General features: G+C 37.0%; 7 protein-coding genes across 17 annotated transcripts; 6 read left to right on the plus strand and 1 right to left on the minus strand.

The window, feature by feature from the left end:
• The first annotated feature begins 1,229 nt into the window (after positions 1 to 1,229).
• On the plus strand, positions 1,230 to 18,245 carry capn2b (calpain 2, (m/II) large subunit b). 2 transcript variants are annotated; one of them, XM_051908014.1, is made up of 21 exons: positions 1,230 to 1,585; positions 2,621 to 2,690; positions 5,955 to 6,073; positions 7,549 to 7,682; positions 8,743 to 8,911; positions 9,145 to 9,228; positions 9,313 to 9,398; positions 12,271 to 12,339; positions 12,446 to 12,606; positions 14,772 to 14,941; positions 15,080 to 15,091; positions 15,204 to 15,415; positions 16,044 to 16,080; positions 16,652 to 16,717; positions 16,799 to 16,856; positions 16,932 to 16,996; positions 17,121 to 17,189; positions 17,279 to 17,357; positions 17,462 to 17,578; positions 17,782 to 17,840; positions 17,932 to 18,245. In XM_051908014.1, exons 1-21 carry the CDS (start codon positions 1,349 to 1,351, stop codon positions 17,953 to 17,955), a joined length of 2,097 nt encoding a protein of 698 aa, XP_051763974.1. In that variant the 5' UTR covers positions 1,230 to 1,348; the 3' UTR covers positions 17,956 to 18,245. The 2 variants fall into 2 exon arrangements, with proteins under 2 accessions (XP_051763974.1, XP_051763975.1); XM_051908015.1 differs by lacking the exon at positions 15,080 to 15,091.
• Positions 18,246 to 18,362: 117 nt separating this feature from the next.
• Positions 18,363 to 31,161, plus strand: capn1b (calpain 1, (mu/I) large subunit b). Its single transcript, XM_051908013.1, has 23 exons — positions 18,363 to 18,494; positions 19,295 to 19,320; positions 20,377 to 20,623; positions 22,520 to 22,589; positions 24,292 to 24,410; positions 25,430 to 25,563; positions 25,639 to 25,807; positions 25,907 to 25,990; positions 26,077 to 26,162; positions 26,246 to 26,320; positions 26,594 to 26,754; positions 26,849 to 27,018; positions 27,112 to 27,123; positions 27,428 to 27,639; positions 27,813 to 27,852; positions 28,010 to 28,075; positions 28,156 to 28,213; positions 28,303 to 28,367; positions 28,493 to 28,561; positions 28,664 to 28,742; positions 30,161 to 30,274; positions 30,366 to 30,424; positions 30,566 to 31,161. Exons 3-23 carry the CDS (start codon positions 20,378 to 20,380, stop codon positions 30,590 to 30,592), a joined length of 2,115 nt encoding a protein of 704 aa, XP_051763973.1. The 5' UTR covers positions 18,363 to 18,494; positions 19,295 to 19,320; position 20,377; the 3' UTR covers positions 30,593 to 31,161.
• A 468-nt stretch (positions 31,162 to 31,629) lies between these two features.
• Positions 31,630 to 32,311, minus strand: mrps28 (mitochondrial ribosomal protein S28). Its single transcript, XM_051908019.1, has one exon. The coding sequence runs from the start codon at positions 32,267 to 32,269 to the stop codon at positions 31,721 to 31,723; it is 549 nt and encodes a 182-aa protein (XP_051763979.1). The 5' UTR covers positions 32,270 to 32,311; the 3' UTR covers positions 31,630 to 31,720.
• A 530-nt stretch (positions 32,312 to 32,841) lies between these two features.
• Positions 32,842 to 37,146, plus strand: sde2 (SDE2 telomere maintenance homolog (S. pombe)). The gene is made up of 7 exons (XM_051908016.1): positions 32,842 to 33,033; positions 33,196 to 33,313; positions 34,101 to 34,212; positions 34,366 to 34,535; positions 35,646 to 35,751; positions 35,863 to 36,367; positions 36,451 to 37,146. Exons 1-7 carry the CDS (start codon positions 32,932 to 32,934, stop codon positions 36,664 to 36,666), a joined length of 1,329 nt encoding a protein of 442 aa, XP_051763976.1. The 5' UTR covers positions 32,842 to 32,931; the 3' UTR covers positions 36,667 to 37,146.
• Positions 37,147 to 37,501: 355 nt separating this feature from the next.
• On the plus strand, positions 37,502 to 41,747 carry wdr83 (WD repeat domain containing 83). The gene is made up of 9 exons (XM_051908018.1): positions 37,502 to 37,748; positions 38,839 to 38,959; positions 39,044 to 39,149; positions 39,305 to 39,353; positions 39,447 to 39,573; positions 39,655 to 39,722; positions 39,817 to 39,925; positions 41,241 to 41,355; positions 41,449 to 41,747. The coding sequence occupies exons 1-9, from the start codon at positions 37,646 to 37,648 to the stop codon at positions 41,605 to 41,607; spliced, it is 957 nt and encodes a 318-aa protein (XP_051763978.1). The 5' UTR covers positions 37,502 to 37,645; the 3' UTR covers positions 41,608 to 41,747.
• Positions 41,748 to 49,193: 7,446 nt separating this feature from the next.
• LOC127520425 (complement C3) lies at positions 49,194 to 78,459 on the plus strand. Of its 9 annotated transcripts, none has more exons than XM_051908474.1 (42): positions 54,877 to 55,031; positions 55,115 to 55,150; positions 55,311 to 55,337; positions 56,994 to 57,186; positions 57,330 to 57,492; positions 57,586 to 57,656; positions 57,762 to 57,853; positions 58,230 to 58,312; positions 58,394 to 58,481; positions 58,749 to 58,851; positions 58,957 to 59,071; positions 59,749 to 59,864; positions 60,595 to 60,750; positions 64,340 to 64,549; positions 64,630 to 64,830; positions 65,054 to 65,212; positions 65,293 to 65,422; positions 66,280 to 66,342; positions 66,502 to 67,021; positions 67,100 to 67,185; positions 68,696 to 68,835; positions 68,921 to 69,130; positions 69,282 to 69,348; positions 69,972 to 70,058; positions 70,205 to 70,408; positions 70,498 to 70,573; positions 70,664 to 70,823; positions 70,922 to 71,032; positions 71,777 to 71,921; positions 72,004 to 72,167; positions 72,259 to 72,414; positions 73,320 to 73,379; positions 73,481 to 73,571; positions 74,699 to 74,750; positions 74,859 to 74,946; positions 75,513 to 75,602; positions 75,699 to 75,804; positions 77,139 to 77,228; positions 77,318 to 77,401; positions 77,480 to 77,560; positions 78,012 to 78,159; positions 78,236 to 78,459. In XM_051908474.1, exons 1-42 carry the CDS (start codon positions 54,892 to 54,894, stop codon positions 78,378 to 78,380), a joined length of 5,307 nt encoding a protein of 1,768 aa, XP_051764434.1. In that variant the 5' UTR covers positions 54,877 to 54,891; the 3' UTR covers positions 78,381 to 78,459. The 9 variants fall into 9 exon arrangements, 3 of the variants coding, with proteins under 3 accessions (XP_051764434.1, XP_051764435.1, XP_051764437.1); XM_051908477.1 differs by lacking the exons at positions 54,877 to 55,031; positions 55,115 to 55,150; positions 55,311 to 55,337 and adding exons at positions 56,071 to 56,156; positions 56,257 to 56,292; positions 56,453 to 56,479; XR_007932109.1 differs by lacking the exons at positions 75,699 to 75,804; positions 77,139 to 77,228; positions 77,318 to 77,401; ... (1 more) ...; positions 78,012 to 78,159; positions 78,236 to 78,459 and having other exon boundaries at positions 73,481 to 73,627; positions 75,513 to 75,588.
• A 14,702-nt stretch (positions 78,460 to 93,161) lies between these two features.
• LOC127520426 (platelet-derived growth factor subunit A-like) lies at positions 93,162 to 101,465 on the plus strand. 2 transcript variants are annotated; one of them, XM_051908479.1, is made up of 6 exons: positions 93,162 to 93,956; positions 94,447 to 94,543; positions 96,690 to 96,797; positions 96,877 to 97,064; positions 99,290 to 99,410; positions 100,926 to 101,465. In XM_051908479.1, exons 1-6 carry the CDS (start codon positions 93,894 to 93,896, stop codon positions 100,934 to 100,936), a joined length of 588 nt encoding a protein of 195 aa, XP_051764439.1. In that variant the 5' UTR covers positions 93,162 to 93,893; the 3' UTR covers positions 100,937 to 101,465. The 2 variants fall into 2 exon arrangements, with proteins under 2 accessions (XP_051764439.1, XP_051764438.1); XM_051908478.1 differs by having other exon boundaries at positions 93,259 to 93,956; positions 100,923 to 101,465.
• The last annotated feature ends 24,388 nt before the right edge of the window (positions 101,466 to 125,853 follow it).

Raw genomic sequence — 125,853 nt, forward strand, 5'->3', positions numbered from 1 at the left:
TAGCCTACTACAAATTGTGCTGCCTAACAAATTTCAAATATTTAATCATATGCTTAAATTACATCACCAAACGTTTATGCAAAAGGCATTTCCAATTTTCTGGATTGGTTTATTGTTTTATAGGCTATAGTACTTTATTTTATGTATATTGCATTTTTTTTTTGTTGGTATAGGGTCAACTATTTTCACAGCTAAAACACTAACTTCCCCTCCCACATAGATACGGAGCACCGCACATGACATGCAAGAAAAAAAATTATGCGCATCATTTATAAATCGAGGGAACGAAATAGTAAATCGTGCGCACGATTTAGACTACTGTTTTTTTTCCTGCATGTCATGTCCGGGGCTCCGTAGATAGGCTACATAAAGTAAACTCTAATTTCATTTCCTTGTTGAGATCGCTGAAGTGGCGCTCAGTGCAGAAACGACGTCTAGCTCCACCTCTGACGACCTAATAATGGGTGGAGTTATGTTTAGCTATAGGGTTATGGGTAGGGTTAGGGTGTGGTTGGACCGTCCAGCTCCACCCATTGCATCCAGCGAGGGGGAGCAGGACTTCAAGCTCCACCCAAGGGAAAGCAAAACTTCTTTTGAGAATTTTCATGGTCTGTCCTATTTTTTTTTTACAGTCTATGGGTCTATCCAGGAGTGCTATATAATTCGGCGCTCAAGCAATAAATCTGCTTAATTGACATGTAATTTTATAAACATTAATCAAAACATATACATCATGTGTATAAATCAACGCTCTGTCTGCACCGCCTTTAAAATCCGACAGGTGGCGCTTTTGTGTAGCCGAACGAGTATTGAGCTTTCACAAAGTCCCTATCTATAATCTTTGGCTTTCAACTCCACCGTTACGAAGAAAATATCAATATGAACATGTATGGACAAATATAGGCTAAGTTATGTGCGCACAAGTATCTTTTTAACTCAAAGGTCCTTTAATAATGTCATTTATATAGCCGTTTCGCCGCAGTGCCAAATAAAAGTAGGCTATATTATGTCAACAATAAGATATTATTTGAAACGTAGACCAAATAGTCGTTTATATTTATTGGTTAGTATAATAGGCTACTAAACACAGCAACAATAACTCTCGATCAGTCAGATATGATGGTCATTGTTGTAGCAGCGATACAGTAGCTGTCAGTGTTTTTATGTTAACGCACTTTTTTTATACTCTTCCTGTTCTTCACTGCGTGCGTAAAAAACTCGCAATAACTCGCTCATGACAGCCTGACCACGCCTGAAAAGTTTGGGGCGGAGAGTCACAGCAATCTAAGTTGAAGGATCAAGACATTTTTACATTTCTCAGATTTTTTTGGCTCTTCAGAAGTGGAAAATGTCAGGAGTCGCCTCTACCCTGGCCAAGAAGAGAGCGCAGGCTGCAGGGTTTGGAACTAACGCAAATGCCACTAAATACCTCAACCAGGACTTTGAGGCGCTCAGGAGCCAGTGTCTCAGCAAAGGGACCCTGTTCTCAGACCCGTCTTTCCCAGCCGCACCCGAATCCCTGGGCTTTAAAGAACTTGGACCCAGCTCGTACAAAACCAGAGGACTAGTATGGAAAAGACCCGGGGTATGGTTTCAGTATGGGAAGTTTTAATACTGAGGGCATAGTTAATGGTTAAACGGGAAATCGTGCCTTTTTAAACTCTTATTAATTGCGTTTTAGTTGGGCCGTTTTAATCCATTTCACTTCGAAGGAGAGTTTTCATACATATGCTACTTATTTAAGTCGCGTTCTTTCGTTATGTCTGCGCTGTTTTTAATATGCCTACAAATGCATCCGACTGACGTCTCGCTGTTGCGTCTGCTGTTTTTAGGATCGCGTCATTAAGCGTTGCGTTTTAAAGCGGTACCAAAACAGTTCTCTCAACTGGAGAACAGTGTGGAAATGATATGCTAACAAAAATATTTTCTAAGAACGTTTTGCTAATATTATGAAAACGTTAAGTTATGAAAACGTTATTTCTGAATGTTTCCTGAACGTTCAAAACGTCCTGTTTTGTTTTAAATGTTTAAAAACGTTTTTTCTTAGTTATGCGAACGTTAAGGAAACATTAGAAACACCAGATAACTTTGAACACACGTTATTTTAACGTTCCTGGAAGCACAAATGGTCGTTTAGAGCCAAAAGTCTTAACGGCTTTTTTTGCCTATGTCACATCTGATAATTACTGTTGCTATAGTTACTTGAGGCTATTTCGGTTTGCAAGCGTCTGACTAACTTTTATAGTTAAACATCTTTGAAAACCATTATAAAACTTGCATACACTCATATTTTATGACTTCTTATAGTCAGACCCAAATAATTCCCATAATGCATTCTGTTCATTCTACTCCATTCAGTCCCATTGTTCACATAGATAATGCAGAACATTTTTATCAGTAAATGCATTTTATTAGAATACGGAATCCAATATGAAATGTAAATAAATACAGTCTTATTGTTTTGTGTATATGCTTTCCTTTCCACTTTGATTACATTATTACAATGTTTCATTAACGCAAATTTCAGGTGACTTATCATGTCACGCTATTATAATAATAATATTGATTGCATGCTATGATACTGCATTTCAAACATGGCTGTTCTTGGTGTCGTTTGCAGGAGCTGTGCTCGAAACCACAATTCATCATCGGTGGAGCGACACGAACGGATATCTGTCAAGGAGCTTTGGGTAAAAGGAAAATTAATTATGAGATTCTGTGTGCTAATGCTCCATGTTTGTCTAAATGTGAACCTTTTCATTATACAGACCGTGTCTCCAGGTCAACAATACAGACTGAGTCATATCTCTTCTCATTCTCCTCTCCTTATCTTAATTCTTTAAACATAGGATACCTGCAAGTCAATATTGTGTGTGTGTTTAACGTTTTAACAGCCTTAACCAGTAATTCAGCATAATGTGCACAAACGTAACACAATATTGAAACTCATTACTTTTAAAAGTAACTTTCCCCAATACTTTTCACCATCATCTGACTGGGACTCTCTCCTAAGATATTTTTACTTTAGAAGTGCTGTTTTGTGCTCTGGGCCTCTTATTTATGCCACCAACATAGTTTGCATGCAACAACAAATAGGCTGTACTACAAAAATGTGCTTTTTAATGTGGCAAAAGTGCATTTACACTTCAAAATGGTGTGTTGCGCACCTGAATGTTACATTTCTGACATGAATTGACTGAAAAAATGAATTTTCCTGTGTTTTGTCACGTACAGACGACGACATTGTCAAAACGATCCCCGTTCACACGGATCCGTGAAACGACTAAAATTGCTGCATTATTCATGCCAGGCCAGTAGTTGGCGATGTCACTTTGTAAAGAAACTACGCGGCTATAGACTAAACATGTAATACGCATGCGCATGACGTTAACGTTTTCACAAATTTGTGTTTTTGTAGTTTTCACAGAGATGATAACGGTATTGTTTTCAATAACTTGAACTTCGAATCCAGTTTTCAAAAGTTTCAGGTCCCCAAAATGCTGTTGTTGTGTAAATGAAAGACCAAAACGCATTAAACTTTTTTTTGAAAGCGGTGTCACGTAAGCGCCCCTTACTTTACTCGTTATTTGAAAAAAATAAATGTTTGATTGCATATTACGCAATGCTTGTAAATCCTGTGAAGCCCGTTGATAATTCTACAAAGCTTCTGCAATGCACCTGGTTAATTGTGTAATTCCTAGAATAAGGGCGGGTCGGTATTTGAAGGATGCCTTTAACCTAGAGCTCAATCCATTGTTATTATTGTTAACTAAGACTTGTTTTCGCCCACTGAAATAAAATAATTTTAAAAATTAGATGCAAAAACAAATTAAACTTGAAAGGAAAATTAGAAATGTTGACTTTGGTCACAGGAATAAATTACTTTTTAAAATATGTGACCCTGGACCACAAAACCAGTCATAAGGGTCAATTTTTTTTTAATTTTTTAATTTTTTTTTTTTTTGTTATACATCATTTGAAAGCTGAATAAATAAGCTAAATAAATCCATTGATGTGTGGTTTGTTAGGATAGGACATTATTTGGTAGAGATTGTAATCTGAGGGTGCAAAAAAATCAAAATATTGAGAAAATCGCCTTTAAAGTTGTCCAAACGAAGTCCTTAGCAATGCATATCCACTCACAAAAATAAATTTTTGATATATAGGAAATTTACTAAATATCTTCATGGAATATGATCTTTATTTAATATCCTAATGATTTTTGGCATAAAAGAAAAATCGATAATTTTGACCCATACAATTGCTATTGCTACAAATATACCCGTGTGACTTATGACTGGTTTTGTGGTCCAGGGTCACATATATTAACACAGAAAACAGTTATTTTAATATTGTAAAAATATTTCACAATGTATCAGTTTTTGCTATATATTTGATAAAATAAAAGCAGCCTTGGTGAACTTTTAAATGGTAGTGTATTTGGTAAAATCATAGTACATGAAAAAAAAACAAAAAAAAAAAACGGTAACACTTTACAATAAGGTTCATTAATTAACATTAGTTAAGTACATTAGTTAACATGAACTAATAATGAACTGCACTTTAAACAGCATTTATTAATCTTTGTTAATGTTAATTTCTACATTTACTAATACATTATTAAAATCTTGTTAACATTAGTTAATGCACTGTGAACTAACATGAACAAACAAAGAACAACTGTATTTTCATTAACTAACGTTAACCAAGATTAGTAAATACAGTAACAAATGTATTGCTCATGGTTAGTTCATGTTAGTTAATATATTAACTAATGTTTAACTAATGAACCTTATTGTAAAGTGTTACAAAAAAACAAAACAAAAATGGTAATAGCGTATTATATGGCTAAAAACCAAGGCAATACATAGTTCGTGTCCAAAAGTACGGTACACTCACACAGTGTAATTCCTAGAATAAGGGCGGGTCAGTATTTGAAGGATGCTTTTAACCTAGAGCTCAATCCATTGTTATTATTGTTAACTAAGACTTGTTTTCGCTTACTGAAATAAAATAATATTAAAAATTAGATGCAAAAAAAAAATTAACTTAAAAGGAAAATTAGAAATGTTGACTTTGCAACTAACTGAAAGAAAAAAGTAAAATTACTAAAACAAAAACTAAAATAAAAATAAAGCTAGCTAAAAATGACAAAATCTCAACAAAACAACTAAAATTTAAAATAAAATGAAACTAAAAACATAAAATGAAAATATAAAAATAACAGCCAAAAATACTATAACAGTATATAAACAATCCTAAAATAGCAACTGAAGGCTCGTACCGTTTACGTCTCTCTTGTAGCTTCACGCTGGTAACTTTAGTAACAACACACTCCGTTTCTACACACAATCTCACTTTCTTTTGCCTCATTCCTGACTGATTTACTGAGCCAAACACATAATCCAAACCACCCAATGTAGAAACTAGCCAGAGGGATTTTGAACAGAACCGTTCTTGTTATTAAAGACTGCAGTTAAAGAGAGGAAAACCTGGCATTATTTATCCTGTAGAGTCTTGCATTAAAAACACGCACGCTTAATGTGATACATGTGTCAGACTGCAGGAAAAGCAGCCTATTGTCTCTCGAGGAGGGTGGATTCAAGTCTCTGTATTTCTACATGCATCTGCTTTCTCAGACTTGCAGCTCACCACTTGCGTGACATTAAAACCACAGTGGCACTCAATGGCTGCTCTGATTCGATCATGAGTTTAATGTGTATCCCTCAAAATGTGTCTTTTCTTGTTTGCCTGCAGGCATTTGAATGGCATTAAAGTTGCATTCCAAATGCAAATGCAAATATATATATATATATACATACCATATTACATATCTAAAAAAGACTTTAGTGAATACAAACCTCTATGTGGCATGTTTCAGCTCCAGACCACAGAGCTGTTGTAAACACACAGTGAAACATCACATTCTCACTTCCTGTCTCTCTTTATCTCAGGTGACTGCTGGCTGCTAGCGGCCATTGCCTCCCTGACCCTGAATGAAGAAGTTCTGGCCCGAGTGGTGCCCGGCGGACAGGGCTTTGGTGACAATTATGCTGGAATCTTCCATTTCCAGGTATCTGCAGTAAATATGTCACTATGCATTGGTGTTCATGTTACAATATAAATTCATTAGCATGATAATGAACAATGCATACATTATTTTTCTGGAGTGGTTTGTTGCCTATTGCATATAATTGTATTATTATGCTAAGTACATAACAAAGAGATAGTTCACCCAAAAATGAGAATTCTGTCATCATTTACTCATCCTCAAGTTGTTCCAAACATGTATGAGTTTCTTTCTTCTGCTGAACACAAAAGAAGATATTTTGAAGAATGTTTGCAACCATTGATTTCTATAGTATTTTCAATGGGGGACCAGAAACTCTTACCGACATTCTTCAAAATATATATATATTTTTTGTGTTCAGCAGAAGAAAGAAACTCATACAGGTTTAGAACAATTTGAAGGTGAGTAAATGATGACAGAATTTGTATTTTTGTGTGAACTATCCCTTTAAAATACTGTGGTGGTACAGTGATGGTATTTAACGATAATACCATGGTACATTTTATATACAGTATATCATGCAAACTATATTCATCTACCATTATGTTTGTGCTACAACAAGGAATACTATTGTATTACCATGGTACCTAAAATATATTGTATTACATTATTACCATAGCAAATGTCCAAAACACCTTAGCACCATATTCAAAAAACATGTCTGAACAAACATGGTAATACTATAGTACATGTTCCAGGAAAAAACAAACAAACATAGTAATATAATAGGCCCAAAAAAGTCATGTTAATACATAGTTCATATCCAAAAAATCATAGTATTATATAATTTTAGTAATAGTACTATATTTCTTTAAATAGTTGCTGTTCTTTTAAACTTTCTAGTCACCAGAGAATCCTGTTTTTTTTTTATTAAGAAGCACAACTGTTTTTGACATTGATAATAATAATAAATGTTTCTTGAGCAGCAAATCAGCATATTATAATGATTTCTGAAGGATCATGTGACACTGGAGACTGGAGTAATGATGCTGAAAATCAGTTTTGATCACAGGAATAAATTACTTTTTAAAATATGTGACCCTGGACCACAAAACCATTGCTACAAACATACCCATGCGACTTACGACTGGTTTTGTGGTCCAGGGTCACATATATTAACACAGAAAACAGTTATTTTAAATAAATATTATATTGTAAAAAATATTTCACAATATACTGTATCAGTTTTTGCTATATATTTGATCAAATAAAAGCAGCCTTGGTGAACTTTTAAATGCTAGTGTATATATACCAAAGTACATGACAACAAAACATGGTAGTAGCATATTATATGGCTAAAAACCAAGGCAATACATAGTTCAAAAGTCCAAATATATGGTACTGTGTGCCCAGAAAAGCACTTTTTTGTTAGATTTTCTTATTACCTTTAATGCAGAGTTTGACTGTAAGTTTATATATTGATGTCTTTGCAGTTTAACACACATTTTGAGTTTGAGTCTGCACCCTCTATTCTTTAGTTCTGGCAGTTTGGCGAGTGGGTGGATGTTGTTATTGACGATCGGCTGCCAGTGAAAGACGGTGAGCTGGTGTTTGTTCACTCCGCCGAGGGAAACGAATTCTGGAGCGCCCTGCTGGAGAAGGCCTATGCTAAGTTAGTTTGTTTTTTCTTGTGTTCTTGTGTTTGGAAGACTATTACTCACAGCAGTTATCTGACAACTGCCTGAACCAGAAACTCAGCTTATTTGTGGAACTTACTTTCTAAGAAAAAACAACAGGATAAACAAGTGTTTTCCTTTAGGGTTGTCAGTTGATTTGATTACTCACTAGTAAATTGTTTTTACTAGTTTTTTGTTGTTGTTGTTGTTGTAAATGTGGCATCACATTCAATTTTAATAAATTCAATATTTAAATGTGAAAAAAATCTAATTAATTTTTGTATTAATTATTAACATTTCTAAAGAATTTTAATTTAATATATAAATATATTTAATGCATTTGCCAATGAAACGTCTAGTCCCCAAAAAAAGTGGTTGCTGAACTTTGCATACAAGTACAGAAGGCTTTACCCACAGCAGGTGTATTCCTGTAATAAGGGTGTGACATTTTGTGTAGTATGGTTTTAACCACGGTCTAGCTTTTCACTCCCTTGCTATATTTCTCTTATTCTTTGCTGTTATCATTGCCAGCCGAACACATAATGTTAACACCTGTTGTTTGTTGCATGTGGCCTACTAATTTTGGAACCCCCATGTGAATTATGGGAATTGCCCCTCCCACAAGCGGTGACGTCATGCATGAGCATTTATTATAGGAATTAAATAGAGTGCTGCAGTGATGACGAATTTTTGTAGGCTGACCCAGAAGTTAGCATCACCCTCGTTCCTCGACAAAAACCCAATAGGATTTTTCCATTGGCTTATGGATTATTGCAGAAAATAAGCTCTGTGACCAAGAAAAGTTTATGATTCTGGCACGTTTGTAAAAGCCTAAACAATCATCAGTCATTGGCTATAAATGAACTGATTTGTTTCTGTGTTTTGGCCTACAATCTTTGTATAGTATCAAACATGTTGTTTAATAGGATTTACAATTACAGTTTCTCTAAATGAGACTGGCTTATAGTGCTTAAATAGTTTTTCAAATGAAAGTCAAAGACATGTGCGTACATGTCGTTTCATAGCTCTAACGGTGCGTTTTATTGTTTCTGGCAGAGTGAACGGCTGTTATGAAGCCCTGTCTGGAGGATCCACCAGTGAGGGTTTTGAGGATTTCACTGGAGGCATTGCTGAGAACTACGACCTAAGTAAACCGCCATCCAACATGTTTCAGATCATCCAGAAAGCCCTGGAGGCTGGAGCTTTGCTAGGCTGCTCCATCGATGTGAGATTCCACTGCCTACACTCACGACACTCATAAATTACTAGTGTTTTATGTAAATCTGTGTGTGTTCATATTTAATTGAGCATCAAATAACTTTTTACAGAACAAATTTCACCAGAATAATGACACCAAAAAGTTAAACAGCATTTGAACTCAAGCTGGAAATAACTTCTGGGTCATAAGCTCCGCCCTTTGTTAGATATCCCTGTTTAATGCTTAATTCTATGATGTAGATCACTAGTGCTGCTGATTCAGAAGCCGTCACCCGTCAGAAGCTGGTGAAAGGCCATGCCTACTCACTCACGGGGGCAACAGAGGTATGAATAAAGTTATTGGCAGGCTCTTTTTTAATGACAGAATTATTACATTTTGTCAATAGAGTACATGCTATTTTGCTTCAGGTGAACTATCGTGGCCGCAAGGAGAAGCTGGTTCGTATGCGCAACCCTTGGGGGCAGGTGGAGTGGACCGGAGCCTGGAGTGACAAGTACGGTTTGATTACCTCCAGCACCAGAGATACAATTTAAGTTCATCGGTATACTAATATAATTTGCTAAACGTAACTGAAATAGCAAAAGTTATTCAGAAATTGTTGACTAAAAATTTGACGAAAAACTGTTGCAAAATTTTTACGCATGTGTTAGTGCGTAAAATCTGTGTACAAATGTTTTCACAAAAAAATCATGATTCATCAATAACTTTCGAACTAAAATCTATTCTACATTTACGAAAAAGGTAGGACAACGGAAACCACATGTACGCAAAAATCACATACTCTGGGTGTCCTCATACGGACCTCCTAAACGGACATGGTGATGGAAAAAAATATGAACTTGGAGGAAAAATTATATTTCAAAGCTTTTGCTTTCTTTCACAATGTTTTGCGTTCCCTCGCAAAATGTTTGCATTACTTTGATAAACTTTGCATTCGTTTTCAAACCTTATGAAGGCAAAGTTTCTCAGGTGAATGCAAAAGCATTGAAACATATTTTTAGAAGGACTTTTAGAACTATATCTTAATCATTATCGTTATAGCTATCAACCTTGATGTAAATAGGCCTTTAGAAAAGCTGCATTATTGCTTGAGCTGCAAGATTCCTGTGCAGAAATGTGTAAGTACAGCTGGCTAATGAGAGGTCTGTAATCTGGGTCTGTATAAAAGGTGTTTGAACTTTTTTTTAGGATGGCACATTGCCATTGCTCGAGGATCTTTCTGTCTTCAGAGAGTGTCATATGCTTGTTAAGAGCACCAAAAGTCTGTGAAAGAAAGGTGTGGAAAGCCCTTATATGGAGACAGCTGTGTTTTATGCAAATTACTAACCTTGGACACAACCTCCCTCAATTAGAATACTCCAAATTCATTAACATTAGAAATTCATATGCGTATGCACTTGTGAATTAGGGGACATTTTTCATGAGAAGTTCTCATGTGTGCACACATATACAAATAATCCACACAAAATATTAAAGAGTAAGACCCAATGTTTACTCTGTGTTATTTCAGATGACAGTTTTTGTTAAACGTTGATGTTGTCAGGTGGCGGCAAGGAAGAGAAGTGGATCCAATTGCAGTAAAGTTTATTTTAGAAAAAAAGATAAACGGAGTAAATGCAAGCTATGGTGCGGATATGGGAAGTCCAAACAAGAAACATAACATAAAACCAGGCAGAAGAAATCCAAGCAAAAACTAGTTATGTGACATTTGACACCAAACTTTGAAGCTTGTTTTAAAAAAACAAAACATCTCACAGTGAAGCGCTGTACTGGAGCTTGAGTAATTTTGCCATAACCACATGATCTGTGACGTCTGAAGCTTCGTTTTCGCACACAACCACATGACTAAAAAAGTTCATGTGACTACAGTGGTTCAAAACCTTAATTCAACAATATCTAGTGACGGGCGATTTCAAAGCACTGCTTCATGAAGCTTCGAAGCTTTACAGATCTTTTGTTTCGGAGCATGTATCAGTTTGTATTTATTCCCAGTTCATAAGTACTTTAACTGACCATTCTATTTTGATAATACATGCCTAAACTTGCCTATTTTTTCCCCAGATATGTATTCACAAACTCATTTATTCAAATTGTGTGAGTAACATGACATGTGACAGACTATTTTTTCATTGTTTTATACACTTTTCGTAGCACAAACTGATTTATTACATGAAACAGTCCAAAAATGGCTGGGTTGTCTGGGACGCACAGGCAGCGTTTTCCACCTTTTGACCACAAAATGTCGTTAGTGTGCACCGTTTTGAAAAGCTTCAAGTAATGAACCTTTTTACGATACAGTTGAGGGGAAAGCTTCGATGCTTCGCAAAGCTTCATTTCATCATCACTAGCAAAAACACTATTTCAAACAAGGCAGAAACAAACGCAACAATTTTACAAGGGAGATGTAAAGACAGTGACTGACAAACAAAGACTGAAACACAGAGCTATAAATACAGCTAAATACAGAGGAGCTAACAAGATAACAAGGCACTAACAAGAAACAGGTGGAGGTGATTAATCGCCATGGAAACAAACAAGGGAAACTATGGTAACAAACAAAGCAGCAATAGAAACAAAGGAAACAGGAACAAATCACAGGGGTTGAAACCAAAGCCACTGGAAGGCAAGCCTGCAACCTTTATCCAAAAATGCGTAACGGCTAATCCTAACACTCCGGCTCTGGTGGTACGCATAGGCGGTACGCAGCAAAGGAGTTTTGAACGGCGGGCACTGATGTCACTGCCATTAGGCACAATAGGCTGAGAGGTGCCGCACGTGATTAAGCTTTTTCCAATGATACAGACCCTCTCATCTCCCTGTAATATACAATCTCTGTTGAAACACTCAAACAAGGGGATCAGAAAATACACTTCAAAATAAAAGTCCTACAACACAAAACTCGGGAAACAATACAGGAATGTAACAGATAATTGTTGAATATTTGGTTTAAATTTGGACTTTGTAGTGCAGTTTTTATTTTATTTTCATCAGCTAAAATTAGATAAACATATAACCGTCCACATTTCCATATGTGGCCTATCCAGAATTCATTAGTCGCCCCTGTTGAACAACAGTGTGAATTATGACAGTATTTGGAAGTTAGTCATTTATAACAGAGGTCAGAAGATTTAAATGTACAGTGCAAAAAAACTATTTCATTTTAAGGGTCAATGAGAGTATGTAAAATGCACATGACTGTTTGTGGTGCAAGAAATCTTGACTGTGGATAGAAGTGTAGAATATGGCTTCTGTTGAATTCATAGTTTTTTATGGAGTACTTTGGAACTCATTTGGAGATGATAGCATCGCTATAACACACTAAACTGCGGATGGTTATCTGAATTGTTTATTACTTTTTCCTTTAGTTCATCTGAATGGAACAGTGTTGCGGCTTCAGAGCGGCCGAACGTCTGCGCTGAGGATGGTGAATTCTGGTGCGTTTACAAGCTTGCTGTATTTACAACTACAATATAGGACATTAAAATTTTTTCATACATTATATTATATCATACGTATAATATGTTTTCTCTGTTTGTTCAGGATGTCATTCTCAGATTTCCTGAGCCATTACTCTCGTATAGAGATCTGCACTCTGACCCCGGACGCCATCACTAGCGATTCGGTAAAACACTGGGCCGTGACAAACCACGACGGCACTTGGAGGAAAGGCTCCACCGCTGGGGGCTGCAGAAACAACCCTTGTAAGCCACAAAAGAACCGCAAACACACCATAAAGCATCGTGAATCAGATTCAGATTTCATTACAAAAAATGATTCACATGGACAAAGTTTGGTTGTTGTTTTTTTTTTTTTTTATAATATAGCTAGACGCTGCTTTCATTCATTGAGTTTTTTTTGTTGCGCATCGTGGAATTTATTCAGTAAATGTGTTTCCATTGCAGTTTTATGCGCATGTTTTCTTAGTGGATAGAAAAATTATCCAACTCAATTAAGTGCATATGTTCTTTTATGCGCATTTTAAAGGGGCCATGACATAAGAAATCACATTTGCCTTGATCTTTTGACATATAAGAGGTCTTTGTACCATTTAAACATCCTCCAAAAATGGCTCGTTTGGATAATGCTATGTCACACAAGCAAATACATTTGACAAATAGTTATACATCATTGCACCATAGGCCCCGCCCACTGGCTTAATGGCCAAATGCTTAATGGCTGACATTTGCCTACACTGGATGTAAGCGTCACGTCAAATGCAAATAGAACCCATTATAATCAGTGACACTGTCTACACCAGGGGTGTCCAGTCCGGCTCCTAATAATCGTTTTACTGCAAATATATATATATTTTTGTGTGTGCAAAAAACATTATTAACATTATAAGTAGAGATGCACCGATACTAAATTTCTCCGCCGATACCAATAGCTGATTATTCAGAATGATGTCGGTCATGCCGATAGTTTGAAAAAAAATCTCTCCCAAATAATGTTGCAAACTATACAGGGAACCCTCTCATTTGGTACACTATAATATTAGAGGTTACAGTTAACAACAGAGGTATTATATTCAGCTCCTGTTTATTTTCAGATATAATAATAATAATAATAATAAATAATAATAATAATGAAATGTTTGTATAAAACTTCATTAGGTATAGTTTTCAAAAGCAGTTGACTTCATGGCAAATTTATTCAAACATAAAATTAACAGTAAGCACTCTATTTTTTTTTTTTCCTAACTAAGGAACTGTGAACCAGTGTTGCCAATTTAGAGATTTTGTCACTAGATTTAGTAACTTCACCGCCCCTTTTGAAACTTTTTTTCAAAAGTTTAGGGACAAATCTAACAACTTTTTGAACAAACCTTATCTAGAATCTTATTTTGCCCACTGATCTATATTCATATTTATATAGATCAATGAATTTGCCATTATGATGTCATCTGGTGACATTTAGCTACTAGTTTTAGTTACTTTCAACTGAAAGCAATTGGCAACACTGCTGTGAACATTGGAAAACTTTCCTGAGGTAAACGTGACATGATGTGACATATTGTTCACAAGCTGTTTTATTGACGTCTTTCCGCGGTTAAAACACAGATTAAGTGATTACATGAGACATGATACATTTTGGTAAGTTGTACTGTATCTTTCAACATACCTTTTGATGTTCATGCTTGTTTTTCGAGATATAACTTGTTTTAATGTGGAAGAAAAGACTTGTTATACTTGACTCTGTAAGACTTGACTCTGGTGCCGCAGCGATCTGTCACATCACATTTAAGAGCGTCAAAATGCTATTTATTGTTTGAATTTCGTGATAAAATGGACAGAATTTAAAAACTAAGACTTTTTTATCAGAAGTAACAAAGAACAAAGCTCTTTGCGATTATTGGATGGGAGGCGCTACTAATAATGTTTGATGTAGCAAAAAAACAAACAACAACAAAAAAAAAAACGAAGACCTAACAACCTTGGCTTGAACTACGGGTGATTCAAAGGTTCAAAAACAGCCTGCTTTAACGTTGTTTTTTTTAACTGTTAATGCATTATTGTCACATTAACTAAATCACAAGAGAGATTTTCGTCACACACAGTATGTATGAGTTGCCGTTTGAACACGTTTTTCCGCACCCTTTTGATTCACAGGATATAATCGACCCTGATCATCGGCTGTTTTTAAACAAAGAACAGATAATAATAGCTTTTATTGGCTGATACTGATTGTTGGCTGATTCATCGGTGCATCTCTAAATTATAAGTGAACCTCAAGGAATATATTAAAATAATTTTAAAAGTCCATGTCATGACCCTTTAAGATTTTATCCGCATCTTAGTGTTACAAAGATCATTTGGTTTGGTTTATTTAATAATATTGCTGACGGCTGCATCCATTCATTGCTCAGACACATTCTGGATGAATCCTCAATATGTGATTAAGCTGAGTGACGAAGATGACGATCCAAATGATAATGAGGTGGGCTGCAGTTTCGTTGTCGGTCTGATCCAGAAGAACCGGCGCCGCCTGAGGAAAATGGGAGAGGACATGCACACTATCGGCTTTGCTATTTATGAGGTGGGTGGAGACACAAAGAGCAGTCTAAACATTGTGATTATGATGGATGGAGAGGAAAGGAACACAAGTACTTCAATAGAACTCCCAGATTACATTTGAACGACATTCAAATAAACGTTTTTTTGTTTGCTTCCACAGGTACCTCCTCAGGTAAGCAATAAACTACAAAGAGGGGGGTGACTTTTCTCTTGACCAATCATATATGAGAGTTCACATTAGTCACAGCCTTTCTGTCTCGCTGATTGTCCTTTGTCTCCATCAGTTTCAGGGTCAGCGGGACGTGCACCTCGATAAGAACTTCTTCCTGACGCACGGACAGAAAGCTCGCTCTGAGACTTTCATTAACCTGAGGGAGGTCTGCACACGCTTCAAATTGCCTCCAGGAGAGTACCTTGTTGTGCCATCCACCTTCGAACCCAACAAGGATGGAGACTTTTGCCTTCGCGTCTTTTCTGAAAAACAGACTGAAACACTGTAAAGTATCAAATCTGTGTGGGGTTTCCCTACTTAAAGGCACAATATGTAAGATTTTTGGATCAAAATATCCAAAAACCACTAGAACAATGTTGTACTTACATTGACCCAAATGTTTCCAAGAATGTTTAAATCCAGAGAAATCAGCAATTTTAACCAGTGTAATGGCCCATGTCATTGAATCCCCTGTCAATGACGTTAAACGTAACTTTAATTTTAACTTTAATCTTAAAATAAACATAAACAGCAAAACAAAAGGAGCAGCAGTGGCCAACTGTGGCAAATAAGCACAATAAAATCAGCAGCATAAAATGTCCCAGGCTATTGGCCCCACCCTTCTTCATACCACAGTAACATTATGAATATGAAGAAATCATGAACATGATTTCTGCCTGAGTCCCGTCAGATTGCTATCCATCAGCTGTGGCGGTTAAGAAAACAACTCCCATGATTCCACGCTCATTCATGTGTCATGAAGCTATGCCTTTGTTGTTGTTTTGAATAAGCAACCTCTAGCGGCGAAACTTACATACTGTGCCTTTAATGCCAATATGCAACTGTATGTATTTTTATTTCAAATACTTGGTTATGAATTTATTTGATTGGATAATCTTATGTTTTCTCCTAGACCATGTGATGACCCTGTGGATGCTGAATTACCTGATGTAAGTAACTCAACAGACAGTTTTTATGAAATGCTTTTAAAAGTCAACAGTGTTACACTAGCTATGTTTCCATCCAAAGCTGCTAATTCAGTTCATAGGGAAAATTGGAATATCACATAAAACATTTGCGAATAAAGCAGTGTTTCTTTCCCATGTGTTCACGAGAACAAGGCAGCATATCTTCCAGGCAGTCAAGTTATCTAGTCACATGATCTATTGAGTCAAAGTCACATGTTTTTTTGTTGCACATCAAAGAGTTTATTCGGTAAATGTGTTTCCATCATAGTTTATGAGCGTGTCTTCTTATCAGATGATAAGAGGAAAAAAATTATCTGCCTCAATTGAGTATGTGTTTTTTATTCACATTTTAAGATTTTATCTGCATCTTGGCATTTCCATTGCCTTCAACAACAAGAATAAATTAATAAATAATTATTATCATCATCATCATCATCATCATAATAACAATAATAATATTTTGGGTTGTAATCAACATTTTGCCACAAATGTTGCTGATAAGTCATACTTAACCTGGAATTTTCCTTTAAAATGTGCTTCCTCATGTTTTCAGGAGACTGTCTCAGACGCTGAAGTTGATTCTGGATTCAGAGGCATGTTCGTAAAACTTGCTGGAGCTGTAAGTGGAGACAACTTGTTATGCAGTAAAAATTTATATTTTCTGAAAAGCAGAACACCCAATGCATACTTCTCTCGGTAGGACATGGAAATCTCCGCCACAGAGCTCATGACTATCTTAAACAAAATCATTGCGAAACGTGAGTACTCTTGCATCCTTCAGTTTTCACTCAAGATCTAAGGAGGAGTCTAAGGAGCTATGTGTTGTTTTGTAGGAACTGACATAAAGACAGACGGCTTCAGTTTGGAGACGTGTCGTGTCATGGTGAACCTCATGGATGTATCCTCTCAGCTGCAACTGCTTACATTTTTTTTGTGTGTTAACGTGACATATGTGCTTGAGTCAGGAATTACAAAAAAATGATGTGTTGTTGTACTGTAAGTTTCACTTAACTTTATCTCAGGACAGTGGGAATGGAAAACTGGGTCTGGGAGAATTCGCTACTCTGTGGAAGAAAGTGCAGAAATACCTTGTAAGAGGTCCTAAAACCCATAAGGCTATAACATAATTAACTATATAGCATTATTTTTAACATGTTGTCTTATTTTATAATCACCCCAGGGAATTTACAAGAAGAATGACTTGGATAATTCAGGAACCATAAGCACTCCAGAGCTGCGTTTAGCACTGAAAGAGGCCGGTGAGTCAATTCAGACTCAGATACTCGCATATATATACAAGCAAAAATACCATTTTGGGGGCATTTTTTAATATTCACTGCTTATGTTCTCTTTCCTCTCCTAGGTTTCTGTCTCAATAACACTATATTTCAGCTGCTGGTAGCACGTTACGCCGAGACAGACATGACCCTTGACTTTGATAACTTTGTGGCCTGCCTCATGCGTCTGGAGATGATGTTCCGTAAGTCCCTTGGGTGTTTGTTTATCAAATATTTTGGAGTGAATGCATTTCATCATATTTAGATTTAACAGATTTGACCCTAAAATCTGCATAGAAAATGTCTGCAGATTGTGTATAGGCATGCTTATGTAGGGTCAGCGCCCCCTGTAGTGCTGGAGATGAAGATGTTTTTGATCATTAGTGAATATGTCTCTCATTTCCAGGGGTGTTCAAAAAGCTGGATGCCCACAAGACTGGCTTCATTGAGCTGGACTTTCAGCAGGTTTGTCATGCTATAACATTTTTTTTTTTTTTTTTTTTTTTTTAAATGTTGACAAATATTTTAAACACATTTTCTGTATTTTTTTTTTTAGTGGCTGAACTTTACCATGATTTAGAAGACTCTCCACCAGACCACACCACTCACAAATGAATTATTAAGATTACATGTGTTAAAATTTTAAAGATTTTTTTTTTTTTTAATTTTATTTTTTAAATTGTCTGTTGCACTTTTGACCAGTCTTACTTCCAAATGTTGCATGATTTTATTGTGTTTGATATTTCCACACTATTTTGTTTACAAATGGAAGCTTTATTGAACCAGGAGAATCTTAACCACTGTGTAAAAAAAGTGTGTGCAATTTTTTTTTCCCTCCAAAGGACATTATTAAACACTTTTGAAACGATACGAACTTGTATTTTTGTACATGACTGGAAGTTACTAAATAGGCACTTCCGGTCCCTTTAAGGCTCTTCGCAGAACGTTTACATTTGACGTCTCAGCTGTCAATCATTCGCTAGTTCCGCCCTCATAGGCGTGGCCGTGCACTGCGGTACCCTGATTGTTGTCTCATCTCCACGGATTCGTTCATCATTCTCTATTCTCCGCAATCTTAAAAACGCACCCGTTTTTAACCATAGAGACAACTAAACGGTGGTAAGTTTTGCTTAACTTTTCCTTGTTAACTATGTACGATATCCGTCTGTAAGTATGAAACCTATGCCCTATATTTCTAGCGAGTGACGAAACTATTTTTTAAAGCTTATTTAATTTCTACCGGTGATTGTGAATCGATCTTAATAATTATAAACAAATGGGTCACATTATTTGGGTTGTTCATCATATAAATAAAAAATGAAACGACAGATACAAACTGTTAGCACTATATAAAGCAGTATGAGTGAATATGTGCAGCTGTTTTTGAGGGTGTGTTCATTCATCATCTAAAACAAACACTAGAATGCTGATGCTCAGTCTGGCCTATTGATTTCCCATCACTAAGTCAGCTGACATTGTATCAGTAGCCAGTGTTATTTACATTCCACATGATCTGCTCTACTGCACCTAGAAGAAATCCAGAGACTAGTTAAAAGTTTGTTATTTTGGTATAGTTTCAAGAGTATTTTTGGAGAACATCCACTGTCCTTTTAGACTTTATGTAAATTGACAGTTCTGTGTACATTTACACACTTATATGCAGACAACAAAAAGTACCACATGGTAATATTGTTTGAGTACTTTGGATTTGCCATGTAAAAACCATGAATATATGGTATATCAAAGTATATATATCATATATATACTATCATATATATCAAAGTACCATGGTATTACCATCTCTTGCCATCCATGGTACAAGCATTATGTTTACATGAATTGATGTGGTAGCAAATTAGCGATGAACTGATTTCTCTTACTGATCGATACATTTCTAAATAACCATTTTTCTCCTCAAGCCTGCGGCCCTCACAAGGAACTGAAGGTATATTCACCATCTTGTCTCTCTGTAGTTCCAGTTTAAAATAAGGATTGGTTAAAGGAAACCTCATAGAGCCAGCTGAGATAACTTAGTTCATTTAGGACTAAATGAACTAAGTTATCTCAGCTGGCCTAATGAGGTTTCCTTTAACCAACGCTTAGAGAACTGCCCTCCGTGGACATTGTCTATGAAATCATGGTAAACAGGGTCTGGAAATCTGCAGAGCTGATGTTTAAACTTATTACAAGACAACATGAAATTAGCTAGTCATTAGTAAACCTCTCCCCACCCTCAGTAGGGCGCTAATCGAGTGTCTGTTGTAGAGGGCATTTCTCTCAGCACGCTGGACTAAAAGGCGCATGAATGCTGCTGCACTAATAATGGCAAAGTGGGTGACCATAAGCGGACGTAAGCAAGCATCTTAAGCCTTTTAGCAGCGGCACTTTGCGCTAAACGCTCAAGAGACATTGAACGCGTGCTGTTGAATGATTGGTGCTATATCTGTGCTAGCTTCTAGTAACCAGTCTCCAACTGCCATACGCACACATTCTTACTCTTTTGTTTGGTTTGTTGTAGCAGTTAAAGCAGGGGTATCCAAAGTTGGTCCTCGAGGGCCACTGTCCTGCAGAGTTTAGCTCCAGCTTGCCTCAATAGACCTGCCTAAAAGTTTGTGAGTCCTTGATTAGCTGGTTCAGGTGCTAAACTTTGCAGGACAGTGGCCCTCGAAGGGCAGGATTGGACACCCCTTGGTTAAAGCTTCTAATCAGAAGGTTGCTGGTTCTATTCCCACAAAAGCGAGCCATGAGCTATAATCATTTAAAGCGATAGCTCACCTAAAAATGACAATTATGTCATAATTTACACCCCCTCATGTTGTTCCAAACCTGCATGACTATTTTTTCTTCCAGCACAAACAGAGAAATGTTGAAGAAAGCACTTGTCAAGTACAGTCTTTTTCATATAATAAAAGTAAATGGAGACTCTGGTTTGGAACAATATGGGATCTACTTTAGGTTAAAGCATGTTTTTAAATGACTATCTTATTTTGGTGCATTACAGTATGTTTTCAATTGGGGGAATTTCGTCGCATATCTACAAGGAGCGCTTGCAGGCAGAAGGGATGGGAACAAATGACAATGCAATCAAGTTCCTGAACCAGGACTACGAGGAGCTGAAGAGAGAGTGTGTGGAGAGCGGTAGGCTGTTTGAGGACCCCTGCTTTCCCGCAGTGCCACAGTCGCTGGGCTTCAAGGAGCTTGCGCCAAACTCCTCCAAAACACGCGGTGTGCAGTGGATACGACCCACTGTGAGTGTCGCAGAGCACCGTCTATACAAACAGCATGCGACATAAAACTGCATAGTCACTGAGGGAACATATCTTCATTTTATTTTTGATACATTTTGACACTAAGTGGGAAGAAAAAGACTGAGAAATTTCATGAGCTAGACTCGAACTGTCATTTCCCACATGAGAACTAAGGCACAACAGCAGGCACTAACTACTAAGACAAGTCTCACATTTTTATTTTTAGCACAATTTGACACATTAATTGACATGGATGGATAGATAGAGAGTACAGGAAGTTAAAGCCCAAAGTATACTTCACTTTTCACACGTACGCGAGGGTTTAGCGAACATTGCGCATGACATGAATTTCGTCATCAGAAGAGTATGCGCGTATTGTATGCGCACCGGCGCAATAATTCGTTTATCAACAAGGTGGCAACCATGCCCTGAGGGCGTCGATTCACAAGGTAGTCAAAGAAAAACTACACTTACGTTACACTAGTGCCCACTACTGGCGGAACTCGTGCATAAGGTTTAAATGAAACGCACTAAGTCCTTGATCACTTGGAATTCACAATGGAGTTGATTTATTATTTAAACCCCTTTTGTACTTATGAATTTGTTTTATGCAACATTCTGTATGCTTATAAGTTGTTGGAGAAAATATATAAAATCCTATAGGTATATGAGCTGTTGAAGAAAAATAAAATTACACAAATTAAACAAAATATCAGTAGTATAAACTTTGACTGTGAATATAAAGTAGCTACAATTAATATGCGATTAAATCTCAACATAATTAATATATTATACACTATTTTATGCGATTAATTCCTAAAATAATCAATATATCATACACTTAAGCTAAGTGAGATCTGCTGTGACATCACAATCAAGTTGAATTGTGGGATATAGAGCTGCTTGAAGTGTACTTCAGAGTAGACTCGCTCCCTCGGTCAAAATCGAGGGGACGAGGGTCTATCCATATAAACTTCCCTCGTCCATTTCACGAAGTGGAATGCAAAATGGAGGCAGGGATTCCCCGAGGGGAAGTGCTTAGAGAAGTTTGCGAGTACGTGTCTAAAATTGGAGTGGAACGCAGCCCTGAACGCATGCAAGCTACAGCTACAATGGAGGCCTACTTAGACGAGAGATTGTGCGAAGAGGTTAGAAAGTACCCTCAACTCTAGCATAAAAGAATACAAATATATTTACATGGGTTGTAACTCACAGCGAGAGATTGCTCAAAACTGCGCATGCGTTGAACGCCTGTGTACACGTGTGAGTCAAACGAAGTATACTTTGTAAGGCTGTGCGCATACACTAGCATACGCGTAAAAAAACGAAGTATACCCAGGGCTTAAGTGGGAGGAACATGTTTGAGTAATTACATGAGCTGGACTCGAACTCTCATGTCCCACATGAGAACCAAGATGCAACATCTGGTGCTAATTACTGAGACACATTTGAGAGTAAAATTGCTTTGTAATGGACTGGCAAAAATGAAATATTCCCTCTTTTCTTTGAAAAAAAGGAACAAATTTTTTTTGTTTATATACGCTGAAATTGTTTCTTTTCTTCATACAAGCAATAAGTAATGTAATTTCTTCAATGAATCATCAGATTATTACTCGGCCTGTGTATCCTTGTCAAAAATTGTCAAAACAGAGGTTGTGTACTGTCAGTTAACCTATGAAAATATTGTAGACTACAATATATGTATAGACTTGTTTGCATTTCATATATTAAAGAAAGACCACTGAATTGAGTTTATATCACCTCACAGTGGTATAATGAAAATGTTTGATGAGACTCTTGATATGTAACCAGGTGTTATAGGTTGACAGGGGCAGCAGCACACTTTGGTTGAGCTGTTGCACTGATGTGTTATGTTTGCTTGCGTAATGTTCGCAGGAGCTGTCAAACAATCCTCAGTTCATAGTGGGTGGAGCGACACGGACAGATATTTGCCAGGGGGCTCTAGGTGAGTATGTACTGTATGATCCTGGGTGTGTTTGTTTGTTCATGCTTGTACACGTTAATCAATTTCAGTAGCTTCATTTGTGCTTTACTGCAGTTTGAATGATGCTCCAGCTCAAATCTGTGCAAAACAGAGTGTGTCTATGACCTTCATACATACATGCTGTCAAATGTTGCCACACAAATAAAGAAACCTCTGCGTTACGATATCTCCCACTTTGTAATTATAAATAACTTGTTCAACATCATATATTTGCAGAAATGCATCAATGTAGACGTAAACACTTAGGTATTAGCATGATTAGCACATTAGCATGTTTTTATTAACGTGGATGTAAATATAATTTATAATAGATAGATAGATTTTACTGCATATATTATATAATTTGGATTTATTACAGTTAGTTTTATGAATGAATTTATGACAAATCACACTTAGTCAAAATCTGATTCATTACGCTACTATGCATGTTTTCACTGTCGCTTCTGAGAGGAAATGTGTGTTAGGGGGCTAAGTGAGTTCGTGTGTGTGTTTCCTGGCTGGTGGGGAGTGCTTAAACCATGGTTTAAACACGATGCCTGAGTGGTGAGTCACACAGACACGGGTGTAGCATTAGAGAACTATGGGATTGCTGGCTGCAAGCCACAGTACACAACATGTATGTGTGGGTGTGCACTCATCAGTGCCAAAGTTTGTACGGCAAACACTGGGTGGAGTAGGATGGGGAAGCTTATCGCAGAAATGCATTTTACCTTTCAGTTAGCACATAGAAAAGCTCAAGCCTCCACAGCCAAACGGGTTGGCTTTGACAAGGGTGTTTGAGACAAAACAGCATTCATCCAGAGTAAATATACAGTACTGACGTACATTGTGCTGTTATATCATTGTACAAACACATTCTCCTCCCCCTTTTTGGTTGTGGGTGGAGGGCTCCCCCTAATGGCTCATTGTAGTACATTCAATACATTTATCATGGTAACCATAGAATATTATACTAGTTAATGTTTGTACAGAATAAGCCTCTTAAACTTTGAAGGAGAATCATTTTAATTTTGAATTAAAGTAGTAACAATAGCTGTAGTATTAATTGTATTTTGGCTAAAACTATGGTAACCACGGTACATTTTTATAAGTGTAATAAGATTGTAAACTTCATGTCACCAAAAGTAATTACAAAAATAAAATGCTCTCAACACTCTTCTCACCTACTATGGGTTCACCAAACAGGCAGCCCCGCCCCAAACTCATGCCATTGGTTGAGGCAGTTGCTAGGCATCAGTTCATTCAGGAAGTGAGTCTCTGAATGGCTTACTTGGTTGTAAAACTAATTTGGTCAATATGAATTTAAAATGGACCATTTTTATTTTTTGATGGAATTTAAAATATTGCACTTATTATAAATGATTTATACATGCACATCTTTTTTTTTTTTCTCACAATCATCCAATCAATTCCCGATTGACAAAAATCAAGTCCTGCTCTACACTTTTTTTTTTTTTTTTTTGTTCAAGAAGCCATTTTACTCAGATACAAGTCACAAAATGACAGAAAAAGTTTCAATAAATGCTCTTTTTGGACTGGGGAGGAAGTTTTCAGTTATAAAGTTTTGTTATAGTTTTTCCTCAGAATTTCTTGCCCTACAGACTTCCACTGTAAATGAATTACAGTAACAGAATTTTTTTTGTGGTAATTTTTCTCCACTCAGGTGACTGTTGGCTGTTGGCTGCCATAGGGTCTCTGACTTTAAATGACAAGCTGCTTCACAGAGTTGTTCCTCATGGACAAAGCTTTACGGATGAGTATGCCGGCATCTTCCACTTCCAGGTGCACAGCCGACTGTTAATGAATGACAGAAATGTAGAACACACATTAAATTTCTGCTATAATTTTATTTTTATGACTTAAAATTTTAGTATTTGTATTAATATTTTAAATATAAACATTGATTTTTATTATTATTTTTGAAGTTCACCCAAAAATCACCCTCAATCTTCTTTCTGATGAACACAATCAGAGATATATTTTTGCTCCTCTAAGCTTTATAATGGTTGTGAATTGGGGGCCACATTTTGAAGCCAAACAATGTATCCATCCATAATAAAAGTAATCCATACAGATCCAGGCGGTTAATAAAGGCCTTCTGAAGCAAAGCAATGCCGTACGCATCGATTTGCGGCGGAAGAGTAACCTCTGACGCGACGCATGATGAACGTAATGATGAACGTGGAGGCGCAGAGGATAGAGCAAAACAAAACACCGGTCATGAATTAGAAGTCTAAAACTATATTTTTTAAAGAGAAATGTCGGAGGATTTCGATATAAGAGAAGAGGAGCTTGAATTTGTTGCCCAGCCCTATTTGTTTGAACAGTGAGAGGCGTCTAAGCTTACGATACTTCTACATCCTACATCATACATCGCGTCAGTGGGTTACTCATTTGGCACAATTTGACTTGCGCAGTTTGCATACGGTCGGCCCGCTGGAAGCTAGTTATTTGAATTTATAAATTTTTAAACATGGATATTTTTCTTACAAAAACGCATCGCTTCGCTTCAGAAGGCCTTTATTAACCCCCTGGAGTCGTATGGATTACTTTTATGATGGATGGATGCACTTTTTTGGGCTTCAAAATCTAGGGTACCATTCACTCCCATTATAAAGCTTGGAAGAGCCAGGATATTTTTTAAAATAGTTCTCAGATTGTGGCTTGAGGGTGAGTAAATCATGGGATAATTTTTCTTTTTTGGGTGAACTATTCCTTTAATAAGTTATAATATTAATTAATATATATATATATATTTTTTTTTTCAATATTTTTATGTATGTTGTTTGCTTGTTGTGCAGTTCTGGCAGTTTGGCGAGTGGGTGGATGTCGTGATTGACGACCGCTTGCCTGTCAAGGATAAAGAGATAATGTTTGTTCACTCAGCAGAAGGAAATGAGTTCTGGAGTGCTCTTTTGGAGAAGGCCTATGCCAAGTGAGTCTCTTCCTCTCTCTTCTTCTTCTTCCTTATCACAGTTATAGAGACCATATCGTGTATATGTGCCTGTAGGCTGAATGGCTCATACGAAGCTCTGTCAGGAGGTTCCACCACCGAAGGTTTTGAGGACTTCACAGGTGGAGTGGCTGAGATGTACGAGCTGCGTAAAGCTCCCAAAGACCTGCACCGCATCATTGCCAAAGCCTTGGAGAGAGGCTCGCTGCTGGGCTGCTCCATTGATGTGAGTCCCCACAGCGCCTACTACTGGCCTGGAGACACAACGCAACATTGATGGATTATCCAAATAAAGATGACTAGTTTTTTTTTGTTTGTCTGGTAGATCACCAGTGCCTTTGACATGGAGGCCGTGACCTTTAAGAAGCTGGTGAAGGGGCATGCGTACTCCGTCACAGGTCTCAGAGAGGTCAGGATAATGTCTAAAATGTATCTTGAGCTCATTAGTTTATCCTTTTAATTATTTGCATCAGTCTATTGTCGTTTTAATTTTAGGTGGATTTCCGTGGCAGCAAAGAGAGGTTGATCCGCATCCGAAACCCTTGGGGGCAAGTTGAATGGACAGGGGCTTGGAGTGACAAGTGAGTCGGCCAATCAGAATGAATTTGAATAGACTTGCTATACAGGACATGTTCATAGTATAACACTTGTACTTCATTTCCAGTTCTTCTGAGTGGAATGGAATTGATCCAGCATTAAGAGAGGAAATGAACAACCACATGGAGGATGGCGAGTTTTGGTAAATCTCCTCCGTAGAAATCTGATCTTTATGGTTTATGCACTCTATATTAGGGATATGAGTTAGTCCCAAGAAGAAGTGATTCTTTGATTCTGAAATGTTGGTCACCTCCAAAGCTTTGGATTAGGGCTTCATGATTAATCAAAATAAATCAGTAATTGCAATATCAATCAATCAATTCCTGGAATCTACACTATTTCCTGTGTAAACATTCACTTTTCCCTGACAGAATGTTGCTGTATTACTGATGCTTTGCTTCTCTGCCCACATCAGGATGTCATTTCAGGAGTTCAAACGTCAGTTTTCTCGTCTGGAGATCTGTAACCTCACACCAGACGCTCTTAGTGAAGAGTCTTTAAATTTCTGGAACACGATTAAGTTTAACGGCACCTGGAGGCGAGGAAGTACAGCAGGGGGCTGCAGGAACCACCCCAGTGAGAAAAATTCACACAATCCCATTGATACTTATTCATCAGCTAAAAAAAAACATACTGAATTACACACCTAGTTTGATGTCTCTTTTGTTAGATACATTCTGGATAAATCCTCAATATAAGATCACACTACTGGAGGAAGATGACGATCCCGAGGATGACGAGGTGGCCTGCACCTTCATGGTGGCCTTGATGCAGAAGGACAGACGGCGTTACCGCAAGCAAGGACAGGATATGCACACCATCGGCTTTGCTTTGTATGAGGTTGTAGGACTAAAACGACAGTCATAGACTTTGTTAAATATCATGGTTTTGACTAATTTCTTGTCTTTTATTCCTGTTTATCCTCATCTTTAGATCCCAGAAGAGGTATGGCATCTTTTTAGTATTATATGAATCTAAGGTGAAGTGTGTAAACACTGTGTTTTCAAAACATTTCTCTGTTTGTTTGAGTATTTCGACCAGCCCAGCATAGCAACAGTGGTTTAACCAATGCTGTGAATTTGGGGCAGAGCTATCTGTTTAACTGACCAATGACAAACAGGAAAGTGTTCAGGAAACATGTTTGAAAACAATTACATTTTTAAAATCTCTTTAGTGATGCAGAAATTACAGACTTCACCTCTAAATCACATAAACTGTATTGTGATATTAAAAACTCTTCTGTTTTTAGTTTCGTGGTTCCCAGAGTGTTCATCTCAAGAAGGACTTTTTCTTGCGTAAGTCGTCCTGTGCGCGCTCGGAGACCTTCATTAATCTGCGAGAGGTCAGTGCGCGACTGAAACTGCCACCGGGCGAGTATCTCATTGTCCCTTCCACTTTTGAGCCTGGAAAAGAGGCTGACTTCGTCCTGCGAGTCTTCACTGAGAAACAGTCAGAAACTCAGTAAGTGACTCGACTATTCAACTACAACAAACAACAGTCGTACAAATAAGTAGTATGAAATATTGATTATATTTAATAAATTAGATTTTTTGGAGTCTTGTATTTCATTGTGCAGCATCATTATACTGGAGAAAAACTTAATTTTGTTTTTCTTTTCTTTTCTTTTTTTTTAGAGAAATGGATGATGAGATTTCATTTAACCTGGAAGATGAAGTAAGGACTTTTCTGTTTTTGCAGATGATTTAAAAAACAAACAAACTTACATTTAACGAAAGTCCCAAGACATTTAAGAAATGTCAAAAAAAAAAAAGAAAGAAAAAAAGTGTAAAAATCCAGTGTATATAAATATAAATGTTTGTTTTATCCACAGGAGGAGGTTTCAGAGGAGAACATTGATAACTCTTTCAAGAAAATGTTTGCTCAGCTGTCTGGAGAGGTGTGTATGTTTCTATGTGTGTCTCGATTAATAATATTGTGTATTCCATTAGATTAAACCTCATCTAAACTCTCTTGTAGGACATGGAGATTTCAGTTCATGAGCTCAGGACCATTCTGAACCGAGTGGTAGGCAAACGTAAGCTCAGCTGAAGTTTTCAAGTGTTCACGTCTGGTCTGTGTCTGTGTCTTTGAGAAATACCTCTTCTGCTCTTTTGTGTTTTGCAGACAGGGACTTGAAGACAGATGGGTTCGGTATGGAGTCGTGTAGGTGCATGATCAGCCTGATGGATGTATCCTCTGATTCCTAACTTGTAAAAGCGACTTTAGCTTATCAAATAGTGTATATATGCATTTCATCTGATTATTAATAAGCATTTCGTTTACATTGTAATGTGCCTTGACTGATCAAACTCAGAAAGATGGCAGTGCAAGACTGGGAATTGTGGAGTTCCAGATTCTATGGAATAAAATCAGGAAGTGGCTGGTGAGAAAAATGACTGTTCCATCAATCATCACATATCCTTCCCTACACACTATGTATGTGAATAGTATGGTGGCAACTCAAACTCATGTATCTCATTTGCAGGGCATTTTCAGACAGTTTGATCTGGATAAATCTGGCACAATGAGCTCCTATGAAATGCGCCTGGCTGTGGAGTCAGCTGGTAATAAACAGTTTTTAATGTTCATCTTGTGTGATGTTTTTGGTTATAGAGATTAAAGATCAGTATCAATACAGATTTGATTGTGATTCACAAGCTTTTGATTCATCCCAGTTTCAAATCAAACTTCATACACATGCTTAATCTCTATAACAAATGTCTTTAACAAAATGATTTGATTCAGATTCATTTCAATATATTTCAGTTATAATGTCCATTTTACTTGCATATGGTTTCTGGAATCGAGCTGTAATCGAAGTTCATGAAATGGTTTACGCAGGTTATGCTGTCCGTTTTTGACTCCCAAGAGTGAATCGGCTCATAAGAGTTTATGAATATGTTTTCATGCAGCCACTGAAAATAGGCACAGAGTAAATCAATCTATCTTGGGATTTCAAGAACATATATCGGGATAGGTCAAATTAAATGCGCGTTTAACCCTTGTGCATCCTTAAGGACATTTTTGTCTTTTTCAGTTTTGTTTTTTTGATCATTTTTGTGTTAATGCCAAGTGCATAAATTTTGGCAGAAGTGTGTATTTTTATTGGAATTTTATTGTCATTTAAATTTCACCCTCATTCCCTTTCATAAATATATTTTAGACTAGGTACACAAAATAGTTACGCTTAGGGCCTTAAGGACAAAAATGTTTCCTTTGAAACCCATTAAAACGAATTACAGTTTTTATTTGATTTTGTTTTACCAGATGGCGCCATTTTCTCAGGTTTCGCCTGTAAAGCAAATACTCACCTTTTCCTGTTTCCTGCTTCTGAGTATTAAAGAGCCAATTGGATAAATAATGCAGCAATAATTGTGTGTTGATATGAATGTCATCCAAATTTGTGTGTGCGTGTGTACTAAATGTGTATGTGTTTACTCAAAAAATTATATGTGTGTGAGCGTAATGTTTGAGGGAGAGAAAATATACTGTACTGCAAATCACAAATCCCAGCGGTTTACCAGTAAAGCTTTGCTGCCATCTAATGGAGAAAATTGGATACAACAACCAAACAAAATCTTACTGCAAAATCTAAAAGCTATTGACCTCAAATTTGGAGCACAGCTTGGTTAGATTTATGGCTTTGATTTTCTAGAAGTCTTTGAGTGTTTTATAAAATATATATTTTATATAAAATTTGTTCATAAATAATTTTCATAAACTAAAACCTCTAACTTTTTCACTTCAATAATTTAAGGGTCTTCTTTAAAATGGGAGCAAACTTAAAGGGATAGTTCAGAATTTTCATTTTTGGGTGAACTATCCCTTTAAGTCTGTGCTCCAAAGCTTTAATTTTTTTTTTTTTTTTTACACTGACATTTTTGTCCTCTAAGGGTCTATCTATCTATAATATATATATTATATATATATATATATATATATATATATATCCTAATAATGATGCCTGTTTCCTTGTCCTCAGGTTTTAAACTGAATAACAAGCTACATCAGATACTGGTGGCAAGATATTCCGATGGAGATACAATTGACTTTGACAACTTTGTCTGTTGCCTGGTCAAACTGGAAGCCATGTTCAGTATGTCATTTAAATATCTTTTTTTTTTTTTAAATCGTGTATTAGCTAATATTCCACTGAAACATCATACTGAATGTGTCGTATTCAACAGAGGCTTTTAGAGAGCTGGAGAGAGAGGGGTCAGGCATCGCAGAACTCAATATAAGTGAGGTGGGTCATTTCTTACCCTCTAAGTGTCTCCTATGTTTTTCAAAATGGTGGGACACAGTGCATTATGTCTTAATATTGTATATTTAATATGTTTTTAAGAAATGAAAATTAATCCATTAACCCTCTTGCTCTCCCCAACAGTGGCTGTACATGACCATGTGTGGTTGATGTGTGAAGATCATATCATGCTGGACAAGAAGGGCCAAAATCACTCTCCCTCAACTACAGCTTTAAGCCATTACACCCAAAGATGCCTGAGCAATACAGTACATACTGCCTTAAAACACACCAACCTAACCATCACATCAGCTTATGGCACTATATGCTTTTTGATTAAGGGACACCTCTTTATGCAAGATGCATTTATCAATTATGAACCATTAAATGTAAATTTAAACATATATTGCAGCATTTCAGAGAGTAGCATAACATAGCTTTATTCTTAACTGCATGCCACTAACCTTATGCTGTAGGTATTTTATTGGACCTTGCATATGTAGGTCAACTTAGCAGTTGCACCATTACGGCCTTGATATTTAAAGAATTTATTTTTTTTGAGATTCAGAAATTGATCTTGATTGTGTATGATTTTGGTATAATTTATGATCACTGTGATTTGCTCTGCAATTATTATTTATAAAAAAAATTGTTCTTATAGGGTGTTCAGGGAATTGTGCTACACTAGATCCTTTCTTTAATGCTGCTTAATATGAAGTGAAAATAAAGGTTAAATTTGACTTCTTGGCATGTTTTTTATGGCTATATATAGAGAGAAAATTAGGGCTCCACGATTCTGGATAAATTGAAAATCATGATTTTCTTTTGTTTCAAACAGATCACAATTCCCACATGATTCTGAACAGACAAATAAACAATAACATGTATTTTACTAGAGGTTCTGATTAAATGTTAATTGCAGCAGTCTATTTAAAATGTTTCATTTGAATGAATTATTTAAAAAAAACGGTTTGAAAAGCTTCAAGTAATGAACCTTTTTACGATACAGTTGAGGTGAAAGCCTCGGTGCTTCGCAAAGCTTCAATTCGCCATCACTAATAAACGTTTATCCCATACTTCTGTTATAATTAGAATTTTTGTAGGAGAAATAACCACACGATGATTTTGAAAAGCCTGTTTGTGAAGCTGTTTCGCACCTAGGCAGCGCTATGGCTCTCTAGACATTAATAAACAAGAACCAAAATCTGTGAAGGTGCCATTTTACATTTTTATATCTCATACACAATACAGAGTCCATTCATTCACACACAAAGTTCCATCTGAGTGTTGTCCGTGCAACTATTCCTTCGTCTTGGTCTCTTTGCTCTCTATCAGTCCCAGTAGTGTGGCGTCCGCCTCCAGCAGCGTCGTGTCGGTGGTCGCTCCCAGGAACCGTGAGGTCAACTCCAAATCCTCCAGCCTCAGTCTTACTCTGCTGCCCCTCTGGTACTTCTGCCCGTCTGCGGAGGGCCTCTTGCACACACAATGGAACTTCCCGCCGAAATCGATATACAGATCGTCATTGACGATATGAAAGACTTTCCCGATGACGATCTTGTCTTTGGCGGGACCCATCTGCATGAGCGCGGAGTGTCGCAGGAGCGATGTGAAGGAGGTCTCGTCCCTGGAGCTCACCCGCACCGCGGCGCTCTGACCGCCACTCTGCCGCAGGTCCGAGTGTAGATCATATGCAGCTGCAAACCCGCTTTTCACCCTCTCGGGTGATTTATCATCTCCTCCACTCGCGTCTGAACTGTATAATGATCTGAGCGTGGCAAAAACACTGTGTTTTGGCAGTAAAGATGATCTGGGACTCACGTTGTACATCACCTTGTAGAGCGACGCCATGTTGAAACGTCATAAGGAGCAGAGCACGCTGGGAGCATTTCAAAATAAGAGCACATGAAAAAGTGGGAAATGAGGGAAAAAGCGGGATTTTAGCATGGTGGTTTTGGATTTATTATGTAATAATATGATTTATTAAATAATAACGTTGTATCTTTCTCAGTCAGGGGCTCTGTGATACATTTAAAGCAGTGAGTTATGTCATTTATTTAAACCATTATTTAAACAAAAATATAAAATGGATTTTGGTTCTGTTATTCTTAGGGTATTTTTGAGTTATCACATTACAATAAGATTATACATGAATAAAGAGCAAACGCAAATGTAAAGACTTAATATTAGTACATATAACTAAAAATGAAAACCACCAATTATATAATAATATATAAATGAATGAAACATTACAAATATTACCTATCAAAAATATTATATTAAGCATAAAATATGATATATTGCAACCTTTAACAAAATAAATTAAAAAGGCAATGCTTAAAAAATTAGGAGATCTTCGAAGACGAAAAAGATTTTTCAATTTAAATAGGGTTTAGAATTTAATACGATTTGGCAAGTTCTCTCGGCTTCCGTAGTTGAGTCGACGCAGTTATACGTCACAGATTTTACAGGAAGTTTATAAGCACATCTTCGAGAACAGGCGAGAAGAAAACATGGATCTCTTTGTAATTTCACCAAATTTGAGGTTTACCAACCTAACTATCGCTCCGGATTCGACTGTCAGTGATCTTATCAGTCATTTCGCCGTTAAAGAGGTGAGTCGATCAGTGATTACAGTAGTCAAACGTTAATGCGATCTGAACTCTAGTTGTGCTATTATGCTGTACTCTTACTGCTGATGGTTCCATTTGATTTTGATGATGATTATTATGGCTGATGATTAAAGTTTCCTAAAGTATGTATTTATTTTCTCTCAGGGTGTCTGTTTTACGGACTTCTATGTGAAGAGTAACGGCCGCGTCTCTCAGAGTGATGACCTGCTTCAGTCTGGAGTTGTATACCGTGTGGAGCCTCGGTTATGTGGAGGCAAAGGAGGTAACCAGACGTTTGTAAATATTAGAATATGATAGGTTGTTGATATTTGACTGAGTGTTAAATGGATTTATGTTTATTAGCATAGTTATTAAGGTCTTTTGTATAAAGTTATTCCCGACTATATTATGGTAACAGTATTGGGTAAGTTAATTCAGTATCTTCAACTGCGTAATTCGATTACAGTACTAATTACTTTCTCTAAAAAATTTTGAATTACTAATTACTTTCTAAATACCATATCAACCTCAACCAGTTGAACAATACAAGGATAGACATGAAACTGCTCTTTTAATTCTTTCAAATAAACGTTATAAGTTTGCTTAAATTATTCTTAAACTGACCAAAGTGTGTAAAAGGAGAAGGTTACATTAAAACATAAATTTAAAAATTTAAATTTGATGTTAAACACTATTGTTTGATATATAATTGTTGTATAGTCTTAACAGTATTTAATTACATCAGAAGTAACTGTAATTGAATTACAGAAAAATTAAGAATAATCCCTTGCTTAAATGACAGTAATTAGATTATTCTGTAGTTAATTACACGCATCATTGTATGGGAATGTAGTTTATTTGTCATTATTTGGTTGGTGGTATTATTAATTTTATGTATTTATTTATTTTATATATATATTTTTTATTTTAGAATTGAAGTCTATTCAGAAAAGTTTTTTTTTTTTTTTTCTTCTTGGTTCCAAATTATGTTAGTTTCATTAGTGTTTCTTTTTAAGTAACACATTTACAGTTAATAATAAAGATGTATTGAACTCATATTTGTTTTGCAGGTTTTGGCTCTATGTTGAGGGCCCTTGGTGCACAAATCGAAAAGACCACTAACCGTGAGGCCTGCAGAGATCTGAGTGGAAGAAGACTTCGAGACGTCAATCACGAGAAAGAGTAATGCTGATGATTACCATGTCCATTTTTAGCATGCTTGTTTTATTATTTACTTATTTTGTGTTTTATGGGTTTGGTGTTTTCTACTCTTCACACACATCAGGCTTTTATGATTGTATGAGTAAGTGAATATTTATTTATGTCTGTGTGTAGAATGGCAGAGTGGTTGAAAAAGCAATCCGACCGAGAGGCAGAGAAGGAGCAGCGTCGTCTGGAGCGGATTCAGAGGAAATTGGCTGAGCCAAAACATTATTTCACTGACCCTGATTATGAACGGCAGTGCCACGACCTCTCAGAGAGACTGGAGGACTCTGTACTGAAAGGTAACTTTGGATTCATTTTCCGTGTACAAATTCCATGCATAGCATGTGCTAGGATACATTACATTTACATAGAAAAAAATTCTGAATATTAATAAACAGTAGATAAATCAATAAATCGATTCATCTCGAGTCATGGATCTGAAATTTTCTGAATGAATCACGATTCTCTCTTGAATCGATTCTGAGCTTAGTTTTTAACAGCAGATGACTCGTTTTTAACCGCACGCTCATGCTCACAAAGAAGAGCGCTTGTGCGTTCGGCTATGTACTTGCACCTCAGAATGCTTTTATGACGCAAGATTATTGTAAACAGCCCACTGAAAACACCCTTGTAATTTGCTTCAAACTTCTCGAACTTTATGAATGATTATTTTATAGAAGGTTCAAGTGGTGTTTGTATCGAGTTCACGTACGACTGTTTGTAAAGCACGCAGTGCCACCTGCTGTTGAAAACTAAGCTCAGAATCGATTCGAGAGAGAATCACGATGTATTAGGAAAAATCTCAGAATCCATCCAGAATCATTTCTCGATTCGCGATTCAACGATTTATTGTCCCAGCCCTAATAAACAGCAATATTTACATATTCAGTTTCATCCTTTTGAATCAAATCTTTTGACTCATTAATTTTAAGAGATTTGTTCCACAACAGTGTCTACTAATTCACTTAAATGAATCACACTTTGAATCATAAGTTTTGGTACTGAAATTTAAATCAGAGACACTATTAAAGTAAAATCATTTTTTTTTTTTTTTTTTTAATATAAATATACTCCATATTAGTTAATTGTGATTTCGCAATGATCAATTTTATATATCTAGAAAATAATAAGAAATAATATTACAATTACTAAAGTGACCTTGATTTTGCAGAAAGGTGATATATAATATTGTCTATTATTGTTATTAATAAAAATAATAAATAAACTTTTTAGATAGATAGATGGATATAGATATAGTTTATTTATTATTTTTATTAATGTATTTGTATTTTTTTTTGTCTATGTATTAATAATATGTAATAATAATATTGCATATTGTACACGTTCAATATATTGCCCATCATTAACAGTAAATGTAAAAGGTGAAAATAAAATTCTCTACTATTCAGGCATGCAGGCTTCCTCTAGTGGTCTCGTCCAGGCAGACGAGGGGCCGAGACGCAAGCGTCCGACACCAGCCGACAGCCAAAAGAAAGCAAAGAAGAAATGTTTCTGGTGAGATGATTTCACATGTTGTGTACAATGACAAAGAAGGTAGACTAGAAATATGAAATTCAAATCCTACAATTTCAAAGCTGTGATATTATGCCGTCTTTATTCCATTAGGACTGGCATTGGAGAACTGGAAGACATGGGCAGCTCTGGTGAAGGAAGTGATGACAGTGACAGCGAGGCCTCTCCATCCACCTCTGGGGCTTCCTGTAGTTCTGATGTTCCCAAACCAGCTGTGCGGAATTCCACCACCAGGGGGAGTGACAGGACAGAACCTCTGGACCAGCCAAGTAGCACCAGCAGCTCCTCCTCAAGTCCCGCACCAAGCTCCCCAACACACAACCAGGAAGAGTTGCAGAAAGAGGCAGAGAAGAAAAGTACGGCTGACTTCAGCCAAAACAGCAGCACTGGAGAGGATAAGTTGCAGGGTGACGTCAACCAAAATGGCAGTACAGGAGAGGATAAGTTGCAGGTTGACGTCAGCCAAAATGGCAGTACTGGAGAGGATAAAATGCAGGTTGACGTCAGCCAAAGCAGCAGCACCGGAGAGGATAAGTTGCAGGCTGCGCCCGCAGAAGCACAAAGCGGTCCAGCTGAGAGCAGTCAGGCACATGAATCGGTAAGATCTCCTGCTTCAGATGTGGTTATTCCTGTTGGAAATATTTTTGATAATAATACTGATCTCTCTTTGTCTCTTTTCAGGAGGAGGGTCCGCTGGATCTGCTCTCCGTGAGTGGGCCAGAGCAGCTGGAGGCTTTGGGTCTGGAGCGGCTGAAGAAGGAGCTGATGGAACGAGGGATGAAGTGTGGAGGAACCCTGCAGGAACGGGCTGCGCGTCTGTTCTCCGTCAGAGGACTGACTGCAGATCAGATTGACCCTGCGCTCTTGGCCAAAGCCAGCAAGGGCAAGAAGAAATAACTTGCTTTTCCAAAACCACAAACTGTTTTTGACCTCTGTTTTGTTTTGGCATGTCTGTAGTTATTTTTAAGGTGTGGTTCGTGAAAATCTAACTATTTTTGAGAATTATGTGTGCTGGATTTATTTTTATTATTATTATTTTTTTTTTAATTAGAAAGACTGGTCAGATGCCGATAACAATTTAGATTTCTTTTTTCTTTTAGAAAAACATGCCAAGTTACATAAGGTGAGGCTCAGGCTAACTTTTTTTGTGATATGTACTATATATTTTTTAATTACATAGTCATTGTAAATAGCTATTTTGATTCTTACAGAAATATACTGAAGATCAGTCACATTCATGATGTGGATGGGAAGGTATTCAACAATATATTGATTTTTAGCCAGCAGTTTGTTCACATTGCACTGTATTTGTTTGTATATGTGATATGGTCCATTTTTGCTTTTCACTTTATGGTTGAGTAAAGTATTGTTGAACAATTTTGTGTCCTTTTTATTTGTTGTTGTTATTATTACTACAGCCTGTGAAGTCAAGTCATGTATCTAATTGTATAGAATGTAAACAAAGAACTTTTTCATTCTGGTAATCATATTTATAAAATAACTAGGAGGGTGCATCATATCTGGCTTCTGATGGTGCATTTCATAGATGTTTGTGTGTAAATGTAGATACATTTTCCATCACATGCACATGATATCTTATGGAATAGTTATGTTGAAAAATTGAACCTCCACGATAAATCAACACAATGCGAACACATTTTTTAGCATAGTATTTCTATTTTCAAGATGTTAAGGGAAAATTCATACTCCGAAACATCAGATGGCGACGATGAGCAACATCGCTTCAACATACATTCCGCTGAAGAAAAGGGTGTTTTGAGTAGTGGAGTAGTTCTGGTTTATCGTAGTGTTACTGCTTTAAATGTACATATGTATATCATTAGTATATATCTGAAGCTGTGGTGGTAATAGAGTCATGGCGTTTCCGCAGCCGCGTCCTCTAGCTCCTCAGTTGCCGCAGCATCTTCTGCGGACTGTGGACTGTCAGCAGGGCGCCGTGAGAGCCGTGCGCTTCAACGGTAAGTCTGTATTATTGAGTGAAAAATGTTACTGACAATTGAATTTTAAAACAAACAGCTGTCTTTCTCAAGAAGGTAGATGATGGGGTTGGGGTCTCATATTTCAATTTATTTTACTTTTTTTTTTTTTTTTTTCTTTGTTGGAAATCTATAATCTCTTGTAATCACGAACGATTCTGATAGGTCCTTCCTGACTAGCAATATGAAAAGTAACAGGTACTGCGTGACGCTGTTGTTTTACACCTGCTTTGTGACTTTAAATATACCTTTAGCTAAATATACAGTGGAATTATTAAAGTCCTTATAGTTATTAACACTTATTAATGTTTTTCATGTAAATTTATGTCCCAGTTACACCGAATGTTGTCACGTTTTCCTGGTTAAATAAACTTTACGTAACATACATTAAACAATTACAATTCTATGTATACCTAAATCTCATCAAGTTAGTGTTTTAACGCATTTTTACATTTATTCCAAAATAATAAATAAAGGCAGTAACAATTTAAACAATACGTTTTATTTGTGAACTGATGTTCAGCTGTTTTTCACCAAGCTGAGAAACACCAGTCATCAGGTTTTCATGTTTAAAGTTTGATTTTGATGTGAAATAAAGCAGTCATATTCATGTGGGTGAGTTGTTTCCTTACTTTTTAATTACTCTTCTCATTAACGGCATAATTTTGCTCATTCAGACCGATTTGTGAAGATGCACGGTTTATCGCACGAACCAGTCATATCCAACCATAATGAATCATATCCATCCAGGATATAGATATAGCGTGATGAAGGCATTACCTCCTCTCATGTGACTTTCCCCCATTCATTCTCAATTACCCCCCAAGCTTTAGGGGGTCTGTTAAAACTCAATGGGGTCAGAGGAGGCACGAGAGACTGGACTCCTGCTGTAACTTTACCTGCTGGTGTCACTGTTGGACAGTGTTACTTTAGAAAAATGAGTGATTTATACACGTTTTAACGTTGTTTTATCTTTGTAAAATGGATTATTTCCTCACCCAATTTTTTGAGGAGGCACTGCCTCCCTTGCCTCCTCGAAGGAAACGGTCCTTATATATATATGTTCTTCCAGCTGATGGGAATTATCTGTTGACCTGCGGCAGCGATAAATCTCTGAAGCTGTGGAGTGTGAGTCGAGGGACTCTGCTGAAGACTTACACCGGTCACGGATATGAAGTGCTGGACGTGGACTGGTGTGTTTTTTGTGTTGCATCCATTATATCGAAATATCTTCTCTATCGTGTTTGGTTTGCATTAATTTCACATACTTTTCACAGTTCTTATGACAACAGTCAGCTGTGCTCCTGCAGCTCGGATAAAACCGTCATTCTGTGGGATGTGGCGTCTGGTCAGGTGACGCGCAAACTTCGCGGGCACGCAGGGGTAAGACCGCATTTCCCGCCATGATATTATACTGCATTTATTATTTGTGTTTGCTAAGACAAGAATCACTATTGCAGTATATTATTTTAAATAATATAGGTGATTTGTTCACTACAAATGTCTTTTTTATTTTTAATGTTATATTCGTTCCCTAGAAAGTGAACTGTGTGCAGTTTAATGAGGAGGCTACTGTGATGCTGTCAGGTAGGCTTTATGAAATGGATTTAATCATTATTGCTTATGGGAATAACCACAATCTCAACCTCACTGTGACTCAGTTACTTCTTAATGTTTTAGGCTCCATTGATGGGACAGTACGATGTTGGGACACTAGATCCAGACGGATGGAGCCCATCCAGATCCTGGACGAGGCTCGGGATGGCGTCAGCAGCCTAAAAGTGTCAGAGCATGAGCTTTTGACTGGGTCAGAACCAAACTAAACTCATCTTATTGTAGGATATGATGTGAGAATACGAGAGTGGAACTGTAGTTTGTTGTTTATCAGGTCTGTGGATGGAAGAGTGAGGCGTTATGACCTAAGAATGGGGCAGCTTCATGTCGATTTCATTGGAAGTGAGTTATATCACACATGAGGGAATAAGAATCCAGGTGTTTTGCACTGTGTGATGTCTAACTAGCTTCTGTTATGTGTATTTGTGCTCCACAGGTCCCATCACTTGTGTGTGTTTCAGTCGGGACGGTCAGTGCACACTTAGCTCCAGTTTGGACTCTACGGTGCGCCTGCTGGACAAAAGCTCAGGGGAGATGCTGGGAGAGTATGTACAACATAGATCAAACTAGATTTTCTAAAAATAATCCTAGTTCCCACGATCCTTTCGGCTTTATGAGTAAAGCATATTGAGAACTTTGACGCTACTGTAAAAACAAAATGAAGGAATCAGTTGTCAATGCGTTATTTTAAAAATAAAAATGGATATAAATACATCACTTTTCAAATTAACAAAAATATGCACATTTAAAATGTTTAAAATCTAACAGTAAATAAATTAAATGTGACAAATAAATAGATATTTGATATGTGTAGTTAACAATAACAAAAAAATCACTTTTCAAAATAAGAAATAAATATGCATATTTAAAACAGTTTATTTAATTCATGTTTAAAAGCATAGATAAACATGAAAGATAAACAGTGAAATTAATTAATTCACATATTTTTCATAATCAATTAACACTGCTTTTGTCATTTTTTACAAGATAGACAAAATTTGTCACCAAAAAAGGCATTCGGTTTAACCAAAATTTCAGTTTTACCGAATGACACTTTTGGTTATACCGAATGACGATATTTTCAAACAATGCTAACAAGCTGATATCTAGCTACCTAGTTAGTTTGCTCGTTAGCTAGCAAAAGGACAATCAGACATTTTATATTTAGTACAAATTTTTTTAAATATTACAACGTTTTCCATGTTTAATAGCGGTTGTACTGAATGACCTGATGTTTCGGGACATGCGTATGAGCAAGTGAAAACTTGAATTTTTCAAATAGTTAAAAGAGCGTTAGTTACTTTGCTTCATGACCATGTGGTCCTTTGCAGGTGTCTGAATGATGTCACATCCTGTCACATGATATTGACCGCATGACTTGATACAATATGGTCCCTTTATATTGGTTACTCCGAATGACATCAATGAAATTCATTTTTCCGGACATTCTTTCTCATAACAAAGCAACGACTTCTACACATAATTTTAATACCATTTTGCACTATGTTGATATATGATGTTATAAAATCATGTCTAAATAAAAAAATATAAACATTTATTACATTTTAAGATATTTTAATCAAAAATGAAATGGCTGTATTGGCCTTTGTACGGTTAAACCGAATGACCTTTTGACACTTTAAAATCTTTAAAATACCTTTATATGTAGCAAAATATAATTAAAACCTTTTGGATTAAATAAAAGAGATCTAGTTTTACTACCTTACATACTTTGGATATCATATCTTTGTTTTTTATTATTATTAAGGCCTTTGGACAAAAAAATGACCCGTCACGTCATTGACCCATATACTATTATCACTTCAACATTATGTGTTTTTCTATGGTGTCCCTTTACAGGTACTCTGGTCATGTCAATAAAGGCTATAAGCTTGACTGCTGTCTGTCTGATAAAGACACACATGTTCTGAGCTGTTCAGAAGATGGCCATGTTTACTACTGGGATCTGGTGGAGGTGAGCAGAATAAGTCACATGACCCACAGAGCCAATACTATGACAAAATGTCAAGTTGAATATGAGCAGTACAGATGTAATTTATCTTTGTAGGGCTCCCTGACTTTAAAGCTGCCTGTTGGGAAAGCTGTCGTCCAATCGCTGTCCTTCCACCCAACGGAGCCCCGCCTTTTGACTTCTATGGAGGGGCGTGTTCAGGTATGGGGGGCGGAGCCAGAGGATGCAGCTGTGGAAGATGCCAAAGCTGAGTAGTGCGTGTTGAACACCGAACACATGAGCAGGACTCATTCAAGATGAACAGTGTAAATCACTATTTTGTATCAGTTTAACTGTGTTATACATGTTTTGTATGTTAATATAAAAAGCAAATAAAATATTTAAAAAATATATAAGACTTTTTTGTTGTTGTTTTTTTTATAATTTATCATATAATTTTAGTTTTAGTATGTAATCATACATTGTGTCGTTAGTTCATTATTGTAAGCAAAGTGTAGTTAAAACAAAACAAGCACAACAACTTTTGTTTGTGTATTTAATCAGAACTTTACATATTTACAAGAAGCAAAATAAAGATTAACAATAATTTATTTGGCAGTAAAAATGGGTTTCAAATAAATAAATAATTTATAAGCACATAAATATCTTCCACTTTTGGTTCAGATAATTCGTCGGATCAATCTTGACTCAGAAATGGCCACTCAAACACGGCATTGTGTTGCCATTAACCAAAACTGAATGTTTAGACATTCTCAAATGCAATTATAGCCGAATAAGTCATGTCAGCAGAGAAAGCAACATATACATCTTAATACATTTCAATACATACATATTATTTAATCCTGAATTAACGTACCTTAAACAGCCTTTTATTTAAATTCAAGGCACTTTGTAGTTTGTACAGTCTCTAAACCAATAGGAAAAGCAGACAGTAGCCTGATTTCAGCTGGCCACCCTCATCTCTACCCCATACAGACACATGCAGCGGCAGAGAGTTTCTCCACTTTGTGCCAGCGATGCTGGTTGTCAAGGAAGGCTATGTCCTCGTGGTGTGTGGGGCGACAGCAGGGCTGATGGTGCCAATGGCCAGTGTATTGAAGGGCGCCGCTCTGCAGGAGGTTGGTGAGCGTGAGGTCGTGGTTGGAGGCGAGGCGAGGGCAGGTCCCGCTGCAGTACTTAAACAGCACCGTCTCATCCGAGTCATATCCCAGCCCGAGGTCTCGCACCTGCAGTAGGATGGAGTGCAGAGCACATGGGGACTCAGCGCTGCGGGGCGACCGAATCGCCCTCTCCGAAACGTCCTTTTCCTCACCGTCACCTCCTCTTCTCTCTTCATCACGGAGGTCTGAAAAATAAAGAGCAAAAAATAATAACTACTATTTTGCATTCTCTCCTTGTGCAAAACTTGTGGTTGCCAGAACGTTGATGTATAGTCACTGAAATGTATGGATAAAAAAAGACATTTTTCAAAATATCTTCTTTGTGTTCCACAGAAGACAATATTGAGCCTATAATAAAACTACAGAAATTTAGTTGCCTTCTCCCCAAAGGTCATGACCTCCAGGCTTACCCAGTAACGTTCTAAGCCAGTGTCCTTCTCCTGCCTGAACGCAAAACAGCAGAATGGTGATCTTCAGTAGCGAACACATCGTTCTTCTTGTCTTTGCCTGGTTTTCCTTCTTCAGGATGAGAATGCAGGTGATGCTGAGATGCGCCAGAGTCACCGTCTCTTTTATAGCCATCTAAGCGGTTCAGATCGGTTGGGGCGGAGGGGATGATGGGGTGCGGCCAGGAGGGGAGGGAGGTGGAATAACCCTTCCGCTCCCACTCTTTCACCTGGTCTCATGGCTATGATTAGAGGCAACTAGATGTAATTTTTGGAAAGCCACTGGTATTTCTTAAGTCAGAGAGTATGGAAAATGGGGGTATATTGCTTAAAGCTGCTGGTCGTCTGACTAGTGTAGTCATCATGGAGTTGAGCCGATGAATCACATAGAATTGTTTTTTTTGTACACACATTTTATACAATATGATGAACAAGGAAAATTAAGGGTTAACTGCATGAAGGATGGAAGAAAGGCCCATAATTAAAAAAACTAAATAGATGACAGAAGTTATTTGAATGGAAATTCCAAGAATAATGGCTGTCTTCAGATACATAAATTTGGGGATTTTATTAAAATATGATTTTTTTTTTCTCGCTATCTACATTCCTTATTTAACTATGAAGACATGAATCCTGCAGTGCTGGAGAAATAAGTGAATGCGCATGACTTGAATGCGTGTTATCTTTGCCATCTTGAGGTCTTGTGTTATATGAGTAAAGTGACACCAAAATGTATTTGGACACAAACATTTATTGCATTAAGTAACACAATTTTAAACCAAGCTGCATTTGCAAACAAATGGTGCAAGAGCTTTTCTCAGATCTGACATCACTTTTCAAAGACATTTTTGTAGATTCTAAAAAAATTTCTTTTTGTGAAACAGAAAAAAAAATCTTTTTATTGAAATCCTTTTAAATATATAAATTCATACATTTTAGACACATTTTCAAGTGTGTCTCAAGCATCCAAATACTTTTTGGGCCACTGTATGCAAGTGGGTCTTAAACCTACAACCTTTAGCTATAAAAGGTACATTTCTGTAAATTCTTTTACCAGACAAAGAATATATTTCAGTGTTGATAAATTTAAGAATAAATTAATATAGCACTTGAAAAAGATAACAGGGTTGACAGTTTTACAGTTCATTTAGACTTTGTGTTCACCTCACCATGACAATACTACAGGGTTCTTTGTTATGAAGCGAATACTGATATAAATAGAAATCTCATTTTTAGTAATCATTTACTATTTAAAAAGATAGTAACAGGGTTGACATTCTAAGCATCATCCCCTACTGACAAAACAGGAGAAATTTACTTTCTTTTGATTTCCTGAAAGGATGATGTAATTTTGACAGGGGTTGACAGTTTTACGGTTTGGTTAAACATTCCTTGCTTTGTGCTTCAGGGATCTTGTTAAAAACAGAACTTAGTACTGGAATAATACAAATATCTCATTTTGAGTAATAATTTACTCTTTAAAATCATGGTAACAGGGTTGACATGTCTAAAATTGTGCCCTGTTGAAAACAGGAGACATTTACTTGACTTTGACTGTTGACTTCCTGAAAAGATTATGTAATTTTGACAGAATTTTTGTAATAAAATGTTATGTAACAGGGTTGACTATAATGTTTTCAAACTAAATTCCACTGTTCATATATTTTCTTTCTTTATTATAATTATGTTGTACTGTTCTGTGGACAGATGTAGTCCTTTTATAGAATATTTGTAACAAAAAGGAGCATTGAAGTTACTTTGTCTTTTTATTATACATTTTCAAACTAAACTCCACTGTTAGTATACTTTCTTACCTTATTGTAATTACTGTATGTTGTATTCCTTCTTTCTGTGTGGCTGTCCATTGCTAATACCGCTAATGCTGAGGATGTTACCTAAACTTTAGCTACACAGACATACTTTATTGAGAGTTCATAGGTATAAACAGATAAAATAACTAAGCTTTACCAAAAAGCCAGGCTTGTCCTTTAATTGCAGATATAATTTGATGAAAAATATATGTAAGATGTTTTTTTTTTTAAATGTAGCTAAATCTTTTAATTAAATTTAATTTTAGTCCCAGGATAATGGCCATTCTTATTGAGTGCAGTTATATTCAAGAAAAATACCTAAGAGTTTGGATCGTGTGCAGTTTGGAATGTTTTCCAGTCAGAAATCCATCAATATTAAAATAAGATCAATGGAAAAGGATTTCAGCCAATTGTCGGGCAGTTTAAATCTGACACAGGACCATAAAACAATCTGCTTTACAGGGAAACTTCCACAGCAATCTCTTCTCAGCCAGTCTGTTTTCATTTATAACTCTTTTTAACTCATCCATCATGACGAAGATTACAGTCAGATCAGTTTCCACTGGTGCTGCTGCCATGCTGTTGGATCAAACCTCCTTACAACCTTGTTAAAACTGGGCATCTTCATCCAGACCAGAGTGAACACGCAATCTTCAGGTCTGCTGTGTCCCCAGACACTCAAAAGAGAAAGAGTGAATTAGATCTGTAAGAGGGATTGGATTTGGAATATATTAGCTATTTGTCTCGCCAAAACAAAAAATGTATGATATATTCCTTTTTGATTCAGTTGTTATTCATTCCTTGCTCCTGTTTGTCCTCCCAGAGATATGTATGATTCAGTCCTTGCACAAAGCTGGAAAAGATGATGAAGTGAAAGTAAGGAGGATCTGCATGGCACTTTACACTTTACACACAATTAACGTACAAAACTGAGCCTGAAAAACATTAGATCTTTTTTTTTTCTTTTTTAAAAATATGGTCAAAATATGATATTGGCACAGTGGCCCTTTTTTGGACTTTGTGTTCATTTTGCACTGTATAATCAGTCATCATGGACACTAATGTGATTCGTTATTCAGTTCAGGTGTGTATCTTTAATTATCCTCATTTACCTGTGTTTTTAGTTCCCCTGTTTCAGTTCAGTGTTGTCAGGTCTCGTCAATGTTATTGTTGTGTTTGCTTGCCTGCCTCTGTTAGGATTTAGCTGTGGATACTATTAAAGACTGTCTTGGATCTTCATCCATCGTGTGTGTTAGCTGGTTTCTATTCAATTTATATTAGGTTTGCAATTTTTTCACTTTTAGCTTAAATTAAGTTGTCACACAGTAGGGGCTATAGCTAGTTTGCGATTTAATGTTTTTTTGTTTTTTTTTGTAGTTATGATCAGTTTACATTTCCTATAAACGAAGGAAAGAAATAAATTTTAAGATTTTTTTTTTTCAATAACTAAAGAAACAGGATTGAACTTGATGAATGCAGTCAACACTACAATTTGTATAAAATTTGGATTGGATTTTCCTTCTTGCTTTAATGTCTAATTTATTTTACTGCTACAATTTTAAGGTTTTTTTTTTTGCCAATGTACGGAAAATCATGCAGTTACAGGGTGGAATATAAAAGGCAATGGTTAAATTTTTAAAGGTTTTTAGTAAATATAGTTCAACGTAATTTAACAGATTACATCAAAATTATAACATTATATTTTAGTTGTTGGACAGTCAAGAAGGTGACCGCAACACACTCTCATGGCAATTTGACTATCTGGTTACACCCAACTCAAGGTTAGGTTTGTGGATGGACCTTCATGCTTAGATTTTTCTTAAAATAATAAGTTTCTGTACTAATCACATTGTACTAATTCATATGAAATCGTCACCTCGTAAAATAGTTACATTTTCTTATGGGCTCGAGTTGGACTCTTGAGGTGGAACAAGACAAAATCACAAATTTTAAGGGGGATTCAGACATTTGATGTGTTTAAAAGTAGCCACTTTTCATGCTAAATTTCTGTAAGATAATTAGTCTTGCATAACCAGACCTTTAGACTTGACGGCAGAAGGTCTGGACTCCATCGCAGCAACTGATGGCTTTCTTTTTCCATAAGGGGGTTTGTCGTCACAAGTGCTTTGTTTCTCGATGGACCGTTAAAGAACACAACATACACGTCTCCCGTAAATCCTGTAGAATTAAAAAAATCAGAGGACAACTTCCAAACTTCCATTGTTTCCCATTTTGTGTGCCTTATGCATCAGATTTTCAGCCAACAGTCCATGGTGTGACGTCTGAGGCAGAGACTATAAGATATAACAAAAAAAAAAAAAAAAAAAAACCCAGGGGATTTGTGCACCAAAGAGTACTACCTATTAATGGAAGTACAGTGGGTGATACAGCAACCCTTCTGGCATGTCCTGAAAGACCCTCTTAGGAATCCGAGGCCCTCTGAGTCAGGCAGGAATCTCATATCAAAGTCGCAGAGTGGAAAAACAGTCTCACTCACACACTGTAAAACACACGGTGACATGGAAGGGAGGTGTGGACCCACGGAAAAGAGCTTTGTCTGTCTGGTACAAATCACAAGAGCTCACCTATGCATGCACTCATGGATTTAGTCTTAGTCTCAGCATTCCACATACTTTGTTTTCTGATAAGATAATTCTTAGGGCTAGATGGATGCAAAACAACACAATATTAATGAATCACAATAGTTCTACATGATCTAATGTGGTCTGTAAATTAGTCTTTTAAATAATAATTAATTTTATATTATTAAAGTGAAACTGTCATTTGTAACAAATTTTGGAAGCTTACTGTGTTCGATATTATTGTGTTCATGAGTGAATAATGGATGAAGTTTGCTATACTCTTGTCTCGTGTGCTTTATTGTTTAATAACTCCTGACAGATGCCACAGATATGAAATGAGGAACATAAATATGTGTGAAAAATCATCTAATAATATTGAAAAGGTTTATGATTGATTATGTGACTGTTTAGATTATCATAGTTTTAAATTGTTTGATCATGCATTTTCATATTTTAAGATTGAAAGTACACTAAAAAATCCTGGCAAAAAATAGTTTAATTTAGATTTTTAAAAAACAAACATGCCTAACCTTCATAAATAAATTCAATTAAGTAATGCTCCATCGATGCCAAAGCAAATGTAGTTGATTTTTATTATTATAGTTTCATATGTCTAAATAATGAAATACTTCACATAAAGTAAGAATTCCTAACACAATTTCATTTTTTTTTTAATTTCACGAAAATTTGTCATACAACTGAAAAGTGTAAATCCTCAAAACAGATTTAAATATTTCAGTGAAGGGTAAAAAAAAAATAAAAAAATAAGGCATGTTATAAAGTTTCCAAGACTAAAAATGTTTTCATGTAACCTTGTATACAAAAAAAATCCTGAAATTATAATAAAATGAAGTTGATTCATAATATAAGTTTATTCTTTTATGATTTTTTTCATACCTTTAATCATTTTAAAAATCGAACCAGCAAAATCTGTACTTAAAACAACAAAATTTCTCATATGCGCCTGTTGGTTTGAAGTCAAATACCTGGTTCTAAAAAGCCCAAGCTAAATGACTAAGCAAAATAAAATATGTCTATATGCTCAGGTGTATATAGTGTGTTTGGTCAGGGTCATTTCTCAGGGGTGTTTAAGGTATGGGTGACCTTACCAGAGTTGTGCTGCATTCCATCTCTGGCGGGTCTCCCTGCCGGCCCATATAGGGCTCGTCTGCTCCGGGCAGGAATGCAGGAGCAGCGTTCCAGTGTTAGGAAGCATTCTGTGGGAATTAGTGGGGAATCTCAAACTCGCCAGGCAAGGGCTGTTTATGCTGTAAATCTGACCAGCGCACTAGAAGCTCCTGCCTCCTCCATCACTTCTCATCCACTCACACCTCTCTCAACATCACACTGGACCAGCACATACATGTTTATATTCACTATTGCTCCATAATGGTTAAACACAAATTCCAAAGGGTTTTTGCTTTTTCAAAATGGAATTTACTTAGTAACCTATTTGTCTGATCTCATGTATGTTTCCATTCCTAGATTGGAAAAACCCTCACATGTCCAAGTTTTTCTGACCACCTGGCTTCACATTCACAGAAGACAAACTCCAGAGATGTTCCACTACCACTCACTGGCGGGAAAATGCCCACCTGCTAGTGAAATCCCAACTGGCAAACATGGCATGGTTATTCCGAGTGAATGTGAGCCAATAGACGACAGGATGTTATTTACGCCTCACGATTGACTCGCAACGGATTTTTCCATCTCAGAGGGTTTCCCTATTGTTCTAATATCTTATTTATATGATAACCTTACATTTTATATTTTTTTAAAGATGTTAAAATCTTATTAACTAACAGATTTTAAGTTACCTGTCCGGAACGTCGCTATGTGCCCTGTCCTCCGCTCAACAGGTGGCGCTGTTGGAACGCTCAGCTCTAGCGTGACGTGAGGCGACGACAAGGAAACGCAGACGCTGTTTACGCAGATGGCTGTTTGGTCAGTTTTTTAACGCAAGAAATTATTTTTATTTACTTTATAATGTTCATATGTTTCTGTGTGTATTAGTAGAGTAAATAGCATACATTTTGCGCAGTGGTTGTTGTTTGATGTTATTCGGCTGGTTTTGGTTGTTTTAAGATGCATCGTGTATCAGCTGACAACTCAAATTTTGCGTTTTATTGTAATTATAACACGTTCTAATTTTTGCTCTGGGAACTTAATTAGTACTGTAAAAGTACTGCGGCGGTATCACAGTGACAGTATTACCATGGTACTTTGATATACATAATACTGTGGTTTAGCGTCTTGTCCATAAAACAATGTATTACCATAGTATTTTTGTCAGCGTTACATGTAATTCATAAGAATTTGATACATCATATTTATGATTTGTAATAATGTTAATTTTTCTCTACCATGTTCTTTTCTGCAGTTGTATTCTGATTGATACTAAAATCATCTGGAGCTGATATTAAACCAGAAAAATGGTATGGACCATATTTTTTAGTAATATATACATTGTATTATTTATTAATATTTTGAATTAGCTTTTATTTTTATATTTTGTTTGTAATTTCAGTTAATGTTTTAGTCATTTTGCTATGTGCTTTTTTCATTTTTATGAATTTTATTTTTTTTTTTAATATTTCTAGCTTTAATTAATTTTTATTTGAGGTTTATTTTTAGTCATTTTGGCACTTCAAAGTTTTTCATTTAATATATATATATATATATATATGCATATATATGTATATATATATATATATATATATATATTTATAGTTTTAGTCAACAGTATCACACTGGTCTGTTATAAAAAAACCCTGATTGTTAATGCTTATTCTCTGTTTTAGGGTGAGCGTAAAGGAGTCAACAAGTACTACCCTCCGGATTTCGATCCAGCCAAGGTGAGAACAACAAATACGATTTAATTTTTCTGGGTTCTGTCTTGCAAGACTGTGTGACAGCTTGTGTATTAAAAAGATTTTTCCTGAAATATGTATCTCATGCTCTCATAACAGCATGGCTCCATCAACGGCTACTGGAAAACTCACCCGCTGCGGGAGAGGGCCAGGAAACTGTCTCAGGGCATCCTCATCATTCGGTAATACACATTTACAGTACTGTGAATTCTGTCACTGTTTTTTGATTCACATGTGATGACGGTCTGTGTTTTGCATTTTCAGATTTGAGATGCCCTATAATATTTGGTGTGACGGCTGTAAGAATCACATTGGCATGGGTATGACTTTGAAGTTGTGCATAACACTGTACTACTCATACTTTCTGCAGATTATAGTGTATAAGTTGTATATAGTTTATAAGTTGGATTCATGGACACTACATTTTCCAAAATGTGCATATACAACTGTGCTGGGTACTGTGATGAATTAACCAGAATTTTTGTTCTTGACTCAATATTCCATTATATCTATCAGGATGTCTAATTCGTTTTGTCTTTAAAGGGGTTCGATACAATGCAGAGAAGTCGAAAGTAGGAACCTATTACACCACTCCAATATACAGGTGATATATCGTCTGATCTCTTACTTTTCAGTTTCAGGCTCCACAAGGCAGCATATGTTAACCTGTAGGTTTGTATGTACCACAGGTTCAGGATGAAGTGCCATCTGTGTGTGAACTACATAGAGATGCAGACAGACCCGGCCACCTGTGATTATGTCATTGTGAGTGGAGCCCAAAGGAAGGAAGAAAGATGGGACATGGCCGAGAATGAGCAGATACTCACTACTGGTGCGAAACTCACGTTTTATATTATTATAGAATAGTAATGAGCCCAGATTTTTCATTCTCCAATTCTATCTATCTATCTATCTATCTATCTGTCTATCTGTCTGTCTGTCCTTATCTAAATTGTTGAATCGCGAATCGAGAAATGATTCTGGATTGATTCTGAGATTTTCTGAATGCATCTCGATTCTCTCTCAAATTAATTCTGAGCTTAGTTTTTAACAGCAGATGGCACTACGTGCTTTACAAACAGCTGTATGTGAACTCGATACACACACTACTTTGAAGCAAATTACAAGGGTGTTTGCAGTGGGCTTTTTACATTAATCTTGCATCATAAAAGCATTCTGAGGTGCAAGTACATAGCCGAAATGCATGAGCGCTCTTCTTCATGAGCATTTGAGCACGCAGTTAAAAACTAGCTTACGGTGCCTTCTGCTGTTAAAAACTACGCTTAGAACTGATTCAAGAGAGAATCGCATTCGGAAAATCTCAGAATTGATCCAAGAATCGAGATGAATCGATTCATTGTCCCAGCCCTTCTATCTATCTATCTATCTATCTATCTATCTATCTGTCTGTCTGTCTGTCTTTCTGTCTTTCTGTCTGTCTTCCCATCCATATCTACCTGTCTACCTGTGTGCGTTCTGCAGCGGTTTGTGTGACAATGTGAAACCAGACTTCATTCGCCCCAACTGAAAGCATATTTACACCGTCTGAATCATTCCATATTGCCTGTATAGTGCACTATGTGCCATTCACTATGTAGAAAATAGTAATTGTGTGAAAAAGTGACCAATTTTAGCCACAGCTTCAGCATCTATTCATAGTGTAGGGGGCGGGTTGCTTCAGATTCTAGAGAGCATTTGATTGGACAGAAAATCTGATGAGAAGCTGAAGTGCAGAATGATGTCATCAAAATCGTTGATCCATATTGGTGGAATTGAGAGACTCTAAAGCAGGGTGCACATTGTGCGATTTATAATAGTCGTTTACGATTGTTGCTTGTCAGACTGTACGTTCATGATCCTCATGTCACACTGTGGAATTATAGCTGTCATTTATGTCAGACTGTACGACAGTCAAGACATGTTAAAAATGGACGTGCTTTCCCCTACAGAGCACAGTGAGAAAGAGAAGCTGGAGACAGATGCCATGTATAAATTAGATCATGGAGGAAAGGATAAGGAAAAGCTACGTGCCGCCATCCCGTCTCTCACTGAGCTTCAAGAGCACCAGTCTGGGTGGAAAGATGACTTTCAGCTGAACAGTGCCCTCCGCAGGAAGTTCAGGGTGGGTTACATGTTGCCCGCTGCATCAGATATGCATCTGTCATGAAGGTTTTGCATGTTAATCTATTTGCAAATACAGACTGAGAAGAAAGTGATTGCCGAAGAGGAGGAGAAAGACAATGCAGTGCGAATGAGGACTGGTTTATCCATCCCTTTATTACCAGAGAGAGAAGAAGATAAGAAGCTAGCCTCACTGCTCACCTTCCAGAGTCTAGACTGTGAGTCTGACCCACCCATTTATTCAATTTACTTTTTTATTTCTTATATATTTTTATTTTTTACTATTTTTATGCATTTTTTTTATTGCATACAGTTAAGGATATAGATAAGGATATATAATAAGGATTTTTCTCTTACAGCATATGATGACAGACAGCAGACTAAAAGGCAACAGATATCGTCTCGTTCCTGGTTCAGTACCCCATCTTCAGCAGCAGGGGGAGCTGCTGGGAGCCTCTTGCAAAAGTTAGGCCAACAGGGTCGAGGAGCAGCCGTGGCTAAAGCACTCAGCTCTACGACGCCCAGTTCGCACATTCTGGTACGCAGAAAGTCAGAAAATGGCAAGGCTGAAAGCGTTAACAATATGAACTCCAACTCATCTTCTCCTGACACTAACTCAGCAGCTGTGGACATAAACCCCAGGGACTCCTCTATTCCTCTCACAAATAATGTAAATGTGAGCAAGGACACAAACACTCACAGCTGCACCACAGAGACGCTTGAAGGAAGCACATCAAAGGAGGACAAGGGCATTGAGTCATGTGCTGGAAAGTCTCTGGTTGCAGATTACAGTGACTCTGACTCAGGCAGTGAGGTTTGATATAGACTGGAAGTTGAAATTAAAACATAGCTGTGATTCCTACATGTATCAGTCATCTTATGGTCAACAATTAGTAATTATTTACCAAAAATAAACTCTCCCATACTGAAAAGTGTGTCAGGGTTTTTTTTTTTTTGGTACTTTCAAGCATTGAGAATTGAACTTAGTTTATTGATTTGCTCACTGCAAACACAGTGACAAACCCCAGAACACAAGGGGGCGATAGAGTTGCATTAAGATGCCTCTGGCATTTAAGTGGATGACTGCGTCAGAAATCACATACTGTCTAGTGTACTAGAATTAATGAGAAACGAGCTTCGCAATCGTTAAAAAAAGTTTCTATATAGGCTGCATCTGAAATCGCATATTTCCCTACTATAAAGTAGGCAAAACACAGAATGTGACAAAAGAAGTATGTTCGAATATAGGCTGTATCCGAAATTGCATACTTCTCTACTATTTAGTAGGCGAAAAATATGTGTATGTGACAAAAGAAGTATGTTTGAATTCACAGTGCTCCCAAAAAAAAAAGTCAAAACGTACCAGGATGACTCAGGCTGAATCCCAAATGGCACACTTCTATGCACTTTCGGACTTATGGACTTACAATGGCTGCTGAGTGTGCGTGTCCGTTAAATCCACAAGACCGTAGGGTGTCACTTTCATCATTTTAGGTTTCAGAAGGGTGCTCGTGAGCGCCCCCTTTGCAGCCGCTATGCACCCTCGATGCGCACTTCAGCTGAGACCGCAAGTCTGCAAGCTACACAGAGGACTTTACCCGGCAGTAAAAGCGGCATAACGTCACAAAAGTGCGGACTCAGAGGAAGACCGTGAGGTGTTTAGTGTGCCATTTGGGACTGGGCCCTACTACTTCCGGTGAGAAGTGTGCATACAATGGATAGAGGCCCTGTCCCAAATTGCACACTTCTATGCACTTTCGGTCTTGTGGACTTACAATGGCTGCCGCGTGCGTGTGTCTGTTAAGTCCACGAGACCGTAGGGTGTCCCATTTGTCAATTTTAGGCTTCAGAAGGGTGCTCGCGAGCACCCCCTTTGCGGCCGATAGGCGCCCTCGATGCACACTTTTGCTGAGCCTGCACTGGTGCGAGCTCCGCAGCAGACTTCTTCCCGACAGTCAAAGCGATGTTACGTCACGAAAGTGCGGACTTGTAGAAAGGGTGTGAGTGTTTAGGGTGCCATTTGGGACAGGGCCACAATTGTGAATGGCAGTTAAGCGACATAACTGACGCTGGTAGGTCACGTGATAATGACAGCATGGTGAATGTTGTACGTCTTGATTACATTCATACTAAACACATTCATACACTTTTTTTAGTGGTAGTGAAGTAATTACTTTTTTAAAATAAACACTACTCAAGAGAGTATGCGATGTCGGATGCAGCCATAGTGTGAATGAAATTTGGATGTCGTAACTTTTAGCGTCAGTTGCATCACTTCACTGCCATTCATATCACCTCTCTTGTGGCCTCATGGGATAGTATAGTGTCCATCAGATGCACACTTCAGAAACTTGCAAGTAGTAGGTCACTGTGTCATTTTTGCCTACATTTTTATGACTTCTATGACGTCAAATATACTACTAGTTTCACTGTTTTTCGCTGACAATATACTAGGTATATTCAGACAGAGGGGATGTTGTTATTTGCGTGATTTAAAAAAAAAAAAAAATGTATGCAAACAAGTTAAATACAAACCAAACACCAATTTCATGGGTCAACTCAATGATCATTTCAGTCACCTGTCAAGAAAAGTACAGAGTTCAGAGTTCAGAAACGTGGATGGATTCGATCCCAACAATGTCAATCAGAATGTGCTACCAACACTACTAAGGTTAAGGTTGGGTTTAAGGTACAGTCATTTAATAATGTGTAAATGTTCTCCTTTTCTTGATGAAGTTGATTTATATTGTGTTTATCTTGATAATTGAACAGCAAGAGGACAGTGTGGGGACATAATACACAAATAACGTATGTATATCTGTTTCTTGTTGCGTATTTTGTGCTTCTGAGAGAATTTTGTTAAATATGTTCATGGATATAATAGGATATAAAGTTCTCAATATAGATTTTTGTTGTATGTAAAATCAAATAGGGTCCATCTGTAACTGAGTGTGTTCTGTGTTGACAGTGAACCGGTCTTTGACCCGTCTCCCATGTAAGTACACAACTGTCCTCTGCCTCTAAGAGTTGGCTAACACACATACAATGTCAATAGAAAATCAGGTTTACTGCTTCAAGGGATAGTTCCACCATCATGTCATTTCATACTGTTTGACTTCATTTCCTGAACTGAAATGGAGCAGGATGCCCAAGCTGCTCTTTTCTATATAGTGAGAGTGGACGATGACCACAGACTGTCAGGTTGGGTTTAAGGTAGTTACAGGGTTAGTATTTGTTTCGGCTTTGTATGCAATCAGCACTCTGTGCTGAAATGACCAATGAAATCTTGAGAATCAGCTGCCAGGCAGGGTTTGCACTTGTTTATGAAAAAAATCGCTTATTATTCAGGTAAGTTGCTGTTAAAAGTCTTTAACATGATGAGGAAGATTCTCTTCAAACAAAATAGTTGACCTAAAAAGGAATTAGATTAACAGCAACACCCTAGCATCATGATAGTGAGCATTTCCACATACAAACTCGACTATAATTTTCTTGAAAAAATCCAAAAATTTACTTTTAATAACATTTTGTTGGCAGTGCTTTAAGAAAGATATGTTTGAAAGCCTGAATGTATGTGTATATAGTCAGATATCTGGCTGGTGCAATAAAGCAAACATTGCACAAGAGTTTCTCAAAGTTTTAAGATAGCGGGGGTCTGGGTTAGTGGGAGGGATTTGGGGGTATTTCAGCTCTCTTATTGTTGTTTCTGACATTTTGTGAGTCATCAGTCCTGTAGGATGATGCTCCTTCCACTGCTGTTATGGGCGACTTTGCTCTGTCACATCTCCGATGGCCAGACTTTCTCTCAAAGACAGTACGTTTAATAATATATTAATTAGACTTAATAATGTCTAAATGTTCTCCTTTTCTTGATGAAGTTGATTTATATTGTGTTTATCTTGATAATTGAACAGCAAGAGGACAGTGTGGGGACATAATACACGAATAACGTATGTATATCTGTTTCTTGTTGCGTATTTTGTGCTTCTGAGAGAATTTTGTGAAAAATGTTCATGGATATAATTGAATATAAAGTTCTCAATATAGATTTTTGTTGTATGTAAAATCAAAAAGGGTCCATCTGTAACTGAGTGTGTTCTGTGTTGACAGTGAACCGGTCTTTGACCCGTCTCCCATGTAAGTACACAACTGTCCTCTGCCTCTAAGAGTTGGCTAACACACATACAATGTCAATAGAAAATCATTACACCCTTTTGAAATAGTTACTTTATTGTCGTACAAATAAAGAAATCAAAACCCATTAAAAAAAAAAACCTTTTCCAGCTTTATTTACAAATTTTGTCTTACAACATCAAATTAATGAAAGAAACAGTTCAGAGAATTAATAAAAAACTAGAATAACAGGGTTGGAAGATTCATCAGTTCCCTGATTTAATACTCCGCAGAGCCACTTTTGCTTTAATTACAGCCATTAATCTTTTTGGATATGTCTGTACTAGCTTTGCACACCTAGATTGGGGAATATTTTCCCATTCTTCCTTGCAGAATTGCTTAAGTTCAGTCAAAATTCGTGGTGAGCAGCAATGGACTGCTCTCTTCAAGACTATCCACAGATTTTCTATTGGATGTCAGGGCTCTGGCCACTCAAGGACATTCACCTGTGTGCTTGGATGTATATGTTTTGGTTTAGGTTTTCTATTTTAGCTCCAGCAAAGATAAGGCCTGGAACAAAACAGAAAATCCTGCTAGAGGGTCTGAATCTGTCCCGGGTAATAAAAGTCTCCATCGAGGTCTATGACTATCCAGTTTTCCAATCTGTCTTGTCGCGGGCCTCAGTTCTCCTAAAATCAAACAGCAACTACAGCGCCCTCACGACCATTGAGGTGAATTTATCTATGAATGTATACTATCTTCTCAAAACTGTTCAGTTCTGAGAAAACTTGGTTGGTTAAAGTTCTCGCTTATTTGAGACATTGCTCATGTTGCTTTCTGAACCTAAATGTAATAAAATACGGTCTTTTGTCAGATTGATCCAAATATGCTACTTCCAGATGGAAAGAAGAAATATGTGAAGCTGGTTGCTCAGTTTAGCACCTTCCATCGTGCAGAACAAGTAATACCGGTGTCGTTCCGCTCTGGATACATCTTCATTCAGACTGATAAACCTGTTTACAACCCTGGGGACTCAGGTCAGCTCTCACATGCTGTTGAGCACTTTGAACAATGCATGAATAATATGTATTATCAATCTAACTTTCCTTGATCACTCCGGAATTTTCCAGTGCGCTGCAGGGCTTTTGTATCTGATACAGAATTCCGTGCTTCTGAGAGAATCATATCTTTTGAGATTCAGGTGAGTGTCGATGGCATTGACATAAGCATCATTACAAACATCATTGCAAAGCAACCGCTTATTTTCCGCAACAGTGTTTTATGGCTCAATTGGCTCATCTTTCAGAATCCAGATGGTATTGCAGTACATGGTATTTCCAGAGTCAAAGCAATCGATGGGATACTATCGGATACCTACCTCCTCTCCACTGTAGCCAAGTATGCATACAGAACTGTTCATTTGTGGTTTATAGTATAATTACACAATTAGTATAGTTTGTGTGTTTAAATGTAATTATCTCTGATTTATCGCTGATATTCAATATTGTAAATTTATATATATATATATATATATATATATATATATATATATATATAAAATGAATTATATAGAATTAATTATTTATAATAATATAATAATTATTATATGTAATTAATTATATAATTATTTTATAGTTAATTATATATTAAATATTTAAATAAGATAATAAAATCATATAATTTATATTTAACATAATATATTAATATAATTAGAATTAATTTTGATTTACCCTGTACTTCAGATGTTTAGCTGCTGATCTTTTTGATTTTCTAGAGAGGGCAAGTGGAAAGTTGTTGCAAAGTTTGATCAGGGAAAAGAGAACATTTTCAGCAGAGAGTTTGAAGTAAAGAAATATGGTAAGCAATTCATATTACCTTCAGATTCTTCTTTTTTTCCCCTCTGTTTGTGGGTTAACACTATTTCTTCTTGATCCCAAGTGCTCCCAGCCTTCAATGTCACTTTGACTCCAAAGACGTCCCACCTCGGTCTAGATGCAGATAAGCTGGAAGTAGAAATAACAGCCAGGTGTGTGACTCAAACTGCTCTGAATGATCTGAATGTATTTGAACACTGAAGTAACACTTATTATTTTAAATTGTTCTAATATTTCACAATATTTTACTGTATTTTTTATTGAATAAATACAGCCTTGGTGAGAATAAGAATTTTTTTTTTCAAAAGCAATTCAAATCTTACCGACCCCAAAATTTTGAGCAGTACTCTATTAAATTCATACATTGATGTTTCGTACATTGCTAGAAACCTTGAGCTCACTGTATATATTTCTTCCAGGTATCTTTATGGTGAACCAGTGCAAGGTGTTGCATATGTTCTGTTTGGTATTGAAATAAACGGTGAGAAGAAGAGACTCACATCTATGAAACAACTGAATGATGTAAGTGGTTAAAGAAGAAGAAGAAAAACTTCACTTTAGGTACATTAAACATTAAATCAGATTTGTAGAAACAGACTATTGTTTTCTATGTCTTATAAATTGCAGCTGAATGGAGGAATTGTTAGTTTGACCATGGAGGAGATAAAGATGGTCTATCCTGACACAAACAGCCTGCTGGGGTCTTCTGTGTACGTCAAAGCGTCAGTACTGACCAGCTCAGGTGGGGAAATAAATATTAGTGTTTTCCTAGCATCATTATTTAAAGGTTTGTTTTTTCTGAAAACACTCTTACGCCTTAATGGATTAGTTCACTTTCAAATAAAAATGTCCTGATAATTTACTCACCCCCATGTCATCCAAGATGTCCATGTCCTTCTTTCTTCAGTCGAAAAGAATTTAAGGTTTTTGATGAAAACATTCCAGGATTATTCAATCCTATTCAACTTACGTAACGAACATGGCACCAGTTCCGTTTTTTCCGTAAGTTGAATAGGGAAGGTGTAGGACACACAGCATAAGCTTTTTGAAGGATACGGAAGGCAGTCTGACGGAAGCACTTGCGAGAGGCGATCATTTGTGTTTATAAAGCATATACATTTTTATTTATTTTTTTTAGAAAATGACCAATTGTTTCGCTAGATAAGACCCTTATTCCTTGTCTGGTATCGTTTAAAGCCCTTTGAAGCTGCACTGAAACTGTAATTTGACCTTCAACCATTTGGAGACCATTGAAGTCCACTATAAGGAGAATAATCCTGGAATGTTTTAATCAAAAACCTTAATTTCTTTTCGACTGAAAAAAGAAGGACATGGACATCTTGGATGACATGGGGGTGAGTAAATTATCAGGAAATTTTTATTTGAAAGTGGACTAATCCTTTAAGACTTTCTTCTCAGGTAGCGATCTTGTGGAAGCAGAGAAATCCGGCATTAAAATAGTAATATCTCCATACATGCTCTCCATCAGGGATGCACCGAAGTATTTCAAACCTGGCCTGCCATTAGGCATGACGGTAATTTAATTTCTGTGATGTTTACTGCTTCAAGGGATAGTTTCCCCATCATGTCATTTCATACTGTTTGACTTCATTTCCTGAACTGAAATGGAGCAGGATGCCCAAGCTGCTCTTTTCTATATAGTGAGAGTGGACGATGACCACAGACTGTCAGGCTCTAAAAAGAACACAGAAGCAGTGTAATTTTAGCATTATTTATAGTGTTTATTAATATTTTGAGTTAGCTTTTATTTTTACATTTTTGTTTTAGTAATTTTGCTATGTGCATTTGTCATTTTTATTACATTTTTTAAATATTTCTATTTGGCTTTAATTTATTTTTATTTCAGTTTTAGTCATTTTAGTTGAAGTACTAAAATTACTAAAACTGAAATAAAAATAAATTTCAGTTAGTTCCCATTTCCAAAATAAGATTTTTTTAAATATTTATGTATATTATACACATAAACAGATAGATAGATAGATAGACAGACAGACAGACAGACAGATAGATAGATAGATAGATAGATAGATAGATAGATAGATTATGTTAATAACTTTATGTGCTTTTGTAAGTTTTATTAGCTTTTTTTTTTTTTTTAGGTTCCTTCTAAAAAGATATTAGGCTGAGTAAATGATGCCATTTTTGGGTGAACTATCCCTTTAATCTGATTTTTTGATAGGATTGTTGATTTTAGCTCATGACAGTAGCATTATTACAATTCAGTTTTTTTATTTTGTTGTTTAGGTTACAGTGAGTAACCATGACGGCTCTCCAGCCCCTAATATTCCTGTTAAAATCAGCTTTCTTGAAAGTCCAATCAGTGTCCACAGCGGCACCATCAAAGTCTACATCAACATGCCTAACTTGGCCAGTTCATATGGTAATTCACAGATACTTAAAGTAAGTCATTCACAGAAAAAAAACATGCACATACAAAAGAAACAATCCAAAAATGCATTTAACTGTGAGCTGAATAAATAAGCAATATCACCCGAGTAGCCGTGCGATATCGCTCTATATCAGCACAGCTGTAATTCGGCCTTTGGTAATCACAGCGTGCTGATATACAGCCATATCGCATGGCTACAAGTGTGATATTGTGTTTATACAACTGTTTGATGGCACGAGTGTGTAAATAAATAAGAACAACAACAACGGAGTGTCTTTAAAAACCCTCTTTTGTGAGGAACTATTTCCTTCTTCCACAGATTCAAATCTCAAATTGATAGTTTAAAAGTTGAGCCCAAGCCTCCGTTACTAATTCTAAAACGCCACTTTAGAATTAGTAACGAAGGAACGCTGAGTCGCTTCATTGAAACTCATTGTATTATGTAGAGTAGTTTATTATGAGAGAGAGATCGACTAAGCGAGTGCATTACATGCATCTAGCTGATATTCTTCACGTCAGACTTACATTCATAATGGAAAAATCAGTTTATATGTCTGCTGAGGAAAGCGATATCTTTGTCTTTGTCATTTTAACAGCTAAGGGGATTTCCCATGACACCGGTAGTCAATGCATGTCAGTTGCTTCTTGTAACATTGTCCTTGTTTACAACCTTGCAAATTACTCACTCATAAAGACAGTCTTTGCTGCCATCTAATGGTGTAATAATGTAACTTTCATTGAAGTTGAAATCACTAACGGACCCTTTCTCAATACCAAATACCGCATGTTATTTATATAAATGATTATTTATGGAACAATAATATTTAAATGAACAACAATAGCCATTATAACAGTATAAGTAGTACAATAGGAAATAAACACAAGCAAACAGTGTAGTCAAACGAACAAAAGCAGCACTCTAGTTAGTACAGGATTTAATTTCAATGTAAATATAAAGTTATGAAACTTAATATAGCCCTTAAGCCAAATCGATTAGCTCTGGAACAAGTAATAGATTAATAAAACCAAAGATTGCCCGTTTAAAATACCCCAAATGAATTATATCTCACGTTTTATCACCATCTACATAAGAGCCAGCGGCAAATTCCTGAAGGACTGGCTGAGGTGAAGCTGTTCTCTGCAGTTACATGAGCGCTGAATGGCCGCTGACGGCCTGGAGCTCAAATCTCCGAAAACATTTCAACTTAAATTTTCAACTAGGCACTATGTTTACATGTAAGTTGCATTTTTGAAGTCTAAATAACTACATTTTTGCCTAAAAAGCTCTTAAAACTGCATTTTGTGGCACAACAACAGTATCTGTAAAAATATGGTGGACTTGCTTGTCCACCGTGACACTCGCTGTGAGAATGCTGAAAGCGGAGTGATTCAAACAGTGAAACGGTTCCCGTGGTGATACTGGTAGAATATCGCATGGCTGGAAAGTTTCAGTTTAATTCAGTTTCAGTTTAATTTATTTATATAGCACATTTAATAACGACAGAGTCAACCAAAGTGCTGCACAGAGAAATAGAATTATGCTATTAGCAATAAAATAAAACAAATCACAAGTAGTACACAACACGAAATTCACACAAAATAAAACTGTATACAGCAGTTACTCCAGTCCATAAGCCTTTTTATAAAGATATGTCTTAAGTAAAGATTTAAAAACCTGTACTGTAGTGGCCGATCACAAGCTAAAAGGCAAGTTATTCCACAACTGGTGTGCTGCCACTGAAAATGCACGATCCCCCTTAAGCTTTAAGCGTGTTTTGGGTACTGACAGCAGCAGTGTGTTTGATGACCTTAGAGGCCTATTGGTCTGATGATAGGAGAGAAGATCCGATAAGTAGTTTGGAGCCAAGCCAGTCAGGGACATATAGACATACAATAATACCTTGAACTGGATTCTATACTCAATGAGGAGTCAGTGCAAACTAGACAAAACAGGTGTAATATTTTCCCTTTTCCTTGTCCCTGTTAAAAATCAGGCTGCAGCATTTTGGACCAACTGCAGGCGAGACAAACACGATTGAGTGACCCCCAAATATAGTGAATTGCAATAATCCAGTCTTGATGAAATTAATGTGTAGATAATGGTTTCTAAGTCCCTGAATGAAAGAAAAGTTTTAATTTTGGTAATCATCCTGAGCTGGAAAAATGCTGATTTGACAACTGAGTTTATTTGTTTCTTAAACTTAAGTGCTGGGTCAAAAATAACTCCCAAATTTCTTGCATAGGTACCTACAGTGTTAGTTATAGGACCCAAAGTTTTTGAGAGGATATTGGCAGAATCCAGACGTCCAAAAACTAACACTTCAGTCTTAGAATCATTTAACTGAAGCTTAAGTTTTCTGTCATCCAACTTTTAACTTAACTCAAACACTCAAATAATGACTGGGGAGATGTATTTTCATCAGGCTTAACTGGAAGATAAAGCTGTACGTCATCTGCGTAACAATGATATGAAATCTGATGCTTGCGAAAAATATTGCCTAATGGAAGGAAGGAGAAACAAAACAGGGCCTAAGACAGAGCCCTGTGGAACACCGCATGTAAATGCAGCAGAGGAGGATGTGAAGTTCTCCCCCTGAGACAGGACACAAACCAGTTTAAAGCTGTTCCCCTAATGCCAACATACTGCTCAAGACGTTTCAGTAAAATAGAGTGATCGATAGTGTCGAAGGCTGCACTTAGATCCAAGAGAACCAAAACAACACATTTTCCAGAATCAACAGCCAATAACAGGTCATTTAACACTTTCAAAAGAGCAGATTCTGTGCTGTGCTTGGCTCTGAACCCAGACTGAAACCTATCTAATATGTCATTATTCTTTAGAAAGGAAGAGAGTTGATGAAAACAACCTTCTCCAGTACCTTCGAAAGAAAAGGAAGCTTAAAACTAGTGGATCTAGAGAAGCCTTTTTAAGCACAGGCTGTATCACTGCATGTTTAAAACATGATGGAACATAGCTATTAGTAAGACAACTATTAACTATAGACTGGATACATGGGCCAATAGTGTCCAATACTTTCACAAAAAAAATGGGGAAATAGGATCCAAAGAACAAGATGCAGGTTTCATATGATGAATAATATCTATTAGATAGGATAGAGACACAGGCTCAAAGTTAGTTAAAGTAGCTAAATTGGAGTGATCGGAAAAATACCTCTCAGCCAATCGGATTCGAGAACTGTTGTATAAATATATATAGTTGTCATGAAACTCTAGAGGGCGTTGATCGGTCCTTTACATGCAGTCTGCAAGCAATCACATCATTACCGCATGACATAAGCTGATTGGCCTCGGTTGATCCTGCAGCCAATGAGATTGCTTCGTCAACATTTTCTGGTTTAGTGTTTGCTGTGAGCTAGTCCTGCAGCGTGCTATCAGAGTTCCTCTGTAACCCTCCACCTCCCCCAGCTCCACCTGCCTAGATCTGTTACAGGATTTATGTATGTCTATTTATGCAGCAGCAGCAGCAGCAGCAGCCATAGCAGATCTAGTCAGCCAAGACCAAATACATTAACATCGCCATATTCATTAACCTGCCAAAACCATTTTGAGAGTTGTCTTGATTGACATATTCATGTGTAGGTGGAGACAGCAAATCCTTTACTGAAACCAGAACAGCAGGCTGTTGAAGAGGTGCGTGTGGAACCGTATGCCTCTTTTATGGGCTTCAGGCATTACCTGCATATCTCAGTGGGTTCCAGTCGAGTGGTGGTGGGCGACAGTCTCAACGTCCAAGCGTACATCAAATCCTCAGCAAAATCAAAAAAGTTTGTGGAGCAGCTGACATATGCCGTGAGTGTGACACTTGGGCCATTTTGGGATGAAAATGACTGTAATCTCATAATTGATTACATTTACAATTGTTTCTGTAGGTCTTGAATAAGGGAAACATAATCCATGCTAGTAGAGTGAATGTCAAAGACCTAGATGTCATAAACATTCCTCTGCTGGTTACCACAGAAATGCTACCTGCGTTTCGGATTGTGGCGTATTACATTTTGCCATGGAAATATAGGGCGGAAGTGGTGGCAGACTCTGTGTTTGTTGATGTGGAGGACCGGTGTGTAGGTTCGGTGAGTTCATGTGACGTCCATAAGAAATTATTAACATTGCATGATTCTAGCACATTTTGCCTATTGTTCAATAGTGTAAGTAATTCTGCTTCTGGCTTTTAAACAAAGGGTTACTTTGCCCAAAAAAAGTCCATATAAGTGTCATAATTGTTGCTTGCATTTGTTTATTTGTATTTTCATATGAATGCAACATTTCATTTGTGTGTTTTTGCGGTTGTATTAGCTCAGTGTAGGACCAGTGGAGGGTGAAAAATTCAATTCCTACTCACCAGGCAGCAGCTTTAAATTTCAAGTCAAAGGTGATCCGGGAGCAAAGGTCAGCCTGGTTGCTGTGGATAATGCCATCTTTCTGTTGAGTAAAAACCGCCTGACGCAGAAGAAGGTGAGTGTTGACGTCATTTTCACTGTACTCTCCAGAACCTTCTCCAGGGTCTCTCTGATACTCATGACTCTTTCATTCAGGTGTGGGAGGTGGTGGGACAGGGTGATATGGGCTGCACCTCAGGAGGAGGCAAGAATAATATGGGTGTTTTCAGTGATGCAGGACTGATGTTTTATTCCAGCACAGGAGGTTCCACTGACTACAAAAAAGGTCCTTCACACATACAACATTAACATCTAATTAATTCTTCTAGAATAAATGTATTTACACTACCATTAAAACATATTTAATGAACATATTTAATATATTGAACATATTTGTTTTTGAAAGAAGCCTCCTATGCTTCTTTCAGAATTAGTAACAGGATACATTTATTTTAAGATTCTTTGATGAATAGAAATGTGAAAAGAACAGCATTTATTTGAAATAATCTCTCGTAGCATTTTAAATGTTTTCACTGTCACTTTTGATAAATTTAATGCTTCCTTGATGAATTCAAGTATTCATTTTTTTCAAATATTACTGACCCTAAACTTTTGAATTGTTCTATTTATAAAACAAGTTCAAAGCTTCAGAATTAGGCAAAGATAATGAGGATAGCAACAACACAAAATTGCACAAAAATTGCACATTTTTAATTTCTAAACAAAATGTGTATTAAAAAAATGCAGGACAAATAATCTTGCCAATAGTTAACACAGTAATGTATCGCCGGTTAACATTAAAGTAACATTAGGTTATGTAAAATAATGCCATTGTGATTACGTATAGATACTCTATAGGGTGAACTTGACCTTCCGCATCCACGTCCCATTTACCATCTTGGTTTCACAGTGATGCCATAGAAGAACCATTTATGGTTCCCCAAAGAACCTTTGAGTTCTTAAAACCATTGTTTTGTTAGTGTGAAGAACATTTTAAAAATCTAAAGAACCTTTTTCCACTATAAAGAATGTTTTGTGGAATGGAAAGGTTCTATGGATGTTAAAGGTTCGTCATGGAACCATAGATGCCAATAAAGAACCTTTAATTTTAAGAGTGTATTTTCTTTGGTTTGTTTGGAATAGATTGCTCCAGTAGATCTAGAAGAAGACGTTCTGCGGCCAAACTGCAGCTCAGAGAGCAGCTGGGTGAGTCTGTGTCATCAAAGCATCAGAAATCTTTAAAAAGTTTGGTATGTTACAGTTTGTTAGAGAAGTGGAGATTTGCAAGTGTTGGCAAAAGCGTTAGCAAGAGTTAACGAGTCGTGCTAATTGCTAAGTCATCCTAAATGTGTTCTTTTCTCTCAGAGAAGGTATATTCTGACCAGTTCCTGAAGAGATGTTGTGTGGATGGCATGAGGGAGATTCCCATGCCCTATTCATGCTACCGTCGCTCCCTCTACATCACTGAGGACTGGAGCTGCGTGTTAGCTTTCCTCCGCTGTTGTGCAGAGTACAGAGGGGAGGAGCTCGGTGACGTTACCAGGCCTCCGACGACCACCCTTCCACCAACCACCACCCCTCCACACACCACCACCCACCTTATTTTACCTACGCTTCATTATGGAGTTAACAGGTTTCGTTTTACTTTTTTCAGTTATTCAGAACGTATGGAGGGTCACGTCCTCGCATCTGCCCCTGTCAAATCTCTGCCGCCAGTACGCGAAGAGAGTCTTGGTGCAAAGATGGAAGAGGAGGAGGAGGAAGAGGATCAAGAGTTCGATGAAGATGATTTAGCTGTTATAGAAGACATTTACGTGCGCTCCAAGTTCTTCGAGTCGTGGCTGTGGACTGACATCAGACTGCCCAGTGTACCCAAGTCTGATGGGTAAGAGTTTGACTCAGCGAAGAAGTCCCACTTTTATCATGTTCATTGATGGAAGTGTCTCTCCTGCTTTTATTCCAGGCTGGCTGTATTTCCAGTGGACACCGTTCTTCCTGACAGTATCACTCAGTGGGGGTTTCTAGCCGTCAGTTCCTCACCTGAGAGAGGTAAACAGCTCTGTTCTTGTCCAAACCATCTGACCGTCGGAGCAGGGCTTCTTTAATGTGTTTAAAGCCACTGACAGCAGAATAAAAAGCTTTTGTAGTAGAAGATTCTTCAGTTTTAGTGTAGCCACACAATACAGCACAATTCTATAAGCTAGAATAGAAATCAGCTGATATTTGTCTATTTGTTTTATGTTTAAATGTGTAAAATCTGACACACAGAATTGATTTTTACATGGTTTTAAATCTGCCACAGTGATAACTAATTTAATCATTTATTTTAATGCTGTCTAACATTTACGCATATGAATTGTGAATATTTTTATTTGGCTTTTTGTTCCATGTCAAGTGTTTTTGCATATGAATTAGATATTTTAATAATAATAATAATAATTATTATTATTTAGCATTTAATGCTACATATCAAGTGTTTCTGCATATGAATTGGATATTTTAATAATTGCTTAACTTTTAATGGTACATGCAAAGCATTTCTGCATATATATTAATATGAATATTTAATTACGAATATTATTTCACTTTTAATGCTACATGTCAAATGTATTATGAATATTTTATTAATAATTATTAATAATTTGTTTTTAATCCTACATGTCAAATATTTCTGCATTTGAATTACATATTTTGTATTAATAGTTATTTAGCTTTTAATGTTACATGCAAAGCATTTCTGCATACAAATTATGAATATTTAAATTATTATTTCGCTTTTAATGCTACATGTCAAGTACTTCTTCGTCAATTCTGAAAATTTCAATATTAACTATTTAGCTTTTAATGCTACACGTCAAATGTATTATGAATATTTTATTAATAATTATTTAGTTTTTAATCCTACATGTCAAACATTTCTGCATATGAACTATGAATATTTAAATTATTATTATTTAGCTTTTAAAGCAACATGTCAAGCATTTCTTCATATAAATTATGAATATTTTCATAATAATTATTTAGCTTATAATGCTACATGCCAATAATTTCTTTATATAATTTATGAATATTTTAATAATTATTTAGCTTTTAATGTTATGTCAAATTAATTATGAATATTTTGTTAATTATTATTTAGGCTTTAATACTAAATTTATGTAAATGATTTCTGCATATGAATTATGAATATTTTAATACTTATTTAACTTTTAAACCTACATGTAAACATTTCTGCATATAAATTATGAATATTTACTAATTATTATTTAGCTTTTAGTGCAACATGCCAAACATTTCTGCACATGAATTATGACTATTTTATTTTATATTATAATATGTATTATTTAGCTTTTAATCCTGTATATCAGACATGTCTCACACGTAATATTGAAAATATTTTATTAGTTGTTACATGTTGGTACAACATGGTTTTTGTAACGTTAGAGCAATAGTTGTATATATGATATATAATGCTATATCTTGTGTCAGACATTTCTGAGAATGAATGTGAAAAAGTCCCTGAGAATGAGTTTATTCCTGGTTTGTGAACCTCTTGCAGGTTTCTGTGTAGCTGAACCTTATAACGTGCGGGCGTGGAAGCCGTTCTTCATAGACCTGCGGTTGCCTCACTCAGTGTCCAGAAATGAACATGTGGAAATCAAAGCTGTGGTCCACAACTACAGGAACTCAAAACTGGAGGTTAGATTCACACAGTCACCAAACAATAAACACACTCCGACACTAACGTCTTTGTGACCTGACCTGAACAACTGTGTGTTTGCAGGTAATGGTGATCCTGGATAAGACAGAGGACATGTGTAGTGTGGCATTTAGTGGACCCCACAGACAGCAGGTTTCAGTACAGGCCAGCTCCTCCAAGCTCATTACATACACCATCATCCCCCTTAAAACAGGAGAGCTCCCCCTACAGGTCACAGCCATCGCAGCCTCCTTCATGGGGCAAGATGCAGTGAGGAAGAATCTACGTGTGGTAGTAAGTGGGCTACTAAAACCGTCTCTGTCTTGGGTCTCACTCGTAATATTGAAAATATTTTATATTAGATATGTTACTTGGTACATGTTATGTGTTTTTTGTAACGTTAGAGCAATAACTGTATATATGATGTATATATGTTGTGTTTTAGGTAGAAGGCATCCAGACAATTAAAGTGAGGAGCTTTGTGTTGAGCCCCACTGAGAAAGGAGACAGTGGTAAGACTGGTTGGAAGTGTATTCATGATCAGTGCAATGATAACATAAAAAACATTTATTTAACTTTACAACTTTTTTCTTGCCTTTGTAATATTTGTAACACTTTTTTACAGTATGAATGGGTCTTTATGCATGAAAAGTATGTTATATTATTAATGTATATGTTAATTTTAATAATTTATTAAAGGTGGGGTAAGTAGATTTTGAAAAACACTGTTTGGAAGTTAGTCGGGCCAACACCGACAACAAACGTGTAACCAATCAGCATTAGGGGGCGTAGCTATAACGGTCGAGGAGAGAGAACGAGCAAGAGGGAGATTTGAAGAAAAACTGCAGGAAGAGAGATGATACAATACAAAAGAGCTCAAAAGAATATCACTGAAATGAAGGTTTATGACTGGGCAAGATTTTTAGGACCTGCGTTAATATTAGAAAACTTGGAGCAGTGTGGTTAGGATTGGAGAGTGAGTTTTGGAGCAATGAAGAGAGGGGTGGGTTTGTTTGGGTTGATTTCAAATATGTCCAACAGCGTTTTTGAAAATCTACTTACCCCACCTTTAATTATATGCTTTCATTTATATATTTTTGTTATAATAAATGATTAAATATTTTCTTCATCTCAGCTGGGAGACAGATGATAGAAGTGGAGAAGATGCAGTTGGACGCCGTTGTACCAAAGTCTCTGCCGGAGACATTTGTGAATGTCAGAGGTTTGACATTTTATTAAGCAATACTCATATTATAAAATAGTATTAACATTCAATTACATTATTGAAATTTAATTCTTGACATCAACTGTCAAGAATTTCCCAGTTTTGTTTCCAGTCACATGTGCTTTTTTTAATCCGTTCTTCAGGTGATTTGCTGGCAGACAGCATTGATAACTCCATTAAGGAGGACTCACTGGCGTCATTGATCCGCATGCCCGGCGGGTGTGTGGAGCAGAACCTGGCCAGGATCACACTGCCACTCATTGCAGCCCATTACTTGGACCACAGTGCAAACTGGGACATTGTGGGAATACATCGCAGAGAAGAGGCCATCAAATACATACAAAAAGGTGCGGTGAGACACAAACAGGGATGAACTGCATTCTTTCAGATATGATTAAGATAAATTATTTATTTATATTATTTTTTGTTTTTATAGGTTATGAAAATCAACTTAATTATCGGAAAACCGATGACTCGTACCCTCCCTACGCCAAAGAAGGCACCAGCACATGGTATTCATGCCAGCACATCACCTAAACTGCAGCACTATATTGAACATTTCCCAGTAGAGTTCATGTGTCTTGATGTTCTGTCTGTCTCAGGATCACTGCGTATGTGGTGAAGGTGTTCTCCATGGCACACTCATTTATCAGTGTCAGTGAGAAGCATCTGTGTGGCCCTCTGCTGTACCTACTCAAGAATAAACAGCATCCAGATGGATCCTTTCAGGAGAACAATCCTGTCTACGACACTAGTATGACGGTGAGAATTAATACGTGTGATTGCACTAGTTTCATAATAATCTATAAAAGGTTATCTGAATGCTTTCTCACAGTACTAACACATGTTCTGTGATGCAGGGAGGCCTGCAAGGCTCTGAATCCAGAGTGTCTCTGACTGCATTTGTGCTCATTGCTTTGGCAGAGGCACAAAATGCTGTTACCTGCAAAGAGCCAGACCTCGACATACAGGTAATTTGGCTAAAAACATCTGAATTATACAGTAGTTAAATTAAATTATTAAAACAATAGCTAAGTTACATAATTAGGACAATAACTACATTCAATAATTAGGACAAAAGCTAAATTAAATAATTAGGACGATAGCTGAATTAAATAGTTAGGTGTCACAGACTGTGACTGTAATGAAACACAATCATAAATTGATTAGGAACTATGGAAACTAATAAGCACAGGGAACTGAACCAAACTGAACAGAACCAAAACACAATGAAACTAAACAGATATAGATCTCCACGTTACATTAGGACAATAGCCAAAGTAAATGATTAAGACATTAGCTGAATTAATTAAAACAAATATAATTTAAATAATTAAATATAGCAATTTTCCTAATAGTTAGGGCAATAGCTGAATTAAATAATAATAAAAAAAAAAAAAATTTAATATACAAATAGGTAAATTCAATTTTACAACAATAATAATAATTAATACAATAGCTAAATTAAATAATTGCAGCAAAATTTGATATTATATTTATTTCATATATTGGAATATATGAAATAAATATAATATCAAATTTTGTTGAATGAATAGAAAGTTACGTTAAAAAAAATTGCGATATTCCTGATGTTTGAATAGACAAAGGTACAACAATGTCGTACTTCCAGGCAAACCAGAAAACTGGAATTCAATAACATAAGTTTTCACATGTTCAGTCGTGCTAATTGTATTTTCTACATTTGATCATTGCAGGACAAGACCAGAAAAGCAGCGATGTTTCTAAGAGAGCATTTCTCCCGGCTGACGAGGCCGTACACAGCAGCTATAGCATGCTACGCCTTAGCAGTTTCCAACCACGGCTGCATGAAGAGCATGTTGTTAAATTTAGCCTCACCTGGTACTTATCTTTTGAAAACAAAAATATGAAATATGTTGCTTTGTGTTGTCCTGTCTTTCTCATCTTTATTTTCTGTCTACAGACCGTACCCACTGGCCTGACTCTTCTAATCATTTCTTCACACTGGAAGCTACAGGCTACGCATTGTTAGCGCTTGTCAAAAGTGGCCACATGGAAGAAGCAGTCGCACCCTTTCGATGGCTGAGCGAGAAGCGTGGCATTGGGGGAGGGTACGGCTCTACTCAGGTAAAAACCACAAGTAAACTTTCACTACTTGTCCTATTTTTGTATTTAAGGTACATGGTTATTCATATAATGACTGTTTGTCTCCCATCAGTCTACTATGGTCGTGCTACAGGCCCTGTCTGAGTACCTAGTGAAGAGCCCTCCTCCTTCTGACCTCAATTTGTTGGTGCAGCTCAGTGTTCCCGGTCGAAGTGACGTACGCTGGACCTTCGATCCCAAAGTTGCTTATGTGGCCCGATCCTCACGGGTGCGATCATCTATCTTTCAAACTTCCCTTTATGTTTTTGTAGAAATTTATGGTGTCATTATACTGCCAAATGTTGAAAGCACATTATTGTAGCGCGAAAATACAATCATGTACTGTGCAAGCGAAAATCTCTCAGCTCGAACAGATTCCCTTCGTTCTTGCACAAAACTCTCAAATATACAGTGCTCTTCCTGTCCCAGTCACCCTAGCACAGCGTTTCTGACTATCTCTCATTTATGAATCTTTTGTTTCGAATCAGTGGTTCGGAGCGTGTATCAAACTGCTAAATGAGGCTTTGTTACGTCATAAGTGTTTTGAAATTTCAGTGGTTCACCACTGGGGGGCGTGACTTTGGCAGTTTGATACACACACACCACTGATTCGAAACAAAAGATTCGTAAAGCTTCGAAGCTTCATGAAGCAGTGTTTTGAAATCGCCCATCACTAGATATTGTTGAAAGTCGTTATTTTGTTTTTTTGGCGCAAAAAAAGTATTCTCATCGCTTTATAACATTAAGGTTGAACCACTGTAGTCACATGAACTGTTTTAAATATGTCTTTAGTAGCTTTCTGGACATCTGAAAGTGTTAATTATCTTGCTGGCAATAGAGGCCTCACTGAGCCAACGGATTTTATCAAAAAGATCTTAATTTGTGTTCTGAAGATGAACAAAGGTCTTATGGGTGTGGAACGACATGAGGGTGAGTAATTAATGACAGAATTTTCATTTTTGGGTGAACTAAACCTTTAAGTTGGAAAGATTTGCATTTGTGTTTTACATGATTGTATCATTGCGTTACAGAAATGCTCTTTCGACATTTGGCAGTATAATAACTCCATATATAAAGGAAAAGAATGTTTGGATGAAATACAATAACTCTACTCACTTTCATTATCTCTTCCAGGTACCGCTTGACCAGAAATTCACAGTAGTGGCTTCTGGGAGGGGCAAGGGAATTTTGGAGGTGCTAAATGCCCACATCTACACCAAACTATTGAATTATTAAAATATAAAACCAAGACGTAATTAGTTAATCTTTTCTCTGTTGCGTTTTATGTGTCCCAGGTAGTGACTGTGTACCACCAGCTTCCTGCTGTGTACGAGAACAGCACGTGTAACGGCTTTCAGCTGGACGTCTCCATCGCTGAGACTAATGGTGCGTTCTCTACTCAGTTTTATATGGAAGCTTGTTTCCACCAGATAATAAAAAAGGTAATTGCAAAATTTTATCTCAAAATTCTGACTATTTTTCTTGCAAATGCAAGTTTATATCATGCAGTTCTGACTTTTTTTTTGTGTGAGCAATTATGAGTTATAAAGTCAGAATTGTGGGATGTAAACTCTTGCAATTGCAAGAAAAAAAGTCACAATTGAGTTGACTTTTTTCTTCCACAATTGGGTTGACTTTTTTTCTCAGAATTGAGAGTTTATATCTCTGAGGAAATTTATTCCCTGGTGGAAACAAGCTTCCATAGTCCTTGGCTTGCTGTGTGTAAAAAATTATTGCAAACTTAACGGTCAAAGTCTGTAAAACTACTATAGTTAACTAATAGTTAATGGTAAGTTCCCTTACTCCATACATGGTAAAAAAAAAAAACTGTAATAGGTCTACTGGAACATTTCATAATTTTACTGTAAAATGTACAGTTTTGGAAGTAGAAAAGAATCCATCTTATAATTTACAACAAAAAACTGTAAATTGACATTCCCAGAATTCCCATTGTGACACTTTACATTTGATGTTTTTTCATTTAAGTAATTGTTTCTTCTTAGTTTTTTGTTATGCGTTATGTATATTAGAGTTTTGTGTTACATCTTATGTTGTTAAATTAATGTTTATTGCATTATTTTATTGTCTTCTAAATATTAGTAGTTAACTTCAAAAACTACTAGTGATAAACTTTGATTCATCATGTGGCTTTTCTCATTACCACTTGTTTTTAAGGTGGTTGTCAGTTATTATAAAGATACTAAACAGAGTTTAGTACTTTGAATATTAATGAACAACATGTACCTAATATACGGTTAGGGTTAGGATGTAATTATGCATAATTTACTGTTATTACTATAGTAAGTACATGTAACGTGTAATAACACTAACAAAGTGTTACCTGACATTATATAAGCTAATGAAATATATTCAATCTGTAAAACTAAAAAGTTTGCTACTGTTTTTTTTAACTGTTCTGGTAATCATAGTTAACTTTTTTTTTTTTTTTTTTTTAGTTAGCGTACAAGTTAGCGTATAAGTTTTCATTTAGATCACTCTTTGGTCCATTTTAGAAAAACCCCCACCGGATGTAGAAAAGTCCTACAGACTCAATATCCACGTGAGGTGAGCACTTGTATACAAGTAGATATCTTATTTTTTGCCAGGATAGATTATTGTGGTACCACAATTCCACAATTCAATACTACAATTCTCTGCTTTGCACCCCCAAAGGGCTCTGGAGGGACGCCAAGTGAGGATGGTGATTCTGGACATCGGCCTGCCTACTGGCTTTGAGCCTGAAAACTCAGATTTAGAGTCGGTGAGATCAAACTCATGACACAATGTGGCATTACATCAGCGATAGCATCTAATTCTGTAGCTAGCCGTGTTGTAGCCTAGACAACATTTTAAGGCATCACATGTGCGCTCCAGACATGAAACGTCTAATTTTGGCTAAGATACCTAATTTTGCAGCATTTCTTACATCTATCATGGAGAATGCAATCCCATGATGCATTGCAAGATGCATCCAAGATGGATGAAGAAATCATGAAAATAAGTTCATGTTGATTAAAAATAGTTTTTTTTTTTTCATTCACGACACCAGTGAACGTTTCTACCCTACATTTTTGAGTTCTTTGTATTTTCATGCCAAGAGTATTGTGCTTTTAGCTTAGCAACATGCTAACTTTGAACTCTATTGGAATCAGTTGTAAGTTGAGTCTATTTGTGTGGTGCGCAGAGTTTCTGACTGTAAAGAATGTTTCAAATCTGTCACCTTGACAGTTAGGATGCTAACTATGTAGGCAGCTACCTATGTAGACAGTATACAGCAAGGCAAATCATTAGGTTATAATAGTGATAATGTCTGGGCTGATTTTTCAGCTTAAAAATTCAGTGGACCGCTATATTAACAACTTTCAAGTGGTGGACAACCTGAGTGACAGAGGATCCCTCATAATTCACTTGTTTAAGGTAACCTAACAATCACCCTTAAAGGTCATACTTGTTTAACATGATGTAAATGAAGGCAACATTGAATATTTGTTTTTGTATGTATGACCCGGACAGGTGTCCAGTACTGAGACAGACATGATCTCATTCAGACTGCATCAGAAATTTAAAGTGGGGCTCCTTCAGCCTTCCACTGTCACAGTTTACCAGTACTACAACAAAGGTTCGTACACACAAAGGTTTGCAAAGCAATGTTTGTGAAGTTATATTGCTAATCTACACTGTTAACTTTGCCACTTAAATCATCTCACATTGTTTCTGCTACAAGCATGAATAACTCAAACTGTGCAGAGAGGGATGCTGTTTCTTTTCTGAGCAGCCGAATATGCTATCAGTTTCATAGCAATGTGCTAGCAAGCATGAGGAACACCATGTTTTTCCTAAAAGTTGAGCTTCTTTTAACTTAAGCACCACATTTTTAGAACAAAATGATTAATTTGATTAGCTTTTTAAATTAGTATCTATGAGTTCAGACATTTAAAACGTGCTTTAAGTCAGTGGTTCTCAAAGTGTGGGGCATGCCCCCCAGGGGGGCCGTTCAGGAAGAGATAACAGGAAAAAACAGTTTTGCAATGGTGTTCAAGTGCATGAATAGCGGTTGGCGCTCTGCCTATATAAAGCGGCACCAAACGCCAATTACACTGACTGGGTTTTTTTTTTCTTCTTCATATAAATAAAACCTAGTTAGACTTATAACTTATAAGAAAAATAGTGTGACATTATAAAGACAACATGTAATTTAATAATTGTTAATAAAAAGTGATAATTACCTTTTACATTGTATTTTACTGAAGACAAAGCAAATTATGCAAATATTATCTGGAAATATTTTCTTTGTCTGAAGTTACTTTTTTACTTGCCATCAAGACATTTTTGATTAATTCAATACAATTCTGGTTTATTTGTAAGTATCATTCTGAAGCAACTTGTTAAAAATGATTGCGTTGAACATTTAACTCTTTCCCCGACAGCGTTTTTCTACATTTTTATCTAAGACTTTGTCGCATTGCTTCCATCAACACGCCCGAAACTTGCACAGGAAAATTCCATCAATGGCAGGGAAGCATTGTGTCATAAATGACGGAAAATTCTGTAAATGGTGGGGAAGCATTGTGTCATAAATTAAAATTCTGTCAATGGCAGGAAAGAGTTAATTTTGACAAAAAAGTAGTCATATTATCTAGCACCCCCTTCTGGCTCATGGACCTCAATTTGAAAACGCCCGTTTAACGTGATGAATGCTTTGGAGTCCCGTACAAGACGTGCGAAAAAAGAAAATTAGATATTGTGGCCACATTGTGACGACTTATTAGGCAAATTTTATTATTTAGTTTTACTTGTTTTAGTAAATCATGGCCACGTTGTACTAATTCATTCCCTCATTTTAAATTAGTTAAATCGTGGCCACAATATCTTTGTTTCCTTGCATGTCATCCACGGTGCTCCATACAATGCTAACTAACGGTGTGATCACGACTGCGGTCTCTGTTCTGTCAGATAAGCGCTGTAGCAGATTCTACTCTCCTCCTGAAGACCAACAGCAGCTCGATCAGATCTGCAAAGACGACGTGTGCCGCTGCTCACAGGGTCAGTTCAGCAGGACTGTCTTTGTGTTTTCAATCAACTTCTTACCTTTAACCAGTTATAAACCAAAATTATACAACTTTCTTTCATAGGTGACTGTTGTGTAATGAAAGAGGACTCCTTGTCTTTTGGGAAAGAACAGAGGAAGGCTGCTGTGTGCAATGGATTACATCATGGTGATTGTTTCTTCTGTCTGTTTTGGGGGAACACATCATGATGTCACCATCTTCTCAATAAATGTGTCTTTTCTTCAGCCTACAGGGTCAAACTGATCAGCGCCAGCCAGAGTCACTATGATCAGTATGATATGGAGATTGTGCAGGTTATCAAAGAGGGTACGTCTACTACACTCTTAAAGATGACCTATTATGCCCTTTTACAAAGTCTTGACTTTGTTTTGGGGCTCTAATAGAATAGGTTTTCATGTTTGAATGTTCAAAAAACACATTATTTTTCACATATTTGACATTGTTTCAGCACCTCTTTTCCCAGTCTGTCAGTAACGCTGTTTAGTTTCCGTCGTTATGAAGCCCCTCCTTCTGAAAAGCACACTGTCTTGCACAAAAGTCTTTTTCATGCCATAGAATAACCATTTTTGGTCCCCCAAAGAACCTTTCAGTGAACAATTCTTAAAAGAACCATTTTTTTCTTAGTGTGAAGAACATTTTAAAAATCTTAAGAACCTTCTTCATCATAGATGCCAATAAAGACGCTTTATTTTTAAGAGTATAGAGTCTTATTTTCTCATCTAACCTCATGTATCTGAATACATATCTGTTTGTGTAGGGACAGAAGAAGGTCTGAACGAGAAGGAAAGAAGAATGTTCCTTTCTCATGCAAGTTGTAGGACAGGGCTTGGTTTGAGAGAAGGTCAGGACTATCTGATCATTGGGCCGATCGCTGATGTTTGGCAAGCAGGGAGCACGTCCAACAGGTGAGCAGCATAATAGCACTGAAATTGTACATGTTAGGGTCTGTATTTCACTATTCACTCACGTTTTCCCTCTCAGGTATGTGTATACGCTGGGTAAAGACACGTGGGTCGAGCGCTGGCCGGCCGAGTCTGAATGCGGTGCTGGATCTGCTCTGCAGGTGAAATGCAACGAGCTGAAGAGCTTCGCAACGGCACTGACAGAAAGCGGCTGTCAGTCTTGAGCCAAATGCTATTCTTTGAACTGATGAATTGTCATGGTTATTGGTTTCAGTCCACTGAAATAAATTTGACGTAGATACAGTTTTTACTCAGTTATTGCTTGCAAATTTCACAATCAGTTACAATGAAGCTGCAAGTAGAAATAGAGAGACTGAAATAATATTTTCTTGTAAAACATGTTCCAATAATCTTTGTTTTATTTACAACTTCAAAAATGCATGTGTGTAAGAAAAACAACTACCAAAACATCATCCATATTCTAATTGACAGTCATTTATTGCTTAAAGGATTAGTTCACTTTCAAATGAAAATTACCCCAAGCTTTACTCACCCTCAAGCCATCCTAGGTGTATATGACTTTCTTAATAAATATCCTGACACATCCAAGCTTTATAATGGCAGTGAGCGATACCAACGAGTATGAGCTGAAGAAAGTGCTTCCATCCACATCCATCCATCATAAACGTACTTCACATGGCTTTGGGGGCTTAATAAAGGCCTTCTGAAGTGAAGCGATGTGTTTGTGTAAAAAAAAAAAAAAAAAAAAAAAATCCATATTTAACAAGTTATGAAGTAAAATTTCTAGCTTCCGCCAGACCGCCTTCCGTATTCAACTTACGAAGAAAGTGTAAAACCAAAGACTACAGAATAATTAAAGGGACTTTGGTAAAACTCTCACAGTTCAAAAAACGTATGCTACGTCCTACGCCTTTCCTATTCAACTTACGGAAAAAGCTTAACTGAAGCGATGCCATTTTACACTTTCTTCCTAAGTTGAATACGGAAGGCGCTCTGGCGGAAGCTTTACTTCATAAATTGTTACATATGGATTTTTTTTTAGGGTCTGTATTTCACTATTCACTCACGTTTTGTGTTGAATGTGTGTGTAAAGAAACACTATATAATATGCTATAGGATCCCTCTGAACGGGATCGTTTTGACATTTTCGTCTGGCTACGCGAAAAACGCAAAGGAAAAACGTTACAGTTTTAGTACATCGTTGTCGTGTTAACATACATTTAGTACGACATGGCTACGATTGAACGTAATTAAAAAAAGGGAATGAATTAGGACAACATAGCCACGATTTAACTAAAACAAGGTAACAAATTATTAAAATGTGGCTATGAATAAATTATGGGAACAAATTCTCAATTTGTGGCCACGATATTATTTCGGTGCTCCATAATTTGGCGGAAGCATATTACATTTTTGATCAGGCATTACAAATGGCTAAATTATGCTGTCTAGTCCATCACCACCAGAGGGTGCAATTTAACAAGTAAGCTGATATATTCAAGCGAAATCCTTGCCAGTATATTAGAGTAGACATCACTTTTTTTATTATAAACAATCTTAAATAAAGTTTTTGGTGTAATTCATTTTAAATCACATTTTCAAAGACATGTTCACAAGTTCCTTACATACTCACACACGCAGCCATAAAAGATTGTCTACGACAAATGTGTGTGAAAGACCCTGAGAGCTTGATGTCTAGTCATAACATAGAGGAAGTAAGAAACAATGCCCTCCCCACCAGCTCAGACTGAAGGGCACTGTGAGAGAGGCCTCCTGTTTAGATCGTCTGCTCTCTTTTATTATATTTACAGTAACAGTATGTCCTCATTCACCGGCTCAACCTGCTGCTGTGCCATTAAAAAGCACCAGCCATTACAAACCAGGCACGAGGCCAAAGGGACAATTACTGCCAACATTACACACACATTCCCCTTCCTCCCCTGGCTTGTCTCATGCGGCCCTTCATCTCCACTCACCTGCCAGCTTTTTAAAGTACCAACAGGTGTGCAGTTCAAAGATAACCTGTGCGGTTAAGCCAAACCCGGTTTATCTAAGATAGACCATGACAGTTACGTATAACTGTACTGATAAAAAAAACAAAAAAAAAAACAGATATATGTAAAAATATTAGTGATTTCAGGGAGTGTGTTTCACATATGGAACTGGTTCTTGTCTGGTATTAAAAATCAAACCTGATTTACTGTCTTTCACCCACACGTGTACCTAAAAAGCGCAACATTTACCATTAGAATACCTCCATTTTACTTCAGAGTGACGGAGAAAGACTTAATAGTATTTTTACACTATTGTAACAGGCTGTTACTGTAAGTCATTTCATCTGACACTCACAAGCACAGGCATGCACTCTCAGCGCTCACACTCCACATAAACACTCATACCATCATTACTGCACTTAAGCTGTTGTGGATTCTCTGATCTTGGAGATCTGAGAGGAACATACAAGCTTATGGTCTACAGCTTCTCATACACCAAAATCTCACCAGATATGCTTTTACATCACAAGTAAGGGAGCATATATGAATTTATATATATATATATTCTGTCAAATCGAATAAATGTGATTAATCACATCTAACATAAAAGTTTGTAAATATATAGTTCTGTGTAAATACATGCACACACATATTTACAAGATGTTAGATATGTTAGATGTGATTAATTGCTATTAATCGATTTGACAGCATAAAATAGTCTGAGTATAAAATATTCTTTATATTTTTTGTTTTACTGTATAATTTTTTGTCTTTATTCATAATGCCTTATATTTCTTTCAGCATCCTTGCAATATTTGAGAAGGCCTATATCTCAGTATTTAATCAAAATGACATAAAGGGAAAATTTATTTTTATTGTAGGTTATATTTATCAATTTTTATTATTATTATTATTATTTTTACATATTTTATATTTATTTTCATATTTTTTCAGCCATTTGACAATATTTGATTGAGCCTACATTCTTTAAATTTCTTTACATTTTACAGTATTTTTTTTAAAATACTTCATTACACTATTTATACTTCATATTTTAAAAATTATATTTTTGTCACTATTTTGTGACGACAAATATTTACGATATTTGAGTAGACCTACATCGCAGTATATATATATAATGAACATTTATGAATGATTCAATTATTCACCTGCATCAGAATTTTCAACAGAGGTTTAAATCGGAGATGCTATGAAAAATATTTTTCTTAATGCCAAATATAGTCTAAACTCTCACTTACTGTTCTTACGAGTCATGGAAAAACTGTATAATGGAAAACATCGTGTAAAAAAAAAAGTGTATTAAGGTATCATCAACATAATAATATAAAATATTCAGTTACTTATCAATAAATCAAATAAACCCCTACTGTGAGAAAGGTCATTTTCATGTGTGCTCATCAGTGCACCTGTCTTTAGAGTGCAATGTTTGCACTGCCGTCATAAAGACTTCTTTTTCACACATACTCACTGTATTTTTAAACGGTCTCATAAAAGCTTGGGATAGGCAGTGAGACCTTTTTGATCTATTATTGTGGTGAGAACGGGTAGATCTGACCAGGCTTCAAATGAAGCAACTCAAAAAGCCCACCTGCACAGGTGTGTGTGGGCATGTGCGTGTGTTTGTCTGTGTATTCAAGTGCTGAAAAGCTCATCGTCATCATCTGACCGCGAGTACCTTTTCCTTTGGGCTCCACGTGCTGCATTTTTGAAACGCTACTAATAAGATGAATCACTCTAATGAGGGGTTTTCTCTGCACTGATGATGTCACCTATAGCTGTAATTCTCTCTCTTTCTCTCCCACACACACACACACACACACACACACACACACACACACCGTTAACACTAAAGTGAGAACAATACTGTCGTTTCCCGCCAATCGAGCTGCATATTAAAGCCGAGGGAAGACTGCAAGCATTGTGTGATCGGACAGAAATGACCTCATTATTCCAGTGAGTAACACAGCGCTTTCACGCCTTTCTCTTTCCTCTCTGTAAGACACTGCGGATAAGAGATACAACTCAGACAATACTATTCACAAAGCCCCTGCACACGTGACCGCTTTGCTAATTGCACTAATCTTGTGTGTAAAAAAGTACAACAACCCAGATAGAGCATGAATTTTGTCAGCACTGCACTGGTGTGTACTGTATGGTTTATTCTTTCTTTGAACAATGTCATTCATCCTAATGAGAGCATGAAACAGGAGTGGCTTAAAAACAGATGTGAAAGATCAAACACGATCTTGTCAATTTTGTATGGAAGCTTGTTTCTGCCACGGAATAAAACAATTTAAAAACAACTGCAACCTTTTTATCTCACAATTCTGATTATCAGAATTGCGAGATATAAACTTGCAATTGCAAGTTATAAAGTCAGAATTGCTAATATAAACTCGCAATTCTGACTTTTTCTCGCAATTGCGTTCATATCTCATTTCTGACTTTGAAACTCTCAGTTCTGACTTTTTTTCTCACAATTGCAATTTTATATTTTGCAATCCTGACTTTTTTCTCACAATTGCGAATTTATATCTCACAAATCTTACTTTTTTCTCGCAATTGCTAGTTCATATCTCATTTTTGACTTTGAAACTCTCAATTCTTACTTTTTTTCTCACAATTGCGTGTTATAAAGTCCAATTCTGAGGGGAAAAAAACTGACTTTTTTTTCTCAGAATTGCTAGTTCTTATCTCAATTCTGACTTTAAAACTCACAATTCTGAGAAAAAAACTCAGAATTGTGAGATAAAAAGTCACAATTAGGCTACCTTTAGGCTCCATAGTTTTGTCTGTCAAATATTTGAGGAAATGATTTATGCAACATGGATCCTTGTGTTCTGTGTAACACAAAAGGAGATATAATGCAGAATTTTCAATCTGCTCTTTTGCATTGGAAAAACTTATGTGAATATGAATGAAATTAGGTTGTTATTTAATTATTATTAATAAATATTATTTATTTTTTGTTTATAAAATGATTATTTATTTTTCTGTATTATATTAAATAGTCAGACTTTTATATGCTACAAAGCTTTTTTTTTTTTTTATTTCAAATAAATTATGTTCTTTTGAACTTTATATTCATCAAAGAATCCTGAAAAAAAGTATCACGGTTTCCACAAAAATATTATGCAGCACAACTGTTTTCAACATTGATAATAAGAAATGTTTCTTGAGCAGCAAATCAACATATTAGAATGATTTCTGAAGGATCATGTGACACTAAAGACTGGAGTAATGGCGCTGAAAATTCAGCTTCACCATCACAGGAATAAATTACGTCTTAAAATATAATAAAAGAGAAAACAGTTCTTTGAAATTGTAAAATTATGTAACAATATTGGGATTTCTACTGTATTCAAATACAATGCAGATACAATACAATGCCACCTTGGTAAACATATTTCTAAAAAATGTAACAACCCCAAACTTTTGAACTATAAATAAATATAGTCCGTGGTGACTGTAAGCTTTAATTATATGGAAAAGAGCAACATGGACATTCTTGAAAATATCTCTTTTTGTGTTCCACAGAAGAAAGTAGGATTTGAAATGAATAAATGATCACATAATTTCTTGAACTGAACTCTTTAAACAAACCTCTAAATATAGATTAGAAGAATGAACAAGTGTTTCCTCTGAGTCTTTTGCAGGTGCTTGTTATACTGCTGCCGCTGATCTCACCCACCAGATGCTTACTGACCCATCCATCAACACAGAGTCCTGTTTACCCAAATACCTTCATCACTGTCACTCAGAGGAAGAGAAAAGAGGAAGGAGAGAGGAAGATGTGGGCCACTCAGCAGTGCTCCGCACATCTGCTCAGTGATAAACACAACAATGCCACGGTGACCACTAATCTTACACACAAGATCAAGGACATGGGAAAAAAATTACAACAGCAGACAGAAAGCAGGGGGAAGCAATGAAAGAAAGAGCCTTTGTTTTAGTATATGAAGACGACAACGAGTGTAGGAGATAAGGAATCAAAATGGAAAACAGGAAAGCACTTATCTGTATTTCCATGCTTTGGCTTTATCTAAAACTCGGATATGAAAGATCATTCAGATCTGGGGTCTGATGTATAAAGTTGCATAAGCACAAACTGGCTGTTGAAATGTGCATATGAACATATCAGGATTTTACAGTGTCTTGTAGGCTAACATTAAACACGGTAATATCACATGAGTGGGAATATGCATATGGAAATGATATGCAGACGAGGTTATGCATAGTAAACTAGTCATTGTAAGTTCTATATATGGTTATTTTAGGGAGGAGACGGGGCGGGGATGCATGTGCGCACAATCTTCTGCTGATTAGGAATCAGGGCATTTTGCTCAGGTTCAGGCGTACATACGGTTTTACAAATCTGAAAACATTTGTGCGTACACGCACTTTTAGGATGAAATCCTTAAAAAGACCTTCCTTCGCTGAGATAATGGCAATTTTTTGTTTAAAACTACTTTAAAGCTGCAATATGTAAAATTTTTGCAGTAAAATATCCAAAAACCACTAGGCCAGTGTTATATATTTTGTTCAGGTGAGTACTTACAATATCCCAAATGTTTCCAACTATTTGTAAATCGTGAGAAAATTGCTATTTTAACCAAGGATCAGGGACGTGTGGTGAGTCGCCTGTCACTTGCGTCATATTCACGTTACCCTTGGTTTCCATTTTATTTTGTAGAAACCATGGAAACAACAAAGACGCTTTAATATATTACATGTTTTAATTGACAAGGGAACAACTGTTTGGTTACATTTATAAACAGAAAACTATTGTTATATAGCTCAACACATTTAGTCATTGTTTAAATTTAATTTTCATGCCTCAGAGAAAAACAATATTTTGTGACGGTCGGGGGGTTGCACGTTCCAGGGGGTAAAATCCGTGTTTTTGGCAGGGTTCTCCTTGTGAAATTCACATTCCACGGACTAAATATCATGTTATTTGGGGTCGCTTCAACCCGCAGACATGAAAAACAACCCGCAACAACGGTGTTAAAGTAGCCCAATTCCGCAGGAAAACTGTGAACTTGGCAATACTGGGCTAGGGTATGTGTGTACAGAACATGTCAGGTAATTAAATTTCATCATCAGCAGTCACTGGCAGCCTGATTTGTTTTAATTTTTTTTTTATAACCGCACATACTTTGGCTGCATTTTAGATAAATTTTTATGCCCTGTGGCTAGCAAACAAAAACAATCAAGCATTCATTTTGATCATGGCTTAACTTAAAAAAGAAAAACGAAGACAATGTGGTTTTTGATTAACGGTTGTCAAAAACAGTCAGCTTAAGGTAGCTACAAGTATTATGCAGTTAAATGTCAAAATAACTCCAATACTACAATAACTACAATAGAGTTGTGTAGGGCGGGGGGGAAATTAAGCGCGATCTGCTGTGATGTCACAATCGTTTTGCATTGTGGTCTATGGACCTGCCTAAAGTGTACATAATAGGTGTGTTTGACTGCACAATGTATAAATTTGTGAATTTCTGTCATGACCCAGCAAACATTTGGACGTTTAATGACCACTGAAAAGAAGTCCCTCTGACACGCCCCGTCATGGTTGAAAAATAGTTACAAAATGAAATTTGAATGGATGTCTTTGGCGTTATCTTATTAATTAATTATTATATATTGAACTACACGTAGCTAAAAGTCAAAGTAACAATTATACATGCAACCCCAGAGAATTGTAGACACGTACAAACGTATCTGAATACATTTTTAGGAAATGTTGTGTTACATATTTGTACTGGTTTATGCCGTCCTACCGCGACTATTTTTGGCCAGGGACACGACGTTGCTGTCGGACCAATGTTTGCTGGGGATGGTTCTTTACCGTAACTCGTGATGAATGACCGACTCAGACCCGAAGACTTGGGAGGAGAACTAATCATTTCCGTTTCCGGTACAGACTGCATAGCTTCAGTCTTTAGGGATGTGACGTGACAAAAGAACGAATGAGTTCGATCGGGAGGTGAGGTAAACTAACAGACTGCATAGCCAGAAGACCCTGCTAAGCAATGAATTAATCATTTCTGTTTCTCATATTTTGGCCTTGGCTGCATAATAGTTTTTTCTTATTCTAAATGTGATCAATGTTTTCGTAAGTTGATGAATTTGTTGGGGAATTTGGCTATTAACGTAACATTTCAATTATATTCTGCTGAAATGAACGAAATGACTTGAAAAAAAGTTTCATTCATTTTGCTGAACGAGATCCGAGCAGAATATTTCATCCAGCTCCTGATGATGGTGGGAGGAGGAGTTGGAACAAGGAGGTGTTGTTCAAATCACTAACCCTAAGTATGCACCCTTAGCAAGCACCACTAATGATTTAGCATACTTCTGTCAACAACTGTGCATGTGCAAACACTGTAAGATCGAGATTTGGCCTTGCACAATGCAGATAAGGTTGTACCACGCTGTTCCTAAGAGCATTCCAAACTGTGACACACATGTAAGCATGTTCCTGCATGAGTGTCAGATCGTAGATATCAAAACAAAGCTTTATTCTTATGCTGATTACAGCAGGTCTCGTACTCAAACACGATAGCTGTGCAACATCATCGGTCTTGACCTCTTCAGCTGTGCTCACACGCAAGCTCCTGTCCTCACCGTGCAGATGTTGTTTGACGTATGACAGTAGTGTCTATGAGTAAACTCTGGCATATTTAAGCATATTCCTGCATTATCTAGGATAAGCCTTTGGTTGGCCACCACCCAAATGCTCCTGCAATGATGCACAATAGGTTCTGGTTAGCAGCCAAATGAGGCTTACTCTGAGTATAGGCTTTGATGTCCTCTCTGACCTACTGGTGCAGACCAGGGTCGAGGAAGCTCCTTTTGAAACACGAGCTTGCCAAGCCACAAGACAGTTCAAGCTAGTTCAAGTTTATGTTGCGCAGGAACTCAAAATTAATTGGTAAAAAGTTTTTTTCCTTACATTTTTAAAATGTCCTGGTTGTCCATGACTGAGACTATTGAGAGCAGTTATTTTAATATTATTAAACTTTTACAGCATTTATTATTATCATGAATTAGCTTTTATTTTTTGTGTTATCAGTTTTTATTGTATTTTTAGTGTACATTTTAGTAATTTTATTAGCTTTTTTTGTCATTTTTACTAGTTTTAGTCTTTTAAATATTTCTTTATAGCTTTATTATTTCAGTTTTAGTAATTTTAGTACTTTAAATTAAACTTATTTTATTTCAGTTAGTATTTTTAAGTTAAAGTTTTCCTGTAATTTTTATATTGTATTAAATTTCAGCCTTATTTCAATGAATGCAAACTTTTTAAATAGTTTTATTTAACAAAAACAACGTTGTTTGAGAGAAAGGAGATTTTAAGAGGTGATATATTTCTAACTAAAACAGGATATTCAAGGAGAAAAAAATGTTGGGTGGGACTAAATTTGATCCATTGAGAACTTGTTAGATTATAAAAAGTAAGAGTTACATACTTGAATAGAAACTGAATGTGAGTTTGTTAAAACAGCGGTAGCCTAGGTAGCTATTTTGCTGTTTGTCAGCATTATTAGCAAATTGCTATATTTTGCTGAAACACTGCAGATGCTTTGAAAGCATGAGATCCCACCCTCCCTTCAGAGCATCTCCAAAGCCACGCCTCTTCCAAACATCACGATACAAGAGACGGCGTTAAATTACCTCAAAGCACGTAACATTACAATAATAATGACCGTTAACAGCTTACAGAGCTCTTACTTGTAGCACCTGACTGCTGCAGATTCATTTCAGCGTTGATAGTGTTGACATAGAAATGCATGAATCTGAATCTGAGCACATGAACAGTTCTGGGTAGAACGTCATGGGTTGTCATCTCGTAATTACGGTTACAACATGGCGTGAACGCAGCTTAAGCATGTTGTTTTGGTTAAGGAGGAACTGTAAAAGCTGCTGTTTGTTTGTGGCTCTCAGTGACTGTCTGTCTACAACTCATAGCCTTACTGAACACGCTGATGATGTGTGATGTCTGCATTAGCAAGGTGCACAGAGGTATGTAAATACATATGTTGACAGGCAGGTAAGACTTCATATCGGACCGAATGCAATGATTTGACGAACATTTTTTGGTCCTGAGACTTCCACAGAACATATATGTACTTTTTTTTTTTTAATATTTAGATCACTTCTATTATTGTTTGCTATAAGGATATGAAGAGAGTTTCAATCAGTACAACAAAAAGTGTTATAAAACCCTAACTTTAATATAATATGTCTTGCTTAGCTGTAAGGCTGTTAGCATAATACATTGTGACACTAAAAAAAAAACACAGATGGAGAGTTTTCTCATGCTACACCACTACATGTTGGAAAGAATTAGCTTTTTACTGGAAAATCGGCACTATTTTAAGAATAGCTGAGCTAATGTCACACTACAAAAAAGTTAAGTTAGCAGCATCGCTACATACAGCTAGTTACTCCCTGTCACTGAAGGAGAAACAAGAGACTCTAGTTAATATTTCATAAACACATTTTTGGTACAACTTACAAGTGCTGTAAAAAAGCACTCCTTCCAGGTACAACAAACTCGCTTAACCACACCTTTCTTTCCTTCTTCCATCTTAGGTTCTCCTTATTAAATGGCTTACAGGGATAAGATGAGACATGCACAAACACAAACAGTCTATGTATGATAAGAAAATACGCAAAGCCAGTAATTGGAGGATGGTGAGAGAAGTCTAGTCTGTCTCTTTGTGTAAACTGTCTGGACTGCTCCTAGGAATTTCCCTTAATTTTTTTATTCTCGCTTAAGCATTGCAACACACTGTTATTCTTGTGAGGGCTTGAGGGCTTGTCTCTGGTGGCAGAGGTCTTGATCTGTTAATTCCTCCGGACACACTGAAGCTCTGCAGGAGCCAGAGACACTGGGGATGATGAACAGTGCACGAATTGAGAGAGACGGAGGAGGAGGGACAGAGAAGAGGGTCTTTTTCCTCCCCCATCAATAATACTTTGTATGTACATTTACATTTTTTTGTCCAGTCATGAGTGCTGCAGAGCAAATCAAAATAACTGATGCCGTCACTCCACTGCCAAGTTCCATTAATGAAGAACACATTTTGGTCCCACTGTTCTGGCACCGATGCTGCATGGCATTTCAAGACACGTTATTTCTCACTTGCTCAACTTTCACTTACTTTCAAAAGAGCAAAAAGTTTCAGACTCTTAAGTTTTCAATTTTTTATTCATGCCTCTACATTTTCAAGGGGGAGGGGGAGTCAAGATATTGCAGTCACAAATTATGTAGTGTTCATCCCCATGATTATTCATTTTAGGGAACTAATTAGTACAAAGTGGCCACGATTTACCTGGGTACGTTTACACGACAACAATGTACTAAAAATATAAAGGTTTTCCTTTGTGTTTTTCACAAGCGACAACATTGTCCAAACAATCCCAGTTCACATGGCATTATCCATGCCAGGCCAGTAGTTTGCACTGTCACTTTGTAAAGAAAAACTATACGCCTATAGACTTAACAAATAATACACATGTGCATGACGTCACCATTTTCACAAATTAAATTTTTTCATTTTCAAAAACGTGCATTTTGAAACCAGTTTTCAAAAGTTTGTGTTTCAGGCCCCCAAAATGCCACTGTTAGGTAAATTAATGGCCAAAATGCATAAAAAGTTTGTTTTTGTTAAAAACGGTGTAGTGTAAATGGCCCCTGAAACAAGAGACGAATTAGTGAGTTGTGGGAACAAATTCTTAATTAATGGCAACGATATCTTGCTTTTTCCCCCACAAGTCATGTGCAGAGCTAACGAATTAAAACATGGCAACGATTTAGCTAAAACGAGGGATTAATTCATAAAACGTGGCCACAAATTAAGCCATGGCAATGAATTGTTAATTAGTGCCCACAATATCTTTTTTTCCCACATGCCATGCGCTTCATACATCTGACATAATATAGACTAAAATTGTGGTCTGTTTCATATAGCTTAATAAAATTAGGAATGAAGTGCACAAGTCCTACCTAATAATTTTTTTTTTCAAATCTGCATAAAATTGATTACAATATTTTGTTTTAATGACTACAAATATTTTGATTTTAAAATATCAAGTGGTGTAACCATCAAGTAAAAAATTAGTTCTGGGACAATACATCGATTCTCGATACAATTAATCTGGATCGATTCTGATATTTTCTCTCTCAAATCGATTCTGAGGTTAGTTTTAACAGCAGATGGCGCTGTAGGCTAGTTTTTAACTGCACACTCAAATGCTCACGAAGAAGAGTGCTGGACAGCAATCGTGTGTTTGGCAGAGTCATGTAAGTGGTTAAATGTACTTGCACCTTGGCTCAGAATGCTTTTATGACGCGAGATTGCCCACTGCGAATACCTTTGTAATTCACTTCAACCTTTTCAAACTTTATGAATGATTATTTTAGGTTTAAGTGGTGTGTGTAAAGCCCGGAACACACCAAGCCGACACCGACGAACTAATGGCGATGAAAGCAGACTGCAGGGTTGGCTCACATCGGCAGCATCTGGGTCCAAAGTTGCCCTGACACACCAAACCGACGCTCAACAGCCGACGGCCAAGTAGCACGTCTGTTCTGCGCCTGCGTAAGAAGAAATGCCTTTCCGTACCAGCAGGTGGCAGTAACTGAACAGCCAATCAGAATGATCAGATGGCCCGACTGACCGACGAGCTCCAATGCCGATTCAACATGTCGAATCGGCCGAAAAAAGCCCACGAGGACCAACTTCAGCCGACAAAAACTGCCTGACGGCCGAACGTCGGATTGGTGTGTTCCGGGCTTAAAGGAACTCGAAGCAATCAGAGTACAGGTGTTTCTAAAGCACGCAGCACCATCTGCTGTTAAAAACGAAGCTCCGAATCGTTTCGAGAGAGAATTGCGATACAACGGAAAATATCAGAATCGCTCCAAAATTCTTTGTATCGCGAATCGATATATTGTCCCAGCCCTACAGAAAATACTAAAATACTTTCTTTGGACTTTGCATACATTTAACCATTATTCACAAAATGTTTAAAACTTATTTTTAAGATGTAGATTTATTTAGGCTATTTATTTTGTTATAATGTGGATTTTTATTGCATCTTTGACTTTGAGTCATTAATATCAACATTTTAATATCAACAATATCACACAATCAAGGGTCTAAAGTGGTCCTTTTTTTTTTTTTTTTTTTTTTTTTTTTTTTTTTAGGGCACATGATGACAAACTGGCCTCTGCATGCTGGTTACACCACATTGATTTTATTAAGTTTGTCAGATAATAATATTATCAAGTTACATAAAGCATAATGTTTTAAAACAAAATGGCTTTGATTTAATTCTCCTTCTGCATTCCACAGAATAAATAAAGTCAGGTTTGAATTCAGAATGACATCAGGGTGAGTAAATAGTAACTGAGATTTCATTTCCGAACCCTTCCTTAAAAGTCCCTCAAGTCAAGAGCTTGACCAGCTAGCAAGTGTGCAGAGTTTGTAAACTTATTATTCTCATGCTTGGATGGATGGGAAGGAGAGCAAAGGTTTTTGATTTTGGCAGGAATCCCAGCTTGGCATGGACCGCTGGTGCTCGAGGTATGTGTGGTTATCCGTGTGTCCAAGTGTGTCTGTCTTACAGAAAAGGTACAAGTATGCATCTGCGTGCTCCGTAGAGGTTTCCCACACACATTACTGGTAGATGTGGTTGTGCTGTGACTCATTCTCTTTGGCAAGGCGGGATCTCAAGGGACTTCAACTCCCATAGTCCCTTTTTTCTCTGCCTATTTTTACCACAACCATAACAAATGTCCCCTCATTTGCTTTTCCTTTTTCCTTCATATCAAACTGTTGCTAGATATCCACCCATATCAAAACGTCTTTCCATATCAGCTCTTTCTGTTCAGCTAGTCTGACCTCGTACCCCTTCCCCCTCCGTCTTCATTGAGATGTCAGTCATGAACTACATAGACGCTGGATTTCCAGATTCTTCACCTGCTGAAGCTTTAGTGTGTGTGCGTGGGTCCTCACACATTCCTCTCCATCTTACGGCTAAAGCCAGGTCAGGAATGCAACTCATGCTTGTCACACACACACACATACACACAAACCCTTGTATGTAATGAAATGGGAACATGCACTACCATAATGTATGTTGTTATACAAGAAAACAACAAGTGTTTTATTCCCGAGAACCAATCTGTGGTATGAACGGAATGGATGGAAGGCTTCCAGAGAATTCCATTATTCCCTTTTACCTCACCAAACTGCACCAAACCCAATTTGGAAGTTAGTGTGTGTGCCGTGTCTGTTTTATCTACTATTGTTTCAACTCTAGGACATGTGCTCACCTCCTGCTGTCTTCACCTTTTCCTTTTTTTCTTGTAGTCTATTCAGTGTTGCCTTCTTTCCAATAATTTCTTCTCAATAGTTGTCTGTCTGTGGTGCTTCCTGTCTCAGTGGGGCTAATTAAGGATTCACTCATCTAAAACTGAGGAGAACACTGGCTTTAGTAGACCCTGAAACTCGCTCACCCTATTTCTCCTGTTAGACATTATCTGACAGAACATAGCTAATGTAAACACTGTCTGAATCTGAACTAAATGTGTTAACTATTAACTTTCTAATAGCTCCGAGGAAATTACCTTGCTAACTCACCTCCAAAGTCTGAATATAAAGGAAAAAAGCATTTTTTTTAATTTTTTTTTTTCAGATTTTGAATCGTATTAAGAATACTGAATCTGGCACGTAACAGTTTCTTTCAAATATAACACGCGACGCTTGTTTAGTTAGGATGTCACGTCCTCACTCGTAAAATATTGAGGAGCGAAGTGGAAATAATTTCTGTCTTCATAGGTTTAGCAAGGTAAACCATGATTAATAGTGGTGTTTCATTTCTGAAAAAAAAACTGTGAACAAATCTTTTAAGTGACGGTATTTTTTTAAAGAATCGGTTGAGCGACTGAAGTCACTCGTCGTCACGTACTGACGTAACGATGTAACCAAGGGTCACTTAATGAATCTTTTTTAACAGGTTGAAAAGATTCGAGTCACTGAAATGAATCAAAATCCCCACCGCTGCAGTTTTTCTCTGACGCGGTGACTTGAAAGGCTGGTTAGCAGAAATTACCTCGTCCTGAGGGGGCGCGCGGCTCACTGAGTTTAAGTTGAGGAGATGAGAGAAGCGCCAGTTCATTCACTGTCAGATCCCCTCCACGGCGCGAGACCTGTTAAAGTTTGAACCAAATCAGTTTTATATGAGGACAGAGTGTGGACGAGGTGCATTAAATGGACTATTTTGGATAACTGTGGACTTTCTATTCCATGTTTTTGAGTCTAGGATTACCTTTGGATTTAGATTTTATGAATTTTAAAATAAAATTCAGAAGCGATGCGGTCAAGGATGAAGGATCGCTTCATTCATGTTTTCTTTTTTTGTGAAATGATCTCGCGCACAGTTTTGTGGGTCTGACTTTTGTAATTTAATGGATTAAAAACGACAATATCTTATTAAAAGGGGTTTGTTTGATTTCAGAGAGTCATTTTTAGGGCTTTCTCAGACTTGTGAAGAGTTTATCCTTAGAGAGATTTGTCTGTGGAAAGGCATGTTCCCTGGCTCCACGCCGGTTGGAGCATCTTTGCGGCTCCGGTCGGGAAGGTTTCGCCTGCGCTGGGACACATTTGGACCACAGGGGAGATGAGAACCGCGCTGATCCACTTTCTCTTCTGCTGCTTCCCTCTGTTTTCAGCAGCCGCTGAGGTAAGACCAACATCTTGAACACATACTCAGTGGGGATAGGGGAAGAGGAACACGATGTTTCGCACTAGAGAGCTATTCCTTTATAAATGATGCATGATTGTAAGGCCTGTCACTACGCAGTTCTTCATTGGAACTTTAGTGGTCATAAAACTAACACATTCGTATTGCTCGTAAACTTTCTAAAATCTACTTTTTAAACAAGTTATTAGTTATATGTTATAATTACCACGAACTGAGATTAATAAATGCTGTAGAAGTATTAAGTAGGTTAACAAATGAAACCTTATTGTAAAGTGTTACCATGAAAATATACAATTTTACACAAATATTTTGATATGATGAATTTAAACATTTAAAGTGGTGCAACCGTGAGATACAAAGTAATTAAATACTTTTTAATAAACAATATACTAAAGAACTTAAGGGGTTTGGTCCACAACCAATGCCTTTTTATTCATTTTAATTTTTGAATAACTATTTTCTTCCACAGGAAGCGCCGATTCCCCGAGAGCTGATCGAGAGACTCGCTAACAGCGAGATCCGCAGCATCAGCGACCTCCAGAGGATCCTGGAGATTGACTTCGTAGGTAAAGTCTTGCTTTTTTTTCTGATTATTTCACAAAAGGAGTGGATAGGCTGAATACGTTCTAAATCCTAAACCTACCAGGCAATAGCAGTTAGCTGTGATTCATATCTGAATCTTGAATCTATTCTAAAGGAAATAGATTTCTTCAGATTCATTCACTGTTTTGTTTAGTGGCCCTTTCTGCAGGTTACATCTTAATATAGAAGGCGGCGACAAGTTTATGAATGAGTCATTGAAACATTCACTCAACCTTCTTGCCAGTTGTTCGCTAAACAACTTGCTAAATAAGGACTACAACTACCACAGGAATGTGGGTTGTGCTAAATCTGAGAATTGTTGTAGTCCTTGATTCGTTCGAGAATGATTTTTTCACTTAAAATGATTTTAGAAGATGAGTGAAACCCAACTAATGTCAGCACAATGTGTCAAGTGTCCAAAGTGTTGAGGTGCAATGTTAGGAGAACAGGACTGTGGGAAATATCCATTCAGAGGAGACTCACTCAATCTTTTACTGCACTCAAAGTTCATGGACCTCGCCATTTAAACGAGTTTAAACCGAACGCCTCAGCACCTGTTGCCTAGAAACCGCAGTCCTGCTCCAGCACTCGCGGCGCCACATCAGCATTTGAACTTGGTAAATGATGTCACATTTTGGCAGCACCAACATTCTGAACTCAAATATGCCCCTTGAAAATGTGGTTACAGTAACTCTTTAAATTGCATCTTATGAAAAGATTCCCATTATTGAAGCATGAGAGATGATTCATTAACTCCAGTAAGCATGTTTTGTGTATAAATGTTAAAAAAAAGAGATTTTTTTTAAAATGTTAAGTTTAAAATTCTCTGACTTACAATGATAGAACGTTCGATATTCAAAATTACAACTGACAGTGATGACATCGATTGCAGCATTTGCATACTACATTACTATTGGTCTTATTTCTTGCATTTATTTGCATTCTCAATCGTCATTTGTCTTTTCTTGTATCTTGTAATCGTCATTTGTCTTTTTAATTATCTACAGCTGCCTTTACACTGTAAAGATGCTGTTGACTAGTTATTCATTCAATGATGTATAGTCAAGAGACCCACAAATCATTTTTAGGGAAGCCCAGTATGATTTGGCTGGTTTCGGATCACCTGACCCTGAATGGGAGCTTTTTTAAATGGCAAGATTTAATAGCGAAGACCCAACCGAAAGGGTTAAAATATCCTCAATGCCTCAAATATAAACTTCCAGCGCATCTAATGAGGAAATGCTGCAGCCGTAACGATATGAGTCTCAAATTTGATTTCGCCCATAAGCGCTGTAATTGAAATGCAAACAGCTGCGTCTGTGTGGCTGGTGCCTGAGGGAGGTCAAGAGACTCTCTCCATTATACTGTTGTCATGCTGCCTTTATGAGTTGAGTGCGGCTGAATGCCAGCGCTGCTGTAATGTATTATTCATGTCGAATTCCTCAGTTTGTGTGCATCTCTGCGTGTGAGTGTGTGTCTGTGTGTTTGCGAAAGAAAAGAGGCTGAAGCTCAAGTAGTGTTTGCGTTTGTGAGGTCTGTTGCTCCGCTAACGACTGTGTGAAAAGCCGAGCGGGTCGGTCGGCCTCGGTGCTCAAGCCTGAATTAAAACCACCCTCCTCCTCCATTGGGCCGGTTTCCGGGGGCAACAACAGGGGCATCTGTGTCCCCCGTCGTCTCGCTGTATGGCTGAATGGCTCTGTGGATCCGAAGAACAGCATGATTAAATACTGCACACTTTGGTCAGACTAACTAACCAGACGTCCCTAAAGCATTTTAAATGACACAATCCTTTCCGAACATCTTATTGTTGAGTCTAGATTTTCTCCGTGTGTCCTCAGGCGGTGCATATATTTGCTTTATGATCTGTGTATCAAAGAAGTTTTTCGAATGAAGTGTGCTGGCAGGTTGGCAGACACCTTTATTCTTTACTTAGTAATCAGACCGGGTTTTCTTAATTTCTTTCCATCGGGCTGGTGGAGGCGGGGGTTCACAAAGAGGTTCAAGGGCACTCTTTCTTTACAATAGTGAGGGAAGGATTGTGCATTGGATGGTAGCTTGTTCTACAAGCCAAAATATGTTGCTTAAACATTGTTGACTTTGTGCTTTTGTGCTTGACTTCTTTTGGTGCAGAGAATGAGGTGCTGGAGGACGTTAAACAAGGCCACCATAAGGAGCATCTGTATGACAGCAGAAACCTCAAGAGCTCACACACACACTCTAGACGCAAGAGAAGCATTGGTAAAAACACACACACATATACTCACATACACTTTGCAAAGCTCCTGTTCTGTATGTTTATGGGCTACTGTGTGTTTAGAGGAGGCAGTGCCAGCCGTCTGTAAGACTCGTACAGTGATCTACGAGATCCCACGCAGTCAGGTAGATCCCACGGCTGCCAACTTCCTGATCTGGCCTCCGTGTGTCGAGGTGAGACGATGCTCAGGCTGCTGCAACACCAGCAACATGCGCTGCCACCCGTCCAAAAAACACCACAGGACTGTGAAGGTGAGAAAACATACATCTTTCCCTATATATATATATATATATATATATATATATATATACAGTCAAACCAAAATTACACCTTGAACATTTCATTCATTATTACAGTTTATTCATTATAGTTTAAAAAAATGGCAATAAAATATGACAAGATCTCAGAGTTAAACTGTGTCAGAAAAAATTTATCTTAATTATGTCAGATAACACTTAAGCAAAACATGGTCAGGTCAAAGTGTCTGAATAATTTTTGGTTCCAAATTTTTATCAATTTTACTGGTAGTCTACAGTATGAAGAATTTTTGGGTATAATGTCACAGTTTACTTTATTTTGCTATCCTCACTTACATAAATGAACTATAGTGTCCTGCACCCACTAGTAAAAAAATATCAAAAATATCAAAAATGTCTGAATATTTTTTGGTTTGACTGTATATATATATATATATATATATATATATATATATGTATACAAATATATATCATTTATATATTTAATTATTGAATAATTATTTAAAATTATTTTTATTTTTACTTATTTTTTATAAATGATTTTATGTTTTATATCATCATGTTTTATATATCGTTAATATAATATATTATTGTATGAAGTGATTATTATAAAACAGAAATACTTATAGTTTATTTTAAATATTTAAATTATTATTCAATTATAATTATTTAAAATACTTCTTAAAACATAAACAATAATAAATGTATATATATTATATTTATCATGTATTATTTTATATATAATATTTATAATTTATATTCTAAATATTTAAATTATTATTCAGTTATAATTATTTTAAATAACTTGGAAAATTAAAGATTTTCAATGTTTTATAAATAATACATATTATTTTACATATTCTTAATATAAGATATTATTTTATAAATTAGTATTATAGTATTATTATTATAAAAATAGAAATATTTATAATTTATATTTTAAATATTAAAATGATTATTTAGTTAATTATTTTATATTCATAATTTATATTTTAAATATTTAAATTATTTTTCAATTATAATTATTTCAAATAATTTGACAAATTAAAATTTTTATAAATACATACATACATATATATATGTTTTACTTATGCATTGTAATATATTTTATATGCACATAGATCATTAATGTAACATATTATATACAAATATTGTTATTATTATTATTATTAAAATAATATATTTCTATATTTTAAATATTTAAATTAATATTTAATTATAAATATATATATATATATATATATATATATATTTTTTTTTTTTTTTCATTAATAATAATAAATAAAAAATAATATAAAAGACACACACACACACACACACACACATATATATATATATATATATATATATATATATATATATGCCTAAAATGCTTTTGCTTAGTTCTCCTGCTTCTCAGATGTTTCTCCTGAGGAATGTGTCTCTTCCGGAATTTTAGAAGAGATCACAGTTTTCTGTGCTCAGTTTTCCAAGATACTAAAGTCTGCAGTCAAAAGTGAAAGATCTTAATATGAACTCAGGTGTTTTTCTTCCAAGACCAAGTTATCTGAGTTACGCCATCCACATTCATTTTAAAGTGCTACACTTTCTCTGCATGTGAAAAATTGTCTCATTTGTGCCTTTTTATAGGAACTGTAGGTGAAAGTCTCCTGCGCACTAGGCTGTGACCGTGTTTGCCACTTGCCAGGCTCATTTTCAGCATGTAAAGCTTTTCGCATTTCTCAGATTTAAATGTAACAAGAGTGAGGCGTAGGACGTGCCAAAGGGAGGACAATGTCAATGAGAATTTCAGGGCCGCTGAACACACTGAAAGAGTTTCAGGCCAAACTTCCGCGGCTAGTTAACGAATAGCCTTAACCTTGAGTTAACCGCTGCAAATATCTGTCTGTTCCGCCACGGCTGTGGGGTGTGTTCTATTCCGTTTATCTCGCCAGCAATGTGTGTGTGTGTTCAGACCTGAATAAAGTATTGTATAAATGGGCCTGCAGGGCAGCTGAGTTGGCAGGGAGGGAAGGAGTCTGTCAGTATGATATGAGGTGTGTGTGTGTTTAGAAAGAGAGGTTTGAGGCGGCTCATCTGCATTACAGGAAACCGACCGAGTCACATTTAGCTCTCGCCTTATCTCACCTCTGGAAAAGCAGAGGAAAAATACACTGTTGATAGGGTTATGAGTGAGTGCGTGCAACTCAGGATGTTCTCACACTCTCTCTCTCTCTCAGGTGGCCAAGGTGGAGTACGTACGCAGGAGGCCAAAACTCCGGGAGGTGCAGGTGCAGCTGGAGGATCATCTCGAATGTGTGTGCACGTCCAAACATCACTCAGAGTCTCGCATACACACAGGTACGTAAACACTGCCGCCCTTAAAGGCGCAGTAAGTGATTTCTTAGAAACACCATATTTGAAATAATTAACCCAAACAAACCCATCCCTCCCTTCATTGCGAACACGCAATGCAAGAGTGGATGTCTTTTTATCATAGCTGAAGCGTAGCGAAATAATGCTTTTTGAAAAATAAAACGAAGATGATGAATGAATGACAAGGAAGAACAAAAAATTACATTCAGTACAAGAATATATACAAGCAAGACTTTGTTTTTAGCTGCCAGCAGCACACTAGCTCCAGACAAACAATGACACTCAAAACTGTCCTGTAACTATAACTAACATTAAAACAACAATATATTTTGATCTCTGAAACAACAGTGTTACTCACGTATGGAGCAGAAACAACGCAACCTCTGCGACCGTTTTCAGGCCTTCCCGCTTCAGTCTCTCCAGTGCTGGAAAGATTTTCTAATATTAATGTGGGTCCTAAAACTCTTGCCTGATCATAACCCTTCTTTTTCCAGTGACATTTCTTCTCTTTTGTAATGTCTCTCAGCCATCTCTCTTTCTACGGTCTTTCTTCAAATCTCGCTCTTGCTCACTCTCTCTCCTCCCCCATCATGAGTGGAAACGCACCTTTAAACGCACTCTGGGTCTTTTAAATCATTTGGTTTCCCACACCTTGTTTTATTTTTCCCTCTCCACCCTTTTTTCCTGCCTTGTCGTTTCCCTTCATTCCTCCGCTCAAAGGCCAGCTCGGAGAGCTAAAAAAAGAAGAGGAAATGGAAAATAAGATCAACTCTCCGAAAGCAGCAGTAAAGATTTACCGACTCTATATTTAGACTAATGGTCAGTAAGATAAAAGCCAAGTGGACTTATGGGTCATGTTCGGGAGTAGAAGCAGTCTAGAGAGCCAATTTTTGTTTTTATATATATATATATATAAATTTTGAATTAATTATTTTAGTATTTTATATAATATTTAATATTATTTATAAATATTTTATAATAAAATTAAATAATTTTAATTTCATTTTAAAACATAATTTTAATATTTTATAATATTCAATATTATTTATAAAGTATAATCATTTTAATTTAATTTTAACAATATTTAGTATAAATAAATAGTAAGAAAAATTAGGAATAAACAAACAGTTCAACAGATGTGCTGTAGTCATATGCTTTAAAAAATTAAAAATATATTATTTTTATTATATTATTAAATTGTATATTATGATATAATATTAAATATTATATTATACTATTATTATATTATTAAATATTATTTTAATAATATTTTATATAATATTTAATATTATTAAATTAAATTTTAATATTAAGATAAATAGAAAGAAAAATTAAGAAAAAATAAACAAATTTCAAGCAATAAAATAATCTTTTTTTTTTTTTTTTTTATCCATTGCACACTTCACTCATAGGCTTCCATTGTTAGCATTTTTTTTGTTAGTTCAACAGGTGCGCTGTCAAAGGTCTTTTCAAATCAACAAGGTCTTTTCTCCACAGCAGATATAAGGTGAGCGTGGCACTGGATAAAAGAAAGCAGTGGAGGTCCATCGCAGCCAATCAGATAACTCGGACTACACGACAGCCATTGAGTGATATCATCTGAAGAGACGAGGCGGATGTGAACTGTTGAACAATGAGCGAATCAGGGCAGCCTTTTTGGATTACTTTGGACTTTTGATGCACCTTTAGAGGGGACCCGGAGAGAGACTTTGGATTAAAACCCAGGGGAGCTAAGCACAACAAACTAGAGACTGCAATGACAGAGACTCGCAGAGCCTGAAAACGAACTTCAGTCAGTCGAAGTACTGATTCAACAACCTTTTAAAGGAGCATCTATCACAACTTTATTTGTGTATCAAATTTTATTTCTCCAGCAAATATCTGTATCATCTTATTTTTGTAACTGCCAGTTTTCTATCAACAATCATCTTCTCTTATATATGCCGTAGAATGAACGAGTACAACAAAATGCAATCTACAGTAACTGATACTAATAAAGTGAATACATTTTATTGTGTTTGTCTGACAGACAAAGATGAATATGTCTCAAAGATGAGTATGATTACTTGCATTCATTACATAATTTCCAAACCAAGAGCAATGTGATAAATCTTATCTCTTCTGTGTCTATCTGGAATGTTTCTCCAAACCAAATGCAATCGCATCAAAACGATGGGTGACAAGACACTTCTAAGTCTACTTTAAATATGTGTTACAGACAATCTTATTGAGATAAATGCAACTACAATCTCACTATTTTGGGAAACTCTGGATTTGGATAATTAACTAAACTGATTGATATTGATCACACATGGTTGTAATTATGAATGTTAAATGTTTAATGTCATTTCTACGTATTTTTGTACTACTGATGAAACATAGTGATTCATTTAAACACTTTAGAGATAAAGTGACAGCTTTGAACATTTAGTTGATTATTAAGGCATCGGGTTTGTGGAACAAAACAATTACATTTCCCATAATATTCTGTGGCTTCTGACCAAATTACTTTAACCAACTTCGATGGGACAAAGCTTTTTATCAGTTGCTTGATTTCTATTTTTTATGGCAGAGCAGTTGGTAGCCCCACCCCCTCTAAATTTTATTGGACCATTTTTTTTTTTTTACATTTACATTTAATCATTTAGCAGACACTTTTATCCAAAGTGACTTACAAATGAGGAGAACAATAAAAGCAACCACACCAACAAAGCAACAATATAAAAGTGCTGTGACTAGTCCCAGTTAGTCTAGCACCGTACACGTAGCAAGGTGATTTTTTTTTTGTTATATATATAGAATGATAAATGTAAGAGCCCTATAATACACCTGGCGCAATGCAAGTGTTTTTTGCTAGTTTCAGCCTGATGCAGTTATCATTTTCACATCCAGAGCTATGTTGTTTAAATAGCAAATGCATTTGCACCCATCTGTTCACCCATGGGTCTGAAAACAAGCTGGTCTGAAAACAAGGTGTGTTCAGGTGCATTGTTGGCGTGTTGCTATTTTGAGGCAACTGAAATAGACTGTGCCATTGACCAACTGAAACCTGGTCTAAAGTCAATGGCGCAGTATTTTTTTGTTATTTAAAGAGCGCGTTAATAATATGCGCCTATAGGCGCGTGCACAACGCGCGTACACTCTGCCTATTACACACACAGGGACGTGCAGCTGCACACAAACATGCCAAATATAAAAAATAAAAGGATTTCAATGTAAAAGATTATTATTATTTGCATAAATATAAAAATGCTTTGGTGGGATCCGGCTTGTCCCGTAGATCGTCTGCTCGCATGCTTTAGCCTCGCGTACGAGCAGATCCGTTTCCTCATTAGAGAAGCGTTCAGTTTTTCCACTTGCAAATTCTGCCATGTAGATAGCGAATCCACCATGGCGCGAGAGCAACTGGCTTTTAACGGGAATGGGAGATGAGACTCTGATTGAGACTCTGACCCAAAACACACCCATGACTCATTAAGAGAATGGGGACAACCCTTTTAGACCATGCACCGGGCACGCCAACCATTTTTCCCATCATTAAACTAGCAAAAGTGGATTCGGACACGCACTAAGTGCACTTGCGTCGTGCGCTTTAGACCATGCGCTTAGATCATTAAAATAGGGCTCTCTGTATTAATGGGTCAAATGTTGATGAAAAAGATGGATCTTCAACCATTTCATGAAAATGGCTAAAGACTCAGCAGCATGGGTGGAGTTAGGCAGGTCAGTCCACCAGCAGGGAACAGTCAAGGTAAAGGTTAGTGAAAGTGATTTTGCACCTCTTTGGGATGGCACCACAAGGCGCCGTTCACTTGCAGAACGCAAGCTTCTAGGGGGCATGTAAGTTTGAAGTAGTGAGTGTAGGTATAGGGGTGCAGAGCCAGTGGTCGTTCTGCAGGCAAACATCAGTGCCTTGAATTTGACGTGAACAGCAATTGGCAACCCGTGCAAGTTTATGAAGAGAGGTGTGACGTGCGCTCTCTTCAGCTTGTTAAAGACCACTCTTGCTGCAGCATTCTCTGGAGGTTTGACAGTGCAAGCAGGAAGACCTGCCAAAGAGCACTACAATAGTCCAGTCTGAATAGAACAAGAGCTTGGACAAGGAGTTGTGTAGAATGCTATGATAGGAAGGGCCTGATCTTCCTAATGTTTTATAAGGCAAATCTGCAGGACCAGGCAGTTCTAGCAATGTGTTCTGTGAAGTTTAACTGATCATTAATCACAGCTTCAATCATCAATCAAGGTTCCTGGCTGTCCTGGATGGAGTTATGGTTGATGAACCTAGCTGAATGGAGAAGTTGTAATGAAGAGTTGGGTTGGCTGAGACCACAAGCAGTTCTGTCTTTGCAAGGTTGAGTTGAAGGTGGTGGTCCTTCATCCAGCAAGAAATCTTTGTCAGGCAGGCTGAGATGCGAGCAGCTACCATCATCTGGCTGGAATGAGAGGTAGAGTGTGTCAACAGCATAGCAGTGATAGGAAAAACCTTGTTTCTGAATGACAGATCCTAATTATGACATGTAGATGGAGAAGAGAAGTGGTCCAAGCACTGAGCCCTGAGGCACCCCAGTATCTAGATGTTGCGACTTAGACACCTTATCAAACATGGATGAGGAGATACTTGACTGTAGACGGTTTACAATAAGATATTATATCACAAATCCCTCAAGTTTCACAGGGAAAACCATTTAAAAAACTGCCGTGGGATGAAGCATCACAAAGGTTATGAATATAGAAGGTATGTGTTCATAGTTTTACCTCTTTAGCTGCATAGCATTGCGAGAGAGACACACCTTATTTTTCATGTCATTTTGGACGGACAAATTGCTTGTTGCTGTCATCTCGTCACATCACGCCTGCTCAGCCCTGCTGGTACAGAATGTATGAACTTTCCTGGAGGACTTCTTAAGGCATCTAATAAGTTCTGATTGGTTTATTTCGTGCAGCTCTCATTCTCTAATATGACGATAATTGAGATGATGGAAGCTGCTGTGTCAGGTTTTGGCATATTAAAAGCAAACATCAGCCACACAAACACACACATTCATATCCAAACCACAGTGACCGCTTTAGACCAAACTGTGTCCTGACTGGTTGCCCAGTCCCTGTCTGGCTGCTCTAGAAACTTTGATGGGACTCCTGGAATTGGCTTGTGCTGAAACCCGGTGTTGTTTCAATAATGAGAGCTAATTATAATTGCCAGTTACTGTCACAGACACTAGCATTCACACACAAAACTGTTGAAGACAGAATAACGTCATATGATGGTTTGAAGTTTTGTTTCATTACAAGTCTTACCCACAAATGCTGTAACATGTTGGTTTGAGGACTTAAACATGCTTTCTCTACTTTAAATCACTGTGTTGAAAGGCACAATAGAACCAATGTGAGTCATTAGTGTGACTTTGTTGTGATAGTGACATCTAAGTACAATTGTTCTGTGATGAGCATGTGTGGGTGTGTTTTGTAATACTTAAACCAACACTTCCACTTTGCTTAAAAACCTAGCGAGCTGCCTATTTAGCATGTGTGCTCCTGACATGAAGGCTTTCAAAAAGTAGGCAGTAAACAGCAGAAGCATACTTGATTATAATGTTGAAATATTGATTAAAGTACATTTCTTTGAAAACCTATAAGTACTGATGAATTATAAATTTAGTATTTTAACCATTTTGCATCTGCATTTTTGCTCATTTGTGTATCATGCTATTATCTTAGCAACATGGCAATGTTAAATTTGGCATGATACAGAAATTGCGATAATCTTTTCTTCCCAATTGTGGTGTATATCCAAGTGGCTTCTCGAACAAGAACAAACTGTAGGGCAGGACTTGATATTGTCCATTGGGAATTGATTGGATTGTTGAACCGTTGTAGTCTGAATAAAGTTATTAGCAACATGCTAACATGCTAGAATTCATTTTTAGTCTAGTCTCCCATGCGTTTCTTGTGTGCCTGTGTATCTTTTAAAAAGAGAGGCAGTTCACTGGGTTTTAAAAAAAGTCTGAGCTCATTTAGCCTCAGAACGAAAGTGAGAAAGAGAAGGAAAAGAGAGATCTGTTTCAAGTACAGAAGCTTAATTCAGCAGTTAAAACCCTGTCATGTGTGGAAATCAGGTTTATTGCGGTTAATAGTGTAAATTACAGAATGGCCTTTTCCAGAATGTCGGATGGATTCGGGTTTCTGACCTCAGATGGAAGCAAACAAAGGAAAGGACACAGGGAATTTGTTTCTCAGACTCACATTTCAACCCATTTTCTTTCTTTCATTCTCATTTTCCCTCTCTCTTCTGAAAGCCTTCTTGTGAGTACAATAAACAACCACTTCATTTGTTTTATCCTTACATCAGCAACTGACATCCTTTGATATCGTAGAGAAAGTGTTTCTCCTCCAGGGTGGAGCTGAATATAACACAACGTGATTGTTCTTACAGAAAATGCCTTTTGTTTCACAAAGTGTTGATCTGATATGAAAGATCCAACGCTGTGAATCCAGGCCTCCAGGCAGGTATGTCCATTTCCTGTTTTAAGCTATCCCACCTGGCAGCTTTCTGACTGAAGGGCTACAAGTAATATCACATCTTTTGTCACAACATACCTGAGATTGATTCAACTGTGTATTCTACAGTTACTGCAGTCATACTAAAGCAGGAAGCCATTCAAAGCCATGCTTTGCAGTGATTTTACCACAGTTTATGTGGTATTGATAGCTAAAAGCCATTTTAACTCTGGGAAATCACTGTAAAACTTTACGCCACAAGTTAGGGTGTTCTAGGTGTTTTTGGGAGCATGGCTAGGTGGTTGTTAAGTAGTCAAAAGCACTCAACAGCATCTATTAAATTCTAGCCTCTAAATATTGCTTCAGTACCTCCACCGCTGCAAGTCTTGGAGATTTTCTTCTCCCATTCTTCTCGTCCACTATGTGATAATCGTAAGATCACTACATAACAGCATTGGTGGCAGATTCTTATGTATTCGTACAATCTCACTTGTACTTTTATGTACATTCTGGTTAGGTTTAGGGGTCTTCATGGTGACTTTTTACCTACAATATGTATGTTTTTGTACGAGCCAGATCGTATGAATTCATAAAAAATCGTCAACTTGCTTACGAATTTGAGATCGGGTTGGAAGATGCAGCCAATGGTGGATGTGTACGAATTTATACGACGTCACCAAATCGTAAAGTCCTTACAAATTAGGATCGGGTTGGAGGATGCAGTCAATAATGGAAGTGTAAACTGACAGCAGTGCTACGTCTGGTTCGTCAATGTCTCAGGTCTGCAAGTGATGGATTAGTCCAGCTGTGACATTCTACTTTGAGGAACAGGGTAGGTTAATACTCTTGGGGGGAGGGATGGAGGATTTGATCCGAGATGAGAGAGAATGTGTGTGAGTGAATGTGTGTGTGGTGATAGGGGAGCTACTGAGGCTCAATCAAAGCAACAATGAGGAGAAGTAGAGACATGCAGGTCCTGAACAAAAGGATGGATGGAGCTAGGGGGAAAAGAGAGGGAGGTAGATGAGTTGGGTGGGGGGATCTGAGTTAAACTGGCTGATCACTATCAGCTAAATGGTCGCTCCTCAACAGCATTCATCCATCCGTCAATCCATCCCTCACACACACACAATGTGTCTCATCACTGAGCCCCCCATGGAACTCCCACTTTGTCTCTGTTAGACGCTGAGACAAAAGAAGGGAGGGAAAGAGAGCCGAAAAGAAGGAAAGCGATAAAAGGAACTGATAAGAGGATGTGTTGTGGATGCTAAGTGCTTTTTGATGAACTCTCTACTTGCGCTCGTCAGTCAGTCAAACAGCAGGGAGTCTGTGTTTGTGAGCGTTAGTGTGAAAGAGAGAAATTTAATAACCAAATTCTTTTGAACTGGTCTTAAAAACACGTCCATCTGTTTGTCTGTATACCTGTCTAGCTAATATACATAAAAGTGTATCAAATCTATCTTTGGCTCAAAATCAGCAAAGGGGTAACGAATAATGTAAAAATGTATCATCTTTTATTGGAAAATGAAACTTTTGATCAAACTTTGATAAATGCCTTAATCTTTTAAACAACTAAGAAGATAGTGATCAAACTAAATTTTATAAAAATCACCTGTCAAGTTGATAATATATATTACATCAGTTTATGAGAGTTAAATTGGATGACTACAGGGACTCATCTTAAAGGGGTCATGAATTGAGAAATTTTGTGCCTTTAAATTTTCCTTGAGCTTTTTACATATAACAGGTCATGATACTATAAGAATATACTGTAAGTTTTAGAACTGAAAACTTCCTTGTTAGTCCAAAAACAGCTTTATTGAAACCAAGCCCAGATTATGACTGGTTGTGATCAGTCATGTTTCATTCAGTTCCCTGATCATTCAATTTCAGCGAGTGAAGAATGAAATTATACATGTGCGCATTATGTATAAGGTACGTTATCGTCTCTGACAGACAGCATGTTGAAGCCGCTCAGGCCTCCATTTTCTCTCTCTTCTCGGAAAGCGATGATATAGTCAAAACATCCGGTAGTGTGGATTTTCCAGGAATGAACCTCTGCTTCTCGTAAATACTACCATGTGTTGTGCACGTTATTTTTTGACAGACACCGATGTCGTGATCTATCTATCTATCTATCTATCTGTCTATCTATCTATCTATCTATCTGTCTGTCTGTCTCTCTATCTGTATGTCTGTCTGACTAGTTTAGTTTTCAGAACTTCTCAAAATCAAATTTCTTCATCAGTACACAAAGCTGAAGCGGAACTTCAGCACAAATGTAATTTTACTTAAAACTATCAACAGTTAATCTTAAGTTGTAAAAAGTGGACGGAAATCTCTGATAGTGTATAAAGAGTAAAAACAGAGTTTAGGTGGAGGAGGGTTTCCGGAAGGACTGTTGGAAAGGAGTGAAGTGAACAACTATTTATATTCCCTTATCGTTGTTATGGGTGGAATTATATGGGCATGAGCCTCCCAAACAATAATTAGGAAACTCTTGCCAGAAGATACCACTATGAAATCACTGTGTTCATTGATTCAATCTCAGTGCCTTTTGTAACCGTTTGTCCCCTAACCTAGTTATTCTATCCACCTCTCACAAACACCAGCCATTTGCAGGATTACAGTCTGGTTCCGTTCATCCTTTGGCAGAGATGACGACTCTGTGCTCACGTTCTGGTTTAATCCATCGGCAGTTTTTCATTATATACAAATCCATTAAAAGCCTGGTGAGGCCAACAGGGTGAGGGCTCTCAAACGATTCGGTGAGAGAGAAGGAGATATTCTACTCTTATTTAACACACCGACACATGTCTCACATTCAAACAAGGGATTGTATTTCACAAAATTACAGGATATAGTGCAGCAATGTCTTGTGTATATAGACACAGGGATTACCATGGAAAACTCCACAGAGGGATTTGGCGCTAAAACCGTTTCTTTTATTGTCTAAGCACACATGAGTATGAGAGAATGAGAGAGATAAAGCCAGATAGGGGACGGAGATATCCTGACCTGTGATTTCTAATCCAGATTAACAGATATGGCTATTTATAACTTACACCAGTTACATCAGTAAGGCTAAAACATGATATAAAATATTCATATAATAAAATTTCAGGGCTGTCTGGAGTATTTATGATTGATGTTTATAAATACTTTTGTATAATAGCACCAAATTGTATAATTGTCTGTAGTCCTAGGCTATCTATCTATCTAGAGAAAAAACCCCCTGAAGGCTCTAAACGGATAATGGGTAAGTGGTGGATTGGGTCGAAGGTGCAGGGAGTTTAGGGGATGGGGTAGAGTATTTTGGAGAAAGGGCAGCAGGGGTACTCAGGGCCACTGGAGCAAAAATAAGTCTTTTTATTGGAGGAGTGAATTATAGGGATGGAACAGGTTTAGCCTTACCAAGAGGACAAAGGAAAGCTTATGAGCTGACAAGTTGAATCACTAAATCACCAATATGGCCTCCCTCACACACGCACACCCTTTAAATTGGTTGGTAACACTTCAGCAACTTAAATTTGCTTCGTTTTCAAAATCAAAAAGCTTTAGCATCTCTTTAAGATAAGCATCTGGGCATCCGTTTAAGTTTGTGGAGCAAATGTAGAGCTGTTTGAAGACAGACATCTTCTTTTATCCTCTTCTCGCTCCTTGCTGTGACCTGCACTTCGGCTAAATCTCCTGCTTTCTCTTCACGCTCGACTCTCTGGCTGGTTTAAGTGCTGGCTCAAGATGAAGGGGAGGGGAGGTGAAGTAGAGGAATAAAGGCAAGAGTGAAGAATGAAAAGAAGCAGTTGCTGCATGCCATTCAGAGGATGTCTGGCTCTTCAGAATAACAACACCTCAAAGCAAAAAGAGAGAGAGGAAAGACACGGAGGAGGAACGAAAGAACAAGGGAGACACTTCACAGAACAAGGAGGAGATGTTTAGAAAACAAGGAGGAGGAATTTAGCAGACAGGGAGAATGAAGAACAGGGGAGGTGTAAAAATAACACTACAGAAAAGGGGAAACCCAAGGCGTTTGGTGATTTAAAGGCCAATGGACCATAACAAGACGAAGAGAAAAAGAAAAGAGAGAAAGAATTGGAGACAGAGAAGGGGAAACCCAGTCAATACATCCTCACATTTAGCCCCTAACCCTCTAGATCATATGATCATTTTCATTCTATGTTTGTATGTTTAAAAAAATAATAGTACACTTTAAAAAATGCTGGGTTGTTCTAATCCAAATTTAGGTTTAAATATGGACAAACCCAACCGTTGGGTTAAAAATAATTAAAATTTAAACCAGCGGTTGGGTTTGGGTTGAAACAACCCAGCATTTTTTAAAGTGTAGTTGTTTCAAAGTTAATAGATTATTTCACCATCAATTTTGTAAATATGTTCCTCTGACATAGTCATGAATGTGAAGAGTGTCACAAAGTAGACATACTTTCCAGAACAGATAATAATATTCAATACAATAACATTGTTTCTGTTCGAGATCAATTAAACCTATATTAGCCAAATTATAAGACAGCTATCACATGTATGCTTTTGTGGAGAAGGCAATCCCATAACGCAATGGGCCAAAATGGTGGACAAGGTGATAGAATTTCTAAAAAGGTCAGCTTTCTTTTTAGATATGTCATCAAGGTAAAAGTGACAATTATGTGAAAGCTCCGGTGACATTATCGTGGTGACTTTGTAGCTGCATAGCTGTGCAAGTTTTGTTTGGAATATATGTAATGCACATGTAAACGAATATGTGAATCAGACAGGACCATTCAGGGTTCATATAAACAGAACATTCACAATCTGAAATTGGACTGGATTCATCCCGATTGAAGAAAGTTAGTGCATGTAAACATACCTAGTGATGCAGCAGACTAGGTTTTGGAACAGAGCTATAGTACGCAATCACAATAAAGTAAATAACTGTCAGGAGTGTACTTACACAGTGTAGGGCAGTTCATCAGTTCTCATAATGTTAACTCTTTTTCCAGCGTTTTTTTTTGTTTTGTTTAAATGCCAGCCACTGCCAGCATTTTTTATCTTTTTCACAAATGACGGCATTTCATTTGGTAACGTTAGGCAGTTTTGATGCTGTTTAATGTTTGATGATCATGTGCACAAGCAATGATTTTATCGCTTGTGTCTGCTTCTTCTTCGCCTGTGTTTTGATACGGGGGATTCTGTACTCTTTCAGAAGATGCGTAATAGTGCCCCCTACTGTATTACAGTGAAAACATGGATTGATGGAAATTTCCATCAATGGCGGGGAAGAGTTAAACATTAGAGATTATTAACGTTACTGTAGTATGAAGCAGAGCAGGGCTGAGTGCTGTGGGAGCTGAACAAGGCCGCTGGAGCGATCGCTAATGAGAGACGAGCGTGACACATGTCTTGAGAGCAGTGGAGCTTTTATTATGCTGCAGTCGCCGCTTCTGCTTCTTCTGGTCAAGCGTATGAGGTAACACAGTGCTGTTTTATCATATTAGATACATTTGATTGTGTTTCTGCCAAGCGAATGCCGTGAGACACTTGACACTGTAGTAAGCTAGATCGATTTTAGAATATCATATTAACAAATGCTGGATGGCTTGTGCTGAATGAATGGCATGCAATTAAATACAAATGTATTGTATGATGGAGAAAATGCTGTATTATACTGTTACTAAAAATAAAGCTGCATCTGATTATGCTATATTAGCTACTTGACAAAATAGTGTATTTTTCTGAGGCATGGTAAAAGCACGGTACTCGTGGAAAATCAAGAAACCTAGATTTAAACAATAAGACTAAACGTGTTAAGCTATATAAAAATAATTTGTTTTCTGTCTATAAATGTAACCAAACAGTTCCCTTGTCTAATAAAACATAATATATTAAAGCGTCTTTGGTGTTTCCTGGTTTCTACAAAATAAAATCGGAAATCGAGGGTAACTCGAGTATGACGTCACTGATAGGCGACGCATGGACAGTCGGACACATCCATGTCCTGGTTAAAAATGGCTTATTTTTCTGGATTTAAACATTCTTGGAAACATTTAGGATAATGTACATACACAAGTCAACAAAATAAACATATAACACTGTTCTAGTGGTTTTGGGATATTTTAATCCAAAAATCCTACATATTGTGCCTTTAAGAAAACGATCAACTTGATACTTCAATGTTAAGTACATTGCTTTGGCTTTTTAAAATGATCATGCGGTCTCTCATACCCAGAACATGAAGGTTACAAACTTACACTGCAACATCATATTTCTAGACCTTTTCAACATCTTCACTGCCAGTGTACAGTGTATTGTCAGTCTGTCTGCACCTTAAATGTCTCCTAATAAACAATGGACTTTGAGTGGGGATTGAGGCTTTAAACTGTTTCCCTCCAGCAGATGATTGAGGAGCCCTTGGGTTTACATTCACCCTTGTCTTACATACATCACACAGAGAGAATAGAGCTCAAGACGCCTGGGCTAGACTGATAGAGAGCCGAGAAGAGAAGGGAGGACAACGAAGGAGAGGATGAGTTAAAGGAACATAAAGGAAGATTTAGCTGCCGTTTATTCAGCACCCTCCACGTAGGGGCTCTCTCCGTGACATCTGACCTTTGACCTCTGACCGGGGCTTTGTTAAGCAGTCAGGTGCCAACTTGCCCCAAGGCAAATGGGATTCCATCACCCCCCTCCTGCAGTCTCCCTCTCTTTTACATACGCACACATACTCTTGGAAGAAAAACAAATAAGATTTAGCATTATTGCACAGTTGATGAAAGAGCAGATCCTCTCTAGAGCCAATCCACTGTGTGACTCAGCAGCTTAGACAGCTAATTCAGCCCTAAATGCCTTCAGGGATTCCCACAGGAAAACCAACTCACTTTTGTGCAGCTTTGAAGAGCCTTGAGCACGTGTCTACACTGACTTAGAAGATACTCTTTTTTGGGGGCTTTTTAAGTGCATTAAAGGTTTAGTTCACCCAAAAATGAAAATCTCTACAATCTTTTTATGTACATTTTAAACCACCAGAGTTTTGGGTGAATAGACTTTCAATGGAGGGACAGAAATCTCTCAGATTTCTTTAAAAATATCTTCATTTGTGTTTCAAAGATGAACAAAAGTCTTATGGATTTGGAACAGCATGAGAGTGAGTTTTCATGTGACAGAATTTTCATTTTTGGGTGGGTAAACTATCGGTTTACCTTGATGCTTCCATGTTTCTAAACATTTTTAACATCTGCACTTCCAGTGTATTGTCAGTCTGTCTGCATCTTCATGCACTTAATTTGGCTTTTTATGAATTTTGTGTTTCATGCATTTAGGATGTTTTCACATTAGAGCTTTTGGTGTGGTTCCAAATTCGTTTAATGTCAAGTTTGGATTGTTTCCATCCATCCATCCATCCATCCCCAAGTTATTACCTTTTTATGTTGTTTTTTACCTTAATTCAAATTCAGATTGATGTTTGTCTCACAGTACGATAACATTTTGATTCAATTTGTTTAGTGAATTTTGACTCCATATTAGAATAAATGTATATTATAATGTATATTATTTTATATAATATACATTATATAAAATATAATACATTATACAAAAGTATTTGAAATGTCACTAAAATACTTATTCTTGGCATGAATATTGATACATTATGAAATATTGTAGTTCTTTGAAATATTATTTTTCCAGTCACTAGATTTGCCAACAGTTGTATATTTGCAAGGATATTTGCAAGATCTTGGCCACACTTGTTTCAGTTCTATGTCTGATTTTCAGATTTACCCCTAAATGTCATGTAAATAAAGTGTTGTCCCGTCCTGTTAAGGTGGGCAGATATGCTGATAGTCTTAAAGGGTTAGTTCACCCAAAAATGAAAATTCAGTCATCAATTACACACCCTCATGTTGTTCTACACCTGTAAGACCTTCGTTCATCTTCGGAACACAAATTAAGATATTTTTGATGAAATCTGATGGCTCAGTGAGGCCATTTGTGTTCTGAAGATGAACAAAGGTCTTACGGGTGTGGAACGACATGAGGGTGAGTAATTAATGACAGAATTTTCATTTTTGGGTGAACTAACCCTTTAAATCTGGCTGTGTGAGACTAAGAAAAAAAGTGTTTTCTAAATATATATATTAGATTGCAAGCTTCATAAAGCATCTCGTTATATAAAGCCAATGGTCAAGTCATTGCATTTCCACAGACCTGCAAAGGCTTCTCGTCCATGAACAGTATTGTGTGACTTACACTGCAATATGTCAAGAATTGAGCATTGATCTTTATGTGCAAATGCCAGTTTTAAACAATTTTATCTATGTTTTCATGTGAGTGAAGCTACAATATTCAGGCCTTTGTTCTATGCTACCCCTCACCTCGGGGTCTCTCGGCTCTGAGAATGTTCCTCAAGCTTAACGTGCAAGATCAAACAGCGTGGAAACAGAGAAAAAGGGTTTTCAACTTGCAGAACAGCCAAGATTAGGGCAAGAACATCAGAGGAGCAGAGCAATAAAGAGAGGGAAAGCCTGCGGGTCAGAGAAAGAGAGAGAAGAAGAGAGAGACCTGAACTCGTAGGGTAGACTGTCAATGGAAGAAGAGGCAATACAAGCATATCTCACCCTTATCCCCACGTAAAACACATTATACACTATATTATATATGCAGTATATGTATATAAAACATAACGTGATTTATAGCCGTGCTTTCTTTAGTTCAAAGCTGCTTGGGGAAAGCCCTGCTTGTCCGTACGTGCTGGGGCAGGATCCGAACAGGGATTTTGAGTTTGACAAGCCCACCTCTGTCACTTTTTTCTTCTCATTTTTTCCCCCTTTCATCAAAGACCAAATGCCTCACTGGCAAGCGGGTAACTGTTTTAATGTGATCATGATGTCCTCAGATTTGAGATGCATTTCACATCAAAGAGGAAAAGAGGGCGAGGGAGAGGTAAGGAAAATGATATGGAGAAAAGGAGAGAATAAAGGAAAGAGAGAGAGGAAATGAAGAGACAGGTGAATTTTTCAGTTCTTTGGGTTTTGCAGTTTTATCAAACTCATTTGAGCTCCCATCGGTAATCGCTGCTTATATGCATAAAATTGAAATCTGCTCAACTGTTTCATCACAAACGGTCACTGTTGCTTATGTCGCCTCAAATCGCCAATGAAAATGAGGCAGTGACGGAGTTACAGTAGCGCTCACGCTCATGCATGCTGTCGTGCCAGCTGTAATCTCTTGCCAGATGTGTGCATGTGAGCCAAAGCTTCCCTGTCAACATCCCTGCTCTTCATCCTCTCATCTTCCTCTTCATGCAGCTGTCTTCTTCCCCTCCCTCCTTCCACCACCTTGCCTGCCTTCATTCACATTTCTTTTTCACTTTGATGTAATGCATCTGTTCTTGTACAAGACTAAGTGTAGGAAAAAATAAGAAAAAATATTTTGTGCAAGCCCTGATACGGGATGGAGCTGCACTCAATACCCTCTGTGACATCTGCTGCGATTTGATTGGTGCAGCCTTCAGGGGTCTTTGAGATATTAGGAGACAAATTTCTAATTCATTGCCTTTGGGCACAGAAGAGCTTCTTGAGGATGAACAAGCTTAAGATATGCCTTAGGTATCTAAATCCTTTTTTTGGCAGGGCACATAGCCAAAATGTCTGAAGGCTGCAAGGATTGTGCAACAGTGGAATGTTTTGAGATGGTGACGGTGGGATTGGACTTGGCCTTTGAGCTCAGGGACTGATTCCTTTCCTGGGGCTACAAGTAAAGTGAGAGACCTGGTGGTCCTGGATAAAGGTTATCACGTTAAAACACATTTGTATCAGCACAGTGAGACACGTTGAAATCATAGCTAGGGGCTTTAGTGTACGGAAGTCACTGACCTCAACATCAGAGACACTGAAAACACTGGGGAGGACTTAAAAAGGTGCTGGGGTCTCAAATCTCACAGGCCCCTGGCTTAACCTGGGACTATAGAGAGTGCAGTAGGAATATGCGGTTAGATAAATGTGAAGATGCCTTCAGGATATCCTATGATTTAAACAGGGTGGGCTATACATGCTTTGTTGGTGCTGGTGTTGAAAATAGTTAGTTCCCAAACTAATGTATCATTAGGTAACAGCACTTAGCCTGACCGGCTTGCTTTCAGTGGCTCAGATCAACCTAAGAGTTCAAAGACCAGATGGAGGGAGAATGTTACCACACACACTAATGTAGCGTTTCCCACCGCATTCTGTTTTTTAAAGCGGAATTATAAGAGGATCATAATTAGACTTAACTACATACTAAACACAGGTATTCTACGTTTAAAACTTTATTTTTTCAAAATATTTTTAAAATGATTTTTTGTTTTATTTTAAAAAGTTATTTTAAATAATTTAATGATAAATTAATATTTCTATTAAATTATTATTATTAATAATCATATTTTAGTTTTTCATGATCATTTGAATTATCTAGATATTTTCAGTATTTTTGAATTATTTTTTATTTAATTTTTTTAAATTCATTTTAAATTAAATATAACAGTATTTGTATTTATTATATCATTAATTTGATAAAATTAATACAATTATTTAATGTGATTAATTATTACAATTCCCAGAGGTCCAGTTATATTAGTAATATTATAGTAATAAATTTTAATGTAATATTCTAGTAATATATTTCAGTAATATTTTACACTTTTCATGAGCATTTGGATTACCTAGATATAAAATGGATGGACTACCAAGATGGAAGCTGAATGCATTGCATTAAAGGGACTTTGTTTAAACTGATAACTTCTTTCCATTAAAGTGCCCCTATTATGCCTTTTTTAAGGTTCCTAGTATTGTTTTGGGAGTCTCCTACAACAGGTTTACATGCATGCAAGGTCAAAAAAACACTTTCGTTTTCTCATAATATACATTTAATATCACCTCAGTTCTCAATGATTTGTAAACGATTCGTTAGAAGCAGTTCAAAGAATCATTTCTCTAAACCCCTCCTTTCCATGAGCCTACACTGCTCTGATTGGTCAGATGGCCCAATCCTTTGTGATTGGTCTACTGCGCGCATCGCGCGACCATTGCCATAACTGAATGACAGCTATCAATTCGCAAGACATTGTATACAATATATGGACAGAAATGGTCAATTCGAGCCCTAGTCCGACGATGAAACATCTGAAGTAGTCGATCAACTAGAAACTGATTCGCAATCACGATTGGCGTAGGACGTTTCTTTATGGTAAGTGTCACCTTATTTTGTGTTATTTATAAGACGTGATAGCAGCGTCACTGTTATACTTTATGTAGGTGCACCTGTGGGAACTGTATCAGAATGCCAAGCGAAGCTGAAAACCTCTAACATAAGATAAACATTTAGGCCAGATGTGTACACAGACTTTTTCGTCATAACTATTAACAAAGTAAAAAATGGCTATATCATTGTTTGGCATTACAATGTTTACAGAGAGAATACTTCAACTAGTTAGAGTGGACTAGCATCTTAACATCCTATTACAATACAGATAGAGCTCCACTCTATTGTTATAATAAAAATGCAGAGGAAAAAAAACAGTTTGTTTTGTATGTTGTAAAGTGTCCACGTTAGCCGAGCACAAATGTGAACAGCTGATAATGCATTAGACTTTGTAAACAAAAGTCGTGCTCCATCCTTGATCATTTCTCAAAGTAATAAGACAGATAAGCTGCATTAATCAACACATTTTTAGACAATATTGGACCCACATCTGAATAGCAGAACTACAGGAAGGTGAGTTAGCCGGTTAGCAGGAGACATACGGACTAAGGGTGTACGTTACAGAACATAACATACAAAACTACGATTTTGAACGATTGCTAGAAAATATAAACATCAATTATTAATCATACTTACAGGCTGAGATTCAGAGGAGCAAGCTGGTCCAAATAAACTGGGCATTGATCCATATTTTAAGACCAAGCGTTTTGTGAATCCTGCGTTAAACTCCCCGAGGTTTGAGAAGCAGTCGTCGGTAAAATGACGAGAACACAACAAAAGATTGTACTGCTGTGGTATTGTTAAAAAAATGAATTTTCCCTGGTGTCTGTGCGTGCAATAAGTGGGCGGTCAATATGCTAATGTTTTGTCTTGACGTCACAACGAAAAGGCTTGGGATTCGTTTTACAAACGACTTGTTTAATTGACTCAGAGTCGACTCTTACATTTAAGAGACAATAACGTTATATATGGTGCATTTTCAGATTTAAAACTTTGCAGGATGTTTTCAATCACTTAGAGCTATGTTACACACTACATGAGAGGTAATTTTCAAAAATCCATAATAGGGGCACTTTAAAAGAAGTAGTTCATCAGACTGGTCACTCTGTGAAGTGAAAGTGACGTGAAGGCCAAGTATGGTAACCCATACTCAGAATCTGTCCTCTGCATTTAGGTTGGTGCACACACATTAGGAGTAGTGAGTAGTGAACACACACCTGGAGCAGTGGGCAGCTGTGGCACCCAGGGAGCGATTGGGGGTTAGGTGCTTTGTTTAAGGGCACTTCAGTCATTTCCTGCTGGTATTGAGAATCAAACCCACAACCTTTGGGTTATCAATCCGACTCTCTAACCATTAGGCCACGACTGCACAGTATATTTGTTGTTTGTTTGCATCAAGCAATGTAACATTGTTCTATCCAGTCGTTTTATCTGATCACATTCAATTCAGACTGCAAACCAGAATCTCAGATAAAACTTATTTTCTTTGTGGCGCTGCAGACTTAATGCAGCACCAATGCTTGAACTCCTACAGACTCCTGCTGCACTCATTCAAACGGCTCCTCTCACACACATACCCTCTCATTCACATAAAATCCCATGCTGCTTTCATAAACACACCCAGCCGCACTCCTTGATCTCCAACTTCTGATATGTTTCAGTCATCAGTGCATGATTGTACCCAGGAGATCACAGCCATCTATTTTCTGTCTCCTACAGTTGAAGAATGATGTCATGGGTTCAGGTATTCTTTGAGAACAGAAGGGCGGCTGTGGAAACGGAGCCAGCTCAGGTTTTCTGTGCAAGGCCTCTGTCAAGCGGGAGTCCCCCTGCTTTTTCTCTGTGTGGGTGGTCTGGTCTGGGTCTCCTCAGGATATCGTCTGGTTTCAGACCCTCCCGCTCCTCTGACGTTAAGTGGCGAGGAGGGAACATGATTAAGTCCAGTTTGGGTTTTATCGTGTAATGCTAAAACAGTCCTTGCTGGAAAAATGCTTGGCGAAACCGCAAAAATCTGTGTTAAAAAAACATACACATCCTATTTTCCTATTGTAAAGCTTTGAACAATCAGCAGTGGGAGAGAAGACTGCTTCTCAGCAGGGATTTGCAAGAATTCTCATGACTCAGAAAGAGAAAGGAAGCAAAAAAGAGAGCAAAAACAAGAGGAACTGAACAAAAGGCCACGATGGAACGCCGCACAGAATGAGAGATGACGAAAAGGTCAAGGTGAAGCATTTCGCATGGCCAAGATCACATGCTATCATCTGTCATATTTCAAAGAGAACCATCTTCCACTGTCCATCTCGTCCAGCTGCTCTGGGGTCAGTTACAGTCGGAGATTAAAACATCTACATCCATTACTCCAAGCGCACACAACACGAGCCATACAGGTGCATGCAGACACATGCTTCAACGTCCAGAGGGTATGACAGATTCAAGCGGTGTTGGGTGTGTTGCTTTGCGCACTCTCTTCAGCAGATGAGTTAATGAGAAGGTCTGTATTATATCATTCTTTTGCTAGGATGACCCCAGGGCAGGGCTGGTACTGGTGTCTCCTCCATCTCTCGCTCTGTGTTTAAGCTGATGTTTATGGCGGCCCACTGACCCAGCGGCTCCACACACAGACCCTCGCATACTTACCTAGTCTCCACCCGGTAATCCAGCACACCTGTGCTGTGCAGGTCGTATAAAACTGTCTGAAGGCCTGCAGGCCGCTAAAGCACTCACCAAATGGTCCTTGTTACAATTCTATAGTATTCTGAATAAATAAATTAAAAAAAAAAAACACTACAAAGAAGTTATTTATTTTAAATGATACAAGTGAATTAAGGCATCAGAACATTATAATGTAGTAGAACATGAAAATGGATATTCATTTTGATATTTGCTAAAGATTACATTTAACAGTGTTAGTAGTTTTTTAAAGATTCACTTTCAGTGAGCATATGATGACTGCAAAAGAAAATTAATGTAAAAATAGGCTAAATAACCAATATTTATTACCCGATACCTATGGAGTCGCACATATCACATGCTAGGTGAAAAAACAAACAAACAAACAAACATGATATCGTGGCCATGAATTAAGAATTTGTTCCCTGTTTTTATGTAAATCATGGTCGTGCTGTACTAATTTGTTCCCACATTTTAGTTAAGTCATGGTCACGATTCAACTAAATTAAAACGAGGGAACAAATTAGTACAAAGTGACCATTAATTAGTACAACATAGTCATTATTTAACTAAAACGAGTGAACAAATGAATACAATTTCAAAACAGATTTTTAATTTGTGGCCACAATATCTAGTGCAGGGCTGCATCAATATCAATACCATCACGATACTTTTCGTCTTAATTTTGAACAGTTTAATCTAGCGTTTTATCATATTTTTTATAATTTTTTTTTTTTTTAAAAAAACCCCCCCTAAAAAAACAACAACTTTTTTCTCTGTTTTACTTTAAAAAAGAAAAAAAGAAGCCAATTTGATTGATGCTACACTCTTAAAATAAAGGTTCCAAAAGGGTTTTTTGCAGCGATGACAGAAAAGCCATTTTGGGTTCCCCAAAGAACTTTTTAGTAAACAGACTTTAGTCAGGTTAGACATCATATTGAATTTAACGGGGATGCAAATGAGTCTGTGAGGGATAGACTTACAGTCTTTACAATGGTAAGCACTGTATAAAGGTCCAAGATCACATAATTTTCACAACTTTTTAAACTGTTTTGTGGAGTTTTTGTATATTAAAGGGATAGTTCACCCAAAAATGAAAATTACACCATGATTTACTCACCCTCAAGCCATCCTAGGTGTATATAACTTTCCTCTTTCAGACGAATATGATTGGAGTTATATTTAATAAAGGCCTTCTGAAGCGAAGCAATGCGTTTGTATAAGAAAAATATCCTTATTTAAAACTTAAAAAACTTAAATAACTGACTTCCGGCAGACGGCCATACACACGTCGACTTGAGCCAAAAGAGTCAAGGCTGATTTATACTTCTGCGCCGGACCTACGCCGGAGCCTCTGCACCGTAGGTTATGCGTCGGTTTTCATTTATACTTCTGCGTCGTTGTCCACGTCAACATGCACGAGGATTGCTAGTAGGCAGTGTCCACGGTCATGTTGAGTACCAAGACAAAAGCCAAAGAAGAAGCAGCTTGTCATGTACGTTGTCAGAGAAGTTTCAACAGTGATGGCGGCAAATAGGCAACGACTTTTGTTGCAGCTTGACTGCGCGTTTTTTCATTCCTATGGAAGTTGATATCACTTGCTCTTCTCCGCACGCTCCTTGCCAGATTTTTTTTACCTGAGAGAGGGGTTCTAGCAGACCAATCACAGACGCATTGCGGTCCGCATGGAATTGACGCATTGTTACATTTTTGGAGAGGCTTTGCATGCTACACACAGCCTATGCTGTAGCTACGGTGTACACTCGACGCAGAAATATAAATCAGCCTTAACCCCTTACGTGATATAGGAGTATCACAAGCTTTGATACCTCTCACTGTTCAAACAAATAGAGCTTTGCAACAAATGCAAGCTCCTCTTCTCTTAGATCGAAATCCTCCGACATTTCTCTTTAAAAATTCTCGTTTTAGACTTCTTCTTTTTTATATCATTTTAGACTTCTAATTCGTGACTGTTGTTTTGCTCCCTCCTCTGTGCTTCCACGTTCATCAGTGCATCATGTGTCAGGTCAGAGTTCACTCTTTCGCTGTAAGTAGACGTGCGTACGGCCGTCTTACGGAGCCGTGTGGTTATCTTTTATGATGGATAGTTGCACTTTTTTGGGCTTCAAAATCTCATCCTCTATTTACTGCCATTATAACGCTTAGGAGAGTTATGTACATTACATTATGTAATATAACTCTGATTGTATTCTGTCATTGTATAAGAAACAATATCACCGCCCACTCACTATTGCACGTGTGTTTTGAAAACATTATCCATATAAAACTGTCATTTACAGACAAAGCATTATGAAATCATTTACTTTTTTGTTTGTGATGCAGCTACTGTCAGATTCAACACAGTTGGCTGCTTCATCTTTCAACAAAAGTTTCTTTGCGAACTCTCTATAACACTGTGCCTCATATACAAAAAAAATGCTCCGAACAAACATACAATCCTCCAACGTGATCCGGGACGCCATTAAAATAAACCATCCACTTGTCAGCCTTTAAGTGACTGAATGTCAGTGGGCGGGGCCTATGGTGTGATGATGTAAATTTATTCGTTAATGTCTCATTCTGGAGGCAGTCATATGCAAATGTATTTGCCCGTGTGACATCACAGATCCCTCAAAATGAGCTGTTTTGGAGATTGATTAAATAAATGCTTATAAACAGATGATTATATTATATTATATTATTAGATTATATTATTAAGAAAATGATTATAAAGAGGAGGATGTTTTAAGCTATGAAACTTGCAGAATGTTTAAATGGTACAAAGACCTCTTATATGTCAAAAGATCAAGGCAAATTTGATTTCTCATGTCATGACCCCTTTAAGATAACTATTTTTTTTCTTTGGTGAAGAACATTTTAATCATCTGAAACCTTTTTCTACTATAAAGAACCTTTGTGCAAATAAAATATTCCATATTAAAGTTTATTCATGGAACCATTGATGCCAATAAGGACCTATAATTTTTAAGAGTGTATCTAATCAAATTAAATTTTTAAGTATGCGAAAGTGTCCAAGTACTTCTTGGCCACTGTAATTCTTTAATCTGCTTTTACAAGCTTTCATTCACTTCTCGTGGAGTATGATGGTTTGGGGTCTGGAATTTTTTTTTATTACCATACACCCCCATATTCTGTCAGTGGGAATGGTGGCAATCCAGTAATTTGTTGCCTTGATCAGAGCTTTGCCGGTCCTGTAGAAAGCCTGCCATTAAGCAGGGGAGAGATATATATCAGTGTAGAGAAGTGTGTGTACAGAGACCAGTGCTACACAGGGCGCTGGCCCAGGAAGAACCACTCTATTGCCCTCCACCCACTTCACATTACACACACACACTTAAAGTAATCAGAGCTCACTACTGTACTTTATGTTCCTCAGTCAGCCACACAAAGGAGCCCTTCTCCCCTTTGCTGCCCTACCAGAAGAGAGCCGCCAACCACAGTCTGAACGTCCACTTTAATACCTGTTTCCATCTCAATGGAATGGAAGCACATCAAACTATCAAATACCCAACCAGAAAATACATGGTGAAAAGGTTTGAACATTATGTGCTAACATTTTACTGGAAGCCTGCAATAATGCATTTGATGAAGAACTTGCTTTTTGACTGTGACAAAGGATTAGTTCACTTTAAAATGAAAATTACCCCAAGATTTACTCACCCTCAAGCCATCCTAGGTGTTTATGACTTTATTCTTTCTGATGAACACAATCAGAGATAAATATCCTGACGCATCAAAGCTTTATAATGGTTTGAAGCTCAAGAAAGTGCATCCATCCATCATAAACATACTCCACATGGCTCCAAGAGGTTAATAAAGGCCTACTGAAGCGAAGCGATGCGTTTGTCTAAGAAAAATATCCATAAAATATCTAGCTTCCGCCAGACCGCCTTCCGTATTCAACTTAGGAAGAAAGTGTTACGCCTCTCGCAGTTCAAAATGCTTATGCTACGTCTTACGCCTTCTGTATTCAATTTACGAAAAAAGCGTAAATGACGTTTCGTAAGTTGAATACAGAAGGTGGTCTGGCAGAAGCTAGATATTTTACTTTATAACTTGTTAAATATGGATATTTTTCTTACACAAACCCATCGCTTTGCTTCAGAAGGCTTTATTAACCCCTCGGAGCAGTGTGGAGTACGTTTATGATGGATGGATGCACTTTCTTGAGCTTCAAACTTGTTGCCCCCGTTCACTGCCATTATAAAGCTTGGATGCGTCAGGATATTTATTAATATAACTCCGATTGTGTTCATCAGAAAAAAGAAAGTCATATACACTTAGGATGGCTTGAGGGTGAGTAAATCTTAGGGTAATTTTTTTTATTTTAAAGTGAACTAATCCTTTAAAAAAGTATTTTTTCTAAGCACGTTCAACAGCTATAAAGATGACGCTGCCATGTGAACTACAACGTCAGCCGTGTCATTGTTCTCTGAGTCAGTGAAACAATGCTCATTTTTTTGTTCTATCTATTAATTTATTTAGAAAAAAATGCAATTAATTTATAAAATGACTTAAATACAGCTTTTCTATGATAAGAAGGTTTTAGTTAATGAATTAAAGTTAATTTCAATATTTTTGGAAGCATTAAGCAGTTTTGTTAAAATATTTGTATATTATTCATATATTTTAATATATGATTTATTATATAACCATTATATAACCATCTATATTTAACCATTTTGTCAAAAAAAAAGAAAGAAAAAAAAGTATCTCTAAAAAAATTTTGTACAAAATTGTGTACATTCACATGTATTTATACGGGCTGTTAAAATTTTATTTAAAGTACATTATTTCATTTTTACACAAGTTTTAGTCATGAAAACTCTACACTCAACTGACCATAAAGTGTATTATAAGGGATAATGAATGCAATATAACGCTTACAGGCATACAGGCTTACTGCGTTACCAATTATATTGTATATGTTTGCTCATAGTTCTCTCTATATGGAGTTGTAATTCACCCTTTTTTGACCTGTCTATGTAATCCTACAGCTCCTGCCTGAGGTGCATATATACAAGCAGCAGTGTGTAAGTGTCTTTAGACCATTTTGACTGGGCTAGAATGTCTGTATATAATGACCTACATACTACAACCTACAGGTTTATACATTACCCATTCATTCAGTATGGCTGCCTATTGACTTAAGAATTTAAGGGTTTCGCTTTAAGGCAGGTCAGTTAGTGTGCCGTACATTATTTACTTTTGTAGTTCACATTTCTTCGGCTTTGTAAAGACACAGTGACGAGTGATAGACTTTGAGTATCCAAGGAGCAACGAAGAACAAACACAACCACGGATTGACATTCCTCCGTACGCAGTCTCTTTCTGGGCTTCCTCTGGGCAAAGCTACTGTGTATTGGAGTGTCAGTTGGGTATGTGGAGCCAGTGTCTGTACTTAGGAGTCTCTGTACATTGACGTTGCTGTGATGGTCCTGCTGTTTTGGAGACCAGATTGACATGCATTTATACAACTCCAGATTCCACTTCTCATCCTCAAAGTCCAGGGACTGTCTCCCAGTCAAAACAACAAATCAAGGGTTGACGCCACTATGGTTGAAAGACTTGTGAAGTCACTTTGTGTAGCTTAATATCTAGTTTTCCAGTTTGTCCAGACAGTGGACATTCTATAAGGATAGATTTTTTAGACAGATAGATAAGCCCAGAAGAAACACTGACGTCTCCATATTGTTTACAATGCGCTCAAGTAAAAGCCACAAGGGACCAGTGGAATAACAAAAACATGGTGGAAATCAATATTCATGAAAGCACAGGAGGTTCTGACTCTAATAGGGACGGAATGAGATCCAGAACAGAACTAGTAAGAGACCTAACCAGGGCTACAAGGATTTAAGTTTAATGTCAGATATGACGTTTCAGTGCTTAAATAATTCTGACATTTATTCAGACTTTCTCGTTCACTCGCCTCTCAGAAATGCAGTCTTTAATTATCAAAGAAAGGCCTCCACCTAGTGGAGAGGAAAGACGGTGATAATGAGAGCGCTTGTTTCGT

Source organism: Ctenopharyngodon idella, chromosome 10 (assembly GCF_019924925.1).
Source record: "Ctenopharyngodon idella isolate HZGC_01 chromosome 10, HZGC01, whole genome shotgun sequence".
Taxonomy (NCBI): domain Eukaryota; kingdom Metazoa; phylum Chordata; class Actinopteri; order Cypriniformes; family Xenocyprididae; genus Ctenopharyngodon; species Ctenopharyngodon idella.

What these genes read in the sequence shown, in the direction of transcription:
- capn2b (XM_051908014.1), top strand. Translation starts at nt 1,349, where the DNA reads ATGTCAGGAGTCGCCTCTACCCTGGCCAAGAAGAGAGCGCAGGCTGCA. An exon ending in GAAAAACAGACTGAAACACT is followed by an intron (nt 15,416 to 16,043) that starts GTAAAGTATCAA and finishes GTTTTCTCCTAG; the next exon opens with ACCATGTGATGACCCTGTGG. An exon ending in TCGTAAAACTTGCTGGAGCT is followed by an intron (nt 16,718 to 16,798) that starts GTAAGTGGAGAC and finishes TTCTCTCGGTAG; the next exon opens with GACATGGAAATCTCCGCCAC.
- capn1b (XM_051908013.1), top strand. Translation starts at nt 20,378, where the DNA reads ATGTTTTCAATTGGGGGAATTTCGTCGCATATCTACAAGGAGCGCTTG. An exon ending in CCGGCATCTTCCACTTCCAG is followed by an intron (nt 24,411 to 25,429) that starts GTGCACAGCCGA and finishes CTTGTTGTGCAG; the next exon opens with TTCTGGCAGTTTGGCGAGTG. An exon ending in TTGGAGAAGGCCTATGCCAA is followed by an intron (nt 25,564 to 25,638) that starts GTGAGTCTCTTC and finishes ATGTGCCTGTAG; the next exon opens with GCTGAATGGCTCATACGAAG.
- mrps28 (XM_051908019.1), bottom strand. Translation starts at nt 32,269, where the DNA reads ATGGCGTCGCTCTACAAGGTGATGTACAACGTGAGTCCCAGATCATCT.
- sde2 (XM_051908016.1), top strand. Translation starts at nt 32,932, where the DNA reads ATGGATCTCTTTGTAATTTCACCAAATTTGAGGTTTACCAACCTAACT. An exon ending in GTTATGTGGAGGCAAAGGAG is followed by an intron (nt 33,314 to 34,100) that starts GTAACCAGACGT and finishes TTTGTTTTGCAG; the next exon opens with GTTTTGGCTCTATGTTGAGG. An exon ending in GCAAAGAAGAAATGTTTCTG is followed by an intron (nt 35,752 to 35,862) that starts GTGAGATGATTT and finishes TTATTCCATTAG; the next exon opens with GACTGGCATTGGAGAACTGG.
- wdr83 (XM_051908018.1), top strand. Translation starts at nt 37,646, where the DNA reads ATGGCGTTTCCGCAGCCGCGTCCTCTAGCTCCTCAGTTGCCGCAGCAT. An exon ending in GAGCATGAGCTTTTGACTGG is followed by an intron (nt 39,574 to 39,654) that starts GTCAGAACCAAA and finishes GTTGTTTATCAG; the next exon opens with GTCTGTGGATGGAAGAGTGA. An exon ending in ACTACTGGGATCTGGTGGAG is followed by an intron (nt 41,356 to 41,448) that starts GTGAGCAGAATA and finishes TTATCTTTGTAG; the next exon opens with GGCTCCCTGACTTTAAAGCT.
- LOC127520425 (XM_051908474.1), top strand. Translation starts at nt 54,892, where the DNA reads ATGGGTCAACTCAATGATCATTTCAGTCACCTGTCAAGAAAAGTACAG. An exon ending in AGGTTAAGGTTGGGTTTAAG is followed by an intron (nt 55,032 to 55,114) that starts GTACAGTCATTT and finishes ATAATTGAACAG; the next exon opens with CAAGAGGACAGTGTGGGGAC. An exon ending in TCATATCTTTTGAGATTCAG is followed by an intron (nt 57,657 to 57,761) that starts GTGAGTGTCGAT and finishes CTCATCTTTCAG; the next exon opens with AATCCAGATGGTATTGCAGT.
- LOC127520426 (XM_051908478.1), top strand. Translation starts at nt 93,894, where the DNA reads ATGAGAACCGCGCTGATCCACTTTCTCTTCTGCTGCTTCCCTCTGTTT. An exon ending in CCTGGAGATTGACTTCGTAG is followed by an intron (nt 94,544 to 96,689) that starts GTAAAGTCTTGC and finishes CTTTTGGTGCAG; the next exon opens with AGAATGAGGTGCTGGAGGAC. An exon ending in TAGACGCAAGAGAAGCATTG is followed by an intron (nt 96,798 to 96,876) that starts GTAAAAACACAC and finishes CTGTGTGTTTAG; the next exon opens with AGGAGGCAGTGCCAGCCGTC.